General features: G+C 30.6%; 13 protein-coding genes, 1 long non-coding RNA gene and 1 pseudogene across 19 annotated transcripts; 5 read left to right on the top strand and 10 right to left on the bottom strand.

Annotated features, from left to right (window-relative positions):
• Nucleotides 1–8,928: 8,928 nt before the first annotated feature.
• On the bottom strand, nucleotides 8,929–10,526 carry LOC148566415 (uncharacterized). Its single transcript, XM_088486491.1, has 2 exons — nucleotides 9,299–10,526; nucleotides 8,929–8,963 (listed from the first exon to the last, which is right to left on the bottom strand). Exons 1-2 carry the CDS (start codon nucleotides 10,524–10,526, stop codon nucleotides 8,929–8,931), a joined length of 1,263 nt encoding a protein of 420 aa, XP_088342617.1.
• Nucleotides 10,527–17,131: 6,605 nt separating this feature from the next.
• On the top strand, nucleotides 17,132–18,157 carry LOC107641565 (AT-hook motif nuclear-localized protein 28-like). The gene has a single exon (XM_016345050.2). The coding sequence runs from the start codon at nucleotides 17,135–17,137 to the stop codon at nucleotides 18,023–18,025; it is 891 nt and encodes a 296-aa protein (XP_016200536.2). The 5' UTR covers nucleotides 17,132–17,134; the 3' UTR covers nucleotides 18,026–18,157.
• A 3,271-nt stretch (nucleotides 18,158–21,428) lies between these two features.
• Nucleotides 21,429–27,162, top strand: LOC107641564 (thermospermine synthase ACL5-like; annotated as a pseudogene).
• A 3,074-nt stretch (nucleotides 27,163–30,236) lies between these two features.
• LOC148566414 (uncharacterized) lies at nucleotides 30,237–34,036 on the bottom strand. 2 transcript variants are annotated; one of them, XM_088488871.1, is made up of 3 exons: nucleotides 32,768–34,036; nucleotides 32,174–32,682; nucleotides 30,237–30,474 (listed from the first exon to the last, which is right to left on the bottom strand). In XM_088488871.1, the coding sequence occupies exons 1-2, from the start codon at nucleotides 33,900–33,902 to the stop codon at nucleotides 32,186–32,188; spliced, it is 1,632 nt and encodes a 543-aa protein (XP_088344997.1). In that variant the 5' UTR covers nucleotides 33,903–34,036; the 3' UTR covers nucleotides 30,237–30,474; nucleotides 32,174–32,185. The 2 variants fall into 2 exon arrangements, with proteins under 2 accessions (XP_088344997.1, XP_088344996.1); XM_088488870.1 differs by lacking the exon at nucleotides 30,237–30,474 and having other exon boundaries at nucleotides 32,158–32,682.
• A 4,001-nt stretch (nucleotides 34,037–38,037) lies between these two features.
• LOC107644961 (uncharacterized) lies at nucleotides 38,038–39,992 on the bottom strand. The gene is made up of 2 exons (XM_016348940.3): nucleotides 38,801–39,992; nucleotides 38,038–38,715 (listed from the first exon to the last, which is right to left on the bottom strand). Exons 1-2 carry the CDS (start codon nucleotides 39,921–39,923, stop codon nucleotides 38,270–38,272), a joined length of 1,569 nt encoding a protein of 522 aa, XP_016204426.1. The 5' UTR covers nucleotides 39,924–39,992; the 3' UTR covers nucleotides 38,038–38,269.
• A 5,129-nt stretch (nucleotides 39,993–45,121) lies between these two features.
• LOC148566413 (uncharacterized) lies at nucleotides 45,122–46,632 on the bottom strand. Its single transcript, XM_088488868.1, has 2 exons — nucleotides 45,464–46,632; nucleotides 45,122–45,361 (listed from the first exon to the last, which is right to left on the bottom strand). Exons 1-2 carry the CDS (start codon nucleotides 46,551–46,553, stop codon nucleotides 45,279–45,281), a joined length of 1,173 nt encoding a protein of 390 aa, XP_088344994.1. The 5' UTR covers nucleotides 46,554–46,632; the 3' UTR covers nucleotides 45,122–45,278.
• Nucleotides 46,633–50,325: 3,693 nt separating this feature from the next.
• LOC148566412 (SPX domain-containing membrane protein At4g22990-like) lies at nucleotides 50,326–51,891 on the bottom strand. The gene is made up of 4 exons (XM_088487529.1): nucleotides 51,675–51,891; nucleotides 51,314–51,516; nucleotides 50,875–51,065; nucleotides 50,326–50,407 (listed from the first exon to the last, which is right to left on the bottom strand). Exons 1-4 carry the CDS (start codon nucleotides 51,889–51,891, stop codon nucleotides 50,326–50,328), a joined length of 693 nt encoding a protein of 230 aa, XP_088343655.1.
• Nucleotides 50,446–56,326, bottom strand: LOC107644960 (SPX domain-containing membrane protein At4g22990-like). Of its 3 annotated transcripts, none has more exons than XM_088489055.1 (7): nucleotides 53,760–56,326; nucleotides 52,880–53,161; nucleotides 52,678–52,779; nucleotides 52,072–52,569; nucleotides 51,675–51,955; nucleotides 51,314–51,516; nucleotides 50,446–51,065 (listed from the first exon to the last, which is right to left on the bottom strand). In XM_088489055.1, exons 1-4 carry the CDS (start codon nucleotides 53,817–53,819, stop codon nucleotides 52,138–52,140), a joined length of 876 nt encoding a protein of 291 aa, XP_088345181.1. In that variant the 5' UTR covers nucleotides 53,820–56,326; the 3' UTR covers nucleotides 50,446–51,065; nucleotides 51,314–51,516; nucleotides 51,675–51,955; nucleotides 52,072–52,137. The 3 variants fall into 3 exon arrangements, with proteins under 3 accessions (XP_088345181.1, XP_088345182.1, XP_088345183.1); XM_088489056.1 differs by having other exon boundaries at nucleotides 52,264–52,569; nucleotides 53,760–56,325; XM_088489057.1 differs by having other exon boundaries at nucleotides 52,276–52,569; nucleotides 53,760–56,325.
• A 248-nt stretch (nucleotides 56,327–56,574) lies between these two features.
• Nucleotides 56,575–60,358, bottom strand: LOC148566411 (uncharacterized). The gene is made up of 4 exons (XR_015883772.1): nucleotides 59,896–60,358; nucleotides 59,180–59,239; nucleotides 58,328–58,877; nucleotides 56,575–57,605 (listed from the first exon to the last, which is right to left on the bottom strand). It is a non-coding gene; the product is annotated as an uncharacterized LOC148566411 (long non-coding RNA).
• A 706-nt stretch (nucleotides 60,359–61,064) lies between these two features.
• Nucleotides 61,065–65,510, top strand: LOC107644959 (polypyrimidine tract-binding protein homolog 3). Of its 2 annotated transcripts, none has more exons than XM_016348935.3 (15): nucleotides 61,065–61,221; nucleotides 61,636–61,702; nucleotides 62,022–62,093; nucleotides 62,190–62,266; nucleotides 62,441–62,519; nucleotides 62,841–62,964; nucleotides 63,240–63,304; nucleotides 63,400–63,449; nucleotides 63,544–63,585; nucleotides 63,694–63,745; nucleotides 63,857–63,914; nucleotides 64,031–64,047; nucleotides 64,336–64,443; nucleotides 64,545–64,688; nucleotides 64,765–65,510. In XM_016348935.3, the coding sequence occupies exons 2-15, from the start codon at nucleotides 61,646–61,648 to the stop codon at nucleotides 65,152–65,154; spliced, it is 1,335 nt and encodes a 444-aa protein (XP_016204421.1). In that variant the 5' UTR covers nucleotides 61,065–61,221; nucleotides 61,636–61,645; the 3' UTR covers nucleotides 65,155–65,510. The 2 variants fall into 2 exon arrangements, with proteins under 2 accessions (XP_016204421.1, XP_016204422.1); XM_016348936.3 differs by having other exon boundaries at nucleotides 61,087–61,221; nucleotides 63,857–63,905.
• A 1,697-nt stretch (nucleotides 65,511–67,207) lies between these two features.
• COG0212 (NagB/RpiA/CoA transferase-like superfamily protein) lies at nucleotides 67,208–70,108 on the top strand. The gene is made up of 6 exons (XM_016348934.3): nucleotides 67,208–67,667; nucleotides 67,920–68,010; nucleotides 68,235–68,461; nucleotides 68,620–68,695; nucleotides 69,221–69,346; nucleotides 69,558–70,108. The coding sequence occupies exons 1-6, from the start codon at nucleotides 67,281–67,283 to the stop codon at nucleotides 69,710–69,712; spliced, it is 1,062 nt and encodes a 353-aa protein (XP_016204420.1). The 5' UTR covers nucleotides 67,208–67,280; the 3' UTR covers nucleotides 69,713–70,108.
• Nucleotides 70,109–90,402: 20,294 nt separating this feature from the next.
• Nucleotides 90,403–93,330, top strand: LOC107644956 (uncharacterized). Of its 2 annotated transcripts, none has more exons than XM_021103359.2 (2): nucleotides 90,403–91,398; nucleotides 92,268–93,330. In XM_021103359.2, the coding sequence occupies exons 1-2, from the start codon at nucleotides 90,792–90,794 to the stop codon at nucleotides 93,098–93,100; spliced, it is 1,440 nt and encodes a 479-aa protein (XP_020959018.1). In that variant the 5' UTR covers nucleotides 90,403–90,791; the 3' UTR covers nucleotides 93,101–93,330. The 2 variants fall into 2 exon arrangements, with proteins under 2 accessions (XP_020959018.1, XP_016204419.1); XM_016348933.3 differs by having other exon boundaries at nucleotides 90,605–91,398; nucleotides 92,265–93,330.
• Nucleotides 93,331–101,862: 8,532 nt separating this feature from the next.
• On the bottom strand, nucleotides 101,863–104,673 carry LOC107644955 (mitochondrial import inner membrane translocase subunit PAM16 like 2). Its single transcript, XM_016348932.3, has 4 exons — nucleotides 104,357–104,673; nucleotides 103,692–103,779; nucleotides 102,393–102,526; nucleotides 101,863–102,302 (listed from the first exon to the last, which is right to left on the bottom strand). Exons 1-4 carry the CDS (start codon nucleotides 104,357–104,359, stop codon nucleotides 102,159–102,161), a joined length of 369 nt encoding a protein of 122 aa, XP_016204418.1. The 5' UTR covers nucleotides 104,360–104,673; the 3' UTR covers nucleotides 101,863–102,158.
• A 984-nt stretch (nucleotides 104,674–105,657) lies between these two features.
• LOC107642243 (uncharacterized) lies at nucleotides 105,658–106,551 on the bottom strand. The gene has a single exon (XM_016345533.3). It carries the CDS (start codon nucleotides 106,439–106,441, stop codon nucleotides 105,920–105,922), a length of 522 nt encoding a protein of 173 aa, XP_016201019.1. The 5' UTR covers nucleotides 106,442–106,551; the 3' UTR covers nucleotides 105,658–105,919.
• A 729-nt stretch (nucleotides 106,552–107,280) lies between these two features.
• LOC107644954 (protein S-acyltransferase 8) lies at nucleotides 107,281–111,883 on the bottom strand. The gene is made up of 5 exons (XM_016348931.3): nucleotides 111,296–111,883; nucleotides 109,576–109,761; nucleotides 108,755–109,054; nucleotides 108,353–108,586; nucleotides 107,281–108,143 (listed from the first exon to the last, which is right to left on the bottom strand). The coding sequence occupies exons 1-5, from the start codon at nucleotides 111,335–111,337 to the stop codon at nucleotides 107,646–107,648; spliced, it is 1,260 nt and encodes a 419-aa protein (XP_016204417.1). The 5' UTR covers nucleotides 111,338–111,883; the 3' UTR covers nucleotides 107,281–107,645.
• Nucleotides 111,884–117,639: the final 5,756 nt, after the last annotated feature.

Raw genomic sequence — 117,639 nt, 5'->3', positions numbered from 1 at the left:
AAATGAGTAGACTAAAGAAATTAGATTTGTGCATTATTGGAAATGATTTTAACTAAGACGAGAGAAAAGGGGGCTGATTTTAAGATTAAGAGCAATTCAATTATATTTTTATGAACAAAAAATATTATTCTGTAACACATCTAACTTGATACCATCCGTATCAAGGTAGAAAAAATTGAGATTTTACGTGAAATCGAAAATGTAAATTAAGAATGTAAAACGTAAAATCTTAACAAGATTTAAATCGTAAAATCGTAATATCAGAAGATTTTAAGAGTTAAATCGATATTTTAACTACTATGATCTGTATAACTTGGCACAAGGTAGTTATAAATCGGAGAATGTCCGCAACAAAGGATAAGATCAGATTGCCAACTATATTACACTCAAGCTGCCACATTCCCTTTAAGTTCAGCAACAGATAGAGTTTAAATAAGTCAAGTCTAATGGACTAATTAAGAGTGTCTAAAAGAGAACGATCCACCCAAAGGCAAAGCAAGATAACAACATACAAAAACTATACTTTATAGAAAAAGATTATTATTATTATTATTTCAAGACACTTTATTGATTTGAGTGTCGAAGTATTTTTTCAAGTATCTTGACGTGCCTTTTTGTTCACAAAAAATCAGCGTATACTTCATCCAAAGAGTAGGACGAAGTTACTTCTCCCTTTATCGGGACGAGTTATACCTCGACGAGTCTTCCTACACAAAAATATTTGGAGTCCACCATTGGCCGAGTTATTATACTCACCCCATTATTTTTTGTTTCCATATTTTTTTTTGTCTTTTTGCAGGAATCTAACCATGGTCGATGAACAATCCCCTTTCATGTTGACGCCCAAGGAGTTATTGACCATGGTTGTTGCACTACAAGCTAAAAACCAGAGGATGGAAGAGCAGTTAGCTCGGCGTAATGATGATATGAAGGTTAACACTAATGGCAACGTGAATGATGACCATACCTTCAAGACCAACACTGTAGAGGCAACTCCAACTAAAGGAGCTAAATGACCCTCTAATCTCTTTTCTAAGGAGATCATGAGTTTCTAAATGCTCATGAACTTCACTCTACCTACAACCTAATGTCATATGATGGACTCAGTGACCCGAACTTACATATCACCGGATTCCGTTCTATGATGTTACTGAACAGTGACTCTGAACTCTATCTTATATCGTTGATTTTTGAACTTTTTAGATGGTGCTGCTTTACTATAGTTTTATTCACTGATTGCAAGTTCTATTTCTGCATTTTTGGAGTTTGCTGATATTTTTACTAACAACTTTATTGTCTCAAAAATATATGTCCATGACTTCAACTACCTGAACACCATCAAGCAGGGCCAGCATGAAAGCAACTAAGATTATATGGCAAAATTAAGCAAAATAGCAATGGAATCCCCTATCTTAATCCACACATCCACCTCCATGCTCTCAAAAGTGGTATTTTGTTGAGTTAAGAGTTGATTTGGTATCTAATGATGACAAATATAATTAACTATTTTCTATTATAACTAATCTTTATGATGAGCATCATAGGAATCAATCAAGGATGATCAATCAAGCAAGATGGAATTGTGCAAATCATCAACATTAATATGCATATCATATCAAACTAAGTTAGGAAAGAGATTGCACAATAAAAATAGCAAGAAACACTCCAAGAATCAACCTCATGAGCAATTGAATAGCTACTGCATTTTTATCAAGCTAAACAAGAAATGAATTCTCATTCAAACCAACGGCTAAGAGCGTTAAAGGTGCAACGCCTAGCTTGATCAAATTAGGAAAGATTCCAACATTAAAGAAAGCATTCAAACTCTATCAAAGAATATTCTATCAAGGAAGAAGGCAACCAGTTTCGTGCATATTGAAGACCATAGAAACAACCCTTGTTTTTTCTTGTTTTTGAGTGTGTTCTTATTTCTCTTTTATAGATTCAAGTTTATTTTGAGAGATATAAATAGCAAAGAGAGTAGTGCATCAAAAAATCATTAACCTTTGTTTGATAGTTTTGATTTGGAAAGTGTATTGGGTTTGAGTGCACTTGGTTCCGTTTAACTAGGTTGGATTAGCACCTAGGTGATTTACTAAGATTGGGATAGTTTATGTGGTTTACAAGAGTGTGAGTCTCTTGGAATTGGTGATTGTAATATATCTTGATTATAGTAAATATTCTATCATTGTTGTAGTGGAGACTGGACATAGGTCACATTGCACTTCGCGGTTGAACCAGGATGTGTCACTCTTCTCCTTTCATGTTTTCTGTATTTTCTGTTATACATAATCAGGAGAAAAAATCACAAATAATCTCCTGATTTATTAATCCGCTGCATTATCTATAAAAGTGGTTCTTTGATTCAATTCCCTTCTCAACTCACTTGAGAACCTTCAGTCTTTGACCAGAAAAATTTTAAGAAGCCCTCGTTGTTTGCCAAACCAAAGACTTTAGCAGAATTTCGTGACAAGGCCAAAGAACAAATGGAGATAAAAGAGGTTCCCCAAGCTAGGAGAAATGAGAAGCACACTTTCAACCAGGAGGATGATAAGCGCAACAAGTCTCAGGGTTCCCGCAATAATTGAAAGCCATTCAAATTGACGCCTTGATATGATTCATACACACAGTTCAACACAAAAGAGAGGAGATTATTAATAAAATCCTACATTCAATACTCATTAGACCTCTGAGCAAGCAGACACTTATCAAGACCAGACGTACATGGACACATCAAAGTATTACACCTTTCATAAAAAATACGGAAACACTACTTATGACTATGTAGTAGCCAAGGACCTCTTTGAAAGGTTAGCTCAGCAAAGGCTCCTGAACAAGTACATTGTCAACCAAACACACTGAGCACCTCATAACAGCACATACCCAACAACACGAGGCACAGTTTCAACTGGAATAAAACATAAAGACAAAAACAAATGGGTTATCTCTGATACACCAACACAACCCTGAGGTATAATTAATTGTATTTCAAGTGATTTTGTTGTCAAAGGTTGTACTAGCTCGACAAGGAAACACACTTACCGAAGGATTTTTGTGATGGAAGGCACTAACATTTGTCAATCAAGTTAGCTTGATATGCCACCCATCACTTTCAAGCATACGAATTTTAAATCTCCCAACTCAAACCTCGATGATCTAGTAGTTATCTCAATACTAGTTGAAAACCAATTAGTCAAAAAGGCATTGTTAGACCTAAGAAGCAATATCGATGTCTTGTTCCACTCATCATCTGGAGAGCTGGTAGGGTTTTTTAGTAAAAGAGTCCATTTACTAGGTTATGTATGTTTAAAAGCAACCATAGGAGAACACCCATACACTAAGGTGACAGATATACAATTTCTAGTGGTTATTCGCCCTAGTCCTTACAATATAATACATGGCAAACCTTTCCTAAATTGATTATTGAACCTTTGGTAAAGGAAAATGACTCCGATCAATTTTATACACAATTTGAGCTCAATACCCTCCAACGTCAAAGTAATGTTAAAAGAATGCGTAAGATAAGTTAAAGTCAATTTCATGCATTACATAAGAGTGTATGTCTAACAAGGGATTATTTTATTTTCATGTAAAGAAAAGTTAGGAGAATGTTAAGAAAAATCAAGTCAAAGTTCATTTTGCATTCTGTATGATTTAATGTTATAAACATTCACTCATGAGTCACATGTGTCATAACATAAGTAAATAAGAAGCGTTTAAAAGTCACACCACTCCGATTAACAAAGACTTTTGAAAATAATAATTGAACAACATTACATCGCCACTATTTTTATTTTGAAATTTGGAGTGGTTGCGGATGGATACGATGATACCATATAGATAAACTACTAAAAAAACTTTTGTGTCTCACCCCTCTCCCCGTACCATCTTCAGGAACGACGCAGTGCAAAATAATATGCTACTCGATTGAGTTGAAAAGATCAGTACACTATAAGATGATTAAGAGCGAGATATCAAGGATATAGATACAGAATGTTAAGCACTTGTTCAAATTCATATTAAGAATGAAGAATAGACGATTGGTTTTAGTCAAGTTATGCAAAGTGAGAATTAGAATTTTCTGTGTATCTTATTTTATCTTTACTGAGTGACTACAAATGTGGCTATGCTATTTGTTTTTTATATGATTAATTGATATGAGTAAAGTTTGTCATTGTTTTTAGCTTTATAGTTTAGTATGCCCATTTTCCATGTTAGAATCACGAGGTCCATATTTCTATTTTCCAACTATTAATGATTCTAATAATTTATTTTCAAATGGCTTTCAAAAATAAAAACTAGTTATCCACTATTTTTTTATAAATTATTTTTTATAAATATTTTATTTCAAAAATTTCATAAAATTTGAGTATCAACAACCAATATAATTCAAATAAAACTTAAGACTAGTTCAAAAATATTAGGGTGCTACAAAACTCCCAACACATAGTTTATTTCATAAGCAAAGTCTTATAGCATGCTGAGGTTAGATATTCAAAGCTTGAAAAGCTCGCTTTAACATTAGTCATCACAGGCTGACAACCACAGCACTACCTCCAAAGCCACACCGTTATAGCGCGAATAGACCAGGCACTAAGACAAGTTCTATCCAAACCTGAGCTAGTTAGTCGATTTATAAAGTGATCAATCAAGCTCTCTAAATTTGACATGCAATATAAAACTCGAGGAGCATTAAAATCACAAATACTCGTTGATTTCATCGTCGAGTTCACATCTCATTAGGAGTTAGACATAAGAAACCTTCATGTAGATGGAGCATCAAACATTGAAAGATGTGGGGCAAGCACTTTACTAAAAGATAATTATTAACTTGTCATAGAACTTTACAATTGGAAAAGTCTAGGGACTCAGTAACTTTTCTAAATTCTAGCCAGCATGTAACCAGCAAAGAAAAGTGAGTCATTAGATGAAATCTCACACCAATCTCACACCATTAAAATCATCATTGATGATTATTTGATGGCTACAAATTACAAAAGTTACTGATCCCCTAACACTCCTTATCATTACAATTTGCATTCAAGGCAAGTAATAACTAGGTCAAATATGAGGCACTACTCGCAAGGCTACGTCATACTAAAGATTTTAATATCTCCAACCTCACAATGCATTGTGACTCTACCAATCGTCGAACAGGTAAATGGTAACTACCACGTATGCGATCCTTTGCTTCAACAATACTTAGCACTTGTTGAACAATTTATTTCGTTTTTTTTTTTTTTTTTATGTTAAGTTTGAACTCATCCACATGTTACCTTAATCTGTATTTAGGAAAAACAACAACCGAGCAGGCATTTTATCTAAGTTAGCTACGACTAGAAAATAATACAATTTTCCCTACTTTATCTATTTGTATAACTCAGCACGACGAGGTAGTTATATAACTCAAAGAATGTTCATAGCAAAGGATAAGATCAAATTACTAACTGAATTATGAATTCACACTAGCTATCACATTCCTTTTAAGTTCGACAACAAATAGAGTTTAAATAAGTATAACAAACTAAAGAGAGTCTATAAGAGGACAATCCACACAAACGCTGTGAAAATTGGTGAAAGAGAGGCTTCACTCTCATCAAATACTGTAAGATGAGTCTGAGAACAAAGAAAGAAAGAAAGAAAGAAAGAATGGATAAAGGGAAGAAGGTGAAAAGAGAGATGGTTCGCAGAGAGAGAAAAGAAGGGAAGTAAACAGAGAACCAATATTCAAAAAGGGGCTGAATGAATTCTCAAAGGAAAAGTTAAAAAAAAATACCCTAATAGCTATTGTATATATATGTACATAATAATAGAAATTGAATAACTAATTTGCCGAGGCATTAGGGATAACAAACCAAATGCCAACTAGCGTATAATTAGTAATCTATGACTCAACTTACACCCTCCCGCAAACTAGGACTGTGAATGTTTAGAAGGCCTAGTTTGGAAAGGTTAATCGCAAAAGGACCTGGTGCCAAAGCCTTTGTCAGAAAATCTGCAAGCTGATTGGACGAGGAGACTGGCATCAAGTGAGTGAGGCCAGAAAGGTGCTGATTCCGAGCGGTGTGGCAATCCACCTCGATATGCTTTGTGCGTTCATGAAAAATAGGATTAGTGGCAATGTGAATGGCGGATCTATTGTCACAAAAGAGAGTAATCGGCTTCGTTAGGGGCAATCCAAGGTCATGCATGATGAAAGACAGCCATTGAGCTTGGCAAGTAGCCAATGCCAAGGCTCGATATTCTGCCTCGGATGAGGATCTAGCGACGGTGCTTTGTTTCTTACTCTTCCAACTAATTAAGGAACTCCCAAGATAGAAGCAGTGGCCAGTGATAGACTTTCGAGTATCTGCACATGTTGCCCAATCGGCATCGGCAAAACCAGTGAGCTTGAGGTCATTGTCTGCTGAAAAGAAAACACCAACGGATGGGCATCCTTTTAAGTATTTTAACACACGAAAAGCTGCCCGCATGTGCTCATCAGTTGGGCAATCAATGAACTGACTAAGTCGCCCCATAGCATAGGCAATGTCTGGCCGTGTATTGGTTAGGTATAATAGTCTTCCAACGAGCTGCCGGTAAGGAGTGCGATCAGCTAGAGCAGTGCCACTATCTCGTGACAATTTGGAAGCACAAGTGTAATCCATAGGCGTGCTAACAGGTTTGCAATCTAAGTACCCAAAATCTTTGAGGATGTCAAGCGCATATTTTCTCTGACAGATGTGAATTCCTTTGGAGGATCTGGCCACTTCCATTCCTAAGAAATACTTTAAATCACCCAAATCTTTAATTTTAAACCGCAGATCAAGTAACTTTTTGATTCTCTCAATTTCATCCAAGTCGTCACCAGTCAAAACCAGGTCATCAACATAAACCATAATGATAGTAACCCCCTGAGAAGTGATTTTCGTATATAAAGAGTGATCTGATTCAGATTTGGTGAAGCCCGCAGTGGTGAGAGTTTCAGTCAACTTTAAGTTCCATTGTCGACTTGCTTGTCTCAACCCATAAAGAGATTTTTGAAGTTTACAAACTGAATCTGATCTTACAGCCAGATAATCGAGCCCAGGAGGAAGTTTCATGTATACTTCCTCATTCAAATCACCGTGAAGGAAAGCGGTGTTAACGTCTAACTGCTTGATGTGCCACTGCTTGGCCGCAGCTAAGGCCAATACAATTCTCATGGTTGTCATGCGAACCACTGGACTGAACGTGTCTATAAAATCAACCCCTTCTATTTGGGTAAATCCTTTTGCTACAAGCCTGGCCTTGTAGCGTTCAACGGAACCGTCGGGGTGAAGTTTGACCCGAAACACCCACTTGCAACCTATAGGTTTCTTACCAGCAGGGAGTTTTGTAATGCACCAAGTTTGATTTTGCTTCAAAGCCTCCAGTTCACTATGAATGGCTTCTCTCCAGCAAGGATGAACAATTGCTTCCTCATAATTGCTAGGCACAACAGTTGTAGCAACAGCCAAAGAAAAAGACTTGTGTTTGGGACTAAGTGCATCATAAGATATATATTGTGATATCGGGTACCTGCAAAGAGAATTGATAGTAGATGTTGTGGTATGTATCTTACAATGGTAGTCCTTAAGGTACGTTGGCATTTTCTTTATTCTTGAAGATTGTCTTACTTCAATTGGGGGTGTTGGTGTATGTAATGAAGAGTTGTGCGCTGGCTGAGGTGTTAATGATGCATGAGTAGTTTGTGATGCATGTGATGAAATGGGACTCGGGAGATGGTTGTCCCCACTTGTAATGTTTGGAGATGTAGTGTGTGCAGGATTGGACAGCAAAGGGTTCCACAAGTTGGTAGTGTCATCAATAAAGGGGTCAAAGGTGTTTTGATGCAAGTTGGATGCAAATTGAGGTTGGTCATGTCCATGAGAATGATTAGAAATCACAGAATATGGAAAGCAATCCTCATAAAAGACAACATTTCTTGAAATAAAAATATTTCTAGAATTCAAATCAAAAAGAGTAAATCCTTTGGCACCATCTTTAAAGCCCAAGAATATGCACTTTCGAGCTCTTGGGTCCAACTTTGATCTCCCATTAGTGAGGGTTGATGCATAAGATAAGCAACCAAAAACTCTTAAATTTGACAAAGTTGGCAGTGTACCAAAAAGAATTTCGAATGGAACTTTATTTTTGAGAAATTGACTAGGCTGAATGTTTATTAAGTACACTGCATGTCGAATAGCAAAATTCCAAAAACATTTAGGTATCGATGAGTGAAATAATAATGCTCGAGCAATGCCTAAAATATGTTGGTGTTTTCTTTCCACTATCCCGTTTTGTTGTGGGGTTTCAACACAAGAAGTTTGATGCAAAATTCCTTGAGATGCATAAAAGGTTTTCAAAGCAAATTCAGGTCCATTATCTGACCTGAAGCATTTTATGGTTTTGTTAAATTGAGTTTGCACAAATTTGACAAAATTCTTTAAAATTTCAGAGGCCTCAGATTTTGTTTTCATACAATGAACCCAAGTATATCTACTTTTGTCATCAACTAACGTTAAAAAATATTTTTCTCCTTGCAAAGACGGGGTGGAAATAGGGCCCCAAATATCCACATGCAACAAATCAAAACAATTCACAGATTCAGTCAAGCTATAAGAGAAAGGTAATCTTTTTTGTTTTGCCAAATGACAAGAGTTGCAAGGATCTATGTTCTCATTACAATCAATTAAAGGATAAATTTTGTGCATGATTTCTAGTCTATACCGTGGAACATGTCCTAAGCGTGAATGCCAGAGTGCAGTTACATGATTTGCTGTGTGTGTAGTCACATAGTTGCTGTCCAAAGTGACAGCATCTGCATAAATGTGTGGTGAAGTGCTTGAATCATGAATGAAGTGATTTACATGCTTGTTAATGCCAACAACAGCTTGACTATCCATAGTATAGAGTCCATCCGCACATTTAGCTACTCCAATCCTCTTCAAAGTAGCTTGGTCCTGGATCTCACAAATTTGATCATTTATAAGCATTTGGCACTTCAATCCATTAGTTATTTTAGACACAGAAATCAGTTTGAAGTCAAAATTTGGAATAAAAAGTACATTTGTGATGTATAATTGATTAGAGAACCTAATGGTACCAATGGTGCTACTAACCGTTTGGCTCCCATCAGGCATTCTAACAATTATGGGGCTGGTTTGAATATATGACTCAAAATCATTTAAATCAAATGTCACGTGATCAGTTGCCCCAGTGTCTATGACCCAAAGGGAAGATTTTGCAGCAACAAAGGATGAAATATTTGTGCTGTATTTTAAAATGATACCTTTACCTTGACCCATCGAAGTGGTGTTTGCGGAACGTTGTGCCTGATTTGCAATTTGGGGTTGCACATGAGCCTCTTGTCCATTGAGAAGTTTGATAATAGCTTCCTTTTGGTGAGAAGTTAGATCTAATTTTGGTGAATCACTAGCTTCCTTTTGGTAATTGCTTAGATTGCTCTGACTGAATTCATCACTTTTCTTCTCAGTTGGTAGTTCAGCAGCCGTGTAATTGATGCTGCTAACTTGCCTCTGCCTAAGATGAGGGGGCAAGCCATGCTTCTTATAGCATGTATCCACTGTGTGTCCTGTTTTATCACAGAATGTGCACTGTATTCGATTTCCTCTGCCTCTTCCCCCAGCCTGAAACCTGCCTCTTCCTCTGCCTCTGCCTCGATTCCTCTCATCACTAAGCTGAAGTCCGGAATTAGTCTTATTGAAGAAAACTTTTGACTCATGAGTATCACTAAATTGTCTTTCCTGCTGAGTCAACATTGAGAAGGCAGAATTTATATCAGGGATTGGGTTCATAAGCATCAACTGCGACCTCACAGTGGAGTATTGATCATTTAGACCCCGAAGAAACCGAGTTGTATAGTCTTCACGCCTATATTGTCGTATCACATCCAATCCACATAAGCATGAAAATTCACATCCTTTGCAATTAGGTATCGGTCTAAAATTGTTTAGATCTTCCCAAATTGATTTTAATTTGGTGTAATACGCAGTTACATTTAAATCGCCTTGCTTCATAGAGAATAATTCTTCCTGAAGTTCAGCCACTCTGTACTTATCTCCCTGATAATATCGATGTTTCAAATCTTTCCAAAGGTCCGAAGCAATGTTATTCCAAACCACGCTTGCTGATATTTCAGGACTCAATGACAAATTGATCCAAGATACTACATATGTATTGCACCTTTCCCAAGCTTCAAATAGTGTATCATCCTCATTTGGTTTTGTAAGAGATCCATCTACAAACTTCAATTTGTTCTTTCCTTTCAAAGCTAATAACATTGCTCTACTCCACGAACCATAATTGCTAGCATTGAGAGTAATTGAGATTAAAGGATTACCCGGATTTTCGCTTGGATGAATGTAGTAGGGGCTAGACGGATCTTGCATTGGATTGACATTGTTCTTTGCCATTTGAGCTTGAAATGTTGATATTTGGCTCAAGAAAGTTGCGATTGACTGAGCATCCAATGGATTAGAACTTATTCCTTGATTATCAGCCATTACACAAGTGAGAATCGATGAATCTGCTGCAGCGTCAAATCCCAAGCCTTCTGTCTTCAGTCTCGTCGATCAGAGATTTACCTCTCCTCCACGCTCACCGCACCATGTGAAAATTGGTGAAAGAGAGGCTTCACTCTCATCAAATACTGTAAGATGAGTCTGAGAACAAAGAAAGAAAGAAAGAAAGAAAGAATGGATAAAGGGAAGAAGGTGAAAAGAGAGATGGTTCGCAGAGAGAGAAAAGAAGGGAAGTAAACAGAGAACCAATATTCAAAAAGGGGCTGAATGAATTCTCAAAGGAAAAGTTAAAAAAAAATACCCTAATAGCTATTGTATATATATGTACATAATAATAGAAATTGAATAACTAATTTGCCGAGGCATTAGGGATAACAAACCAAATGCCAACTAGCGTATAATTAGTAATCTATGACTCAACTTACAAACGCAACGGTAGATAACAACTAACATACAAAAAAAAAAAAAACACTTAGTAGAAGAGGGTTATTATTATTTTAATACGATTTACTTATTTGAGTGTTAGAATCTTTTGTGTAAGTATTCTAACAAACTCTTTTGTTCACGAAAAATTTACGTATGCCTCATCCATAGAATAGAAAAAAAGTTACTTATCTCTTTATTAGGACGAGTTATACTTCAAAACGTCTTCTTATACAAGAACATACCTATTTATTATTTTATATGTTTAGTATGTATTTAGATCAAAATTAAAATTTTTTAGGATGCATGATAGAACTTTATTATTAAAGACTATATTATTATTATTATTATTATTATTATTATTATTATTATTATTATTATTATTATGATGATGATGGATAATATTATAAAAAACAAAAAATAGGAAATATAATTTGTATATATTTAAGTTATATTTGTTATAATCACAACTTATAAAAATTCTAGATTAATAAGTTATGAAATAAGATCAACATTGAGCCCCTTGCATTTGCACAGGTTTTTGCTAATAAAATTAAGAGGGGGATTAAAGAAATTTGGTGTAACTGTCATTAATTCCACATATATTCTATGACGCTAGATGTTATAACGTGTTTCGAAAAATAAAGAGTACAATAATTTTTTGAAAATTAATCTGTTATTAAAAATAAAATAAAAATATCTTAAACTTTTAAATTTTGAATCATAAATTTTAAATTCTAAATTCTAAATTCTTAATTTAAAATTTATTTAATTAATAAAAAACATATACATCACTCCTTAATTAATAAAAAGCTTTTAAGATTAAACTCATTGCCACATGTCACAAAAAAAAAAAAAAAAAAAAAAACCCACTACGAACCAATATCATTTTTTAACAACAAAAGTATAAAAAAAATTATAAGAAACTAACTTTCAATTAATCAATATTAATTTTTTATTATAAAAATATTTTCTTAATCATTATCTTTTTAAAAATTTAAGAGTTAAGATTAAAATTTAGAATATAAAATTTGAAATTTAAAATTTAAAATTTAAATTAAATAAAAAAAAACTTTCTAATTGAAATTTTTTAATATCAAATAGATGCATGAAGGATGAACCGTACTACCCACAAAAGCACGCAAAAATTAATACCTGGTTTAGTTACTATATTTCGTAGGATTTTTTCGTATTTAATTGTTTATATATTTAATTTTGAGATAATTTATTTAAGTCAAAAAATTTATATTTACTTTTTTGCACAAAAATATAATTTTGACGAAATTAATACTATTGGAATATAGCACCCGTTGTAAAAGGAAAAATTTCTAGGTTTTGACGAACCCACAAGTTATTAAAATCAAACATATAAAATTAATAAATAGGTCAAAATGAAATTAAATAACGTTTGAATATTCAAACTCCACACGTTGTGTTCTTCCATCATCTATCCTAATCATTCCTAACTACGACTCTTGTTCCGGAGAACACTATTATGCACCCACTTGAATTTGGTTTATCATATAGTATGCAAATTTAAAGATATGATGGAGGGTTACGTAGGTTAAATCAATTCAGAGATCTTTTCAATTCTATTAAATTTGCAATTAGGTATCTAACATTTTAAAATTTTATTATCGAGTTCCTAACATTAAGACACGTTAAAAAAAAAAAAAAAAAAACCGAAATATTTTTACATAACCTCACCTTGATTTTGTTGTTAGGGAACAAGTAAAGATGAAAGAGTAATGTTAATGAGCAAATATTTTAATCAATATTAGTTAACCTTTTAAAAATTATTTATTTATTTTAAATTTTAATTTTAAATAAATTTTTTAAAATTTTAAAATCGAAATTATACATTCTAAATCTTAATTTTTTTAAAAAAAATATAAAATTAAAAAAATTAATATTAACTAATTAAAATTTGATTTTTTATAAATTTTTTAACATGAAAAAAATTCATTTTAATCATTTTAGTCGTCTACCGTTATTAAATAACACGTCGTGACTAAATGGTCTACGGGTGTATAATGTGGCATTTTTTGCACACATTGCATGTCATGTGTCTATTACATATTACTTTTAGCACAAGTGACATACCATATAATTATCCATGTTATTTAACATGATATATTATCAAAATTGTAAAACCGAGATTAATTACAGACAATAAAATGCAATTTCAAAGATCAAAATACTCATTTCAAAATTTCAATGAAAACTAAAATGGATCTTATAATTTATAAACAAAATGAAAAACCAAAATATATAAACCTTTAGCACCAAATGTACAAATTAGGGGTGTGCATGGCCCGGTCCGGCCCGAAGATTCGACCTGGTTTCGAATACTTTAGGGGTTAATTTGGTGTGATTTTATCGGGTCTAGAGTCAGGAAAGGGTCTCAAAAATAGATCCAGTCATTATTTCGGGTCGGGTCCGCGCCATAGCTCAAGTCACCCGAACTCGGCGGTCATCATACACAATTAATATTTTGTGTTATTAGTGATGGATGATGGCTATTCTTATGTGGAATTTAAGTATTGTAAACCTTAGTATTTTGTGTTATTAGTTATTATAAGATTATAAGTTAATGTTTTATGTTTAAAATGCATAAGATTTTAGACTAATGCATAATATTGTGTTATTTGTATTGATTTAAATATTTGGTGTTATTAGACAATATTAGTATTAATTATGGTTATGCTTTAATTTCAGAGAGTAGTTGGTTCTTGTTATATTTTTCTAAGTGAATTTTACCATGTCAAATAATGGTTGAAATATTGGAAATTTGGATATTTTCACATGCTAGCTTATAAGAAGGTACCAACGTAATGTAATGTTAACGGTCCGATTTTTACCCGGTATAATCGTGGCCCAAAAGTGTATAGGTTTCATCGGGTTTAGGACCGGGTTTGGATCTAATAAATAGGCCCGGTATATATTTCGGGTCGAATCTGGATCACATCAAACTCGGTTTCACTCGGCCTATACACACCCCTAGTACAAATTAAAACAAAAAGTTGGCCAATCATAAGAATGGTTTGTAATGATTCAAGTTGCTTTAATTAGCTAAGACGATGTCCCATGGATTATTTTTAGAGTTTAGTTAATATGTTACAAAAATACTATTTATATACACTAAAATTAGTTATTAAAATCAGTCATCAATGTATTTATATATAAATATATGTGGTTTAATTTATTTTTAATGTATATTTATATTCTAATATGTATTTTATACTGAATTACTGATAGCTGACTTTGGTGGTTGATTTTAGTGTATACGTAACATAGTCGAATATGTTAATATTATTATCAATTAAAAAAATTCTAAAAAAATATACAAAGTTTAGTTTTTAATATATTTATTATATATTTATTAAAATAAAAATTTTAAAAATTCTACCAATAATAATCTTAACATGTGTCTAAAGACATATAATAACTGAATCTATTTTTTTATTTATTTTGTTTTACTGAAACAAATTTGATTTTCAATGATTGCATGTAATTTAGCCCTAATTAATTAACTTTAGTAAAAGAGATTTTAAATAAAATTTTATTAAGTTTAATCTTTGACTTTAAAAAAAGAGAATGTTAGGAGATAATATTTTTAATGAAAAAGTAAAGAATTAACTAATGTTGACTGGAATATAAAATAAATATAAAAAAATATTGATAACCTAATTAATATTTCTCATAAAACAAATCAAATATCCAATTATATACGTCAACCAAGAATGATTAACACAATTAATATAATGAAGAAAAAAAGATCGACGTCTCTGGGTGCTTAAAGAATGACAATGAATTAGAAAACAATTTTTTAATAATAATTATTTAATAAATTAATTACTAAGTGAAGGGTTCTCCAGAAAGCAAGACATACATCCTGTTACCTATTAGAAATTGTAATTTCACAAACCACGGATATAGTCGAAAAATAAAATTTTACGAACCAAGGATATTACAGCACACTAAAATAGCAACGGTTTTTGGTCATTTTAAAAAAAATAATAATATTTATACACTAAAATTAATCACTCATGTCAATTATTATATATTTATATATAAATATATGTATTATTTAACTAATTCTCAATATATATTTTATATTCAAATATCTATTTTATATTAGTGTCTAATTTTAATAATTTATTTTAATATACACCTAATAATATACTCATTTTTTTAAATACGAATTAACTTTAAAATTTTACAAAATATAGAATAAGAAAACTCACACCCATATATTTAAGTATATAAAGGTTAAATGATTTTTTAAGAAAATTAGTTTTCTCTTTAGAATTTAAGGTTTAAATCTAAAAATTTAAATTTTAAATTTTAAATTCTAATAATAAATTTTAAATTTTTTAAAAAAATATTAAAAATAATTTTATAATAAAAAAATTGACTAACATTAACTAATGAATTGATACTTATACTTATTCAATAAACAAAGATTAATAGATTGAGATGTTATTATAAAAAGAGGAAAAGTGATTTTAAAAATAAAAGATAAATATTAATTACTATTTAGTTAAAAAGAAAAAAAGGATGTTGATTTTTTCTTTCACCAAAGGCTAATTAATTAGTTAAATTTGGCCTATTAAAATATCCATAAAACATGTATATCGCACTTTTACTATTAAATTATATCTGCTGTTACAATAATACTATTATTACATATAATTAGACTTTATGTCGAATCTAGTACGGGATCTTTTAGGAATGAAAGACTTAAACCTTCGCGATTTCTTAAGTTGATAGATTTTTTTTTTTATAAATTTTAATATTGACGAGATTGACATGTAGAATATATTTTTTAATATATATAATATTAGAATCTCCATTAAAATATATGCATATAGATATATTTATTATCTATTAAATGACAAAAAATTTGATTTACCTAATAAAAAAATATATAGTTAATAAAAAAAATTATTAATTATTGAATATACTTTTTAATATAGATATAATATTAGAATATCCGTTAAAATATATGCACATAAATATATCTATTATTTATATATAGACTCATTAAAGGAGAAAAAATTCGAATTTTTTGATAGATGTATAGTTAATAAAAAAAAGTTATTGATATGGGGTTTATATATAGAGTCCGTTTAAAAAGTTTTAAAAGTAATTTTTTTGAGCTTTTAATTTATAAAATTTAATAATATCAGATGTACAATTTTTTAAAATTAAATTGTAACTTTTTAAGAAACTATTTAGGAGTTTATAAAAAAGTTAAAAAAAATGATTTCTCTCATAAAAAAAAATTTTTTTTATCACATTTTTTTAAAAATAAGCATTTTAAAAATTAAAAATTAAATACAAAATAACTTATTTATAAGCTACTTTTAATATAGGCATTTATTATTTAAGCTATTTTTTCAAAAGAGCTTAATTAAGTTGTTTATTCATATTAAAAATTTAATTAGAAAAATAACTTTTTTCAGTTAATATTAAATAAATTTTTAAAATGAAGTTTTTACCTTAAATTCAAATATTAAATTTTAGTTTCCAAACTCAATTCTACTTTTAACTCTATTTCTAGAAATTAAAAAAAGTATAATAAAGAGGGATTAATATATATTTAGCATGAAAAATGAATTGTTTGTAGTTGTTTATGTTACACGAAGAAGCCAAAAAGGTGCATGGATGAATTTGAGTTTTTGACACTAATGAAATACTATATAGAAAAGACTAGGGGCAGTAATTTTGTTGAATTTTGACCAGCATACAATTAGCAGAAAAAGGTGAGTCATTAGATAAAATCTCACATCAATTTTATACCATTAAATTATCATTGATAGCTATTTGATGATTATCAATCACAAAAGTTGCTGGCCCTAGTATTACTCATACTATATTATTATTTTGCACTGCTTTGTTGACCATATAGAAGTTAGACCTTTGAATTTGTTTTCTAGTGCGTAAAAGATCTAGTCTAAGTGTACTGACCCCACACAGTCATTTCTTTCTGCATTGAACCTTCTTTCCTTCGTGAAACCCCACGGACCCACACTCACACCTCCTTTCCTTTCTTTTCCTTTCTTTTCTCCTGACTCTGACTACTATAAATTCTCCTTCATTATCTTTCTTATTCATCATCCTCTCTTCCACTCTCTACAACTATGGCTGACCATGGCATCACCATGTCGCTTTCCCACACCTCCGACGACTCCTCCTCCGACCACAACACCCCTGCCACCGCTGCTGCCGTCGTCTCCAGGAGGCTGCCACCCTCGTCGTCCACCGGCAACCATTCATACCACCATCACCTCTCCGAGCCGCCGCCCCAGAAGAAGCCACGTGGCAGGCCTCCGGGGTCCAAGAATAAGCCGAAGCCACCCGTGGTGATCACCCAGGAAAGCGACCACGTGATGAAACCGGTGGTGATCGAGGTTGCCGCCGGCTCGGATGTGGTGGAGGCGGTGGTGAGTTTTGCCCGGCGGCGCCAGGTAAGCTTGTCAGTGTTGAGTGGGTCAGGAACCATTGCGAACGTCACCTTACGTCACCCTTACTCACATGCTCCTGCATTAACCCTCCATGGACCCTTCACCTTGTTGTCATTCTCTGGAAGCTACATCGCTGGCCCTTTCACTCCTTCACCTCGTCCTCTTCCTCTTGCCTCTCCAGCTTCCGCTTCAGCTTCAACGGATGCTTCCTCAGCTAGCCCTACCCCCACCTGCTCCAGCTTCGCTGTTTCCTTCTCCGGTTCCCAGGGACAGATCTTCGGCGGGGTTGTGGCCGGGACACTCGTGGCGGCCAGCACGGTTGTGGTGTCGGCCTCCATCTTCAAGAGGCCTGAGTTCCACCAGGTTGGCGAGGGTGTCAGTGCTGGTGGTCGTGACGGTGACAATAAGGACGACGCTGATCGTCATAATAACTACAGTAATGCAGTTGTGAGTGAGAACCCTCTTACTGTGTTCAATGTGGGGAATGCCGGTGGTGGAGGAAACGGCATCAATAATAGCCACCCTGCTGATGTGAACGTCATGCAATGGGGCCACACTCTCTCGGCTTCTCGCGCTGCCAATTACTGAACCCCCAAGATCTAGCTAGCCAAATCCATATCTCTCAGCATTATTAATTAATTCCCCATTTTCTGTTTTTTTTTTTTATATTTTTCTTTTAGTTGTCTAAATTCTAAATTGTTAAGTATGGGGAAAACTGTTAATTACTCAGTCATTACAGTGTCACAGAGGCTGAAATAATAGGGTTTTCTCTTTCTTTGCTTTTTTTTTTTTTATATGAGCATGCTTGTCTTCTTGGTCGCTCTTTCTTATTTAATTTAAGGAAAAGTTTAGGAGGTCAGCAACTTTGTTAAATTCTGGTCAGCATGTAACCAGCAAAGAAAAGTGAGCCATTTGATAAAATCTCACATCATTAAAACCATCATTGATGGCTATTTAATGGCTACAAATTACAAAAGTTGCTGGTCTCCTAGCATTAGTCTTAATTTAATTATTCTCGGTTTTCCTTCATCAAAGAATATGTGTTTTGATTATGGGATGGAGTTTCAGGCGTAGAAGGTGGTGGATAAAATTACAGGGTGGTGTGGTTGTGGTGCTGCCGCCTCGGGAAGGACCCAATTTTGTTGTCTCCAATACGAAGCATGGAGACAAATGAAAGGGAAAGAGAGAAAGGCAAAGTCACAAGTCCCTTTAAATTGAAACATGACTCGTCTAATCTCTATTCATCTGCCCTATTGGAATTGCTTTTATCTCCCAGTTACATACATTACTACTATTACTCAACCTTCATCTCTTCATTTTTACATTCTTCTTCTTCTGCCCTTCTGGCTACTTAACATATCATTGCATCATCATGAACTTTTATAACATGCATGCTCATCACCTTATTATTAATTAGAGGAACCAACTCTTGCTCGAATATTACTTATTCTTAGAGTTAGGTTTATAATTTAGAATTTGAAATTAAAAAATTTTTAAGTTAAAATAAATAAATAGTTCTAGAAACAAAGGCTTTAGCTAACATTGTAATCAATTATAATTATAAATACAAAGTCTAAAGAAATCAAAAGTTATTTTATTTTGCATTCTTTAATTACTACTAGAATAATTGCTAATTTAGATATTACATATAAAAAATAAAAAATATTAAGTTAAATAAGATAACTTTGAATTATTATTTTCTTACCACATCAATAGTAAAAATATTTAAAAGACAATAAAAGGCAAAAATATTTTTATTTTGCACTCTTAACCATCATTTACCTTATTGGCATGTTAGGAAGAAAATAATTCAAAGTTATTTTATTTAACTTACATCTAAAATTTATGTATGTATCATCTAAACTTATATACTTATTACACATAATATTACTCATTTATTTTAGCTACTACAAAAAAAAATCATTTTTATTGACAAATTTTTAATTAGTGATAATAATATAATGACTACTATATATTTTATTTAACTTATATTTTTATGACAATTATATATTTTTCATTATTGCTACATGTTATAATAATGGCAATTATATATTTTTTGAGATCATTAAAAAGATATTTACTAGTAATTATATAATTTACACTAAAATTTTTTAGCGACAAAATATAAAACGGTTAATGTTTAATTGCTGCTAAATATATTAGCGATTATTTTTATTATATTTAAAATTAAAATAAATAACCGCCAAAAGTGATTTACTAATAATAAGTGGTAATTAATGAGTGCAAAATGTAGTAATTTTGGCTGATATCTATTGTCACCCAAATATTTTTGGATCTTATTTTGTGTTTCTTAATTGTTGTTAAAATAATTAAGTAATATGATATGTAATAAATATGTAATTATCAATATTATATACATAAAATTATAAATATTAAATTAAATAAAATTACTTTAAATTATTATCTCTTTAGTATTACTGATAATTTTTTTTACCTGTATTGAAGCTTAAAAATTACTATTGATCATGAATTGGTTAAATATTTAAACTAATAAATCAGTAGCTAAAGTGATAGCCGATTTGATTTCTAAAACCTTGCCTATATAAGCTATAACACGTCTCATTGATTGCAACGAAAAAGAAAAATACAATACATAAATACCTAATGTTTTGTCGCAACAAAATATCGGATTCCTTTTTAAATAAATAAATTAAATTCTATATATGCACTAAAATTTTTAAATTATTTATATTCTTACATCATATTACTTATCTCATTCTAAATAAAAAATTTAATTTATTTATTTAAAAAATTTTCATAATAACTAAAAAAATATTATTTTAAGCAATTCTTTAAGGTTATCATCTCAAAAATATTATGTTAATAACTGTAAAATGACTTTGTTCTTAATTTTATTTGAAACATAAAACTCGATTATTTTGAGTTTTATCTCATTTTTTTGTGATTATGCTACTTGTATACAAAAATTAGCTATTAAAATCAGCTATCAATATAAAATACATATTGGAATATAAATACACATTAAAAATAAATTAAACTACACATGTATTTATACACAAATACATTAATAGCTGATTTTAATAGTTAATTTTAGTGTTTGAAACCTTTTTATATTTTCTATTCAAATTAGATAACTATTTAAATAAAGATGGCAAAAACATCTTTTTATAAAGATGCTTTATTTAAAATGTAATTTATTTATTTAGCCACACTTTAAACAAAAACAACATTTTTATAATATATTAAAATCTAGCCGGCCAAACAATCTATCATCCAAGATCAAAAGAAAACATTTTCATACGAAGACAATTATAAAATCTTCATGGTAGTATCTATCTTTAAATTATGTAATGTTTACTTATACGTTGATAAAAATATAAAATAAGAAGAAAAATAGAAAAAAGAAGTAGTAAATATATGATTAGTTTTTCATTCTTTTATTTTCTTTGACTTATATATTAGAAGAGAGTGGCTGAAAGACGGGGCTAATTTTTTTGGATATGAGAAGTATGTGTGTACTGTGTATTATTATGGAAGATGTGAGTGCTAGACATAGATGTGGGAACAACTTTTTCTGAAACAAGAATGAAGAAATCGGACCATCCGATTTCTTTGTAAAAAAAAATTAAACTTACTAATCGGATAGTTCGATTAGTGTGAAAGAGGAAATTTAAATTTTGATGAAAATAATCGGACCCTTCAATTTGTGTACTCAAAAATCAGTCCAATTTTTGCTCCTAACACCATAGTTGCGTAAAGCACCTATACACTCTATATCTGCGTCTTACACCATTTTCCCTTCCATATCTAAATTAAAAAGTGGAAAGACGGACTCAAACGAGTCAAAAATGGAGTCAAAATGCTGAGCAGCTGAGACATGCATACTACTTGGCTTTAAGATGTGACAATGAGAGGAGTCCAAATCCACTGCTCTCATATTTATGATCTTTTCGTCCTCTCTCAATTTCATTTATTTAAATGAAGCATAATAATTAATAATGATCATTTGATGGTGTACTCTAATGTGAGGGATGAGGCCATCTGGTGAGTGCACGCGAGGTCTGAGGCAGATCAGAGCAGTCTTCATACATATATAAGTGTGAAATGACGTCCCATGGCTTCTTCGGCGAGAGTAAAAATTAAAGCTGCATTCACTTCTTTCCCTCTTACAAACCACACACCAACCTCAATTTCTTCTTTCTTTGCATATTTTGTGTTTCTTATACACATTATACAGTGCATGTAATTAATCGTTTTATCGCATAACCTAATAAACATCTTTTTTTGATAGAAGAGATTTGTCATTTTCGTGGAATGCAGAGAGCGAGGGAGGGGGGGATGAAAAAGCAAAAGAGTTGAAGGAGGGAAGAGGGTACGTACGTGACTTTTTGATGAGTAGGGGGTCAGTGTCACAAAATATAGGGGCCTTCCATAACCCGTACACTGCTAAAGCAACGTAACAGAAGGCCCTTTATAGGTTAGACTTTAGGATAACATTCTCCAACGCTTAGGTTATTAGGAGTAAAGTTGTACCAAACACTTGGGAGCTGATATATTTTGCCTATGGGAGACAAAGACAACATATGTGATTGGGGTACGGTATTATGATCCACCGGTTTTTATTATGCTCCCTCATCTAGTGTCCAACGGTTTTTTTGTTTCACTCTCACAACACACACTCTTCACTCTTCACTATGTATGTACGTTGCTTACAATATGCATACCAATGGATAATGCTACAACTTTAACTTTTCTCTTAGGCCTTGACACTCACGATATTAACACATTTTTGCTAAGCAGAATATTAGGGTCAGTAATTTTGGTGTTTTGTAATCATTAATTGGCCATTAATAATATTTTTAATAGTGTGAGATTACATCTAATGGTGGAGATCATTCACTTTTGTTTTGATGGTTAAGTGCTGGCCAGAAAACACAAAAGTTGCTGGCCCCTAGACTTTTCCATTTGCTAATACGTATTTCACAATTTTTGTTAAAGCATATTTTTTTTTTTTGGAAAAAGAGAGTAAATTATTAATTTAATTCTTAAAATTTTATGTTATTTAGTTTTTAAATAATAATTATTTATAGACTTTTAGATATGAATAATTTTTGACAGAATATTTTAAAATATTCTCTTTCTCAAAAATTGTTATCTTTAATGTGATTATTTTTTAAAAGCTAAATTACCAGTGTCTTAATTTCTCAAGAATTAAATAAGTGTTTTATCAAGAAGGAAAATAAAATTATGTTATAAGATAAATGGTATAAATTCAATAAAAAAAATATGCGTATTCATTATGTGGTTATGTGTTTTTGCACTACTTCAATACAAAAAATTTTACAAAGTATGTAAAATTTTGCACATAATGCATAAACTTATGAATATAATATAAAAAATTTTTTACATAACACACAAATTTATTAATATAATACATAAATTTTTTTGTATTGTATATTAAAATTTTGTGCTGTGTATTAAAATTTTTATGCTCATATATTTGTTGAACATATATAAAAGAAAAAACTCCTGCAAAAAAAAAGAATTAAATATCTAAATGTTTTGGCTATAATATTAAAGATTATTTTATATATAAATAAAATAGAATTTTTATATTAAAGAGAGTTTGATTTGTGTTGAGATAATTTTTTTTACTATAAAATAAATCAGAGGTCTAATTTATATATTTAAATATTTTTAATTTTAAATACAAATCTAAAGATTAAATTTGTGTATTTAAAATAAATTTGACTCTTAAATTTACATATTTTAAAAAAAAAGTCACAAATCTAACCATTAAATTTGTGATTTTCACATGTAAAGATTCTTGATGGCCAAAAGAGAGGGAGATGTTAGATTTATGATCTTCTTTTAAACTTGATTTATTAATCCTCAAATTAGAAAATAAAATTTGATTTCTGTTCTGATTGTAAGATAGATTATGCAGGAGATAATTTTATTTTGTCTCTTAATGAACAAAGTCAGAAACAAATCAGAGAGGAGAAGAAGACCCAGTCAATAGTATTTTGGTTCAGCTAACAAGTGTAATGTAACCTACATCTAATCTCTACCACAATAGTGGTGGAATTTTCACTACATTTCCAAATTTTACATACACCAATACCCAAAGATTTAGCATAATCTGCTTATCAGAGACAAATCAAACTTCTTCTTAAACTTGACTTGGCTAGGTTCACTCTCTAAACTTACAACACATTAAGTGTTCACCCAACTTAGTAACGAATACCTCTCAGGTACAAGATATAAAACAGAAATATAATCAAAAGAGATTTGAAGTAACTTTTGGCTTTTCTCTCCAAGTTACCTCTCGTTGCTTTTTTTTTAATGGCTTTTTCTAAATGACTCACATAAATGCCTTACCATTGAAGTGAAACAAAAAAAGATAAAACATACAAACTGAATATTCAATGATAGACTATGAAGGAGATGATGTTAAACAGCTCTAAAGTGATAAGATGACCGGATTTAACATTCTCATATGTAGCGCTCTCCATCTTGGCAAAATATTCCTTTGATGCATAAATATTGTCCAAAATGTTGAGTAAGAGTAGTAAAAAAGCTCTCAATAAAACTTTGATTTTGGTTCACTCTCCTTGAGCCAACTCTTGTTGAGTATTCCATTTTGTATTGAGTTCTGTTGCCAAGGCTAAGGCTTGCTTTCCTAAGTAAACTCATTAAATCTTGAATCAGTTAAAATTTTCCTTTTTTCCATCAATCAGACCAAAAAATTAGGAATTTGAGATCAAAGTTAAACTGTGTAGAAGAGAGATGAGCTGCAGCTTCATTGATTTTGTTTTCTTAATAAGTTTGCCAAATTCAAACCTTTAATATTGTGCTTTGGCCCCCAAATTTCAATATCCACCATTAATTCACAACAGAAGAAAGTAGCCTCCACTCTCTTATTGTTACCCAAATTGCATGTGTAGAAGAAAGGTAAAATTAACGAATAATTGACTTGTATGTTAATAAAAAAATCTTTTACCTTTTTCTTTTGATTATGCTTGGTTTAAGCCTTTTATTTTGGCTCTATCTTGATTTGACATTGCCTTTAAGATTTTACTTTCCATTTTCTTCTTTGATGTTAGATTAAAAACATGAACATCTTTTTTCTTCTTTATGTTTTACTCGAAACCACAAAACTTCACCTTCGTCACTTTGGATTCCTCTTCAAGAAGCAAGTGACTCGATTTTGGACTTAGTCTCAATCAGTTGCCTTGAATATACACTATTCTTTTTATTGGGCTGCTTGTTTTTTTTTGTTTAAACTGCACAATAAAATTTAGACCTGCAAAATTAAGTAATTCATCACAATATTTTTAGACTATTAATTCTAACCAAAATCATGTTTATTATCATCAAAAATGTTATTATTTGTTTTTTAAACTCAACAACAGGAAAAAAAAAAACTAAATCTCAATATTATTGAAATACAGTTAAAAATATAACACCAAAATTAAAAAACATATAGAAATATGGTAAAAAAAAAAAAAAAACTTACTAATTAGGAGAATCATTTGCAAGTTCTAAAGTACCCTCGGTAGTACAGTTTTGTGTGTTTGTCCTTTAAGTTAGTATTATTTTTACTTCTAAGTTTTACAGTTTTCATTCTAACATGAACACAGAATTACTAATCAACAAAATAGAATATCCAATCTAATAAACTAAACATAGAAAAGCCACCGAGAAAACATAGAAATTGACTAAAATAAACATAAAAACATCAAATGTTAAACTCACTCATAAGAATCATCTATTGAAAGTATGTGTTATATTTGTGTGTGTGTTTTTTTTTAGTTGTTTTAATGTTTTCCTTCTAAAATATACATAAATTTGCATAAAGGGAACACACAAAAATTAAGACACATGAACATAGAAAATCAGATATAAGAAATATAAAAAAAATTATAAATATGTAAATTTAAGGGTTAAGTACGATTTTGATCTCTAAGGCATAAGCCGAAAATGTTTTTTGTCCTTAACCTTTTTTTACATACAAAATCGTTCTTAAGGTTTAATTTGGTTTTAAAATCGTCCTTACTTTAGGGACTAAAATCATACGGAAGTGACAGTGGAGGCGGAGGTAGAAGTGGATCCATGGACAGCTTCTTCTTCTTCTTCTCTTCCCCCTTCGAAGGAATAGAAACACTCTCTTTCTCTTATTTTTTTTTCTCTTTTTTTATTTTATAATTTTTTAGTTATGAGTAATTTGGTCAAAAATTTTAATATTTAAGTAAAAAAGACGATTTTAAAACTTGATTTTAGAACTTAGGGACGATTTTGTATGCAAAAAAAGGTTGGAGACGAAAAATTTTTTGGTCTATATCTTAGAGACCAAAATCGTACTTAATCCTAAATTTAACTAAGTAACTCCCTCCTCTATGTTCTTTAGGAATCTAATTTCATCCCCAATCCCATGTGATTTACATTGAACTTTTGTTCATTCAGCCCAAAGAATGTTTTTATTATGGGGGGAGGAGAAGGATCCACTGCAAGGGAACTGCTGAGGCATAACACCATTGACCAAGTTATAATCTGTGACATTGATGAGGTAAATTAAATTAAAACCTCCTAAGTACTAAGTTAACAGATAATTATTATACATGATGATGGAGCCAGATTATTAACTAATTCCATTTTCATTGATGCTTGGTTTTATCACATCAGGAGGTGGTGGACTTTTGCAAATCATACTTGGTAGCTAATGGGAAACTTTCTATGATCCAAGACTTGAGGTCATCATCAATGATGCCAGGTCTGATAATAATCAAATAATAAACTCTTGTGCTTCCTGGATTATTGATCATCAGCATAATGGCCTATTGACCTTGGTCATATATAACAAGTTTCTATTAGCTAGGAATGAATAAATTCTAACAGAATGTGTCATGGTGAATTAAAGGGCTGAACTAGAAGCTGGAGAAGAGAGGTATGATGTGATAGTTGGGGACTATGGAGGCCCTTGTTATAAACTTTACACAAAATCCTTCTATGAGTTCACTGTCAAACCAAGACTGAAGGAGGGTGGCATATTTGTGACATGGGTACTATAAGACCAATGTCCATAACATGAATCAAACATTTATTAGAGGAAGCAAAATTAAAGTGACATTTATATATTGGTCAGGCAGGACCTGCTAGAATATTCAGCCACATTGAGGTCTTTTCATTTATCTACAACACATTGAGACAGGTTTTTAAGTGTAAGTAATCTTTTACCCTTCTTTATGTAATGCTATTTTGATTTAATAGTTTCCAAATTAAATAGTTGACCACTTTTGCAGATGTCCCATCCTATGCTGATATCTGGGGATGGGTCATGGTAAAGCTTATTACTTTATCATAATTTTCAAGAAATTGTTTTGTATGTTATCTCACAATAGGAAATGGACCTCATCATATCTTAATCATTCTTTTGCTCTTGGAATATAACAGGCTTCAGATTTTCCATTAGAGCTGAATGCAGAAGAGATATACCTGAGAATGAGACCAAGGATTAAGGGGGAAAATAGATATCTGGATGGCAAAACATTCTCATCAGCCTCAACATTGGGCAAAGTTGTTCGCAATTCGTAAGTGAAATCAAATTATAAGTTTGTAACTTTTGCCTCTCTCAAATATCTATTGTTGACAAGCATAGCCACTATTAACAGGTTGGACAATGAACTCATGTATACACAGAGGAAGCTGCAAGGTTCATACATGGCCATGGCAAGCACGCTTAATTAACCAAGCTTGACAACAAGTATCACAACATATAAAGAAAACAAGTGAAATCCCATGTTATGTTTTTGTTTGATTTTTTTTTTCATGTGTTCCCTTACCTAGCTTTGTTCTTCTCTTTTATTTTTCATTAAAGATGTTCTCTGAAACACTTAATGAAGATTTTTATGATTAAAGATTATTAATGAATTAAAGCTGAATATGTTTGCAATATTACTTAGATTTTTTTATGACATTTATGTTTTCTTGGAACACTTATCCATCACAAACGAATCTAAGGCTAAATGAGTTTGATTTTTTTTTTTTAGATTGGATCCTTTTTGTTAAGCGCAAGAAGAGAAAATGGATTGTATTTGGTTATTTCTGAAGCAAGATTCTACAATGCTTTAGCTTTTACGTTAGTTAGATAAAGGGAGTAACTTAAAATATAGATTAGTTTGTTTAGTCATTTTCTCATTTTACATTGTTATCATTAGTTAGTTTATGATAATGACTTAATTAATGTAATTTAGTATTATGCTAATATTTTTTAGGATTCTTTTGAAACCAATGAGATCAATATAGTATTTTTGTCTCTAAACTTATTTAATTACTACTTTTAGCTTATTCAATGAAAAATTCAGAATCAATTCAAGAATAAGGAAGTTCATTAGAGTGCACAAAATGAGTTAAATAAACACTATTATGAGAAAATTATCTCTTTTATATAGGGTTAATTTTTTTTTTAATATCTTGGTTTAATTTGTTTTTCATAGTGATCTGATCTTATAAATTGTAAGTGTTCTTCTATTGATACTTTAAAATTTTTACATCATACTTTGCCTCACTTTTATTTATTTATTTATTTTTATTCTTCTCTCCTACTTTTGCAATTCTCTTAAATTTTATTTTTTATTTCTACCAAATTCTTTGGTATAAGTTTTTACTATTATTAGCAGTATTTGGATTCTCAAAGCAATTTTTAGTTCACCATGAGTTTTGGAAAAAAGTAAAATGTGGCTATTTTGGGTACATTTGCTCTGCCAATGATTAAAAAAAGACTTTCAAGGACCATGAGGTTGCTATCAAAAGCAAAGGTCTTAATTTTTTTTATTATTATGATTATAAAAGCTTTGGTTTTGATTGGTTCTTAAACTTCATGTTTTTAGAGTTTTGGTAGAGGTCTCAGTTTTTATTTACATATAATTTTTTTCTTTATCATATTGAATTCTCAAAAACTAATGTTGTATTAGAATTTGTTGTAAATACTCTTCAATTCTGATTTCAGTAATTTCTTTCTCTTATATTAATTTATTTATTTAATAATGTATTGGATAAATCTTGCTCTCCATATATAATTTTTTTTAAAAATTTTGGATTATGGTGTTATAAACATTTTTTATATTTATCTTTATCTGAATTTTTTGCACGAAAAGAAATTGACAATCAAATTTAGCTTTTTTGCCTTTTTTTTAATTTTTCTCCTTCTATATAAAATTATGTGTTATAAATTACTGTTATTTTAATTGCAATCTATTAGTATATGATTACATTTATTTATCAATTGTGGTTTTTTTAGGATTTTTTGGATGTGTATTAAATTACATAAAATTATAATTTTGTTGACAGGCTGAGTGCTAATTTATTATATACATAAAAAATATATTTCCTTGCAGAAAATGTTTATTTTTTATGTTTGTATTTAGAAATTTACTTTCTGGGGTCATATTGAGTTTATTTGATTTTGTTTTCGTTTTGAACTGAAATAGAAATTTGAATAGAAAATTTTTCATATTTAGAAAAAGCTACCTGAAATGTGAAAAATTATAATGGAAGTTCATGATTGTATTTTGTAGAATATCCTGAGCATGATATTCATGTGGTTTTTTTTAAAACACGGATAGATTTGGGTTGAAATTTTGTTCTGTTTGTGATTTTTTTTTAGATATTTGTTTGTATTATTACCTTTTGTTTTATTGATTTTTAGCTATAAATAGTTTTGGCTTGAAATTTTGTTCTACTTGTGAAAAGATTAATTGGAACCTTTTGTTTCGATTCTTTTTTGTGGCCTTTGATTGCTAAAGAATGAACACTGTGTTATGAGAATCAAATCAAATACTACGATGATAAGTTAAATTTATTCTATTGAGATGATTGTTTTATATAAATTATGTTGAATTTATTTTCTTTTATGTGGTTTATAATATTTATTTTTTGATGATAAGTAAAAGTACATGTTTACTTCTAGTCCTCTTTTACGTGCTGCTTAAAAAAGTTTAGTTTCATTGAGACATTTGTTTTGCTGGGTTTCTTTTCTATTTAATGTTATTTTGTTTTGTTTTTCGTCTTGGTTATTTCTTTATTTATTTTTTCCTGATGTTATGTGAATGATTTATTTTATCTAAAATGTTATCTATCGTAGGAGAGTTTTTAATTTCATTTTCTCCTTATACTATGCATCTTTATTATTATTTTCATTGGTCTACAACTATTGTTTTGTGGACTTGTGGTTACTATTTCATCACTTGAAATTGTTTGATTATATTTTCAGGAGGCAGCTATAATTCGGTTAGACATGAGTGAATAAATGGAGCGGCATACAATGAGCAAGTTGATTTACTGATTCTCAGGTTTGTGAATGTTGCTATGAATCTTAATTTACTAAACATTTTTTTGGAGTTTAAAACAACATGGTCTACCGTAATGACGAACTTTAATATTTTTATAAAATTCACTCTTTGAAACGGTAAATTTTATTTTAATTAGCGGTGAACTTTTTTCTACACATAGTATATATCCGCATATACTGATTGCTTTTTATTCACATCTACATTCATTTTTTCTCTTTTACACTTCTTGTTATTATATTTTTTTATAATATCTGAAATACCATTATTATCAATTCATTATGATGGTGAAATTACTTTTGATGAAGATGGATCCGTTATATTTATTTTTGTACAACCAACATTTATATACTTGTCGATTGAAGTGAAAGAGATGATAACGCTGAAAAATTACAAAACATGAAAAAAGTGAAAAAAATCTATTACACACATCCGATGGAAGTGAACGGCACTTTAATTTACAAAAAGTATTTATTCTTTTAATTTCTTATTTTTTGCTTGATATTTTGTTTATATTATTTTTATATGTAAACATGACTTTTAACAATGTTTCATTTGGCCAAGTATCGAATATGTGATGAAGAAGATATACGATTAATTAGGGATTGGCATAATCATTTTCCAAACATCCATTGTTAGAGTTATTTTTGTTTCTCTTTAATATGTGTACAACGACATCGTCGAAAGTTGGTGATGAGAATGCATCATCTGCAGCAATAAGAACAAACATAAGAAGGTTGATTTGAATATGCCATCGGAGGAGAGTCAAGAGTCAAGACGAGTCAAATTCTGATGATTATAATGATGTGTGTTAGAAGTAGATCATGAAAGTCATAATGGTTCTGTGGTTGGAGACCCAAAACAAGATCATTATCAAGCTCATCTTGTGTCTGATCATGAAGATGTAGATACCAAACCAATAGACATACCCGAGGAAGAAGATGAGGAGTTAAACAACTTCACAGTGTCACAAGTTGCGCTAATCCAGCCTGCTATTTTCAGACCATACGATCATTTTGCTCACTATTCGACGTTGAACCTTGACGCAATGAATGTAGATTGGTCTTTTGGTCAACGAAGGTCCGAGGATGATCCAACGCATGAGCTTGAGATTGGGCAACAGTTTGACAACAAAGAAGCCGTGATAGCGGTAAAGATGTATAGCCTCAAGCGAGCTGTGGAGTATATGATAGTAGAGAGTGACCAGTTGAAGTATGATGTACACTGCACTCAGAGAAATGGAACATACGCATTGTATATCGTAAAAAACAAGAGAAATGGGAGGTTAGGAGATATGGTGGTATTCATTCTTGCATGCAAATAACATTAGACCAGAACTATAGAAGGTTGGATTCGAAGGTAGTAACTGAACACGTATTCTCTCTAGTAAAGACAGATCCTACGATCAGCATAAGAGTTCTCCAAAGAGCAGTTGAGAATCACTTTAATTACAAGACATCTTATAAAAAAGTTTCACTTGCAGAGTAGAGAGTAATTGCGAAGATATATAATAATTAGAAAACATCGTATAACGAGTATTTTAGGTGGTTTTTTGCGATGCAGATGTACCTACTAAATAAGATTGATTATATCACATTTAACGCATCACTTATAATTCATTATATTTTAATATGTCCTAATGAAATTACTGATTCAGATACATGGGTGCAACTTATATAAAAAAATACATCATGTGGCTGATAAGTTGGCAAACTTGATTCTTGAATCCAACCAGGATACTATTTGCTTTGAGCATCCTCCTTCTGAGATTTCTTTAAATTTGCTAGCTGATAGTAGTGGAAAATTTTTTTTTTTTTGTCATTGCAGTGGAGTTTCTTTTCTCAGATTGAGGCTTAGTTTGGTAAAGTTTTTACTTTTCAAAAGTAGCTTATAAAAGCTAACTTTTAAAAGATGGCTTTTTAAAAGTTGTTGCATTTATGTTTGGTAAATTAAATTAAAAATAGCTTTTAATAAATACAAGCAACAACAATTGTGTTTGGTAAAATAGCTTTTAAAATTTAAAAATACTATAATAGACATAAATGCAAGCATTAAATTTGAAAATTAGTTAACATATGAGGTTATATTAGACTTTTAAATTTTGAAAAGCACAAGCCAACTTTGAAAAGCTCTACCTTAGGTGCTTTCAAAAGTACTCCGATCTTTTAAAAGCTGCAAGCACAAGCACATGATCTTTTTAATTTACCAAACACAAAATGAGGAGCTTGAGCTTTTAAAAAGCACAAGCACCTCTTCGAAAAGCTTTACCAAACCAAGCCTGAGTAAGTTTGTTTTGTTCTTTGTTTTGAAAAGTGTCAAGTATATATAGAGGGTTATGTTAGGTAACTAATTATTCATTCTTTGTTTTGAAAAATGTCAAGTATATCATTCATTCATTCTCTTTGACATCACAACCTTCCTACGGGATGTCAGCATCCACTAATACTCCATTTACCACAATCTTGGATACATCCATATCATCCACATTAACATCCGGCGCAAGAGCCTTAACTTGACTTACAGCACGATCAAACCCTTTCCGAAACATCTCAAAAGCCATTGTCTCCTTTGAATTTTTAGCATCCTTTAATGCATTCTCCAGCTCACCCACCTTTAGAGTTAATGCCTCAATATTCTCCATTACCCCTGACTCTTTTTCCTTCGGCTTCAAAGCCTCGGTCATGTCCTTCATACCCAATTCTCTAGCCTTATCCTTCAATTGAGAAACCTCCAGGTACTTATCAAGACCTACAACACCTGACTCTAGCTTTCTTCTCTTTAAACTAATCTCCTTAGATTGAGCAACCTTGACCACATTATCTTTATCACCTTCTGTCGAAGGGTCGTCCTTCCCGGATGACCTCTTGCTGGAAAAGGCCTCCAGAGATGCCGAAGTCAGGGTGTGAACTTTCTCACCTAGCAATATAAATCAAACAACCATGACAACATAAGCACACAAAAAAAAAAAAAAACAAAGACTACACTTTATCAATCTTCTTACCTATATGATCCTTCACGGCATCCCTGTCTATGTCCGACGTTCCCTTTCTGAGCGAGAAAAGAAAGGAGGTCCAGGGCGATTGACAGAAGTGCTCTGAGAGATGGCGCTTCATATGGAACTGGAAGACTCGATTGACGAGTACACGCACAGATAAGAACCTTTGCTGCTCCTCCTCTTGTACCAACCCTAATTCAACTACTACAATGAAAAGGGATGGAATGCCTTCTGCGAGACCAACCATGATAACGCATACTTTGCTGTTGCCAAGGTCAAACAAGTTGAGATGTAAGCACGAATCATAAAACAAGGATGGTTCGATCGCCTCACACAACTCATCAAGGCGTTGATGGCGAAGAATGCAATAATCTTTATTATCCACCAGCAAAGCGTGTATCTCATATTTCCCATAAGGTCCGGGAAGACCATTCAGGTACCATGTCAGCACCACACAGCGATCGCCTACATCTCCAAGGAACGACACAGGCAAGAAAACATCATAATCAGGAAGAGAAAGAGAAGGTACGCGCTTCTGTTTAATCCATGCCGACCATGCGTCACGTTGTGGGTGGTAGACATGGGCAATTCCTCGTGCGGACCCGCCACGGAAGAGAAGTTTATCATTTAACACGAAACCATGAATCGAATAACTAGAGGCGAGTTCGGTTGGAGGAGCGGCCAAGGAATGCCAGTTCGGGGGACTGGAACCCGAACGTAAAACCCATAACCCCCTCTTTCTTCTTGGCGGTGGTACCACAGTATGCTCCATCAAGTAAACTTCATCTTTAATGTTTGCAAGGAAACTGTGGGAGCTGGTCGGTGGCGGAGGGATTGCGCCCGTCGCTACTGCGTCAGATATGCCCAACGTGTCGCCGCCGACATAGGAGATTTGGTAGATCTTGGTGCCAGAAACGGGTTTATCATCGACTAGGAAAAGTTTCCCGTCGAAGATAAAGTGATTCCACGTGCCGGACTCTGGAAGTTTCAAAAGGAAATCAAACCGATCCGGCTCAAGAAGGGATTTCCAATCCCCATCGTCATTCTTCCCCAATTTTTCTAACTTCTCAACGCGGAAGCCAAAGATGTATTCGTCTGTCACCATCCACAGGCATTCTCCTGTTTCCGCCGACTCCATCATCAACAATATGAACTGAACACAGAGAAGAAAGGATTTATTTGTTTGTATATAGAAGGCAGACGTAGGCTAGGGTTTCAGTTATTGAAAGATCGTATGCAAACCCCGCTTTTTCTCACGGAGCCAATCCTTTGGTCTGCGAAAAAAAAAAAATAACTCAAGATAAATCTTGTTCCGAAAATTCTTTTGAAATAAATTTAAAAAAAATTATTTATTTTTCAAAACAAATAATTTTATCCATAAGTTTTAGAATACAATTTTTTTTGGGAGTTTGAAACAAGGTCGTCCAATGTAATGACGAACTTTAATATTTTTATAAAATTGGCTCACTCAAACGGCAAACTTTATGTTAATCAACTGTGAACTTTTTCCTGCACATAGTATATATCTGATTACTCTTTATTCATATTTATATTTATCTTTTCTTTTTTACACTTCTAGTTACTATATTTTTTATAATATATGAAATACTATTATTATCAATTCATTATGACAGTGGAATTGCTTTTGATGAAGATGAATCCGTTATATTTATTTTTGTACAACCAACATTTGTATACTTGCCATTGAATTGAGAGGGGTAGTATTGTGGTAACGCTGAAAAATTACAAAACATAAAGAGAATGAAAAAAATCTATTACACACATTCAATGGAAATGAACGACACTTTAATTTACAACAGGGTGGGAACTTTCTCACCTAGCAATATAAATCAAACAACCATGAGACTATAAGCACACAAAATAACAAAAAAAAAGAAAAACAAACAAACACTACACCCTATCAATCTTCTTACTTATATCAAGCTTTTTAGGTGGTTATTTGGGATTCACAAGTACCTACCAGGTAAGAATGATTATATTGCATTTAACGCATCACTTGTGATTCATTATATTTTAACATGTCCTAAAGAAGTTACTGATTCAAGTACATGGGCAACTTATATAGAGAAGTACATCATGTGGCTGATAAGTTGGCAAACTTGGTTCTTGAATCCAACCAGGATACCTTTTGCTTTGAGCATCTTCCTTCTGAGATTTCTTTAAATTTGCAAGCTCATAGTAGTGGGGTTTCTCTTTTCAGATTTAGTTTGTTTTGTTCTTTGGGCTGAAAAGCCTCAAGTGTAAAAAATTATATTGTGTTTTAGGTGTATAAGTATAACTTAAAATTTAAAAGATTATATATACAGAAAAACCATATGCACATATATTTTCTAAAAATATTGCATATGGAATGACTTTTATTCCAATTAGTTTAATTTTTTTAAACTGAAATAATTTATTTTTTGTGTTTTTCACAATCCTACAATCATACAATAAATGTAAACAATAGTTATTTTTACTGTTGTAGTGTTATATAATTGGATGCACGTGTAATAATTTAATTTTTTGATTTCGATCATCTATTTAATTTAGTTTTGACTTTTGAACACCGTATTTTTTAAAAGAAATTAAGTCTTAAAATTTCAATCAATTGTTCGAGGAACTCAAAAAATGCCTTCTAAATGAATATAGTCAACCTCATTTTCAAGGTTAATTAGTTCTGGCTAAAGACTATTAGGTAAGCTATTATCCATTAAAACCACTGACCGTAATGAACAATAATATTGAGCCATCAACAATATATATATAGGATGTTGGGAGCTGCTGAAATTTAAGTTACTGCTGATTAAGATCACGAATAAACTTGTCAACATCTTGCTCTATATGCAAAATTGGATAAATTAAATGAGAAAGTTTAGATCCAAAATATATAAGTGAATAACATACCACCATAAGTGAAATAATAAAGCCTTTAGAAGTTTAGAACAATAGCAAGTAAAATCATCATAGAAAGATCCGTAACACAAATATCTGGTATCATGAATATTTTATTGCGTTTTTTTTATTGACTCATATGCTCTTATTGATTCACCTATTCTCTTTGACTAAAACTTGATATTTTCTCAATTTTGTGAATGAAAAAGATTATAACCTAAAAAAGTACAAAATGATATATGAACATTGAAATCCTACTAACATGTCTAACTTTATTTAATAGCGGAATAAACACATCAGTATTCAAAATCTGATAAAATAAAGCATACATGAACAGGTTGAAGTTAGTCATTCTTGTTCCAATGGTGTTATTGGGTTGCTTGGATTGGTCCCACCAGATAGCTTGGGCTCTTTCCTTGGAGAGATGCAATCTGTAACGTAATTTTGTTCTCAGATCTTAAGAATAACAAGTCTTTTAAAAAATAAAGAAAATTTATTCACCAAATCCCTAACAATGTATAATTTAAGGGTAACTCTTACAGAATAACAAGATGCATGCTCACAAAAGCAACATTATACCTTGGGAGTATGGATGTTTGCGAGGTATTCCCTTTCACATTGGAGAGAAATCTCTCAAGTCAGATAAACAAATAAATTACAACACAAATAAAGGGCAAAAAAATTGTTGCACTTATATCAACATTGGTTACTAAATAAAAGGTACTATCTTTTTCAAAAAAATTTAAATCTATTGTTTTCCTTAGTTCAAAGAATTATATTTTATATAATACATTAAATGAGACAAATACAACACAATTTTATTTTATATAACCTATTATATTATAATATTTTAGGCGATTATTCGGTTAGCACAATTTCGAGTACAAAAATCAACATCAATCCACAAACTGAAAAATTTGCACAGTTGACTTATGGGTATTTCATAACTAATAAGCCTCTCAAAAATTAATTAATTTATTTAATTATTAAATTTAACAAATATAAAAAAATTTTAAACAGAACTGATCAACATGAAGAAGTTTACCGCCCTGCGCATCGTGCGGGTCTCATTCTAGTATTTTATAAGAACTCGATCATTAAATCGACTACTATGTTTTTTTTGGTGACTTAAAAGAAAATAAACAAAAACTAAGAAAGAAAAAAAAAAGACAAGAAACTGCTTAAGAAAGGCAGTCCCGCTGAATACTACTCTCAAACTCCTTCCAAGGCAATGGAAGCTCCACTTGGGGAGAAATAGTCCTCATTGCAGTCTTTGCCATGATGTCTGCTACTGTATTTGCATCTCTCAAGATCAACCGAAGATCAGCACGCCATTTCCAAGACATGATATCTCGGATTTTTAACACCAAAGGATTAGTAAACCCAGAGCAATCTTGTAAATTATTGACAATAGTAAAAGCCTCCACACAGTCTGTCTCACATATAATGTCTCTTTGTCCCGAGTCCCATGCTAAAAGAAAGCCTCTCCAAATAGCAAACAACTCTCCTTGCAAAATGCTACGACTCTCAATTGTTCCCAGACAGCCTCGTTGCCACCTTCCCTTCCAATCTCTGCTAACACAAGCAAAACCAACTCGAGCACCACTGCCAGGATAGCTAGCATCACAATTAATCGACTACTATGTATAATTATACGTCTTAATTTTATATTTTATATGTAATTTTACTATGGAGACTTAACTAATTTCTTAACTTATTTGTTTCTTCTCTCTTTCAGTCTTAGTTGGGAACGCTTAAACATGTTAGTCTCCTGTGCAAGGCATGTTTTCTAAGCTTGAAGCTAGGCTATGATGACTGATGAGGGCTGCATTAGATCTTGTAATGCATTATGTAACTTAAATTTTTCATGTACTTTCATTTTTCTTAGCTTGTTGGAAATTAAACTTGTGTTTTGTAATAAATAAAGTCTTATATATATATATATATATATATATATATATATATATATATGTAATTAAGACGCTAGAAGTGTTAAAACTGTAATAGAACTCTCAACAATGCAGCAACAATAAATGGAAGATTTTTGAGTTGGAATTTGGGAGAGAAAGAAACCGAAAGTGGTGTTGGTTGAGTCAGTAGCATACACCAGAAGCATTAAGTTTAATAAAAGTATAATATGCATATAAACAGAGTTCAGAATTAGTAAAAATTAATGATGAATAATACCTCAACTTGATTATAAATTGCTCTAAAAAGTATGGTATTTGATTAGCTTGACTCTAGTGAAAGCATTCTTAAAGTTTCTCATTAAACTTTAAAGCTTAATGTGCCAACAATGATGTATACAGTTTCTAACTCAAATTATAGACATCCTTTCAGCATTTTTCTTAGTTCATGTTAGCATTCACCTAAATATTTCATTAAAAAGAAAGATGAGAAGTTTTATGAATCCAAGAAAAATTGACATAAATCATTCATTCAACAAATTCTAAGCAATGCAGTATAAATTCTACTATCTGAAAATTCTGTCCATATATGATATCATACAATGCAATGCAATGCATACCTAAAAGAGGGTTTGATTTAGATTAATCCTACTTCCCAAAATCCATTGCATCTTCCAAACCACTCATGACAGTAGAATCCCCTAATTCAACTAGTCCTAGCACGATCAAACCCTTTTCCAAACATGTCATAAGCCATTGGCTCCTTTGAATTTTTAGCATCCTTTAATGCATTCTCCAGCTCACACACCTTTAGAGTTAATGCCTCAATCTTCTCATCGCGTCCCTTCAATTGAGACTGCAAAGTAGTTATCTGTTTTACCATTTCCTCTGACTCTTTTTCCTTCGCCTCCAAAGCCTCGGTCATGTCCTTCATACCCAATTCTCTAGCCTTATCCTTCAATTGAGAAACCTCCACGTACTTATCAAGACCTACAACACCTGACTCTAGCTCTCTTCTCTTTAAACTACTCCCCTTAGATTGAGCAACCTTGACCACATTATCACCTTCTGTCGAAGGGCCGTCCTCCCCGGATGACCTCTTCCGGGAAAAGGCCTCCAGAGATGCCGAAGTCAGGGTGGGAACTTTCTCACCTACCAATATAAATCAAACAACCATGACAACATAAGCACACACACAAAAAAAAAAGAAAAGACTACACCCTATCAATCTTCTTACCTATATGATCCTTCACGGAATCCCTGTCTATGTCCAACGTTCCGTTGCTGAGCGAGAAAAGAAAGGAGGTGCAGAGCACTTGAACACCGCGGTCCTTTAAGAAATAAGGCCTCATATCGAAGACTCGATTCACGAGTAGACGCACAGATAAGAACCTTTGCTGCTCCTTCTCTTGTACCAACCCTAATTCAACTACTAAAATGCAAAGGGATGGAATGCCTTCTGCGAGACCACCGATGATAACGCATACTTTGCTGTTGCCAAGGTCAACCAAGTCGAGATTTGAGCACCCATCATCAAAGTAGGATGGTTGGATCGCCTCACACAACTCATCAAGGAATTGATGGCGAAGAATGCAATAATCTTTATTATCCACCAGCAAAGTGTGTATCTCATATTTCACACCAGGTCCGGAAAGACCCTCCGGGTTCCATGTCAGCACCACACTGCGATCGTCTACATCCCCAAGGGACGACACACCCAAGAAAACACTATAATCAGGAAGAGAAAGTGCGCGCTCCAGTTTAATCCATTTTTTAGGTTCGGGGTAGTAGACAAAGGCAACTCCTGGTGCGGTCCAAGGATGCAGGAGGAGCTTGTCATTCAGCACGAAACCATAAGGCAATTCATTATGAGACTCGACTTCGGTTGGAGGAGCAGGCATGGAATGCCAGTTCGGGGAACCGAGACGGGGACTTAAAACCCATAACCCCGTCTTAATTGCTAAATGTGGTGCCGCACCATGCTCCAACAAGTAAACGTCATCTTTAATGTTTGCAAGGAAACTGAAGAAACCGATCGGTAGCGGAGGGATTGCGCCCGTCGCTACTGCCTCAGATGTGCCCAACGTGTCGCCGCCGACATAGGAGATTTGGTGGATCTTGGTGCCAGAATGGGTTTGATTACCGACTAAGAAAAGTTTCGAGTCGAAGATAAAGTAGCGAGGCAACGTGCAGGACTCTGGAAGAATCAAACGGAAATCAATCGGAGCCTTCTCAAGATGGGATTTCCAATCCCTATCCTCATTCTTCCCCAATTTTTCTAACTTCTCAACGCGGATGCCAAAGATGTAGTCGTCTGTCACCATCCACAGGCATTCTCCTGTTTCCGCCGACTCCATCATCAACAATATGAACACAGAGAAGAAAGGATTTATTTGTTTGTTATGTACGTATAAATCCCGTTTCGGTTATAGAAGATTGGATGCAAACCCCGTTTTTTCTCACAGGGCCTATCATTTGGTTCAAAAAAAAAATACTTCAAACAGGTCTCCAAAAATTTAGCCTGACAGATTTATCCTTCAAAAAAATTATTTGGACTCAGGTTCTCAAGATTATTATTTATTAGACATATGCCATATAGTCCCAAAATTAGGTTGAACCGGTTAACACGACATTCTCTCTCCTACGTAGAGGTTGTAAGTATGATGTGTCAGTTAAAGCACCACATGTCGCGTTCAGGACAGATTAGTTCCTAAACACGTGGCTAAAACAATGTCGTTTTGGGACAACGCCAAACGACGCCGCTTTGAGAGGACAAATTCGTCCCCACCTTTATTCCCTGGTTCTCGAAACTTTAACGTTCTAAAGTCAAATAGGTCACTAAAATTTTTGTTATAGGTCAAAAAGGTCTCTGAATTTATAGTATATATATTAAATTGGTCCCTTCGAATTAAGCAACTAGAACCATAACTAGAATCAAATCATGATGAAATTATCCAAAGTATGTCAAAATATACAACCCCAAACACATGTAATGACATATCTCAAGTATAATTACAGTCAAACAATTAGAATTCGTCAGTATCCTCATTTAGCATCTTGTTCTTTTGCATAAGTTTAATCTCTTTATCTTCATTAATTGGGTGAATATCAGATTTTAAGTTGGCAGAAGTAGGATCATACTAAGACATTGCCTTGTGGTCATGATAACCCAAGTTCCAGAAAAATTTCTATAGGTCAAAGAAACAGATCAAGTCAATGTCTATTAGGAAAAATTTTCGGACTTTTCCATTAATGTGCACAAGTACGAAGTACCCCTTTGTTGTCTCCAACAAAACTTTTACCATGGTGAAATACAAGTACTATGTCTTTACTCATCTAAATACCAAAAGATAAAACTCTTTCACAAGTTAACCAAGCAACCAACACAATACAACAACATCATAATAGAATAAAAAATTCAAATATCTACATTGTTTTTGTTATTATCAAATATATATCCGTAACCACTTCACAACTCTCACTTAAGCTACACCTATAACAAACTATTTTTGATCTACCCTGAACGTACATCACATGCACGTTCATCACGCTTCACTCTTTACTGCCAATTTAATACGGCAAAAACTAACTTAACTTATCTCGTACACACACTGTCAAAGCACCATTACGAACTTGGATAAACGTTAATGGGGTGAAGAATATGAAGGGTTAGGTCGTAAAATTTAGGTGAGGATTTGGGATACTTGTAATTTTACAAAGAGAAAGAGAGGAGATACGTTTTTCTATACAAGGTATCTACTTAAATTCAGGGACCTTTTTTACTTATAACAAAAATTTTAGGGACCTATTCGACTTTAGAACGTCAAAGTTTTGAGAACCAGGAAATAAAGGTGGGGATGAATTTGTCCCCTCAAAACGGCGTTGTCCCAAAAAGACATCGTTTTAGCCACGTGTCCAGGGACTAATTTGTCTTGAGCACGACACGTGTTGCTTTACCTAACACGTCACACCTACAACCTCTACGTAAGAGAGAGTGTGTCGTGCTAACCGGTTCAACCTGGTTTGGGGACCTATATGGCATATATCTAGTAATCTTTGGGACTCAGGACCTAGTTAATTTTTCTGGGGGACAAATCTGTCGGACTGCCAAATTTTTTGGGACCTATTTGGGGTATTACTCGGAAAAAAATTAAGATAAATTTTATTAAATATGTTCCGGAAAATTTTCTGAAATAAATTTAAAAATTATTTATTTTTTAAAAGAAATAATTTTATCTATAATTTTTAGAATATATATATTTTTTAGAATTTAAAGTAACTGCAATAGCGAACTTGTTCATTATTATGAAGTTTACTGACTGCATCAGCGAACTTCAATATTTTATTTTTATAAAGTTCATCTCTCCATATTTTTTTGAGTTTGAAGTAAGTTCACTCAATGCAATGACGAACTTGTTCATTATTATGAAGGTTGTCCACTGCAACAGCAAACTTTAATATTCTTATAAAGTTTATCCCCTGGAGGAGTGAACTTTATGTTAATTAACTACGAACTTTTTTCCACATATAGTATATATCCACATATATTGATTTCTCTTTATTCATATCTATATTCACTTTTTCTCTTTTATATTTCTCATTATTATATTTTTTATAATGTCTGGAATAACATTATTATCAATTCATTATGATGGTGAAATCACGTTTGATGAAGATGGATCTGTTGTATTTATTTTTGCACAACCAACTTTTATATACTTACCAATTGAAGTGAGAGAGGTGATAATGCTCAAAAATTACAAAACATGAAGAGAGTGAAAAATTTTTATTACATATATCCAATAGAAGTAAACAACACTTTAATTTATAAAAGATATTTATTTTTTTATTTTCTTATTTTTTCTCGATATTTTGTTTATATTATTTTTATATGTATACATGACTTTTAACAATATTTTATTTGACCAAGGTATCGAATACGTGATGACGAAGACATACGACTAATTAGGGGTTGGCATAATCGTTGATATGTGTGCAGTGACATTGTCGGAAGTTGGTGATGAGAATGCATCATCTGCAGCAGTAAGAACAAACATTAGAAGGTTGATGGTTGATGGTTGATTTGAACATGACATTGGAAGGGAGTCAAGACGAGTCAAATCCTAATGATTATAATGATGTGTGTTGGAAGTAGATCATGAAAGTCATGATGGTTCTGCGGTTGGAGACCCAATGCAAGATCATTATCAAATTCATCCCGTGTCTGATGATAAAGATGTAGATGCTGAACTAGTGGACATACCTGAGGAGGAACATGAGGAGTTAAACAACTCCACAGTGTCACAAGTTGCACTAACTCAGCCTGCTATTTCCAGACCATACGATCATCTTGCTCACTATTCGACGTTGAACCTTGACACAATGAATGTAGATTGGTCTTTTGGTCAAGGAGGCTCCGAGGATGATCCAACGCATAATTTTGAAATTGGGCAACAGTTCGACAACAAAGAAGCCGTAATGACGGTAAAGATGCATCAGGCGAGCTGTGGAGTATAAGATAGTAGAAAGTGACCAGTTTGAACTATGATATATACTACACTCAGATTAGGTCAGGATGTCAATGGAACATACGCATTGCATATCGTCAAAAGCAAGAAAAATGGGAGATTAGGAGATACAGTGGTCCTCATTCTTGCATGCAAACAACATTAGGCCAAGACCATAGAAGGTTGGATTTGAAGGTGGTAGCTGAACACGTATTCTCTATGGTGAAGACAGATCCTACGATCAATATAAGAGTTCTCCAAAGAACAGTTAAAAATCACTTTGATTACAAAACATCTTATAAAAAATTTTGACTTGCAGAACAGAGAGTAATTACGAAGATATATGGTGATTGAGAAACATCATATAACGAACTTTTTAGGTGATTATTTGCGATGCAGATGTACCTATCAAAAAAGATTGATTATATTGCATTTAACGCATCACTCGTGGTTCATTATATTTTAACATGTCCTATCGAAGTTGCTGATTCAAGTAAATGGGCAACTTATATAGAGAAGTACATCATGTAGCTAATAAGTTAGCAAACTTGGTTCTTGAATCCATCCAGGATACCTTTTGCTTTGAGCATCTTCCTTCTGAGATTTCTTTAAATTTGCAAACTGGTAGTAGTTGGGTTTCTTTTTTCAGATTGAGTTAGTTTGTTTTGTTCTTTGGGCTGAAAAGCCTCAATATATATATATAAAACTTTCTATAAAGTAGAAATACATTTTATCTTTTTAAAAAAATAGAATAAGTATCTGTGTCACTAAATTAAAATAACTTTAAAGAGATTATTTTCCTCGTGAAACAGTTTTATAAGATTATTTAATTACATACTATTAAATGTAAATTTTTAAAAATAATGAATATAATCGAGTCATAAATTTTTAAATCTTTCTGAACCATAACACTGATATATCTTGTGGAATACATAATTAAACTTTTTTGTGTATAGACATATAGATAGTGTAGTTAGTTGAGGTGTTAGTTATTAGTTAAGCTGTTAAGCACCCTTGTGAAAGTTTGTTTATACACATTCTAAGATGGAAGGGCTATTCCATCATCGCAATATTATACATCAATACTTGACATGAGTCAAAGTCCACCAAGCATCTTTACTCAAACCACTACCAACCGATCAAATATAAAATCTAAGGAAATTCATAGAAACATAAGCTCTTTTTTTTCAGTTATTAGATACTAACAAATATTAATATTCTGCAATAGATACAAAAGCTTTAAAGAGTAATAAGCTAAATTTCAAGTAGCTAATTTGCAAATAGAGTAATTTTTTTTATCTACAAAGTTCACTTGAACCAAATCATAACATATTAACATAGAATTGTTGCTGTGAATCCTCCCTCACTGCATGAACTATGCAACAATTAGAAGGGTTTGATATTAGCTTCTTATCTTTCAATAATATGACATTATTATGCTCAGTGTGCACTAAGTGTTCACATAGTGGTGACTGCTCATAGAAGCAAAGAAGCTGAACAGAAGAGAACATTATTTGAAATATAATGAGAAATAATGAAGGAGCTCAATTCTTTTTCTTTTTTTTCAACTCAATTTCAATCTCACCCAATATACAATGCAAGCGAAGGAGTTGAAGATAATGTTATGTATCTTCAGGCTTGAGTGTTAGCATCTTAATTAATACCAAATGTAGTCTCTTCTTGTAGGTTCCTGTCTCATTCAAATTCAACATTTCTTTCATATAAACACTAAGCTACTCCACAATCTTAAAATCTTCTAAAAAAACATGTTGACTCCTTTGGCAATAATGACAAAAATATGTGATTCAACAATTCTTTTAAATTAGGATTTATACTTAATAAAGAAAAGAACTAATCACCCAATAAAAAAAAGGAAATATAGAAAGCTTTGATATTTTTAGCTTTTGTAGAAAATTGAGGTTAACTACAATGATCTTGTGTATATCCTAACATATGAAAATATGAAAACCACTATGATAGGAGGAAGATTTGAGAGATAGGATAGAATAAGAATTTTTCTAATTAAAAGCAAGTAGAGAGAATCCCAATTATGGACAAAGGGGAAAGGAATCCATTATTAAAATTATCCATTACCATTTAGGCATTTGCATTCTTCCTAATATCTATTTACAGGTAAAGCTCCAAACATAGAAATGTCTAACTGAGAGATCTGATAAAATAAAGCATACATGAACAAGGTGAAGTTAGTCATTCTTGTTCAAATGATGTTGTTGGGTTGCTTGGATTGGTCCCACCAGCTAGCCTGGGGACTTTCCTTGGAGAGATGCAATCTGTAACATAATTTTGTTGTGAGGTCTTAAGAATAACAAGTCTTTTAAAAAATAAAGAAAATTTATTCACCAAATCTCTAACAAAAGCAACATTATATATACCTTGGGAGCATGGATGTTTGCGAGGCATTCCCTTGCTGAGCGAGAAAATAAAAGAGGTGCAGGGCACTTCAGGCACCATATCGAAGACTCGATTGACGAGTACACGCACAGATAAGAACCTTTGCTGCTCCTCCTCCTCTTGTACCAACCCTAATTCAACTACTAAAATGCAAAGGGATGGAATGCGTTCTGCGAGACCACCGATCATAACGCATACTTTGCTGTTGCCAAGGTCAACCAAGCTGAGGTCTGAGTCCGAAGCTTTAAAGAAGGATGGTTGGATCGCCTCACACAACTCATCAAGGCGTTGACGGCGATGAACACGATAATCTTGATTATCCACCAGCAAAGCGTGTATGTCATATTTCACACGAGATCCGCCGGGAAGACTCTTCATTCTCCCTGTCAGCACCACGCTGCGATCGCCTACATCCCCAGGGGGCGACACTAACACAAAGGATGGGAGAAAATGATGATCAGAAAAAGAAAATGTGGACTCCAGTCTAGTCCATTCGTCAGTTGGGGGGTCGTAAACATAGCTAATTCCTCGTGGGGGCAAGGGACACAGGAACAGCTTGTCTTTCAGAACGAAACCAAAAGGACAACCAAGATTATCAGAGTCGTATTCGGTTGGAGGAGCGGACACGGAAACCCATTCCCTGGAATTGGAACGTAAAACCCATAACCCCGTACCACATAATCCCTGTGCGTCAAGCTGCCCCACGAAGTAAACGTCACCTTTAATGTTTGCAATGTAATTCGGGAAGCCGGTCGGTACCGGAGGGACTGCGCCCGTCGCTACCGCCTCAGATATTTCCAACGTATCGCCGCCGACATAGGAGATTTGGTAGATCTTCGTGCCAGAATCGTTTGGCTCAGTGGTTAAGAAAAGTTTCGAGGCGAAGATAAAGGGAGACATGTTGACCTCTGGAAGCTCCAAATGGAAATCAAAGGGAGCCCGCTCAAGATGGGATTTCCAATCCCTAACCTCATTCTTCCCCAATTTTTCTAACTTCTCAATGCGGATGCCAAAGATTTTGTGGTCTGTCACCATCCACAGGCATGCTCCTGTTTCCGCCGACTCCATCATCAACAATATGAACAGAGAGAAGAAAGGATTTATTTGTTTGTTATATAGAAGGCAGACGTAGAGGTTGTATGGCTCACTTCTAAGAAAATATTTTTTTTTTGAGTTATCTTTTTTTGTGTATATGTGGTGTCATTATTTTGTTAAAAAAAATTTTTTTTAATAAAATTTTTTTTTTTATTTTTTAATATGTTTGGCAAATTTTTAGTAATAAAAGTAAAAGTACTAGTAAAATCAAAAAAAGATATTTTTTGAGAAGCTGTAATTTACATCTTTTTTTAAAAGATTTTTTTTTCTTAAAAAAAAGATGTTTTTCATGTAATAAATAAACAAAAAAGTACTTTTATATTGTTATATCCAAACATAATTGATTGATAAAAAGACCTTTTTACATGAGATATCCAAACATAAAATTACTTTTACTTCTCTATAAGATCTTTTAAAAAAGATAACTCGAAAAAAGATCTTTTTTTAAAAGCTCACCCAAACAAGCCCTTTAAAAGATCTTATGAAAAAGTAAAAGTAATTTTATGATCTTTTTTTAAAAGCTCACCCAAACAAGCCCTTTAAAAGATCTTATGAAAAAGTAAAAGTAATTTTATGTTTAGGTATTTCATGTAAAAAGGTCTTTTTATCAATCAATTATGTTTGGGTATAACAATATAAAAATATTTTTTTGTTTATTATTATATGAAAAACATATTTTTTTTAAGAAAAAAAGATTTTTTTAAAAAAAAATGTAAATTATAACTTCTCAAAAAAGATTTTTTTTTTTTTATTTTACTAGTACTTTTATTTTTACTACTAGAAATTTACCAAACACGTTAAAAAATAAAAAAAGATTTTTTTTTATTAAAAAAAGATTTTTTTTTAACAAAATAATGACGTCCAAACATGCACGTAGGCTAGGGTTTCGGACTTTCGGTTATAGAAGATTGGATGCAGAGACCCCGTTTATATGAATCCAAGAAAAATTGACATAAATTATTCATTTAACAAATTTCTAAGCAATGCAGTATAAATTCTACTGCATTGCATCTTCCAAACCACTCATCACAGTAGAATCCCCTAATTCAACTAGTCCTAGATTTGTTTTGTAAACAATCCAAACAATAAATTTAGAACCCCTCCCCTAAAACCTTGATGCATCATGATTTCGACATATCCTTTGGAATTGGAGGATATATAATCTGCCCTTAAAGCTAATGTGATCTTAGCTTATGATCTATGAACTGTGGCAAACTTGGGCCCACTTTGAATTCTCTGAAGGACTCCTCTTCCTTGTTAATCTTAGTTAATTTATTTTGCTTTCTTTATTTTGATCGAACATTTTTTTGTTCTGTTAAGATTTTTTATTGGACCCTTTTGCTTTTTTGGGGGGGAGGGGGGTATATGGCCCAAAAAAAATATATCAATTAATATTCATATTAATTTAATATTTTTAATACGACAATAAATAATTAGATGTCAATGTAACTTTTTTTTTCTATTATCAGTGTATAAAAATTAAATCACATATATAACAAAAGTAGATGATATGATATTTATTTGAGGTTTTTTTTTCTTTTGCAAATTGAAAAAGATAAATAAATAAGTTATATATAAAAATGTTGTGTTTTATATTAAATGTAAAACTTAAAAGACTAACTATAATAAATAAGTAAAACTTATAGAAATATATTGTGTTTTAGATGTATAACTTAAAACCTCAAAAGATTATATATACAGAAAAACTATATGCACATATATTTTCTGAAAAATATTGCATTTGGAATGACTTTTACTCCAATTAGATTAATTTTCTAAACTGAAATAATTTATTTTTTACATTTTACACAATCATGCAATCACATCCGTTCTTTTAGATGATCATTCGCGCATGTAATGTAAAAGGTAGTTATTTTTACTAATGTAACGTTATATAATTGGATACACGTGTAATAATTTAATATTTTGATTTCGATAGACAATTTTTTTTAGTTTTCAACACCCCTATTTATTATTATTTATATTTTTTAACAGAAATTAAAAGTCTTAAAATTTCAATCAATTGTTCGAGGAACTGAAAAATTGCCTTGTAAATGAATAGTCAACCTCATTTTCAAGGTTAATTAGTCCTGGCTAAAGCCTATTAGGTAAGCTATTATCCATTAAAACCACTGACTGTAATGAACAACAATATTGAGCTATCAACAATATATATAGAATGTTGGGAGCTGCTGAAATTTAAGCTACTGCTGATTAGGATCACGATCACGAATAAACTTGTCAACATCTTGCTCTATATGCAAAATTGGATAAATTAAATGAGAATGTTTAGATCCAAAATATATAAGTGAATAACATACAACTAATGCTTTCATAAGTGAAATAATAAATGAATTAGAAGTTTAGAACAATAGCAAGTAAAATCATCATAGATAGACCCGTAACACAAATATCTGGTATCATGAATATTTTATTGTGTTTTTTTTTTATTGACTCATATGCTCTTATTGATTCACCTATTCTCTTTGACTAAAACTTGATATTTTCTCAATTTTGTGAATGAAAAAGATTATAACCTAAAAAGGTACATAATGATATATGAACATTGAAATCCTACTAACATGTCTAACTTTATTTAATAGTGGAATAAACACATTAGTATTCAAAATCTGATAAAATAAAGCATACATGAACAGGTTGAAGTTAGTCATTCTTGTTGGAATGCTGTTGTTGGGTTGCTTGGATTCGTCCCACCAGCTAGCTTGGGCTCTTTCCTTGGAGAAAAAAGAAAGGAGAAAAAGAATGAAGAAGAGGAGGAGGACACGAAGAAAGAGAAAAAAAAAACGGAAAACAAAGCGTATAATATAAAAAACAATTATAACAACTTAGTTAGACTTAATTAAGTATTTTGTTTTGGTATAGAGATTTATGCTATTTTATTTATATAAAAAATTTTTAATGTTGTTTTATAAATATATGCTTACACAAAATAGATTTTATTTAAAAGGGAATTTTTGTCCTTTAAAAATTAACTACAAACTTGATTTACTTTTTCATAATTAATTTAAATTTTTAATTCAAATTAAATAAACTTAATGCTAGAAGATGTTTTAGTCTTTTAAATTAATCCTAGAAAAATATTTTTATCTTTTTCTTTTTTTTTTATAATTTTCTAATAATTTAATATCAATTAAAATATAAAGTAAATTAAAATTAAAATAATAAAATAAATTTTTTTAACCCAAACAGAATTTTAATGCTTTTTTCTCTCTTCTTAATTGCGGGGTACTTCTCTCTCTCTTTAATTACAAAGTACTAAACCTTCATCTATGAACCTTTTTTTTAGTTAGAGAATACTAAAACTCCATGACTTTGGAATACCGAATCATGTGCCCCTAAATTCTACGCCAAAGTTGTTTCAACCAATCTTCTAAATTTTAGATTTCACTTTAGAAGGTAAAGTATAATGTCTCATCGTAAACACCTATGATGCCATAACTTTATATGAGGACATTTAAGCTTAGTGGATGTATAAATATATATACATACATAAATGAACTTTCTTAGTTCAGTGAAAATTAGTCGAATGCAATAAAGATGTTAGTTCTGTCTAATGAACTAAATTTGATAAAAAAAGGCACACCATTGCGCAACATGTTTAGTTTAGAACATCTAAGAAAATTAAACCAAGTTAATTATCACAGAAAAATTAATGACAATTAAGGAATCTATTCGGCCAATAATTCACATTTTGCCACCCTACACAACGAAAGACTAGCTACTACTTCTACCTTATGAAGCCACAATCACTTAACTGATCAAAATTATGGAATGGAGACAAAGAATGACAGATAACAGGTGAGGTCATGCTGAAGAGCATTATGTAATTGTCAGGAAAAACAAAAACTAAACAAATTTACATCAGCTTAAATCAAGCATCAAGCATGTTTTAATACTAAATTAAACCAATACATTAAGATAACTATTACTCACTTCATCCAATAATAATTGTTGGATTGAGAAAATTGGTGCATCCGAAATGTAAATGTATCTTGATGCAAATTATGTCTAAACACATGAATTATTTGACATACTCCATGTGCATCATAAAGGATAGCCTAGTACACAAGCATCCCATCACTTAGATACAAGAGGAGAATATTTGAACAATATCATGGTTCTGAATGATCTCGCAAAAGATGGAGTAAGTGAGGATCTCAATCTAATATATAAGATGGTTTCAATTTCCTTCACTTGTTCAGCATGAAGAAGAAATGTGTTACTATCAACTTACATGCATCTTTCTTAATCCAACTAGAGCATAAATTATCAATACCTGTCCTCAAACATGTTGCTTATATAGCTTCCAACAACAACGTTTACAGGAAGAACAGTCAATCCGAGGCAAGCGAGAAAAAGTGCAACTCTGCTTGTTGACCAGTTAAAGTAGTATGTTGTGATGACACTAGATTCCGATACTAAAATCTCCATTACATATTTGAGTATAAAATATATCAATAACTGAACCTGAAAATGTTAAACAAATTCGGTAGGTTAAATGTCTAATTTTCCAATATTTTATCTAAATGATCATTTGCCATTGGAATTTACTACAAAAAACAGGAGAAAGTGCAAATTAAATGAAATAAGCAATGACATCATATTCAGTTCAGAGCACTCAGGTGAATGAATTAGTTTTTTCCATCTTAACATTAACAGTGATCTCAAACATCTACATGTAACGAAATTCTCAGCACTTGATAGAAAACCCATACTCTGTGGGAGACAGTGAGTTGTACACAAATCTTTGCAGATGGCTTGAGTCTGTATGCAGACCGAATCGAAGTCGCTGGTAGACGAGATTCTTCTGAAGCTTCTTCACTATCATCATAATCTTGATCGGCTTCTTCATCTCCCTTATCATCTGAAGTAATCAGCAATGGCTGTTTTAGGCCTTGTTCAAGTGCATCGTTCACTTCTACATGAGAAAAACGTGTCATGTTATATTCACATGTTGAGGCTCAACAAAACAAGAGAAAAAAAAAATCCATATTTGCAAAGAAAATTGTGCAAGACTACTTTCATTCATTCTGAACAAGCAGCAACAAATTGGTGCAGTATAAGTTCAGTTAGTACCATTATTTGGTTGATGATTATTCGCGTGATTCTCATTCTCTACGGGTTCATGAGAAGGTTCCTTGAAAGTGATCCACAATGATACAAGATATATCAGCCAAGCAACACCCATAACCCAACCGGGCAACGTATTTTGATTAAATGTAAGCTTGTAAATCTTAAAATCGGTCTGCAATATGCCAGCTAATGCAGGACCACAAGCAGCTGATGCTTGCATCCGGATTTTGAGAGGGACACAGTCACTGATATAACGCTTATTAACAGCTCTGGCAGAACCCAATCTGTAATAATATCCAAGTGTTTATCAACAAGAAAAGATACCTCATAATATTCCTAATAAGATGGTAAACAGAATATGTACTAATCAACTCAAACACACAACATTATTTGCAAGTACCATCAAAATCTTGGCATGCGAAAATTCGGGAATAGAAGACTACTTGCCCACAGAACACATGACCAATCAAGAGAATCCATAACAAACAAGCATCATATGCCAATGCACACAGGTATTTCCAAGAAAGAGAGTTATGCTACTGAAGACAAGAGGCCTGAAGTAAGATCTATTTGACCAGGCACTAAAATATACCAAAGAGAACACCTGAGCAACAGCCATCGCCCCAATTACGATACCACAAACTGTTGGTGCATCCCCAAGGCTCATAGAGTAGTCATCTGCTGTAGGGACAATAATATATGTATTGACCATATACAAAAATGTGTTTGCCAAGTTCAGGATAAGAGACATGAAATGGTATCTTTCATCAACATGTTCCTCCGTGGGGGTTGGCAGCTCTTCTTGCATAATCAGAGCATGTTGCCCCAAAAATTTAAGGAAGTTTGTTGAGTTAGTTAACCTGTCAACCACTGCTTTTATTGAATCAATGACAGGATCCTGCATGAAAAGACCGAGGAAATATGATAATCAACACCAATCTTATGATGCTCCAAAGCCAGCTACGATAAAACAAAGTAAGTGTTTGAAGCAAATTAGATGTGGAACCTGCAGAGGAAGGGCAGGTTGATCATAAATTGATAAATAGATCCCTTGACGGTTCTGAAGTTCATGAAGATTGCGAGATAATCCCACAACAGCTCCTATTCCCTACAAATTTCAAATCCATCAGTCAATGGCCATTCACAAAGTTCTGTATTTATTTATGTGACAGTCCAAGTGAAGACTCGTTTTGAATAAAACATATTACCACATGCTTGAACACTTGTTGCAGCCGAGAGTAAGGATGATTCACATGAGTTTTAGCATAGTAATCAATGAATCTATAGCCAAAACATTTGTCAAACTTCTTCAATATCTCGCGCAAACCAATAGCATTCATCTCAACAAAGAAAAGAAGCTTTAATAGGTCTTGTCCCACTTCTCTATAAGCTTCTCGCAGTTCAGACATTTTGTGAATTTCAGGTTCCGGCAGAATATCATCATGTTGCTCTCCAAGCTTCGATATCCTGCTTGCCAAAATCCCTTGTTGCTACAAAAGGAAAAGGACAATCTTCTCAATCTGATTTGTAACATTTAGAGAGTGATTGAAACCAATGTTAACACACAACTAGAATCATCACATTCGCAACTGGAATCTAAGTTGACCATTGGCAGTAATAAAAATTGAAAACAACAGAAACCTGATTATCTGGCATTCTGGAGAGTGAAACTTACAAATTTTATAAGAGTCTGGCTTGGTTCATCCAACACTATAAATTGCAACAAGACTAACCACAACGAACGCATCATATATTTAACTTTGAGATAAAAGTCATAAAACCGTAAATATCGATAATTCAATTGAATCTAACTAATTGGAATCGATTTTGGACAACCTAATTCAATTATAAAGCTCTCAAAGGGCTAGTGTGTGTGTGTGTGTGTGTGTGTGTTTTTTTTTTTTTGAAAAAAAAAAAGTTATTCACGAGAAACAACTTGATTTAAGTAAACAAGTATTAACTATCAATCACTTGCAAAAGCCAAAGTTCATAGAACATGTTTGAATTCAACTCCAATAATTAAAAAAATAGTCTACTAACGAGCTAGATCATCCTAACTGCAATAATCTATATATGATTGTTTAATACCTGACTTGAAGTCGAGGAGTGCAAGCTTCTCGTCTTTGCACCAAATATCAGCAGAAACATAGTTCACATATGCAAGAACTGCGACATCGTCAACCACAACATAAATGTGGCTTGAACGAGAATCTTGAGACAAAGTAGACCCTCGTGATTGTGGTCATCAATGAAACAACAATGGAAAATTACAAGTGTTAATACTGTAGTCCAGGTATCGCTATATATAGTGGTTGATTTATTATTGATAACAACCCAAGTACCTTATTTTTAAATTTTTTTTGTGTATAAATACAATTCTAATTAACATACAGCTGTTTAACAGATCTTCTGCAAATTAAAATTAAAAAAATTTTGCAAGAAGTTTTTAGGTTGGTTCGAAATCTATTATCTAGGAGCAAAACATATTCCTTTATGTGATTAACAGTTGACCATGCATCAAAGTCTACCCTTCTTTATAACTAAGAAGAAATTTTTATTGTTTTTTATATACATATAAACGAGTAAATTAAAGATTGAAAACGACTTGCAAATTAAAATGCTTTGAATGTAAATAAACTTCATAGAAACATAACTGCTTTGAATTTAACAAAAAAGAAATGATAACAAATTCAGGAATGTAACTAGATTGCTGGAAAAATAAACTGCATTAAAATAAAATGCAGAATTTAAAAAAAAAAGGTTATTAAAGAGTAAAAATTACGCATATCCATTAAAGTTTGTTAAATGCTTATGTGTTTTTAGTATATTTTGGATTCATAGTTTAAAATTAGTTGTTGATTAATTGATTAGAATTCAAACTAAATTTAATTATATGCTTTAGCTCTTTTATATTAAAGAGGTTTAGAAATTTATATGCTTTGGCTCACGATTATATAATTCTTGCTTTAAGGATCTCCATTATTCAGTTTATATTAAACGGAAGTAACGTTTTTATTTTGATTAATTGATTATTAAAAATTATTGTTGAATATTTTTGTATGATTGAGTCTTCTTATTTTGTTTTAGAGTAAACATGATTGACGGAGAAACTTCACATTTAGTTTTAGACGAACCAACTGAAGTAAAGGAGTAAATTAAAGATTGAAAACTTGCAAATTAAAATGATTTGAATGTAAGTAAAAGGAAATGATAACAAATTCAGAATGTAATTTGACAAACTTGCTGGAAAAATAAACTATATTAAAGTAAGGTGTAGAATTTAAAAAGAAAAAAAAATAAAAAGAAAAAAATGTTTTATTCATGTAATTTAACTAAAATATTTTTCTCTCGAGGTTGGTACGAAGTGACACCTTATATACAATACAAATCTGTAGAAAAGATTCTCAAATATATTGTATATAGATTCGAAAAAGTTTATGGCACTAATCTGTTATAATTAAAAATTATATAATTAAAATAAAACTTAATTTAAAAAAAATATATAAAAAAATAACCAAATCTAACCTGACTGTTTTTTACTCCATGGAACCAAACATTTCCGACAAACTTAATCAAGGCTATATTATCCTTGGTATGACTTTGAAAATGAAAAACACTAATCAGAGTTTGCTTGTTTGACTATAGTACGCCATCAACAACTCTTTTGATATCGGTCCTATGTCTACAGGATATGAACGCCTTTCTCAAATAGTTATAATCTAGTTTTTCAAAATCTAGATGTACAGTAATAAGAAAATTACACATATCCATTAAAGTCAAAATATACGGATAGTGTATTATTAAATTCTTAAAATTATTAAAGAGTAAAAATATTATTATATGCACTATAAAAGAGTAAAATGTTATGATAAAATAGATCAAACAAAAACTTACTTGTAGTGCTTCAAAAACAAGGGGATCAAGTATATCCTACTTATATGGCTGAAATAGATGATCCAATGTTTTCGCCTAAAAACCCATTGTCATTACTTGTTACTAAATTGTAACCATTAATATAACCATAAATCCAGTTTACTTGATAAAGATTTACTAATCCTACTATAAATTCCCAGAAAACCCTTGAGTCCTATGTAATCTCTTATCTCACTCTCATATAAAGTGCGAATTTTTTTGTCATAATTCTTGTAAAAAAAATATGCAGAATTTGTCTTTCCAACGACAATTTAAAACCTTCGTCCAATCTTTCCAACGACAATTTAAAACCTTAGGTTTAAACTGTACGACTCAAAAAGACCACCTGAAAATTTATAATAAGATTGGTAAATCTACAATTCAAACGAGACTCATGGTAATATTACTTGTTACAATTTAGTAACAAGTAACGCCAATAGGTATTTGGATGGAAACATTAGATCACCTATTTCACTCACGTGTGTAAAAGGTACAAAGAAAAAACTCCACGGTTGGTTATTGATCCTAGGTCAAACAGGATATACATGACCCTTGCTAGTTAGTTGAATCCAAACTTTCCTATTTTAAATTGTTTATCAGTTTTTTAAAACATGCAACATAAGTTTTCGTAATCTGTTTATCATAACGTTTTTACTCTTTTATAAAGCATGTAATAGTTGAACAACCAAATTGATTAGTGTTTTTTCAGTTTCAAAATTATACAAAGGATAATATGGCCTTGATTAGGTTTTTCAGTCAGTCAGATTTGGCTATTTTTTATGTTTTCTTTTTTTTTTAAATTGAATTTTATTTTAATTACGTAATTTTTTATTATAACAGATTAGTGCCACGAATCTTTCCGAAACTATATACAATATGCTCGAGAATCTTTTCTACGGATTCGTATTGTATATGAGGTGGCACTTTACATAAACCTCAAGAGAAAAATATTTTAGTTAAAATATATGGATAAAACATTTCTTTTCCTCTGTTTATTTTTTTCTCATTTTAAATTTCATACTTTACTTTAATATAGTTTATTTTTCCAGCTCATTTAAGTTTAGTCAAATTACATTCCTAAATTTGTTATTATTTCCTTTTAGTTAAATTCAAAACATTTTAATTTGCAAGTCGTTTTCAATATTTAATTTACTCGTTTACATGCAATTAAAAAACAATAAAAAAAATTGTGATAAAGAATGATAGACTTTAATGCATGGTAAACTAACACCTTTGTTTCAAAAGTTGAAAATCTAATAAAACCGTCCAAAATTTGTATTGTGACCCTTTTAATCTGTCCAAGATTATTCATGTAATTGAAATTCTCTCACTTTGGTTAGTTCGTCCAAAACTAAACGTGAAATTTCTCCATCAATTATAGTTACACAAACAAAATGAGAAGACTCAATCATACAAAAATATTCAACAAAAACTTTTAATAATCAATTAATCAAAATAAAAACATTACTTCCGTTTCACATAAACTGAATAATGGAGATCCTTAAACCAAAAATCATATATTCTTGAGTAAAAGTATATAAATTTCTAAACTTTGTTGAATATAAAAGAGTCATAACATATAATTATATTTAGTTTGAATTCTAATTAATTAATCAACAACTGATTCTAACCTATGAATCCAAAATAAACTAAAAAAAACATCAGCAAAAAAAATTTAAATTGAATCCAATTTCAAACTCAAAATCCAGATTAATTTGAATTTAGAATCACATCAGCATTCAACAAATTAAATAAATAATCAATTCAAAACTTAGAACACAAATTCAGCTCGGAATCTTGAAAATTAATTGGAAACAAAGATGAACCCAAAATTAATTTAAGGATTAACGGAAGAACCAACGACGACGATATAGGAAATAACCTACGGTGATAATACAAGGGGTCAGGGAAGAGAAGAGCTTACCATCGACGACATTGAAGAAGCAAGCAGCGACACGAGGAGGGGAGGAGCCGTGAAGTAGACAAACCGGAGACAAAGGAACGTAAGTGGGGTGATCGACGCTGGTTGCATCAACAACAAACAATTTGAATCATCAATCCCAGTTTGAATCCAATATCCATAAAATTAACTCAGAATCAAGGTTGTGAGAACTAGACCGGTCATTAAACCAGTCAAGTGAATGGTTCAATGGTTCAACTGAAGTCAAACCATAATTAAACCGGTTTAATTAAATATACAATAAAATTATAAAGAAAAATACATAATTTCTAAACTCATAAAATTTAAAATTTGACAATTTTACCCAACAAATGATCCATAATTTATCATTAAGAGCTCGTGAACTTTCAAACATCAAAGTTTATAACCAAAAAAAATCAAAACATTCATAAATGACAAACACAATTTTCCACCATAAAAAAATAACATTGAACAAACAAGTCTATTACTATTTTTGGAAATTATATCAAAATTCTATTCAGCATTTGGTGAAAAACTTGCTTTCAACTAATATTGAACATACAAGTTTTCAACTAAAATTGAACAAACAAAATTCTATTCAGCATTCAACATTACAGCAATTCTGCAGCAGAATTAACAGAATAAAAAATATTAATTGAAAATATTAATTGAAAACTGAAGAACTCTGCAACAACTCCAGCAAGCCAGTAATTCATATAATTAACAGAATATACATTAATTGAAAAAGTGAAGAACTCTGCCGCAACTCCAGCAATTCATATCATTAACAGATTAAAAAAAATTAAAACACTAAGAAACTCACTGAGGAAGAGAGATCAAAGACGGCCTAGAGTGGCACAGAGATGCTCGGCAAGACAGAGGCGACCAACTACAGAAGCTACGACCCGACCTTCAAACGGACCACCCAATGATAACAACGGCGACAGAAGCTTCAAACGGACCACCCGACGACGACGACGTGACAGAAGCTTTGAGTGGCGATGGTGGCAACGGCTGGTGGCCACTGCCGGTGCTGATAGTGGTAAGGACGGTGGAGTGGAGGCGTTCTTTTTGGCTTCAGCCTTCACCTCGTTGAGGAAATTAGGGTTGGAAGGAGAGGAAGGCATTAGGCTCGAAGGGATTGTGTGGGTTAATGGGTTTAGGGTGTTGAGAAACTTGGGCACACTTTGAATTAGGGGTATTAGGGGTGATGTTTGGTTCGGTTCGGTTTTTTAGAGAAAAGTCATCCAATCCAATAGTTTAATTAAACTACGGTTCGGTTTGGTTATTAAGACCATCCGAACCAAACCAAACTTTGGTTTGGTTCGGTTTGTTTCGTTTTTTTCAATCAACTCAAAGAAAAGCCTGCCATACTATTTCACAAAATTATAACATTAAAATCATATAACACAAATATGCAATAACTAACAAAAATCTTGATTCAATGAAATTGAACGACAAAAGAAATCAAAATAAATGAAACTCAGAATCACAATTTCACAAACATGTCAAGGAATTCCTAAATGTAGTAAAACAAATGAACTAACTCTATTAAATGACACAAAATAACACAAGACTCACAAAAAAATGCAGGCAATACATAAATACATTGTGCCCACCTAGTTCTCTTAAAACTAAAAGCCGCAACTGAGACATGTGTAGAAAGACCAATTACCTTAGACAATTGCACCTTCTGTTCATCAATTATATTGATTCCAAGTTCTCTTCTTATATCCTGCCAAAGACCAACACCAGATAATGAACAACAGATACTAGGAATCAACAACAATGAACAATGAACAACAATGAACAAATAATTAAAAAAACAGAAGAAGAAACACAACAAAATAAAATTACTAGCATTCAGCAACAATGAACAATGAACAACAATCAGCAACAATGAATAAATAATGGACAACAATGAACAACAGCAACAATGAACAAATAGATTGAGCAGAAATTGAATACAAATAAATCACAAAATCAACTGAAAACAACCAAAATAACAGAATCAGAGTTATTAATAAATTAAATCACAAAATCAACTCAAAACAAACAACCCAAATTAACAAAATCAGTAAACAAGCACAGTAACTCATCAGTATTATTAACAAAATTTCAAAACAAACAAAATAAGTGCAGAAAACCAAAAACCAATTCATAGTCAGAGAATCAGAGAATTTGAACTAAGCAAAACAAGCAAGTTTGAACCCAGCATCTCGGAAGCATAGAATCAGAGTTATTAACAAGAAACTAACAAAACCCTAAACAAATCCAGCAACTCAGAATCACAGAAATTATAATTAACAAAATCAAACCCTAACTATTTCATAATTATAAACCCAATATGTCTAATTAGCTTCAGATACATAGAAGGAGAGAAAATCAAACCTGAATTCAAGTGGATGGGAAGGAGGAAGAGCACTGGAAGGGGGCCAACCGGTGGCTGCTGTGTTGTGGGTGGCCAGGCCAGAAACGCAGCAGTACTGCTATGGGTGGCCACAAACGGTGCTACGGGTGGCCAGATCGGTCCTGTTGGTACTGCTGGGGTGCCGCTGGATGGTGCTGGCCTGCTGGGTGGTGTAGTGTCTACGACCCTCGCGGTGGTGCTGGCTGGGGCTGGGTGGTGCTGTCCGGGAGGAGGGGCTGGGAAGAAAGGTCCGGTGGCGCTGGGAGGAAGGCTTCGACGGCGCTACGAGGTGGTGGGAGGAAGGGGTTCGCCGGCTGGGGAGGTGCTGCAAGAAGATGGGTTCGCCGCCGGCCCTAGGTTTCTTCGAGTGAGACTGAGAGCGAGTGTAGAGAGCGAAACTGAGAGTGAGAGTAGAGAGCGGGGTTTTTTGGGGGGGGGGGGGGTGGTGTTGGGGGTTTGGGTTTTTAGGGTTTTGTATAATATCGGTCACGTTATTGGGCCCTTTTTTTTGGGGGGGGGGGTAATATGGCCCAAAGACTACTTATATGGACTGAACGCCGGGTCCATATGATATAAATTAATATATCAATTAATATTAATTTCATAATTTTTAATATGTCATTAAATAATTAGATGTCAATGTAATTTTTTTTCCTATTATCAGTGTATAAAAAATAAATCACATATATAACAGAAGTAGATGATATGATATGTATTTAATTATTTATATGAGTTTATCTCTTTTGCTAATTTCTAAAAAAGATAAATCAAATAAGTTACATATAAAAATGCTGTGTGTTTTATACTAAATGTATAACTTAAAAGACTAAACTATAATAAATAAGTAAAAACTATAAAAATATATTGTGTTTTGGATGTATAACTTAAAAAAGATTATATATACAGAAAAACCATATACACATATATTTTTCTGAAAAATATTGCATATGGAATGACTTTTACAGTTTTACTCTAATTAAAAAATAAGTAAAAACTATAAAAATATATTGTGTTTTAGATGTATAACTTAAAACTTAAAAAGATTATATATACAGAAAAATCATATACACATATATTTTTCTGAAAAATATTAATTTTTACAGTTTTACTCCAATTAAAATATAACTTAAAAATATTAAAATATTTTCTTAGCTGAAATAATTTATTTTTTTGTCCAGAAAAAAAAAAACTCATTGTTGAGCCAGTTGCGTAGCTGAACGTCTATGTTCGTAAGCAATAGGGCATGAAATTCACAGCTTAGTGCGTCGCTCTCTCTCTCTCTCTCTCCTCTCAGTCACTCTCTTCAGGCAAGTTCTCTCTCTCTCTGAACGATTTGTACTCTGAGCTGACATGCTACGATTTCGATGAACTTTTTGTGATCTTTGTTGGAAATTGGAGAAGCCCTTTTGCTTCCTAGATTCAGGACTTGAATTGGGTATCTGGTCTTCTGTTTAATTCGCTTGAGCAACAGAAAGTTTGGTTTTTTTTTTTTTTTTTAAAGCGATCTACACAATTTGGAATTCGAATCTGGAATATTGTCAATTGAGTTTTGCAAAGAAATTGTAATGGGTGAATATTTTGTACCTTTGTTGAGTTCGAGAGTTAGCATTTTAATTCAATGCATGCCCAAATTTTACTAAAGAACTTTTTGGGGTTTGTTGCTATTCTTAAATTGGGAAGAATGTTAACAAAAAATATTCCCTTTTTCATTGTTTTTATAGGTAATTTGCAATGGCTGAACCTTCCAAGGTCATTCACGTTCGAAATGTGGGGCATGAGATATCTGAAGTATATTCTCTCTCTCTCTCTCTCTCTCTATCTCTTACTACTTTGTTTGGTGTATATTATTCCATTGTTTTGTAACATGATCATCATATCTATATTGTGATATTCACTTTTTTTCTGAAAGGAAGTAACTTTTCTTAAGACCATCTTGTAATCAGTTGATCAGTTCTACATTCCATTTTCTGTTATTTATAGTGACAGTTTTTTCTTTAGCTCTAATGTGGAACTGTGGATTCTAATTATAGTCACTTCATTCTAAGCTGTGTTTTGAATTTCTCTCAAATGATTTATGTATATTGTATTGTTACAATGTTGATTGCAGAATGATTTACTTCAGCTATTTCAGCCTTTTGGAGTCATCACAAAGCTTGTTATGTTGCGTGCTAAAAATCAGGTTTCTTTATGCCTTCAAATTAGACCATGTGTTTTTCCCTTGCTTTTTGAAATTTCAGCTGAATTAGTTATGTTGCACTATCTATCATCCTTGTAGGCTCTTCTCCAAATGCAAGATGTTCCGTCCGCAATTAGTGCTTTACAATTTTATGCAAATGTTCAGCCTAGCATTAGGTATAAATATATTATGTCACATCTCTTTTAAATCCTTTATGGTATTTCATTGAATGCTATTTTGATAGCTTGACCTTGGACATCATGTTTAGAGATTCGGAAGGGTGCTCCTTGTTCGCATTGAGTTCTAGAATATTGCCGTAATAATCTAATTGTCTTTTTGTTTCATTCCAGGGGGAGAAATGTTTATGTCCAGTTTTCCTCACATCAAGAACTAACTACAATGGATCAAAATCAAGGACGTGAAGATGAGGTTGGCATTTTATAATATTTTCTTAAACATGATAAAATATGCCCGGGCTTGTTGATTATGTAAAATATGAAACATCAGTAAGCTTCTTTTTTATTTTGGCAGTCACATTTCTTAGTTTTTAATGCGAGACTTTCCTCTATACTATTTATATAGTTCCATTGAAGTGGGTTGTGTTAAGTTAGTATCTTCTGTAGTTTCTCGTTCTTTTTTTTTTTGGTTGGCTTCTTCCGTATTCAATGTACTTCTCTATTTATTCTCCTTTCTCTCTATCTCTCTTTCTTTCTCTATGCTCTCTGCTGTTGGGAACTGCTGGATGCACAGCCAAATCGAATTCTCTTAGTTACAATTCACCACATGCTGTATCCTATAACTGTGGATGTGCTACATCAAGTGTTTTCCCCCCATGGATATGTTGAAAAGATTGTAACGTTTCAGAAGTCAGCTGGTTAGATTCTCTTGGATTCTCGCTCTCTTTCTTTCTTTTACCTATTCGCTTTTCCACTCTTTTCTTTTGCCTTGGGCTTTAACTCGGTGGATGAGGGAATGGTATTTTGGAATAGATAAATACTTTGGTTGTTCTTTTTTGTAGGTCATTGGAAAATGATGGAAGATTGTTCATTAATATTAGCAAATTTTTTATGCTTCTGCAAATTTATTTTATTTTTAGCTTTTTTGTGTATTCTACTGTAAATTTCATCATGTATTTGCAAAACTGTGTAGGCTTTCAGGCTCTCATCCAGTATCAATCACGTCAAAGTGCTGTTACCGCTAGAAGTACACTTCAGGTTGTTTACAATTTACTAGGAGCTAGGCACTAATTGGCTTGTTAATTCTGATATTGGCTTGCTAATATTATGGTTATATTTCTGAAAAATTCTAGGGACGCAACATATATGATGGTTGCTGTCAACTGGACATTCAGTTCTCGAAGTAGGTTAAATTTATCTCAAGCAATTTCATCATTAATTGGTTTCTGGTTCTAAAACTTACTACTTTTGGATGTTAAATTCATTGTTAATTGCAGCCTTGATGAATTACAAGTGAACTACAACAATGATCGATCAAGGTGATTTTGTTGGTTCTTTCTTTTTTAACATTTAATTTTTCCTACTTCAATATCTTTTATTTACATTTCGTATTCATTGTTTCTGTGTTTTTTAATAATGTTCCGCAGGGACTTCACAAACCCAAATCTTCCAACGGAGCAGAAAGGCCGATCTTCACAAGTATGCTCCGCGTGACTCTTTTCTTTATCTATTTATCAACCAAAATTTCTTGTTGATCTTTTGGAGAGCCCATTCTAAGATATTTTTCTTCCTTCATCTTCTACGAAATAGCCTGGCTATGGTGATGCAGGAAGCATGTATGGTGTTCAAGGTTCTGGAGGTAGAGGAGGTGCTAAACCTTTTAAGTTGCTTTGGTTGGTTTGTCGTGTTTGTATTATGTGCTAGTTTTTATTAAATATTATGCGCTAAAATTTTTCTTTTTTTTTTTTTTCTCTTTTTTCACAGCTGGAGGATATTCACAGGTGGGGTACCTTTCAAGCCAAGTCGAAGTCACTATTTGCTAATTTTGATGCACTATTGAATATATGAGGAAGTCATTATCCTTTTGGCATTTCATGCAAAGTAGTATTTGAAATGCCTAATGGTTTATGTCTCCTTTTTTTATTTATTTTTGCATTTGAAGAAACATTGGTGAATGTACTAAACACCAGGCTTGCTGGATTATTCGTAACTGATTTTGGAGATTGAGTTTTCTGATCTTGAAACTATTATTAATTTGAGTTTTTACCAATTTGTTTTGAATTTTATAGATGGCCAATGCTGCAGCAATTGCAGCTGCCTTTGGGGGAGGCTTGCCTCCTGGGATAACCGGAACAAACGACAGGTGTACAATTCTTGTTGCAAATCTCAATCCTGATGTAAGCATGTTGTCCTGGAATTTCTGCGTTCTGCTATAAAGTTCTCTCTCCTCTTTTCCCCCTTTTTTCTTTAAAGTTGGCTCAAACTCTGTTTATTTCAGAGAATAGATGAAGATAAACTGTTCAACTTGTTCTCCATTTATGGGAACATTGTCAGAATCAAACTTCTTAGGAACAAACCAGATCATGCGCTTATCCAAATGGGGGATGGTTTCCAAGCCGAATTGGCAGTACATTTTCTTAAGGTTTGTTACTTAGGTGCTTATATCTTTACTAGAGGTTCTTGTGATTTTTATGGTTAATATTATCTCTCCAATGTAGGGAGCTATGTTGTTCGGGAAGCGATTGGAGGTCAACTTCTCGAAGCATCCGAATATAACCCAAGGTGCCGAAACACACGAGTATGTGAATTCAAATCTCAACCGGTTCAATCGCAATGCTGCTAAAAACTACCGGTATTGCTGCTCGCCAACCAAGATGATCCATTTGTCAACCCTCCCACAAGACATCACTGAAGAGGACATTGTAAGCCTTGTGGAGGAGCACGGAACCATTGTCAACAGCAAGGTCTTTGAGATGAATGGAAAAAAGCAGGCTCTTGTTCAGTTTGAAACTGAGGAGCAGGCTACCGAGGCCCTTGTCTGCAAGCACGCAAGCCCACTTTCTGGCTCGGTGATTCGAATCTCCTTTTCTCAGTTGCAGAACATTTGATCGAGACTATTGCTACCGACTCGAGCGCTACCGTCTTACGGTTCTTAAGCTTATTTGGGACAAGGATTCTGAACTTGGGAAGGATAATATTTATGCAGATGATGCCACTTTCATTGTCTTGTAATGGTCGAATTGCTTATTAATATACAGATAAAACCTGTTCTCACTTCTCATTTCACTTTTAATCATTTCTCTTCTCATCTTCATTTCCTCTAATACTAGATCTTTAGGTTCTGACATAATGGGAGTGGGGATAGATTTGTGATTACATAGAGAGGGGCAAATCTACTACCTTATGTTTATGAAATTATTGTTGTACATGTTCTTAATTTATGTTAAGTAGGCCTCTTCCTTTTGTATTCTCAATCCATGTCAATTTTCCTTCTCCAACAACTGAAAAAGAAAGAAACCTTTTCCTCTCTTCCTCCTTCTCCTCCTACCTTTTCCCTCCACATCTTTCTTCCTTAGATGCACATGGATTGAGATCATGTTCAAATATTATCTTATGTTCTGTGTGATATTCTGATCTTCCTTCACCCTCAGGTCTCAACCTCCATTTAAAGAATGAAGAACATAGCAGCATTTAGGAATGAATCTTTGCTTGGACCCTGTTATCTTTGCTCCTTTTTTCATGCAATTCAATAGTTTTGACTTTTGATGTTGGTTTGTCATCTTCCAAAATGGGTATTATTCAACCATCATTTTTATCTTAAATTATGTGAATAATTGTTAAAACTAGAAGAAAAAGAAAGTGAATTGGGTCATAAGAACTCCAAATATGATGAAATACAATAAAAATGGATGTATTATCATTTCAACATAGGATTATATGAAAACGAGCTTATTACAATGTTTGATATTAAACACTTAAACTTCTCACCACTACCTTACCAAATTTAAAACAAAACATATGCATTATGTCATGAAATAATTAAGAAAAATATTATGTTGGATACAAGATTGATTAATGATTTTTTTTTTAATTTCTCAAAGTATTTGTAGCCTAACCTATGAAGCACAGACATTTCGCTGAATTGCCGTATTCGCGTATCAGACACATTTTGGACACGACACTCACCGACACTCGTCCGATACGGGTGTCTGCTGTGTCCAACCGTGTCTTAATAAAAAAGAAAAAATTCATCTCCGGACACGCCTGGACACACCTAAATACCATCACGTGTCAGCATGTCCAGTCTTATTCTTAACATATATTCTTAAAATAAATTTAGATATAGTATATATTATTATTTATTAAAATAAGACATTAAAAATAATTAAAAAATTTTATTTATATTTTAATATCAATAAAATATCAAAATATCATTACGATTTATCTAAAAAATACTTTATATTTTATATATATGTGTGTCCCCGTGTCATGTAAGATTAAAATTTGCATATCGGTGTGTCCCGTATCGTGTCGTGTCCCGTGTCCGTGTCAATGTCCATGGATCATAGAGCCTAACAAACCAAGGACTAATGTTGATGATGTATAGTTGTATACACAAGTAGGATTTGAATCTCTACTTAAACAGCCGAATATGCTAATCATTTAACCAATTCAATTTGGTTACAATGTTGATTAATGAGTACACATTGAGAAAATATAGTGACATAAGTTTTTCTTTTTTTTTTTTATATACTCAGAATTCAAACTTTAAACCACTGAAAAAAAAGAATTAAAACATATTCGCCTAACACAATTCAATAATGAACTAAATAAATGGTTTAATTATTCTGTTGGTTCTTATAATTTCGCAAAATTTTTAATTAGGTCTTTATACTTTTTTAGTCTCTGCACAAATTTTGTTTTTTAATTTACACTTTTTTTTTCTTTTATTTAGGTTCCTATACTAATTTTTTTTAGTTGGGTCTCTATAAAATTAAGCTAATTAGTCAATTACTACTAAGAGGGACTTAATTGAAAAAAAATTAGTACAGGGACCTAATTAAAAAAAATATAGGAATCTAATGGAAAATTTCATGAAACTATAGAGATCAACAGAGTAATTAAACCTAAATAAAGTATATAATAAACCAAAAAAGAAAAAGAAGATAAAAATGAAAATCTAAGAATAGAAAGTTGTAACGTGTAGCTCTGTAAGGTGAAGAAGCTTACGAACATGGATTTACATGCACTCCGTTTATCGCATCCCTTCTTCATTCTCAACAACACCAACACCAACGCTCTCTCTCTCCGCAACTCAATTTTAGGGTTTAATCGTCGCAGTCGCCGGTGGTTGAAGCTGGAAGCCACCAACAGAAACGGCGCCGCTTTGGACGAAGCTGCTTTCGAGGCGGAGAGGTTGGCCCTCGACGCTGAAGCTCGCTCCGCCATGGCTCAACAAGGCCAAGCTTCCATCTCTGACAGCAACGATCCCAAGGCTTGGAAATGGATCATCCGAAAGAGGATTTGGGATTCCATGGAAGCTCACAACTTTGCTCAGAATCCAAGACCTGTTCATCACCGCATTCCCAATTTCGTTGGCGCTTCCTCTGCTGCTGATAAGGTTTAATATTTTCTCTTTTCCGTTTCTACTTTATTGTTGTAAGGTAAATTATGTTAATTTTAGTGTTCTATATTATCCTAATGTGATAATAACAATTGTTTGGCATTTAGTTTATAGTTCCAAAATCATATTTTTTTGAGTAGTTAAGTGAAGTAGTGGTTAATTTCTAAACTTTTCATGAGTGCTTTCCGTTTGAGTGATTGAGAACTGAATGTGTTCTTATGAGTTGAGCTGAATTGTCAATTTTGACAGATGAGGTTGCTAGATGTGTTTCAAGCTGCGCAGTGTGTTAAGGTTAATCCAGATTCTCCTCAGAAACAAGTCAGGTTTCTCACTCTCTCAGGTTAGATACCATAAGAAGAAGTTGCTTCATTGGTGTCTTCTTTACGTTGTTGCTTAATTTCACCAGCTTGAGATGTCTTGGTATATATTATTGGGTGCTGAGAAATGGTGATAAAGCACAATGGATTTTAAAATTATACATGATTGCATAAAATGGCTCAGCTTAGAACTTGTCATGTTGGACATTGAGCAGTTCAAAGTTAAAAATTGGATCTTCACTTGCAGATGGAAAGAAGTTGTTAACTCCTCAGCCACGCTTAAGGACAGGATTTTTCTCTATACTTGAATCCAATATGTTACCTCCGGGTACCATCAAGGAAGCCTGCACTTCTGTTGGGGTTGCCAAGCACGGACGGCCAATTGGGTTAGATGAAAAGATAAAAGTAGATGTTATTGTTATTGGATCCGTTGCTGTTGATCCAAAGACAGGTGCTCGACTGGGGAAAGGAGAGGTTCGGCTCATGTCTTTTAACTTTCTTATTACGGTCATGTTTATTCTTCCATGTATTTGGGTTGCTTATCCATTAAAGGCTAGAGCTATAAAAGTAAATTATATTTCCTTGGCAACATATATGATTGTGAATTCCAATGGGAAAGGTATGAAGTGCAGGGATTTGCAGAACTTGAATATGGTATGCTGCGGTATATGGGAGCTATTGATGATTCAACCCCAGTTGTCACCTCTGGTAATTTTGATTCTTACTACTCAACTTTCCTTTGCCATAATATGATTTTGTGAAACTAAAACAAATTGAGGACAAGAGTAAATTAATGTATATCCTTAGCTCATATTCATGATTCGAGCATGAATATGACAAAAACTTGTTTGTAAAACCTCAAATTTTTGTTTTAACAAAAGGAAACATTTCTCTTCTTTATAAGAGCTAAGTTACATAATTGCATATAATTTGTATTTTTTTAAATAGTTGTCTAACCTCTATGATATCCTATTGTTTTGAGGAAGTTACATTAAGGAAGGTGAAGCACCTTTGATTAGTGAAGTAATTTGATTGCACAAACACTGAACTGCTAAGTAGATTATATTCACCCTATGATGCAATCTTTTCAGTTCTACGATAATGATTTCATAATGTCTAGTGGTATGCATTACCAGTTTATTCTTGATGTCTTAAGACTTATGGATTACAATTTCTCTTTGTTAAAATACAATCTATACTTGGATATAACATCAGTGATAACTACCCTTGCAGTGCATGATTGCCAATTAGTGGATGATATTCCAGTTGAAAAGCTGTTAATCCATGATGTGCCGGTGGATATCATTTGCACACCAACCCAAGTCATCTTCACAAACACATCTATTCCAAAGCCTCAAGGTTGGTTAGAACAGTGCCATCCAGATTTAGTATTGTCATTTTGCTAACCATGCCTTGTTTTTAATCATTGTAATGCCATTGAAAACATGTAATATCTGTACTAGTGTTCAACCTTGAACAACGTAGTTTTTCTTTTTCTCCTCCTATCTATTGGATGCATAACTTAAATTTTTCGTTTTCTCAAAGAGACAGACTAAAATGTTCACTACAGGAATTTATTGGGATAAATTATCTCCTGAGAAGTTGGGACAAATCCGTATACTAAGAGAGCTCAAGAAGAGGATTGAAAGAGAGACTGGACAAAAGCTTCCTACTGGCCCTTCAGAGAAATTGCCCCCTACTGCACGAAGAGGGCAACGGGGTTAACTGGGATTGTGAGTTTTTGATGGATATGTATATAAGAAATTTTTTCAATAAGTTATATATAAATAAAGGGGGGAAAAAAAAGAAAAGAAAAAGAAATGTTCAATATATTATCCTGAAATTGTTGAGGTGAATAGTATTGTTTTCTATCATTGATGATGTTTGGGGAGAAAGAACTACTAGTAAATGTTGCTTATTAACGTGCAAGAGGGATCACAAATATGAAACCTCTTTGTATTTTTATTTCATAGGTGGTAACTCAAAAGTCAAAACACCACTTTCTCCTCTTCTTTCTAGCTTAATATTGAAATTCCCCAACTGTTATATTTAGTTTATGATATGATGACTTGTACGCCTTTCGGTGTTTTGTATGATGATATATATTATTTTGTTTATATTGTTTCCATCCATACTCAGATCTTACTGTTTTATAAAATGCAATATTTGATGCATGTATCTGCGTTTGTAGCATAGGGATGATATGGTACCAGCGAACTGCTCATTTAGAACCTAAGTTTGTGGGAGTTAATATGTTTTTAAAGCAAAGGCAAACTCTGCTGTATTTTATTCAGGGGGAATTAAAGAAATTTTATACTGACTTTTTCTTAGAACAAGACGCTAAATGCAAATTCCTTTTTCTGCTCAAGAGTTAGTTGTCACTTGTCAATGTCATATGACAGTAACATGGTTAATGATGTTCACTATGCTTCTTTGTTGGATATGTAGCTTTCAGACCAATTTTTTTTATACTTAGTCATGTTATCAGTCTAATAACTAATAGCAGTTCTTTTACAAGGATTCTTTTTTTCTTTTTACCTCTTAAAGACTCATCTATTTCTCTTCTTTAATATGTCTTGAACTAATATTTGTGGTTATTAGTTTTTAATGGTAACCTAGACATGATCATGTATCTATTATCTCATCTAATTGGTTACTTCTGTCTTGTTATTTGTCTCTTTGGTTTTTCTTTTCATTGTGCTTTATATGCGTGCTATGAGATATATAACTGAGCCTTTGTTTTCATGAAGTGAGCTTTCTAAATCTATCCTTGAAATAGTGGTTATCATAATAATTTGGTTAGTGTGAATGCTTTAGACTTAAATTAGAGCAGCCAAAAATTCATGATTTATTTCTGTCCCAACTTCAGTTGGGGGACAAGAACAGTTGGTGAAGAATGCGGCTTTGTCAAGAACGCAAATGAGGGCAGTTATGCATTAAATTCTATTCTTCCTTGGTTCCTTTCTCCCCTGTGAAAGGTATGTTATATTCCATTTTCTATTTTGCTTTTTTCAAATGTTGCTTTTCCCTTCATTTTAATTGCTTTTTTTTTGTTGCTAGCTTCTTTTGTTTTTTTTTTTTGGGGGGGGGTTTCCAAATAGACATGTGGTGGGTTCAAACATCGTCAAGATTTGATAATGACAGGAACTTCTTTCAACATGATGGCTTTTTTCTCTACTCGGACGTCCACTCCGAAGTATTGTCTAGTTTATTTTCAAGGAATCTGATTTCTAAATTCTTATTGCTGTAGTCAAATGTAGTGTGCATGTGAGCTTGAGAATCATTTAAACGTTTTCACATTGTGAGTTCAAAAGCTTGAGGGTCCTTCTTCAAGTCCTTTTCAGATATCATCTTTCATGTGTTAGAAGTAACAATAGTCTGATGTGAAACACTCATATTTTTTATGATAAAGTCTCAAGGACCAGCAATTTTAATTTATATTAGCCAACACTTTTAGCCACTAGCTCAATACTCTTAGCCCAGTAGCCCAACACCATACTTTTAAATATTACTAGCTAACTACTGCTGGCCAAAAATAATAAATTGTGCTAACCTTGCAGTATTGCTCTTTTTGAAATTTAAGTAAGAGCTATTTTAGAGAGATTTACTTCTAGCATTGGTAGGTCATCAAAATATATCCTGTTGGGCATATGAGAATCCTCAGCCACCACATAAGTATTTATCATGATACGTACTGCTTCATATAATTCTCTCTTTCTCTTTTCTTTTCCTTTTTTTTTTTTTGACAAAATAATACAAGATCTATGTCAAATGCAAAATCTATGTCAAATGTTCAACTATATTCCATGAAACTTGCTCGTCTGAAAATTTAACACTATCATCTGATAGGAGTCTCTATGCTTTAGTTTTTTTACTTCTACATTTTATTTTGTTCACTTTTATAAACGTCGTTGTTGCTGATGTTAGATTAGTTATCTTGAGCTGTGCATGGGACCAATAATTGCATGTATATTGGTCAAACGCATGGACAGCCGTCAATAAGAATTATACTATTTAAACTACCCTTGCATTCATAATTACACAGAAGTGTCCAAGTAACATCATCATTATTCAGATGAAATGTCGTCTCACTATTAAACTAAAAATATAGCCCTTATTTACATTTGTGACTGTCTACCAACTTCAATTATAGCTTGATTTTATTTCATCAACAACAACAACAAAGCCTTATCCACTAGGTGCAGTTGGTTACATGGATCAAACGACGCATCAAGTCCTATGATGTCTATAGTAAAACTGTTTACACGTAGATCTCCTTTCATCATTCAAACTCAATGCTGAGTTTACAGGAGGATTAATATATTTTACCCCGAACTAGGTTTGTCCTTCTGAATATGATAAACTATGCTCCTTTGGAAGAATGTGATCCTTCAATTATATAATAACGGGTAAAGTAGTTACTGTGGTACTTGTTTGAAGTGGATTTAAAATAGGGTTAGAATAGTTGACAAAATGTGAAGAAAACACAGAAAAGGACAAGTTGAATGACTTTATAATGTGGACTGAATTTTCATGGATGTTGAAGTGTTCAATTTGAGCTTTTGCATTGTATTGGTTGATCACTTGAAACTTGAAAGCTACTTGATTTTTGTCCTCCTTGTTTTGTTTTCTGGCTCTCTAGTTTTGTGGATACCCCACCACTAGTTTGAAGCATATCTTGAATTGCTGTCACTATGATCTTCCATTTTCTGTTTATGGAGCCAAAACCTTCTTTTTTTCTGTTAAGATTAGTTAAATGCACTTAAAGTTCTAAGAACAACTTAATATGATAGTTTATTTATAAAATGTTATGATTAAATAACTTCGTATGTACAAACTCACAATTTTTGAACAAAATATGAATTGTCTCACGACAGGATCTTGTGATATTTCATACTATTATTGTTATCTTTGTTGTATTTGTTCATGCTTGACCTTATCTTATGCACATTTCTACATATAGGACAGAACAGTTAACTATAGTACATACATTTTTTTCTCCTTTCTAGAAAAAAAAGGGATAGATACTTTGAATGAGAAAAAGAAATGAGACAAACATAGTAAAAAATCCCCAGAAGCACGCTTCTAAATATAACAAAATGAAACCTTCATATAATTATGTATGCTCTAGTCTAATCATAGTGGTAAATTTATTACTTAGTAGACTCTTATTGTGTACGAGGTTGGTTTCCACTCAAATTTTGTACAATATTTGTCACATTCTAGCCCATTTTGTGGACTTTTGAACTATAAGGGGTATGATTTCTTTTTTTTTTCTTTATTATTATTATAGAGAAAAAAAAAGGGTTTTTTTGGGGGGAGGGAGAGAGGGGTTTGGTTACGTTATAAGTATATAATTAGAGTAAATAATTAGAGTAAAGTAACAAATAAATTCTTGAAGAATTATTATATTTGTGATAAATTAGTCTTTAAAAACAAAGTAATAATAGATGTAAATACACTACTTTTAAATTAGTTTCTATAATTAGAGTAAAAAAATTTAATTTAAACTAACTTATTTACATTTAGTCATTTATTATTTTGGTAGATTTTATTGATATTTTTTTTTAAGTATTAATCTGTTTGAAATATAAATCTTTAGGGTTTATTTGTGACTTTATTCTTATAATTAAGTGGCATGATTAAGTTCTTTGGATGCATGTGCAATCTTTTTTTTTTTTTTTTTTTTTGGTTTGAATATGCAATCGATTTTAATATGGTGTTTAGTGGTCTAGGTGGAAGTAGACATGGGCCACATTAGCTTAGCATAACATGAGGGAGAATGATAGTTATTTGGCTATTTAAAATAGAAAAAGTTAGAATTTGAAGATCATGAGTGAAAAAAGAGTGAACTTAATTGAAAGGAGCTCCTTCTAGATGAGGCTACTAGCCATTTAAAAAAGGAAAATGAAAATGAAAATGAAAACACCATTATGCCCACAAAATAAAAAAAAAAAAAAGGACCATTATATCATGAAAAGATTTCAAAGATATGCATAAGATCGATCTTATTTGAATATCAAAATTTAGTAATACACATATATGCTTAGACTTTGAGTAATTCATTATACCTTTGAGTGTGTGTTTAGTGGATATATTCAGTGAAAAAAATTGTGGTTATATGAAGAAAACTTTTAATTATATGATCATTCTAAGAAGAAATCTCATTAATCTTTTGTTATAATTTTAACCATTTATATAAGAACTGTCAGTATAAATTTGTGATCTTTTCACTCTTCTATATATGAATGTAGGAATTAAAATTAAACTTATGAAAATATACACGAACAAAAATATTAGAAAATCTAAATATAAAAAGATTTATTACTATGGCATTATTTGTTCTAATGATTAATGTCGCAGTACATAGTGTAGCACTAATCAAGGTCCCCGGAAAACCGGAAAAAATAACACGTGCCTTCGAATCACAAATCATGTATTATTAATACTCAGTCTTCCACGTGATGCCAAAAAAAGAAAATAAAAGTAATAAGGTTATAATTAAGAAACCTCCAAGATGAAGTCGATCGTTCTTCGAAAATTAGGAAATTTGGGCAGCAAAAATTTGGAGTGTAGTTTCCAAGTTCTAACATCATGTTTTCCCTTTACGCCAAGTACCTTCTTTCATAGGGCCCATGTATTTATATAAGTAAATAATGATAATGATATTGGAAAATTTTAAAGTGTGCTGTTGTACCGGTATTTTAGTAATTTTTAACCGTTGATTTTAATTATAAAAAATATATATAATATATATAATTAATATCAACGGTTAAAAATCACTGATATACCAGTATGACGGTACACTTAAAAATCTTTCAATGATATTTTGGTTAGTTTATTAGTTTGTTTAAACAAGTGTCAGATGTTCGAATTTAGCTTTATGTATACAATAATTTATTAATTAGTGATAAATTTTTAAATAAAGTTCTGATTCGCTATAAATTAGTTCTTAATTTAAGGCTAATCACTATAACTATATTTTATTCTCTAATCTCCACCCAAATATGACTTACGTTAGCATAATTGCATTGGTACCCATTATCACCATTCTTTATTAATGTGTCTCACACTTTTTTTTGGTTCATGCATGTGTTGCAGCCTCACTATCAATTAACATTTGGTTCTCCATTCACATTGCTTTTAACTTTCTTTAAGTGTACTTTCACGCTTGATTAAGTGAACTCTATTATATGCATGTGTTTGTGTTTGTATTTAATTTATCTTATAATTTTCTTTTTTTCATTTTAGTTTAAATTAATGGTATCCGAAACAAACAATTTTAGATTATTCCAATTTAATTTGACCTTAATTAATAAGATCGACTAATTATTAATTGAAAATGTTTAATAATAAAAAAAAATTAGTCAAAATCAATTAAAATTTATCGTATTTAATATTTATTAATTACTGTAAATATATTTATAAATAAATATATAGTAATTGATTTGGTAACCGATTTTTATTTTTTAGTGTGTATAACATTTTTTCTATAAGCTAACATAGTTAAAGGTAGATAGATAAAATAACGGAGGTTAAAAAAATATAAAGAATTATTTCCCGATGAATGAAGGAACTGAATTAAAGAATTTTTCTTACTAACAATATCGTACGTAGGGTCATATATACCATCAAATTGATTAATATCTATCCATATAACCTTACTTTCACCATTGCTATGATTTTGTTCTAGATAAAGATCTTAAAGTGAATGAAGAGAGAACATTTTCTTTGTAGAAAGTGGTACACAACGGCTAGATTGAAGTCAATACTAAGATAGATATGTATGTATCCCTAAAGATTTTATTTCCTCATTATTCTCAAAAAAGGCACACACAAACACAAGCATGCTTCTTCAACGGTGTTATATGCTCTCGCGTGCACATTATTAGTTCACACTCGTGTACCCTATTTTATTACCTTTCATTCCATCATTGGGAAAAAAAAATATTATTATTCTTCTTCAAAGTATCTTATCCTATCATGCATTGCATTTTCTCTTTCATGGAAATTAAATGATAATATTATTAATTTAATTTTGATAGTGATTATCACTTGAGGCTCTTTCTCATCCACCACATGGGAATGGGATGCAACTATATATATATATATAACGGTAGTAATAGAACTAAAATAATTCTATATGATTCTTTTTCTTTTCTATATGAATTATAAACTAAGATATATATATCTTATATTTTGGGGGGTGTAGTAGTTTTGTTTTATCCTAAAAGCCTATATTATAGTTTTGGATATATTTTTTTTTTAATCCCTTAAATTATGTGGAGGGGATTGGAATAAAGTGGATGTACCAAGTGTAGCCATTATCTTTTGTAATATGGCTTTCTTATCAAGTTTACTGAGAGGGAAAGGAATCAAATAAGCTCAAAATAATAAGAATCCAAGAAATTCACCAAACAAAATGAACAGAAAAAAAAATATTTGAATAATAATAAATTAAAAAACATGTGTTGTTTGTTTTTTGCTTCCTACAGTATTCTTCAGTCCAGTAAGTCAATGACTAATTTGTTACAGAACTGAGCTCTATTTAAGGGTTTACCGTTGGCCGATAAATTGCTGTATGTACAAAATGGGATTCGAACCACTGACACTTATTTAAGCAGATTAGTAAACTGACTACTAAACCAACCTGACTTAATTAAAAAACATGTGTTGTTAATTTGATTCTTTTATCTAGTTTTTTATAATTTTTCGCCTGAGACAAAGAGAGAAGAGAAAAAGCTAAGTGATTCCTTCCATATTTGCTTTGTTTTTTTATTCAGAACAATTGCACACTTTTTAGATCAATCCCAACAACAATGACATAACTCACTTGAGGATCAAAATTAGATCCTGCGTTGGGTATGAGCCTATGAGGGACCCATTATCCATATATATAATTCACTTAATTATATTAACAATTGGTCTTTAAATATTAACTAGGCATTTCTCATTATTTTTTAGTTAGTTTTTGAAGTTAATTTAAATCAAATTTTCTTAATTTATATTTGTTTGTTCGACTATCCCCATGTATGTAGTCAAATGAATTTTATATCATCAAATATTTTAAAAATCTTTTATAAATATAAAAAATCAATCAGCAAATTAACTACATATAATATATTTATACATATTATTTTATATTACTTTTAAAAAAAGTAATCAATTATTAGAATAATTAAACTTTAACCATAGTATAATCAAATTTTTTTTTGCAAATACTAAATGTATATATTTCTATACAACAACTTATTAGTTATATGTATAACATAATGACAAATATTTACTTATTTAGTTCTAACATAAAACGAATGTATTCAAAATCTTATATTAATTGAAGGGTGGAAATTCAGGGGCAGTCGACTTCACGTGAAGTTGATAGCTGAAAGCTGTTAGATGAAAATTTAGTCAAATCAATCAAATTATCTAACGGTTTTCAGCTATCAACTTCACGTAAAGTCGACTGTACCTGAATTTCCACCTAATTGAAGATAGCAAGATTAATATTAGTTACACAAAAGACAACAAATAATAAATAATCAAGCCTACTACATCTACGTAATTATTTTTATAATAGACACTATTTTGATATCAATATCTTTTTTAATAATCATCATACTTTTTTGCTTTATTAATTCAAAATTAATTTAAAATATGTAATAATCAATTAATAATAATTATATTTTTATACAGGGATCAGAAATATTTGACATATAAATAATATTATGCATAAATAACTCTACATTTGTTCAGCATTTCTTCCTACATAGAAATTATGATTATTTTCCTATAATTCCATGTCCACCGCCGCAAAAAAAAAAAAAAAAAAAGTCTCATCAAGTTTGCTTAGGAAAATAAATGAATCACTCACTTTCATCAGATCACTCTGATCTCTTTCTCACATTTTCTTGGAATTGGGTGATTGGCACGCGGCCACGTTTTTGGTCCGATGCAAGATAATGCAACACAACGCAAAGGCAAGTTCTGGCGGTTTTTAGTTGATTTTTTTTGTTATTAAATATTTTTGTTCATTAAATTTCTCGACTAATGAATTGGATAGGTAATAAAATTAATTGTCTAAAAAAAATTGAATTTTTGTTCATAAAATAACTGATTATTGTAAAAAAAAAAAATTATTCACTAACCAATCAATTACTTAAATAAAAATATCAATTATTTTTCTACAAGTTATAATAGAAAAAGAATTTTCATTCGCTATCGATTACTTGAATAAAAAAATCGATAACTTTTTTTTTTTGTAAATTATAATTTTTTTTACTACAAAAAATGTATACTTAGCAATTAATAATCGATGATCAGGATCTATCGCCGCAACAAATCGTTAATCACAATGAAATATAAACAATTACAATTATAGAATTCGACCATTGAAAAAGATATTGCATGATGATAGATTATGAAATTATTAATCTTAGGATTTTAAACTCAAAAAAAAATTAAAAATAAATATTAATAAAATATTAAATTATTAATAATAAAATTATAAAAATAAGATAAATGATGAATAATAAAATAATTTATAACATATAAAATAAATTTTAAAATTAATTAATATATAAAAAATTAATTTTAAAAATTAAAAAAATATTATTTGATAATTATTAAAAAGTTTTAAAAATATATTTTATTATTAAAAGTATTTAATAGGAGTCTTGCTAGGGAGCCAATGACTTATTTGTATAATGTGTACAATGAGTTATATGAGTACCAAGAATTGAATTCTTGACCTTTCGGATCTAGAGCTCTAATACCACGTCATGATACCACGCATCCCAGAAGCTTACGCTGATCGAAAAAGATAACACTAATGGTTATTTCTCTAATACTCCCTAAACCTCTATTGTCCGCATTGTACAAATATTCCATTAACTCTCCGTACTTTTCCATTTAATAGTCCAAACAATTCGAGATCGTCAAAATCGGAAGCAAGAAAGATCTTAAATTCTTAATCACTATCAATGAGTATGAACCATGAAAAAAAAAAATTTTCTTATGTTCTTTCACTTTTCAACTGTGTATTTTGGGGCCCTTTCAAATCTAGTAGCCACAAATCTAGTAGCCATAATAAGGCATTGAACCTGACCTCAATCTCTCTCTTTCTAGCCACCAAATCTACATCTCTATATCTCTCCATTCTCATTTTCTTTTTTTTGGATTTTTGTTTGCTATATATTGGAATTTTTATTTTATATGTTGTCCTATACTCTAGTACTTATTGTCTATTTACAAGTTGTATAATAAAATAGAATATTTTAAAACAGAGGAAATTAAAGGAAACTTGGAAGAAAGATTTAATGTGTACATGTTTAATCTTTTGTCTTTCATAAGTTTAAAATAGGTTAAGAGAAAAATAAACTAAATAATTTAAATTTTAAATTTTAAAATTTAGAAGTTTAAATTTATGGTATAAAATTTAGAATTTAGAATGATTGACAACGATGGTTGAATAACCAAAAGCAGCGATCGATATGTGTGGTGATTATGGCAAATGATAAAATTATGATGGTATTAAAATTATTATTAAGAAGAAAAAAGTAAAATAGATAAAAAATGATAATTTTAAAATAATTGACTAAAATTAATATGGTGGTGTTAAAATTAGTGTTAAGAGAAAAAAATAGATAAAAAATTAACTTTAAAATAATTGACTAAAATTAATAATATTGACTTAAAATTATTTTATCAAAATATATAAAAAGTCTCTTTCAATAACAAAAATCTATTATGAATTTAATTCTTTTTCTTTGTGACATAAAAAAATAAAATTATTTAACTCAAATGCACGCATAGTTTTTTCCTAAATATTCACGTTACAATTTGGAGCCATAATGTTTATATCAATTTTCAATGTGTAACAATTTATTTATATTCTAATGGCAATTGCTTAGGTCATGCCATACTATACTACTATAAAATATTCTGGTGGGAACGATTAATGTAATATTAAGCCCTAATTAATTAGCAACTGCACGTGTGAGATTTAAAAATTTCCTCCACTAATCAAAGCAGCCGACAAAAAAAAAAAAAAGAAAAACATTATTATTTTTTATATATAATAGAGTTATCCAAAACAAAATAACAATGTATCTTTAAGAGAATGAATGAATTAAAAAAAATAAATGCAAAAACAAACATGTTTCATGATACAAATTAAATATTAAAAAGCAACGATTTATGGATCAAAGAAGTTTGATGACATCAAAGGTGGAGCCTTGGAATGAAGCTTTAATCGTACGGGATTTTTACTTATCCAATATTTAGGTTGTTTATAGAGACAGGACACTGAGACAGGGGTACTGAAACACAAAATCGTGTTTAGCAAATGAGATATAAACAGAGACAATGTGTTCAGAGACACTGAATTAGTATATTTTGTGTCCATCCTGACAGGAATGACACGTGTCAGGATGGACACGAAGACAAATGACACAACTTATTTTTTATTTTTTCTTTCATTATTCTTGTTAATTTTTTATAATTATATTTTTTATTATTATATTTTTCATCTCAAATTTTTTGAATGAAAAAAATGAGAATAAATTAAATTTTTATAATTTGTTCTAGTTTATCACTAAACAGAATATAAGAACACAAAATTTTGTGTCTCTATCTATCAGTGTCTTATCCTGTCCTATCCTCAGTATCTTGTCCTATCCTATTCTTAGAAATAAACGCAGCCTTATAGAAGGGTACGGTTGTCAAAAATTATAATTCATATGTGTATTTTTTTTTATTAATATGTGTATAGATTTTGTATAATATGTGTAAATTATTATATATGCTTATTCATGTGTGTAAACTTAAATAATTATTCTGATATCTTTTTAAAAATTAAAAAATAAGTTATGTTCTCTTTCTATATTTCTGTTAAGATAAGTGTGATAGTTAATCATTCATGAATAAAACTTATAATGTCAAAAAGAATAATCAAATTATAGATGTTATTAGTGGCCTCTTTTATCCACATAGTGATTGAATTAATAAGGTTTAAGCGAGTTAAATTTATGAGCTATCCTATTACTAGATCTCTTAATAATTAACGTGAGAGAAGAAAATAATTCTAAAGGATTGTGCTAATTAAAAGTTTTAAAATAATTTTTTTGTTGCTTCTCTCATATATATATATATATATAGTAATAGGGTTGTTTTTCATGTATTTAATATAAAATAATGACACATTTAACTAATTTAAATAGTTAAAATTTAGCTGAAAATATTCTTTTAGAAGATGTATTAAATATATTCTAAAATTACACAAATATTTTCTAAAATTTATATATAGGTTAATTTTATGAGAATGTAAATGATACAATAATACATTAATTATCCATTATTTAATTCAAACACAATATTCTAAATTCCTAATATATTTTTTGACATATTATTCTAATTAATATTTCAAAACATGCACTACTCACTTAATTAATTACTTTGATTACTATTAGGTTTTTGCAAAGAGTACTTGACGATGAAGAAGGATTCCAAACATGCATAATGCATGAGTTCAATTCAAACTCGATTATATATCTTTCTCCGAAAGAGAAGTAACATGCAAATAAAAGGAAAGATAATTTAAATTAAACATTGGAATTTTTTTTGTGTAGGGCCATAGAGAAGACCATAATGGATTAATGGCAATATGTGTGAAGTGTGAAACTATATTGATGGTTCAAATGGCAACCAAAAAAAAAAAAAATGGCAACCCCTAATGCCTCCAAAGGTCAGAGTCAGAGACATATTGACCTTATTTAATTTATTTGTGTATGTAGGTATTAGTCCGCATATAGAATAATATAATAAAGAACTAACTTATTTTTAGTCAATTTTTTAAAATTATTTTTTATTTTAAATTTTAACCACAAATTTTAAATTTTTCAAAAAGTATGGATTAGAAACTATTTTTATAATAAAATAATTAAATTAAAATTCAAGTGCACTTAACTTCATGTAAAATTGATAGTTGAGAGCCGTTAGATGACAATTTAATTAGACCTATCAAATTATTGAACGACTCTCAGCTATCAATTTTATATGAAATTAACTGCACCTAAATTTCAACAAAATATTAATTAGTAATATATATAAACTAATTAAAAAATTTTATACTTATTCTATATAATATATAAATTAAACTACTTTAATTATTTTTCCATTATATGTAAATATAAAAATATTATGTGTATATAAAAAGTCAATTAATAAATTAATTAAATATTTAATTTATTTTATATTTTAATATGTATTTTAATATATATCCTATATTAGTATGGTTGATGTAAATAATATAGTAATGCATGCATGACCATAGACAGTGAGTGTTTCAATAATTTTGATGGTAGTTATACCAAATGCTTTGTTTCCTCTTTATTTCAATTTGGATAGGATAGTTTGGCTACCGTCTTTCAAAGAAGTTATTGACTCAACAAATTTGGAAATGCTTCAATGGTTCAAGTTTTTCTGAATAACAATTATAATAAAGTGGAAACTCAGGTGAAGTCGACTTCACATGAAGTTGATACCTGAGAGACGTTAGATGATTTGACTGATTTGACTAAATTTTTATCTAATGGCTCTAAGATATCAACTTCACATAAAGACGACTTCACCTGAGTTTTCACCTTATTATAATAATATATATTTAATTGTAACTTAATTAAATCCCTTGCTTTCTGCTTCACTACTTATTAGTACTTAGTAGCTATACATTAGCTATAATAAAACAATCAATGACCTAGTTAGTTAAAAATAATATAGGATCTATACATAAATTAGGTCATGATACTTTAATTTTCTTCAAATTGTAATAGTAGCCAACAAAGTGATATCTTAGAATGCATGTGTTTGAATGAACATACACCAACCCAACTCTTCTACCTTTTAAAAAAGTTGACTGTGATGATCATGTTTGAGGTTGACCTCTAATTCGCTTAATTAGTGTATGTCTCAATCTTTATATAGCAAGAAATTATGCATGGACTTATTATAAATTATTAAAACTCTTTTGTGCCAGATCTCTATTATTGTTGCTTTAGCAATTAGATTTTGAGCTTAATTTTATTATTATGTATATGGTTTTATTTACCCTATAATTTTTATAAGGTATATATATTGAGACATACACTAAAGTCTTGGCAAATTTAAAAAATAACATACACATATAGTTAGAAACTAGCTAGAATAAATAATAAATAATAAATAAGTCTCTGACTTTTTATCTTAAACATAAATAAGTCATCAATTAATTAAAAATACAAAAGCACCTTTCTTTTAGGTTAGATTTATTTATGAGAACATGATAAGATAAAACACTGAGAACAAAACATAAAAGACAAAGACACAAAATTTTGTATTCTTATATTCTATTTGGTGATAAAATAAAAATAAATTATGAAAATTCAATTTATTCTCATTTGTTTCATTCAGAAATTTTGAGATGAAAAATATAATAATAAAAAATATAATTATAAAAAATTAACAAGAATAATGACAGAAAAAATAAAACATAAGTTCTATCCCTTGTTAGTGTCTTTATGTCTTTTCTGTCAAGATGGACACAAAATATATACTAATTCAGTATTTCTAGACATATTGTCTCTGTCCATGTCTCTTTTGTCAAACACAATTTAATTTTGTGTTTCTGTATCTCTGTCTCAGTGTCCTGTTTCTATAAACAAACGCAGTCTTAGTTTTTAAAATGTGAAACATCTAAATCTCTTTGAAGGACTAATTTATCCTTGTATATTTTGAATAACAAAATTAAAAATATTTTTATATTTTCAATTAGTTAAAGAGTTATGTGCTTTTGAATTAAAAAATTAGGAAACTTTTTTTTCTCTAAAAAGTATATTTTATTAGGTTGGTGTATGTCAATCGACTTAGCTTATCAACCCTAGAAGCATTATATATATTATCCTTTAACTATATTTGTCACAAACCATCTAGATCACACTTCTCAGTTCTCACCTAGCCCACATGTAACATATATCAAGAAATTAATGTGAGAAATTTATTTCTTTTACCAACTTTAGTGGTGTGGAATGTTGAATAATATTATATATATGTTCCATGATTATATAGCTAAATACAATATGGGAGTGTATGTGCCATTAAAGTGCTGGTTTGAATGTATATTTTGGAGTCAACGATATATATTGATGACTAGCAATTGGTTTTGAAATTTAAGAACAAATGCTGGTCAGAATTCTTTTTGAAAGACAGATACCTTAAGTGGAAAGCATTCTCTAAAATTAGTTTTATATTTATTTTTATATTTATTTTTTTTCAAGAATTATTGGTTGGAAGAAGGAATGTTTTTTCCATGTAATTTGAAGAGTAGTGTGTCCATCCATGGATGTGACATAATATGAAAAAAAAGTTTATTTTTCTGCATATAAAAATAAATATTAATTTATAACCTCTAACTAAAATTGAAATGTTTGTGAAGGATGACTAACTTTGTGCTTTGCATAATAATTTTTAAGTGTGCTTTTATTATTTTATTTTTTTAAGTATTTAAATCACAATTTCACTTTATGTAAATTTATTTTCAAATATTCATATAGTTTTATTTTTAGTTCATTTCATTTTTAATTTATGTCAATTCAAACAATATTTAAAATATTTTTAATAGAGCTTGGTTACAAGATAATTTGAAGAACATATGAAGATAATTATCTTACTTGGGATCATTTTTAATTAAAAATTATGTTAAAATGTCTTTTATTTTAAAAATTTAAAAAAGATGTGATTGTTTTTATCATAAGTTGAAGAGAGAGTATTTTAAAAAAAACAAATACTGCAAAAAGTTACTTCATAAAGAGACATATATAAACAAATATTCACATTTTTAATAACTGATATGTTATATGAAGATGAATTACTCTAATATATATTTGTATTTAATCAATTATAATTAATTATAAAAAGAAGCTAGATACAAATAGTTATGATCAATTTTGGTTCCAAAATATAAGAAATTTTTCAAGTGTGCCGTCATATCGGTGTTTCAGTAATTTTTAATCGTTGATCTTAATTATAAAAAATATATATAATATAAGTAATTAAGATCAACAGTTAAAAATCACTGATACATCAGTACGACGGTACACTTGAAAATCTTCCCAAAATATATACCTCTAACTCCTTAGACAACATACATCTCAACATCATTCCAATAGAAATTAGATATCCTTGTCTTAATTCATATATAGAAGGCAGGTTGGCACATACACTAACAATAATATATAATGTACCTTGCCATAACCTAATAATAGCCTAATTGTTTGTTCTCTTAATTCATGCAAATACATTACATTATTTCCCTTATTAAAAATATTTTATTAACGTTTAAATCAAACAATTGATCTACTATTCTATATGTCAACACTATTGTACTATATATTCTTGAATTTTGGTGTGTTGTGTTTTCTATTTTTGAAACTTACAAATGTTAAGCCCCATTTTTAAATATTTAGGATGCGTTTGTTTTAAGTTTTTATTTTCTATTTTTATTTTTTATATTTCTTATTTTTAAAATTTTGTAAAAAAAATAAAAGATAAAAACAGAAATATTTTTCGTTTTTACTAGGTTTTCTTTCTCTCATAAAATTTTCATGAAAACAAAAAATAAAAATAAAAACATAAAAACATAAACTAAACATACCTTTAGATTTTATCATCTCATACTTCCATTTTTTTGAAAAGTAAAAAAAAAAAAGTGACACACTTCCCAATAAATGCTATGATATGTTTAGGGTTTAATAGGAAGTACTTCTCTTCTACTATGCCAACCTATGCCTTGAAATATGACAATAGAATAGCTCTACGCCTCTACGTACATAGCTACATACCAAACCTATTGTCCCCAACATATATTTTGCTATATAATAATAAAGTTTTGGAAGAATTTTAAGTGTATTAACTACCAAGTATATTAATATTTTAATAATTTTAACTATTAATTTTAATTATAAAAAATATATATAATATATATTAATTAAAATTAATTATTAAATTATTAAAATATTAATATTTTGAATATATTTAAAAAATTTTCTAAAATTTTTGTTTTTTATTTTGTTTTTGGATCAATATTTCAGACCATGTTCAAGTTATCTTAATAACGCTATAACAAAAATTATTTAGTGACAAATTTTGGGTGATAAATAATATAATAGTTAAGTATATTTTATTTAATTTATATTTTGTGCGATAGTTATATGTTTGTTATTATTATATGTTATGATTGGTAATTATATTTTTACTGACAATTGTATAATTATCGCTAGAATCTTTTAGTGATAAAATATAAAATGACTAATATTTAATTATTGAATAAATTTATTAGCGATTATTTTTATTGACACTAAAAATAAAATAAATAATCACTTAAAAGTATTTTTTTAGTAGTATGACAATCCAAATACCATTTTCTTTGGCATCAAATGATCGTAATTCTAAATTCAAATTATTTTGAAACAAAACTTGAAAAGAGGCAAATTAAAGTGGTTGGATATTGGTTATGATTTATGAGAACAACTTTTTTTACTCATTTAATTAAAAGGAGAGATATAGATGGGAGAAAAAGAAAGAAAAGGAAAGGAAATCCATAACTACAAGTAATTGAATTTTTTATCCCCCGCTAACCAATCTATTATTGTTTTAATGTTTACGTATAACAATGAAAAATCTAATATCCCCAAGCAGCAAGTAACTATATACTCCATGACCCGTTATTTAATTTCTAAGCCGTTTTATTTAATTTATCATATATATATATATATATATATATATATATATATATATATATTTCCACACCATTTATTAGACTTATTAATTATTTATGAAAAATGTCTTTGAAAATTATAATATTGACCTTGATTTTTTACTATGCCAACGTTTTTAAATCCAAGTCATAACTATATTAATCAGTCAAATATTGTATTATTTTTAGATCTAATCAATTAGTTTAAAATTTAATTTTAAGTTACAATCTTATTATTTAATGATGATGAAGATGATGAGCTAGCTCTTTTTTATTTTCCATAACTCTAAACATAATATAACAGTTAAATTAATTAGATTTATAAAAAAATATTATTTATATAGTAAAATTAATTACTAAAATTAAGTATTATATATCTATATATAAATACATACGTAATTTAATTTATTTTTAATATATAATTTATATTTTTATATATATTATATATTAATAATTAATTTTAATAACTGATTTTAACATACATATAATATTGTTGTTGTTAAATTTAACCTAATAATTCATATAATTATTATACACAAATCATATTGTTTTATTCATTAAGTGTAATACATATATACTCTATTTAGAATTAGAAACATCAACCGTGAATGCCAAAAACGTTGGCACAATTAATAACGGATGGGAATTCCCACTCGAAATTCATTAACGGATGTTAATTAAGTGGACCTATACTTTTCATATTCTTCTTCATCTTCATTTTCACCAAAGAAGTTAGAAACACATCATAATTTAAATTTTATAAATTTAACAATTAATACACTTTTATACATATAACATCACTAAGTAATTAGTATCTTTGCCAATGAGTAATAACTCAAATGGTATAGTCTCCCCATACTCAATTAAGAGGTTGCGGATTCGAGTTTCCTATATTTGGTAAAAAAAAAAAAGTAATTAGTATCTTTTAAAAATTATGAGAAGTCATTATAACATAAAAAACAAAAATCAAATTTTACTTTGGGAAATATATTTCGTATGTATGTGTATAATAATTTTTTTTAAGAAGAAATTTTGATTTTTTTTTCAAAATTTAATTTGTATTAATAAAGTCTATGTATAATATTGTTATTTGTCATTTGTCTTCTAACCACACGTGTATCATTTCATGATCTGACTCACGGCCACGTTGACATTTTCATTCTTCTTTTAAAGTTTCTAGGATTTGCGATGTCATTATCTCATGCTTGAGCCTCTATTCACTTTTTTTTTTTAATCTCTCTTTATCTAGTTTCTACTTACAAAAAGTTTGGATGCTGAGGCTATATATTTATATTCTAGTTAATAATAATAATAATAATAATAATAATAATAATAATAATAATAATAATAATAATAATAGAAATGAAGTATTTTTTTACTTTAAAATTTGTTACAAATTAAAAAAAATTAAATTTTATTTCAAAAATTTTTAAATTGCATAACATAGAAATAATTCAATAACAATTTATAATAACAACTTTTAATATTAATAAATTAGACATAATTATTATACATTATTACTGAATTAGTCTTAATTTTTTTAAAATTTAACTATCAGATATAGATTTGATATAAATCGAAAATTTTAGAAACAAAATAAAATTTAAAAATATTTTAAAAATTATTGATAAAATTGACTTTACCCTACTAATAATTAGGGCACGGTACAAACAAACACAAGTGAACATTATTATTTAACTATAGATGAAAACTTAGACACCGTCGACTTCACGTGAAGTTGATAGTTGAAAGCCGTTAGATGAAAATTTAGTCAAATCAGTTAAATTATCTAACGACTTTCAATTATCAACTTCACGTGAAGTCAACTACACTTGAATTTTCCCCTTTAACTATAATCATTTTATTCATTTCCTTCGTTTTTATATGAACGAGTTAAATAAGACTAATGTTAAAAATAGAATATTATTCAACAATGTGAAAGGAATCACCCCCCACGTTCGTCTTCATTCATTCATTATGGAAGGTGGCGACTGAATGGGTGACCCAGTAAACTATTTGACCTATGTGATAGTCTTCAAAGGGTGAATAATATTATTCACATATATATATAAAATTGTAAAAAATGGGAAAATGAGAGATTAATGTTAAAGTACCATTAAATTGTTTAATAAATATCACATATAATAACTTGATTTAATTGCATATGATATTTTATTATTTTGTACATTTTAGAAGAGTCAAAATTCAGAATAGGCGTAACTAAAAAATTATTATCAAGTGTACAAAATAATCAACATTAACATTCCACTGAATTTGAAGAATTCAAAATCATTTTACATTTATGGGTCTAGTGTTCTTGTTCGTGATGAGCACAAAAAACACACTCTTCTCAATTTGGCAACTACATACCTATATCAGAGACGTGCTTTGACCATATACATTCACATGAATTCATTTTTAATTTTTCTCACCCATCTAATAATAATAATAATAACAAGCACATTGATTATATTCCGAAATAAATTCCAGATCAAACTATTCTATTCTATTCTCTTCCAAGTTCATTTCATAATATAATGTAACATTTCAAAATGAAAAAGGTATATGATGCATGTTTCTAGAAAATAATTAGGCAAATTGCCTTTATTAGATACTATGTGAATTTACACCTTTACACCTCCTCATGAATGATTCCAAGCCTAACCCACAATTGATTCATAGCTTATGCCTTTTAGATATCAATTAAATTAAGGCCAGTTTGGATAAACAACTTAATTAAGTTCCTTTTAAAAAAATAGTTTAAATAATAAATGATTATATTAAAAGTAGCTTATAAATAAGTTATTTTGTATTTAGATTTTTAGTTCTAAAAGTGTTTATTTTATAAAAATATAGTAAAAAGTAGTAGTATTATGAGAGAAGTTATTTTTTTTTAACTTCTCTATAAGCTCCTAAATAGCTTCTTAGAAAGTCACAATTTAATTTTAAAAATTACATCAGACATTAATACTACTAATTTTCATAAGTCAAAAACTAAAAAAAATTACTTTTAAAACTTGCCAAACGCGTCCTAAATCCCATCAATGTAAGTTGTAATATAAACTCAATATAATCAACTTGTGTTAGTTGTAATAATAATAATAATGTATGTTGAAACTACACATGCCGGACCCATTAATCTTAATCATGGGCTAATCAACATGCCTAGAGCCCAAAATAATATTATTAAGCATTAACCCATTATTCCTAAGTAGCCAAGTCGGTTAAAACTTAAAAGTTAAAACTAGCTTTTTATACGCAAGAAAATAAAATTTGACTGCTTATAGACTAGTATAGTAATCAAAATTCTTAGTAATCAAATTCAAACATGAACTCTTATGTCTTTTATGTTTCTCTCTCTATCAAAAAAGTACGCCGACAATGCTAGGAGATGCAAAAATGAAAAGACTGCCGCTATAGGTGTTAACTAGTTACTTCTTACTTCCATTTTAATTTGCATATCTTCAATCTTTTTATTTCAGTCAAATTAAAATCCTTTGTTTAGGTGTGAACATACACATACATACCAAGGAAGCTAAGCAACCTTATATACTACTACTCTCTTCCCTTTTTTGTTTTTTTTTTTGTTTTTAAATTAAATAAAAGCTTGGGTTCATGTATTTGTTATAGTACCCCCAATACATATCTGATCTTTTCCTTTTTTGTATTTTAGAATAGCAAAGAGAATTTGATGAACCGAGAATATATATTATTAAATTAATTAAAAAAGAAAAGAAAAGAAAATAATTAATTGGACCAGGAAGTAGTAGCTAGTAGTACGTATAGTACTATTTAATTGGGGGCTATGTAACTCCCACGTTTGATTTTCTCTTAGCTTAACACACCTTATTTATATAAAAACCGTTTCATTCTTCAAAACATCTCAAAGGGTCTCCGAGAAACTAATCAAAATCATAAATTTCTTGGTGGACCTTATTAGGGTAAATATTCATCACCAAAAATAGAAAAAAAAAAAGAAGAAAAGTACAACAAAAAAAAATAAGAACATATTATTTTTACATGTGCTTAGTAACAACGGTGGCGCATCAAAGGGGGTCAGGTGAGTTCATCCGGTTCACGGCGCAGCGTGGCGGTGACGGCGGAGATGAGGAACACGGCGGCGGCGGTGGTGGAAGAAGAAGCAGATCATATGAACAAGAAGTAGGTACGAAGAAAGAAGATGAGGTGGAAAGAATAACAATGCAAGGTTCAATGGAATTGAGTGAGATCATGCTTTCGGCTCTGACAAATAATGTTGTGTCATCGGGTTCTTCTTCTTCTCAATCTCATCAAAGCGGCACCGACTGGTTTGCTGCTGCTTCTCAGCATCATCCTATGATGACGTCAGATTTTGGACACGTGTCGTCTTTGTCTTCTTTTACTTCTTCATCATCATCTTCTGCTTCTGCTTCCTCTTCATGGGTTGGCCAAAAGAGAGGGCGTGAAGAACAACACCACATGATTGGTGCTTCTTCATCATCTTCTTCTTCCTCTTCTCAATCTTATCAATATCAACATCAACATCAACATCATCATAATTTGGTTCAGCATCCTGTTCCTAGATTCTTTGGAACCAATCTTGGTGACTTCAAGGTGCTACCTTCTCATCAACCAGAATCATCTTCAGGTGCAATTCACTTCCTTCACTTCTTTTCTTATCAAAACTAAGTTTTTTTTTTTTTTTTTAACCAGAGACTCGAACATGCAACCTCTTAATTGAGTATAAAGATACACTCTCTTTTAGTTCATATTTTAATCATTTTTTAATATTTTAAAGAAAATTAAAAGACTTGCCAACTTGTTCAAAAAAATTATTGCACCATTAATATATATATATATATATATATATATATATATATATATATATATATATATATGAACAATAATGTTTGGAAATAATAAAAAATTAGCTTACACCGTTTAAAGTTATTTTATCTAATATTTATTAATTAGCATTAGAATACTTGAAATAATTTAATATTATGTAATTTTAGATATTGTGTATTTAATATTAGGGATACTTGAAGGATAACACTACTGGGTTATATATATTGCAATTCTGTCTCCCATTTAGGTCATGGGACTACAATGACTTATTTTATATTGCATGCATAAACACTTTTCTCATGAATTGTTTTCTTCCATTTTTTAATACTGGGAATAGATTAATGAACTATAGAACATGATTATGCAACTAATTGAACAATGGCATTTTCTGAGAAATTTCGTTAAGATTAACATTAGTTGCTAATGAAGTTAGTGGTGCTGCATGTTAATCACCTTTCACACTTCCCTCACTTCATTAATTCATTTCATACACGTTTTATTAAAAATATAATTTACATATAGTGGTGCAATTTCATGATCACTTTATTAAACTTAAACTCGAGCCAATTCATAAATAATTTGACTAAATTATTAATTAATAATTCTAAAAAAATTAATTTTAAGGAAAAAATTGGATAATCTTATATATTTTTTTTTCTTATAAAGCAGTGACAGAAGAAGCTTCTTCCATCACCACGGCGGCCACGGCAGCCACCGTAACCACCATGACACCGGCAACGCCGTCGAGCGAAGCGGCATCCTATGAAGAAACAGGGGAGAGAAGGAGAAGGTACAGAGGAGTTAGGCAAAGGCCATGGGGAAAATGGGCAGCGGAGATTCGAGATCCACACAAGGCGGCAAGAGTGTGGCTCGGAACATTCGACACGGCGGAAGCCGCCGCAAGAGCTTACGACGAAGCCGCATTGAGATTCAGAGGAAACAGAGCAAAACTCAATTTTCCAGAGAATGTAAGAGCAGTGCCACGCCCAATTCAACCACCTTTCTCTGCCTCCGCCGCCACAACCACCGCCACCACACATTTCCGCCACCCTCCGCCGCAGATGTACCATCCAGAACCACCACCACCACCACCATTGGTTCATCAGCAGCAGCCACAGTTTCAGGGAAACAATGAGATCAGAGACTATTTGGAATATTCTCTGCTTCTTCAGAGTTCTGGTGATTTTCAACAACATCAACAACAACAAATTAATCAACCACCTTCGAATTTGTTACAACAGTTGTACTATAATTCACAATTGGCGGCGCTTCAATCTTCTTCATCATCATCTTCTTCTTCTTCAGTTGTGCCACCAGCTTCGGTGTTTTCAGCTTCTGCTCAACCTTCCTCTGCTTCACTTCCCCTGTTTCCTAGTCAGCAAATGGTGTTTTTCCGGCCACCGGGAAACCAACCTCACGGCGGCGGAGACGGTTCCGGCGGGTTAAACTTTCTCCCTTCAACTTGGTCAGATACCAGTGGCTATCCACCACCACCTGGTTGATATAGAATCTCTTGTTACTCTCTCTCTCTGTTTTTTTTTTTTTTTTTTAATTTTAAACTTTGTTTATTAAAATATATAACTTTGTATTTGTTTTTCTTTTTCCTTTTTCTTTCCTTATTTTTGAGAAAAAAAAAATTGACCATAAATTCCTTGAACAATTGCTTTTAGGTTTAGAGTTTTTTAATTTTTAATTTATTGAAAAAATATGAGATGGGATTATTATAAGGTTATTAAGAGTTTTTTTTTTAATTTTATTTTCTTAATATATTTGTTGTTTGCCACCTTACTTTTACAAATTAGGTTGGAGATAGAGATATGATTTGTAGATTAAATAATACAGCAAACAATAAATAAATAAATAAATAAATAAATAAAAAATAAAAATATGAAGTATAAAATTTATTTTTTTTTTATTAAAAATAGGAAATTTAAACTCACAATCTCTTAATTGAGTTTGGAAAGATTATACCATTTGAACTATAATTCATTGGCGAATTTCTTATCGTTAAAGTACTTGGGTATTTGTATTTGTATGATAAAGAGTTTGAAGGAAAAGACAAAGCAGCACTTGGGTTCAAAGGTGTTAATTTGATTCTGTGTATTGTATAAGATGGATATGAATATATGATGTCAAGTTGTTAACATTTTTTCTCATTATCCGTAGAAAGATGTAGAAACCCATAGCTTTTTATATAACCTTGTCTGCTATCCACTCTACAGCCATAGATATTTTATTAAAAAAAATTATTTGTATACTTTAAAATCTTTTTTTGTTTAGTAATATATTTGGTTGTGACTTAGTTATCATCATGATGATTATTCTTTATCTTTCTGTGTTATAGTGATACATTTGATATATTCTAATCTTACTGATTAAGAGTGATACTATATACATTTGTTACAATCAATACTGTTTGGATTAACTCATCTTACACTGAAAAATTAAATAATGATTAATGTAAAATTGAATAGTAGTTTATTAATATTATAATGTATAATTATATGATGTTTAAGAAGTTATATTAACAAAAGTAATTATATTTTTATATTCACAATTTTAATTCTTATATAAGAGAATGGATTTTATCAGTTAATAATAGTTAATCTTTTAACGCCAAATTATGTATTATTTAATAAATACGAAATTCTGGTATATATTAATTAATTAAATTGAAGGCAATGTATGTAAATTATTTCCTACAGGAGTAGAAATAGCCAAACAGGTCACTTCACATTTAAAGAATACTTACCTAATAAAATGTCTCATAATTTAAAGAAATTAAAATAGCAAAATAAACAAATAAAATAAAATAAAATTAAAGATATTAAAACATAAAACTGTTATATAATAAAGAAATAAGTAGTTTGGCAAATAAAAATATCAAAAACACTATTCCTACACCAAAATTAATTATTGAAATCAATCATCAATGTATTTGTGTATATATATATCTGATTTAATTTATTTTTAATACATATTTATATTTTAATATATATTTTATACTGATAGCTGATTTTAATGGTTAATTTTAATGGATACATAATATAATGATAAAAATATTTAAATAGCATAAAAACAAATTCAAATCATTATTAAATTTTTAAAACAATTTTAAACTTAAATTAATTATCAGATTAAATACAGGTCAAACTGCATACTTCTACTAGGTCAACTTTACTTTTTCCACTCCTAGTTCTCTGTCACAACACATGCATCTTCCACTTGCCATTTGCCAAAGGCATGCATGGAATTTGAATTTCAATAGTTGGCTAAAATAATCCAAGACCACCCCACCATTGAAGTGGGTAGTTAGTTATTAACTTTGGCTGATTGATGGTATGAAAATGTAACTGATTTTTGTGTTAATTTCTAAGATGAGAAGTTCAAGAGATACAGACCAGTCAAACCAAATTTAGTTTAAGAACATGAAGGACTTTATGCATTATTATTATATTTGTTCAAACAATCACCTTGTCAAAAGGTAGGCTTATCTAAAATTTAAAGTTAGCTTAGGTTTCAAGGTTTCTTTATGAAATTATCAAATTTGAACAAACTTTTCAGGGTATGAAATTGGTTTAAAAAAGAAGATTCAACAGAAAAATACACATTCAAATGATAGATCTAAGTTTAAAATTGCAACAAAATTTTGTTATAAAAATTCCTTCCAACTTAACTCTATGGCTCTAGTATATTTTATTGCCTCTTAATGAGCCGATCTTCACTTGTATACAACTCTCATTCTAAAATTCAATCCAATCTAATTCGGTCGGGTAAGGTTGTTAACTCGATTCGCAACGGATAGAATAGTTACGGATTGATATAAATGTTGCACTAAGAACTTCTCAATAAATGCAAAAAAATTTTAACCACTAAAAAAAATCAGTTCTATTAATTAATAATTTAATACGTTTTTTTTTATAAAAAGTCAGTTCTACTTTAAATTATTATCAAATTATATAATAATGCTCTACTTTATTCTAAATGACTTTTTAATTTTAAACAAATTTGAGACAAATGTTGAACAACTTTTAGTGGATGTTATGAAAGAATATATTATGTCCTAAATTGGTCTAAATTTTGTCCCAAATTTTGGCGTCAAATTTTTTCTGGATGACGCCAAAATTTTCATACAGATTAGCAACACATTTTGGACAAAAATTATAATTCATCTGTATTCATACAGATTTGGGAATTTCGAAAAATATTAATTCTATCCTAAATTTGTCTATAATTAATCTTAAATGCTTTTACCATAGCTAAGCCTTCGAAGTAGCCAAAATTCTTTCCAACAAATTTGAGACGAAAATAATATCATTTGTAAATTCTGTTTGAAAGTGCATCAGTTTTCAAATGTTTATTAAAATTTTTTGCATTTAGTATAAAAATATTATTTATATCTTTCTATGATTTATCCCAAATATTTTTACTATTTTAAAATAATTTTTTTTCCTAAAATAACCTTAATTATATATAACTTATAAAAAGGTACATTTTTTTCTTTCTAAAACTCAATTTCAAATTCTCTCAATCAAAATATGAAATAATCATCATATTAATTAATATTTTATTTATTATTATACATATTTTAAAAAAATTATATTAACAGGTATGTTAGTACTTATTTATGCACCCGTCTTTTATAGCAACTAAATTTTTTTTTCTTTACAAAATTAGTTTAATATATTTTAACATTATTCATATATTAGTAATATTATTTTTTAATCCACATAAAAATATAAAATAAAAATAAAACCAAACAAAATTCAATTAAACTCTTTTGTCCTTAAACTCTTCATTAATTTTGTAAAAATATTATTTCATTTTAATATATTGTCTCAATATGAAAGTATAAATATTATTTAATTTATAATAATTAAGATAATGTATTTTAAGTAAGTCTATTAAAATATAGTAAAATTAAATTTTCATCATTTTTTTCTCATAATCATTACCAAACTCTCAAATTCAATATTTTTTTCAAACAAAAAATATTATTTATAAATTAATGTCAAATTATTATTTATGTAAAATAGATAAAAGTTAGATTATATAAACTAATGTCATACGTAAGTATTTTTTTTATTATTTTTTGTTAGATATTCTCATAAAAAAAAACTTATGCGTCTAACAAAAAAAAAATAAAATTTTTATTGTCATTTTTAATCGATAAGGTATGAGTTGTCTAAATCAAAAAATTAGATGGGTTTTACTCAAATTAAAATCCTCTTAACTCGTGTTAAGTTTAAGAGGAATTTCTCTTTTGTCTTGTAGCTTAGTTTTCTTTTGTCTGGACTTTAGTGAGTTTAATCCCGTCTTTCAATTAAAAAAAAACGCAATAGTTATTAATTATTTAAAACTATTGTGTTCTCTATTTATTTTATTTTATTTATTTTATTTCACTATATATTATATTATAAGAAAAATTTTAAGTGTACCAGAAAATACCGATATTTCAGTTATTTTAACCGTTGATTTCAATTAATATATATTATATATATTTTTTATAATTCAGATGAACGATCAAAACAACTGGAACACCGATGTTTCCAGTATACTTAAAACTCTTCTTATATTATATACTTCTTGAACATTGTGCAAACTACAAAACACATATTAGCGGAAACTATATATATATAGGAGTGTCAATGGGTAGGGTAGGGTAGGGTTTGGATCCAATTCTAACTCTACCCGCGGGTTGAGATTTTTATATAAACTCAACCCTACCTTACCTGCGGGTTGAGAATATCTCAACCCTAACCCTACCCGCTCTTAATTCGCGGGTACCCGACCCTACCCGCGGGTTACAAAAAATATACAACATTATTATATAACTTGATGATAATTTAAAGAGAAAAACCCAAATCAGCCCCTGACAATTACCTCGAAAGACAACGAGGTCCCTGACAAAAAAAAAATTCCAACCCGGCCCCTGACAAAAAAATAAAACCCAACTCGGCCCCTAACAATTACTTCGAAAGGACAACGAGGTCCCTGTGCCAAAAAAAATTAATGTTATTTTTTTTGGCACAGGGGCTAATCAGTCCCAAAAAAAAATTATCAGGGGCTGGATTGGGTGTTTTTTTTTCTTGAGGGCCTCGTTGTCCTTTCGAGATAATTGTCAGGGGCCGGATGGGGTATTCACTCTAATTTAAAATAGAACTGATTTTTATGTAAAAAAAATATTAAATTATCAATTAATGATTTTCTTTTAATGGTTAAGGATCTTTTGCATTTAGTGAGAGATATTTGATTCAACATCTACTTAAAACATATTTTTATATAAGTATATAACATAAACATATATAGAGTGCGTGTTGATCGAATAGGATTGAGGCTCAACCCGCACCCTACCTGACCCACACAAAAACCCTATCTACATCCTGCTCTACCCGCTACGAATCAGATTAGCAACCCTATCCGATCCAATGGAATCGAATTAAGTACCCGTACATATTGCTACCCCTATATAAATCATTAGTCCAATTAAAACCTGCAATGTTTCATATATTGGAGTCACATTCTCCCGTTTACTCCCATTCCTAACAAACCTAACTTTGTTTCTATTTTCCTTTAAATATATAGATATATAGAATAAAAAAGATTTGTTGTGCATAAAAAAACGTGCAAAATGATATAATATTAAAATTTGTTTGAAACATTATTTTCGTTTTCGGTGAGCTATGCCTAAAAATGAATCCATGTATGTCACTCATTTCATCATCAATTATGTATTATGCTTCTTTATTTTTGGTCGGTAGTTATAGCTAGTATCATGCATATATATATGTTAATTAATTGTTTTATGTCATTTAGTTAATATTTTTTCTATTTAAAGTACCATATGTTGGTCCATGTACGGTGTACATTGTTGATCCCACCCACCTTTGAATTATTATTTTTTAAATTAATTACGACTAATATATTTTTAAGTGGTTTTTGAAATTTAATTTTAAATGATAAAAATGATTTACACTACCAATATGTCACAATATTAATATAATAGAGTAAAATAAAATTCTAATTTATTCTTAAAGCACCTAAAAAATTATCATTTAACTAACAAAAGCTTTGTTTTCATTTTAGAGCTATATATGCCATTTTAAAATAATAATAAAAGGAGAGACATTATTATTGGCTAAAATAATTAATGTTTTCGTCATTTCTTTAAAATAAAACACTTTGACTGTGGAAAAGGGGCTAGGATTAGGTGCAAAAAGCATCACTGGTTTTATTTAATATTCATTGAACTTGGTAAAATTAGTATTAGTAAAAGTATTATTTTGATTTAGATGCAAGAAACAATATAATTACTTATATATGCTGGTAAAATGAATAAAATGATGGAAGAACAAAAAAATTGTTTTTTTTTTTTTTTTATAAATTATTGATGCAGATACAACCCAAAATATTTATGATATTAAAATTATTGATGCAGATACAACCCAAATTCATTTTTTTTTTTAATTTCTCTGAGGACCAAGTTCGTTTTAAATAATTATATGTTGTTATACTATCTAACAATTTTGACAAAATTAAATTTCATATTTGTCAACTAATATATATAGTGACATGTTATCAAATATAATTGTAAAATATTTACTCAAACATTGCACACCTAACATACCTCACCATTCAAATTAATCAGCTAACCACAAATTATTTTTACACTAATAAGTATCCTAATTAAAGCACACTTTTCATTTGTACAAAATTTTTTATTTTCGCTCCTTATTGAAAAAGACAAGAAATTACATGTAACAAGAAAAACAAGTTGCTGTAAAATTTTAATTTTGCTTTGTGTTTGTCTTCATATTTATCTTTATCTAATCTTTGATTACAAGATCATAATGATAACGAGATGAGATTTCGTGTCATTAAGGTTCACGTCTTCCCTCTTAAAAGTACCAAACTTCATTTTCTTTTTTCTCATCTCAAACGTACTTTTCCCGGAAAATTACATAAAACATTGTTTTATGATTTTTTTTTTGTCCATTTTGGATTTAATTTAATATTATTATTTCATATCTTCACATCTAACGTTTTTTTTTATTGAATTTTCCGAAGTTGATTCCACGTGTATTGTGAAAGATAGATGACGTGGTCCATAACGTAGGCCACTTAATACTTGGCAATCTTACCATGATGAGTCGATGTTTATTGGATAAATTAGATTTTAAATATAACTAAAAAATATTTAATATATATTTAAAATTTACTATTAAATTAATTATTATATATTTATATACATTTTTATATATCTTTTTAACTAAATTTACCATCAGAAATCAAATTTATTTAATAACGAATTTATTAAATATTAAATATGTACTTTTATATACCTTAATTAATTGATTATTAAATTTTATGAAATAATTTTGTGTCATTAATGTATAAAAAATAAAAGAACTTTTATTGAGTAAATTTCAGGGTTTAAAACTTGTTTGAATTGGAAAAAAAATAAATGAGAGTTATTGTTTTAATTAAAAATAGAAAAATAATCATACAATAGGAAAAGGACAGTGACGTTAGGATTCGTAAAGCACAGATATAGAACAAAGACGTAACATGGAAATGGATCCTCTTTATTTTTTTTTTATTATTAATTGTTATAAGTAAAACCAAAAAAAAATATAAAAAAAAAATGTATTAAAAAATTATAAATTACACTTTATTTTTTTAATTTTTTTTAACAATTAAAAGGATCCATTCTCACGTAGCATGTGCTGCTTAGAGAATAGAGAATAGAGATCAAAACCAAAATATTTTACACGTGGAATATACTCTATACCTAACTTTGAGTCTTTGAGTACAATAAAATAATTTTAAACTCTAGATGTTACATAAAATATATTGGAATTTGTCCTTTCAACTTACATTCATTATTCAATTCAGAAATCAAACCCAAATTCACAATCTTTGGCGTTAACTAATGAATAATTGTTAGGCTTGCCACAATTGCAATCAGAAATATACAATTTTTATTTTAATTATTTGTTCCTTTTAGATAGTTTTGTAGAAGTATCCCTAAAATAAAATATCAAATTTAACTATCTAAAGTGCAAACAAAATTCACCTAAGTTTTTAAGAAAATACTATCTAAACACAAAAAACTAACTACTAAATTAGCTATTAATTTATTTTTAATATATATTTTATATAATATATATTTTATACGTGTGATTGATTTAGTGGCTATTTTTTAGTATATATATAATATGATTAAAATGTACATTATTTCACCTTTATATATATTATCCTAAGGTATGTCATAGCACAATTACCTCCAAAAATAAAATAAGAGTAATGTGTAAAAAAATAATAATAATAATAAAGGAAGAAATTGGATGGGTTGATTTGGATAATTGGTTTTGAGATTAGAGATGAGGATTGAGGAATGAGGATGATTGGGTACCATTTTGGGTAAGGAAGGAAGCTATGAAAGACAAGTGTTTTGTGTCTATTTTAAAGTTGATATATGTGGTACAAATGATTTCTTCGTTAAAAATTGTATGTCACATTAATGTAATGTCATCATCAACCATATGCAACTTGATCATTCTTTGATAATATAACTTCCACCAATGTAGTTTTTTTTTTTTTTAATGGTCATAAGAAGTTGAAAATATGTGAATAGTTAACGGATAAGCATGAATATGATGTTTCTTTTATCAGTTGTTGTGTGACGATGATTTAAATGTTATCGTTCCATGATAGCATAAATTGAAAAAAACGTGGTATTTGTTTGTCTTATGATTTCCATCGTCCAATAGTAACCTTCTGTTTTGGATTATTACATTACAAAAAAATGTGTCCAAAGTAACCTTCTGATTTGGATAATTACATTACAAAAAAAAAAACAAAAGTACCAAAATCAATGTTCAAAAAACATATGTTGATTTACAAAAATCTCAAATTACCCGAATTTATTGATTGCCTAAACTTAAACCAATTTGAGTTGGTCGCAGCCGAGGCTTGGTGCTAGTGGCAGGATCTGCTGCCTCGCAAGTAGCTGCACCCGGGTTCAAGTCCTATGAGAGGAAAAATGAACCCTTAAATGAACTCGTGTGTGTGAGTGTGTTGGAACTCATGTAGTGTGTGTGAGTGTGTTGTGTGAATATGTAATACATGAGTAATGTGTTGGAACTCATGAACTTACAACTACTTATTTCAAATGCAACTACTTCTTTTGTATTGTGATTTTGCTCCTTGTGTAATGTTTCTACTTATTTATATTGGAAAAAAAAAGTCCCATGATGAACATGATCAGCAAAATAACATGTTAGGATTCCATATATTTATTATCAATATAATAATTTTGTGCACACTTCATAATAAAGTAACAACATATCTTCAGTGCTTCATGTAGCTAGCCTTTGATTATTTGTAGCCAATCCCAATCTAATTAATCATTTACAGATTAGTTTTGATGGTAAGAAATCCGAGCTTCCAGAAAACTCTTCAATTCCACAAATTGTATACAACTCTGATGAATTTGCACATCTCAAAGTAGCCCAAAACTAATACATAAAGTGTATGGAACAAAACTGAATATGTCACTCAACTAGGAGTACTACTACTAGCCTGGGGACCCTGACCCTTGCTTTGATGAACAGCTTCTAAACATTCCTTGGCGCGATGAACTTTTGATTGCAGGTAGAAACTCCCATTCTTCGCGTTATTCTCAAACAATGTGTCGTATTTCTGCGATCCAGGCAAGAAACAATGTTGAAGCAACCAAATCTACTAAAAGAAATGAGTAATAGTTTGGAAGATATAGAAATGATGACTAACCCTCACAATCTCCTCCCAGGGAGTTTCTTCGGTCACGCCAAGTATCTGCCGAGCCTCTTGCTCGCTCATGGCTTTGCTGGCCCTGCGGATCGTATTTTGTATTGCCTCTTGCGCAACACCATTTTTCGAGGCATCTGGAACATGACAATAACAAAGATTAGGTCAAAGAAAAAGGGCATTTAGGGCCCCATTGATTCATGCATCATAGAATGCAAAGGACAAGAAGGAACAATAGCCTTCTAACCATTTCGGTAAAATAAAAAAGATAACAAATAGAGGAAAAGAAAACTGTGTCTGCATACAGTTTACAAAGTAATCAGTAGATATAGTTCACACCATGAATACAAAAGAAATAACGTAGATTTAGGTAGGGGGACATAGGTCAAGCGTCGTATATTCAGTGTTGCCATTGTAGAAAGATCTTACAGCATTTACATTCTCTGGTAACTCTTGCAAAACAAGGGGCATGTAATATGCATTGAAACTCATACGTTTATGCAATTCAGCATTTTGCCATTTAATTCAGCTTTCCGACACATTTGTATCAGGGCTCAACAACAAGGCCATCACTTTTATATTCATTATAGATGAGCTCGCTAGGTAATGTTCAAGATTAAGTTTTGGTACATGCATTTCTCTCTATGTAGTTTTTGATTGACAAGAAAACTTGGTGCCCATTACTTTAATGCACACCCAACACCCATGGGACAAAAGGGGGGAAGGGGAATGGGGCAACCCCAGATGCTCTAGACAACCCGTGGTGCTCCAATGGCTAGCACCTCACCCTAAAACTCATGTTGGGGCAACCAATATCAGTCTAACAACAAAATCCATCTATCTGGAGGCTAAAAAGAGAGATAAAAGGAATCATATTGCACAGTAACACAACTAGGTCATCAATCTCCAAACATGGAACTTCAAAAAGATAAATCTGAACTGAACCATGGAAGAGTGTAGAAACAAAAACTAGGTTCTGATGCAATGAACACCAATATAGCCCACTAAAGCTCATAGGGGGGGGGGGGGTGGTATCACAGATATAAATCATTCGACACCAATCAGTACCCCTTAAATGCTAGTTAGAAACTGAATGAGTAACAATTAAATGATAAAATAATTTCTCTGCTGGATGATAATTGAGCAATATTAGCATATGGTAAATATCAGGGGAACAAACAATACTTATAAATAAAGAATATGACAAAATCACAGGATTACAGGAATTGAATGGTAAACTAAATGCAGATATGCTGTTCACCCAAGTCACAAATCTATCAATCACAAACTTATAAAACATACTAGTAAGCGCTTGGCGATATGCCTGAACAACTGCTCTTGCCAAGATGCCCCCTCCCATCACAATCAAGTTTGCAAGAATCTTTGCTGCCTGCATAAACAGCTCAGGTAACGTTAAAACCCTAAGGCGAGAAGCCGGAAACAATGCATACAGAAAAATTGAATTTTTGAAAGACCATTTACAGATAGCAGACTATAACTACTTTCCAAGATCCATCCTCATCATCAATGTATTTCTCATTCACCTTTTAGTTCATTTTTTTGGCACATACATGATACATCACAAAGTTACCCTAGATACCCAAAACAAACTGAGATAAACCTAAAGGCAAATCACACCATATTAAAGACATCAAATGTTCAAGGCTATATGATACCAACAAACACAACGATCAATGAAAATTCTCCTATCACCAGGTTGTTCCTTTAGAATCATTCTAGGTTGGCCAACAATACATCAGAAACATCCTCTTAAAATATGCATACCCGATTGAAATTATACAGCAAAAACCTATGGGAAAACCTAGAACGTTCCAAAATAGAGAACAAAACAAAACAAAAAAAAATCAAATTTAACACCATGGAAAATAAAAAATTCCCTTACTGCTCTATCCCAATAGAAAATCAGATAATAAAATCGAATGGAAGAGGAAAGAAGATGAAGTTACCATAGCTTAATAACAAACGACGCGATGAACCGCAAGAGCTTAGATTTTTCGTCAGAGGGAATGGGAATTTTAGGGTTACGTGACCCCTAATTGAGCTAAGAGGGAGGTGAAATTGGATTGTGGGTTTATCAAAGAAGGGATAATGAATGCAGTGCCACAAGGAAAGGCACGATTTTTTGCAAGTAAAAGAGGGAAACGTGTAGAGAAAGAAACGACGGCTACAATGGCGGAAGCTAGGGCTCCAAAATGAGTTCTGTGGAACTAGTCTCTTACCATTCACAAACAAAATTGGTTTTTTAGAATATTCCAGAAATTGTGTAATTACTACTATAGACATATAAAAATAATCAAATCCTTAAAAATTACATATGCTAATAAAAAGTGTGTTTTTTTTTTTAAACATAATAAAAGGGTTTGGCTCATGGATATCATCCTAATTATTTTTACAATATCCTTCTTTAAATACTAATTTTGTGAAGAAATTATTTTTACACAAATATTTTAGTAACAACTAATATTTATTCTTTTTGTATTGTTTTAATAACACAGTTCTTTGGAATCTATTTATTGAACAATTTCTTTTAAAATAAGTAAAGAATATTATTATTTATTTTATTTTTATTATTATTATTGGCTACTATTACTTATGAAGGAAAAGTATAATCTTTAAATATGTTAAAATATATTATGAAATGATATTAAGGTTAATTTTAATTTGTATTAAATAAAAAAAACTATGAGAAAAAAACTGAGAGAAGCGAGTGATTGTTTATGTGAAGGGGAGTGTAACAATATGAACAATTACCAATTAAATAAAAATACATTACATCCTAATTTAATGCTACTAATTAAATTTAAAATTAATTTACTGTTTTAACTCTATTAATTCACATTGTTCACACATTGTTAAAAAATATTGTTAGTTACTTATACTTTTTCTTATGTGAAAAGCTGAATGATATTTCTAAATTTGAAGTTAATACTTAGTAGAGAATCAAGCAAATCCTTTGAAGAGATTATATAATTATATTAAAAAAAAATGATCATTTTAATTATTCAATTTCTCCTCTATGATTTTTCCACCTTTTAACAGTCTGCATTAATATAAGCTAAAGAATTCATCCTTTCCTTTGTTACCACCTTGTTAAGCCATAAAATCCATTATTTTCTTAATCACCTTATTATGATATACACATGCATCTACTACAAGAACTAGCAATTAGGATTTCTAAATGATATTAACGTTTATGTTTGCCTTAACTAATCATGAAAACAATAACACTTTCCTCTGCAATTCAACAAAAACAGACAAAAGAAAAGAGTAAATGAAATATAAAACTCAATGGCTACATAAAAACCATGTTTATATATACATATATATATACATATGACTATTGTTCTTTATTTTGTGTCACTTCATATTGCACACAAACTTTGTTAACTACTCTAAAAGGTTTTTCCATCCCACAATCACAATTACCACATCATATCAAGGTTGTGTTTGCGAGTTTTGATTTCAGTATCTGAAATTCCAACTCGCAAACACAGCCTAAAGAAAGTACTTTATGGCACAGGGAGCTTGCTGACGGCGAAGAAAGAGAGGCTGCTTAGGAACAAGACATCTTTGTTGAGATTAGCAATGGAAGGATTGTTGATGTTTTCGGCTGCCAAGGCTCTATCACAAGTGGTTGGTCCGTCGCTGGCCACCTTGGCGTCGTAGCTAGCCGTTAGCGCATCTTGTTCCAACTCACCCAATGAGGATTTGAATGATCCAACCACACCATCATAGAGTTCATTTGCACATTGTGCAATGGCTTTTGAATTAGGATTTGACTTGGCCAATTCCTTAAGGAAGTTTTGTCCTTCCACTCCCTTCTTCAATCCCATTTCCAATATAACCTTTGCAAGTTTCTTATAGCTCCTTGCTGCTAAAATCTTAGGATCATCTTTAAGAAATACTAGGCACTTCTCACTGTCCTCACCAGCATCTTTGCACACAGATTCATACAAATTGATGCTGCTTGTTGCTGCATGAGACAGAAGGATCAATGAAAGGGTGAACAACAAGGACTTTGAGGCATTCATTTTTTATTTTATTTTTTTGTAATTTTTTGTTTTCTATTTTTGTGGAGACAAAGAATGATGGATTCAAGGTCTCTCTCTTATTGGTTTTTGTGGAGAGGGTTGGATTCTTGAAATGTGTTTGAGTTTCTTTATAGTCATTGGAAAGTTTGTTAATTTTAGGATGGTGAGTGTAATTTTAGCAATGTAGCTATATAATGATTGGTTTAGGTGCATCTCTATCATGTCTTTGCTATTTTTTTTTTTTCACTTTTTTTCTGAGGCTTTGGCATTAAAATATTTATGTAGTTGTAAGAAAGCAACATTTGAGTATCCAAGCAATCATTTAGAAATTAGAATAATCACCATCAGCCTCTTAAGGTAGTGATAAGAATTAGAGTTATTTTTATGCAAAGCAATAGTGATTTTTTTTTTCTTGGTGATTTCTAGTTGTCCATCACATATTTTAGTTTTTTAAAAGAGATTTTTTTTTTATCATGTATTTCCACCTTAAATTTTCTTAAAATATCATGTGGACTCATAATTTATTTACCATTGTTCACCTAGATTTTATGTTGAATAAAATGTGAACATAACTTAGAAGGAAAGTCATTTCATCAAATGGTAGATGGTACATGAGTAAATGGTAAGTTTCGTTTGCTTGATGAAAAATAAACCGAAACCAATACAAAATGAACGGACGAATTTTCCATTTTCCAAAAAGTGTAAGTCATCAACACCTTAAGATATCCATAATCATGAATTAAAACCAAAATCTTTCTTCAAAGCGTTCTAAGTGGTCAACACCTTGAGATATCATTGTATCAATAGCATGGATAGAAGCAACTTCACAGATGAACCAGTTTTTACAATGCCTAATCACAATATACGATGAAACTTTTGAGCATCACAACTGGTTATTTACACAAAGAATAAACCCAAGTAAAGATGCAAAGTACATATTGGACTATAGTAAAAAGGGAAAAATAAAAATAAAAGGAGAGAAAAAAAAAAGACACTATTCCATTCTCTCAAACAATGCACACACTTCTATAGTTCTATTCCTTCCAAAAGAGCTAAGATTACCACAAAAAGATGAAACAAGTTTTTTATCCTGAATTCAGTTCAATTTCCATTCCTACAATGGTAAGCTCTAGTCAAGGAGAATTCCCCACATCATCTATGTTGTTGCTATGCAAATATCAGACAGGCAACCCCCAAGGTTTGGTCATTGGCGTGCCTCCGAAGCAACAGTACTTCTGCTTTCAGGGGCATTATTGGCAAGGACCTCAGATGCGATTTCCCAGTTTTCACTTCTTCCCCAACTTGAGTGCCTTGCCTCAGATCGAATTGTGGGAGCTCGATCCGAGCCCATAGCTGAATCAACTTCGGATGTACTGTGGGGGGGTCCATTGCTCCCTCTGCTTCGGATATCCTCATCAACAATCTCTTCAATGTTCCGACGCTGTGATATCTTTAATAGGTCTTCACCAATATCTAGATCATCTTCAACCTTAGGTCGCCGATCTCCACTCAAATCTGGTTCGGGGTCCCGGGAAATGACTTGAATGGTTGGCCTCTGTACCTCCTCTTGAACGAGAGCCCGGAAATTGTTCCTTGAGGGACTTACTTTTGTACAGAATACTTCTAGGAAGTTATTAAGACAACCCCGATTGTAAACATTCATCCTGTTATCAGCTCTATACCGGAAGTTTTCATAGGTAGTCTGCAAAAACAAGGTACAATAACCTCCGGTGAAGACATTCTTTAAACAAAGGAACAATTATGAACAATTTCTGCATTTTCAAAGTCCTTATTGTTCATTACATGGAGAATAATTCTACAAATGATCGTTATCAACATAGTAACGAGCTATCAACAGATACAATAAATAGCAAGATATTAGATTCAGATATACAGAAGGGATTTACTGACCTGATTTGTGCCAATAAGGTACAAATGAAAGCCAGTTAGTCCACCAACAAACCATAAAGAGATAAAACAATATGCCATTAGTATCACAGATGCAGGGGATTCTTTCATTGCCTTCCAAACTGTCCCGTCGTAATGATTCATTAGAACTTTGATGTAAAAAGCCGAGAAGGAAAACACATAGATACACAGAATGGTTGCGGAAGACACAAACAGAAAGAAGAAACGGTAGTTCCTCTGCACATTGCAAAAGCCCAAAATAAATAAATGAGTAAATGACCAAAAACGCCCAAAATAAATAAATGACCAAAAACATAGTTTTTCTTTTAAATAAAGAGAAAATAAAAGAAAGAATAAGGAAAGAAATAACAAGCCAAGAACATTTCTGAATATCAACTTTCATACCAGTCCAATGCATTGGCCCACCCAAGGGCAATGGTGATCAAAACGTTCTACACAATTGTTGCAAATGGAGCAATGTGAGCAACGAGGGGGACGATATAACATGCAAGTATCGCAATACTTCACCCTTACAGGGAGGCCATTGACCATTATTTCTTTTGTTCGAGGGAACTGAAGGCTCGGCGTTTGACGTCCCCCAATATCAACAGAAGAGTCATAACGAAACTCTTCTTCTGGTGGATGGGAATTCCTTGGAACAATGCCCGGATCACGCGAGGAAGTTAGAAATAGAAGAATCAGCACCTACATACATTCATAAGGAGTTTCTTTTGGTACCTTAAATTATCTCCTCAAAGCACCAAACTAAAGTTTTGTAATCACACAGTAAAGTTTTATTCCATCAAATATTTGATTTCTTCTACTATGTACTATGATAAAAGCAAAATGAACTGGTAAAGAAGCAGAAAGTGAGATAAAGAACAGAGGGGGATAAATCCAGATATACTCAATATAAAAATAATTAAGGGGAAAGCTATATATTTGCTGATTCACCATCACATTGATGTTCTCAGTAAATTCTTGCCAATTTTTTAGGTTAAAGGCAGATAAGGAAGGACAATAAATGGATAAACGAACAGAGAACCAAAAACAATATTTAGATGAGACAGTGAAAAGCAAGTTCTGTCTAATATCCATTCACCTATTTTTAAAATTGGAGTATGGGATATGCAGCTACAGCATAATAAGTTTCAACTATGCATAATGCATATACGCATGAAAACATCATATGAAAAACAAAGTTGAATGAAAAAAATGCAACTTACATAAATATTAAAGAGAACTGCGAGCACCAAAATAGCATATCCAATATCGTATGAAGGAAATTCATGCCGAAGATGCCTTGCTACAAATACACAAAAGAGGACAACTGGACCAATAATCAGTAATAAGGTGACAAGCAGAGATCTAGCATCAGGTCCAAATATCAACCTTCCTCCACAAAAGAATTTCTGCATAAACATAAGAGAGATGTTTGAAGTGAAACTCAATAGAAGTGAAAATATGATAAACTAGCCAAAAGCACAAAAGAAATTAGGAAGATGCCACATCATTCAAGTGTCTGCCATCAACAATTACAACAAAAAAAATTTTAAAAATAATAAAATAAACAATAAAAATCAAGAGGAGCTTCAAAATTGTACTATTTTTCGGTTTGATTCACTTTCTCACTAGGGCCTCAATCAGTCTACTTGTCAAACAATTGCAACTAGCTTTTGTCATACAAGATGGATCAGCTACTTGTCACATTAAGCAAGGATAACTTCTATGACTAAAGATAGTGTGAGGGACAAAATATAAAAGACAAGGGTATTGAATTTAAAGGACAGCGACCTCTCAATGAAATGTAGCAACTGGTCCCAGGCCTATTGACCTAGTCCTGCGGCTTCTACTACTAGGCTCCAGTAAAATCCCCAGTTTGGTTGCCCCAAAATCAACACAAGCTACTCTATAACAAAAATAACAATGAAATGTACAACCAGGGAGAGGGTAATGCATGTCCTAGTGTATAAAACACAGGAAAAAAAGAAAAGTTTTTTGGGGGGGGGAGGGATTCAGAAAAATTCAGGAAAGTTATCATTTAAACTGCAGATACTACAGCATATCATTAACAATTGCTGTGCGCAAGATTCCCCATGCTCTGACCTATTAATGCACCCTAAGCCTATGCTTGCCTTTCTTTTATATTTTATTTTCCAACCATGGTAGCTCCATTCAAGCACATAATTAGAAAAATTTTATCAGAATTGAATGTCATCCCAATTCACCATACATCTAGAACATAGAAAAGAAGCAAGGCAATGATTGTGAAACCATCAACACAATTTATTATTTGAACATGGAAACTATCATAACACAAATCCCCAGCTCAAATCTTGCGATACATCTTCCTATCTTGCTTAATTCCATAACCCAAAACATGAAAAAAGAACCGTCGAATTATGCATCTTTCAGAGCAATTTGCTAACTTGAGAGTAACGCTCCAAATCAATTAAGACTGTTAAGAGAAACAAAACTAAACTATTGCTTCTACAATCATCTTTCCCGCTATATAACTAGAAAAAAGAAATAAAAATGAAAAATAAACCCAGCAGCACTAAACGAGCTAGTATCAGTTTGAAACTGACAAACTCTTGCACAAAACCTTAGACAAATGGACATAAACTGTTACAGAAGCCACACGAAATTGCTCATTTACAAGTTTCACATCTAACACATCTCAAAGAACCTCACATTATTCTACCAGCTGAACTAACACACCATAAACACTCTTCCAAAATTTTGAAATTCATAACATTTTTTCTCTTTACTCCTAACTTTTCACTCTGAAGCATCAACAATTATAAACAGCATTAAAACCCCTTGAATATAGAAAACCAAGCAAATCACACTTTCACAAACAAAAAAAAAAACAACAAATTTAAGCATTAGAAGCTGAAAATTAATGAAGAAAACAGCAGAGAGAAATTTGAAGAAGAACATTACATTACTTCCTTTCCATGCTTCGTAGACGCGTTTCGCTGCCATGAAGAAAAAGGAATATGAAAGAGGAAGAAGAAGAAGAAGCTTCTCACACCTAGAACATGCAACTTCTTCTTCTCATGTCTCTCACCACTGAATCGAATCCCTCGATTCAGCGATTCATTGGGGATAAAACGATGCTACGCCTCCTTCTTCGAATGTGATTGAAAAACCCCCAAAAAAAACAGCAACTTTCTTCAACCAGAGACACAGAGAGAGAGAATTAGGAGAGAGAAAGAAGCAGAAGAAGAAGAAGAAGAAAGAGAAACGAAGAAAGGGTGCGAGATTCAGAGATAGCGATTTATGTGTTTCCAATTTGCAAGCTCACTTTTCTTTTTCTTCTTTTTTTTTAAATATTTTTTTCTCCCTAATTAATATTTTTAAGAAGAATAAAATTGAAATGAAGAGGAAACAAATAAAATATAATTAAAAAGAAAAGTGAGGAGCAGTAATTGAAGAAGAAGATTGAAGATTGAAGAATGATGAGAAGAGGAAGGTAGTGTTGTTAAAATGTGAGGTGTTATGAATTAAAAAAAAATTGTGAGGTGTGTTGTGTTTTGTTTTGTGTTATGTTATTAGTTGTAAACTTATGATCTCAACCCTCTTTTCTCCACTCAAAAACATAACTGTAATAAAAAAAAATGGCATAATCTTTCTATACTCATTTAAGAGGTGGTGGACTCGAGTCTCCTTATCTTTAATAAAAAAACATAATTGTAATAAAAAAAATGATCAAATTTATTTGAGTAACCAAATCAGTTTCTAAAAAAAATTAATAAAATACTTAAATTTTAACAAATTTTAATCACTAAATTAGTTTAACTTTGTTTAACTCAATTTATTTAATTTTTATGTTTATCCCTCTGTTTCAAAATTTAAATTTGAAGACAGCAACAAAGTAATAAATGATACTTTTTTGATAACTTTTTTTATTATTTATACAAAAATATTATATGTAATAAAAATAAATTATTAAATTAGTTATAATATATTTATGTATAAATATACATGTTTTTTTATAAGAAAATATATTTTCATTGGAACAATAAAATAGATCAAAAAAAAATTCACTAAGATATAAATCAAATGCATATGAATTTATTTATTTTTAATGTATATTTTATATGTTAATATATATTTTATAAAAATATAATTTGATTGTTAATTGTTGCTATATAAACTGTGTGATTGTTATTCATTTCATAAATATGAAAGTATTAGCTTTACCATTAAATAGAAAAACATTTCATAAAACATTTCCATCCTAGTTTTGGAGTTGCACATTTCTTTATTGGTTTATCATGGTTTTTAATTACAAGGGTGGACCTGCTTTGAAAGGGTTATGACTTATGATAGAGATAGTCCATTCACACTCTCTCTCTTTCATTCATTCTTTCTCTGTCTATAATTCATCCACCATTATTCACCTTGACACCTCATTCAATAGAAAAATTCAAATTGGAAAAAGAGAAATAATAGAAGCAGGTTAGCATAAATAATACAAAAAGAAATTAGTGAATTGGCCAAAAGAGAAGTCTCAAGTGCCAACCTGGCTTTCCTTTTGCCTTGACCATGAGAATGAGAATATATACTTTCACTAAAATTGTGTTTTAAAATATTAAAAAAATTAACTTATTCAATTTATTTTTATTTTTATAATCTTTTTAAAATGATTTATGTTCCATACTTTAGATGAAAAGTGATTTAAATAATTTATTATATTTAGAATGCTTTAAAAAATCTATTTTTAAGTGGTATAATCACATAAATGAATATGAAATGATTGTTTATGTGAATTAATATTTGATATTTGATATCAAATTGAAAAAACCTTATAACTCAAAAATAATAGTTTTTTTGCTTATATTCATAAGCTTCAAAATATTATTTTCGTTTATAGGCTATTTTTTTAACTTGAAATTACTATCTTTAATTATAATCTAATTTTAATTTTTTATCAAACATGACTATTCATTGGTAAAAGACTTTTTTCTTACTTTGTAGGTTTTCAAACATACTTTGACTCCATACCATTTCTCTCCAAATACAAATGTTGCAAATAATTGAGCTTTTGAATTTTGATGATCTTTCTCAAAATAAGTAGTTTTTTTAACTCATAAACTTATAACTAAATTAGGTTGGTCTAGTGGTTAGCTTATTAGTCCGTTTAAATAAATGTCAAGTTTGAATTCCATATTTTATGTGCAGCACAGCAAATTCTTAAATGAAGTTCAGTACCGCGACGGATTAATTCTTAACCTGTCGAACTGAAAGATATCGTGGGAAACAAAAAAAAATCATAAACTTATTAAAAGTGAATATATTAACATATTCAAAAAAACAAATTGTTTAAATAAAAGTAGATAACTAGATATTCCTTTCCAAGGCTGTTCAATTTAATTAAAGCATTTGGCAAGAACTAGGTATTCTCTTAAGTAACAAAGTCAGCTTTTTTATTTGCTTGGGAGATCTATGATTCTTAAATTGTGTCTTTTACTTTCATTTCATGTGTGCTTGGACCAACCAAGAAAATTTGGGACCAAAAAAGCACAGACACTCTTCCTTTCTCTTAAGCCACCATGCAAAAACATGCATAGATTATTATAATTACATAATTATAATTGCATTGATTTAATCATGAATTTTGCTCTTGCTTAGTAATTTTTCTAGGTAAAAGATTACATGAAAATGTAGGTCTAAAATACATTCCCGTATGAAAAAAAAAGAGTATATACTTGTTTAAAATATCAAAACATAAATTGATTTCCCTAAAATTGATTATTTAAAAAATTATTATACAAATAAAAATTATCATTGTTTTTTCAATCATACTAGCTAGGTATACATTAAAATTAATTATCAAAATTAGTTACTAATATAAAATACATATTTAAATATAAATATTAAATTAGATAACACATATATTTAATAAATAAATATTATAAAATTATCAAAATTTATTGTTTTTGAATAGTTTTTAACTAATAATATTTAAAAATATGAACTAAAAAATATATTTAAATTGTTAGACTAAAAAAATTAGACTGATAAATAAAAATACTAACAAAAAATTAATAAATTATACTGATCTTGAATTTTTTTTATATACAAATATATTAATAACTAAATTTAATGCAAATAGTATTATTTATTTATTTTTTTAAACGTTACTAAAAAAAAAACTTGTGCCAAAGCTGGTAAAGTTTGATGTTGGAATATTTAAATGGATGGATAATTCATAATTATCCTATGAACGGCTAGAAATTATTTATGAACGACAATGAAAGCCAATAAGTAATCCACTGAAACCCAATTCAATAGCAAATCAAAGGGACAAAGACTATACTTTGTGCATTAATTGTCATAAAAGAATAATTATAACGTCAAATAAAGTACAGGTACTATATTATATTTTCTTTTTTAGGTTGTATACTTTTTATTAATGTGGAACTTTTTATCGAACAAAAAATATATTTGTATTCATGAAAAGATTCAAAATCTTATCACTTCTACAAAATGTACTACATTAGTATTCTTAAATAAAATAAAATGTCTTAGGAATGATTTTGCTAACATATGATTTAAAGACACATGTTAAAAATATTATAAAAATATTTTTTATTAAAAGTTATTAAAAATGTAAATTTTTTTATATTTTTAAAGTATTAAATATATAAAAAATTTAAAAAATTCTAATATTATATTCTTAAAATATGTTTTTAAAACACAAATTAACTTTATTTATTTATTTATTTGGAGAAAAATATCCTTTTTTTCATTTTTTTAAATAAAAATGGAGCTAAGCCTCTCCTTAATTCCTTTTCATGTTTTAGTGGAAAAGATCTATATATATATACCCTAGCTAACAGTATATGATACATTCTCTCTCTTTCTGGTTTATATATAATCACTTCTTAGTGTCGGCTAAGATTAAAAGTTGGTGTATTTTTCAAGCGAAATGTTATTTGTACACTAAAATCAATCACTAAAATTAATTACTAATATATTTGTATATAAATATATGTGTTATTTCATTTATTTTCAATGTATATTTGTATTTTAGCATATATTTTATACTGATAGCTGATTTTAGTGTACACGTAGCATTATTCATTTTTCAAAAAATGAGATGACAGATGTCACTAAATCAAAGTATCAAACCTTCCAGCGCAGACCTCAATATAGAAGAAGAAATTTGGCTCGGTTTTTATGTGGGTGGATAATAGCCCACTTGAAAAGTTGAAACTGTTGGGCTTATTGTTTATCTTTGGCCCACGGTTAGGATCAAGATCATTTTTTTATAAAAACGATAAAATATGAACATCTCATTTTCAAGTTTGATAAAAAACAATTTGAGTTGTACAAAAAAAAAAAATTTGAGTTGGTCAAATAATTAACTACTTAGGCCAGTTTGGGTAACCAATTTAATTAAGCTCCTTTTGATAAAATAACTTAAATAATAAATGACTCTGTTAAAAGTAACTTATAAATAAGTTATTTTGTGTTTGGATTTTTAACTCTAAAAGTGCTTATTTTATAGAAATATAATGAAAAGTATAAGTATTATGAGAAAAGTTATTTTTTTTTTAACTTCTCTATAAGCTCCAAAATAGCTTCTTAGAAAGTTGCAATTTGGTTTTGAAAATTGTACCAGACATTAATACTACTACTTTTCATAAGTCAAAAGTTAAAAAAAACTACTTCTAGAGTTTCCCAAACGGACCCTTAGTTCACTTAACTAGTTATCTATTGAAATAAATGTTAGAAGTTCGAATTCTATTTTGTGTATGCAATAATTTATTAGTCAACGAACTAAATTGGGTTAATTTAGTAGTTAGTTCACGAGTCCGCTAAAACCAATATTGGAAGTCCGAATCCCGCTTTATATACGAAACAATCTATTGGCCAACAGCAAACTTTTAAAGAGAGTTTTGATCTGTAATAATTAGTCTTTAATCTGTCGAGTTAGAAAATACTATAAAAAAAATTTGATCCACAACATATTAGTTTTTAACTTGTTAAGTTAAAAAATACAATAAAAAAATAAATTTCAACAGATATGGCGCGCATTAGTTTTCAATTATATTTCTAGTGAGTGTATATACAAAGTTGGCATAATATTCAATATAATATATACATAAGATTTCCTTTTATAAAAGTATAATAATATAATGTACAAATTAAATAAATATACAACAACCACTAATATATAATTTCTACACAATAATGTATGTTATAAAATTTTAATTATGTATTATTGTTACTTTATTTTAAGTTCAAAATCAATAACTACTTATAATTAAAATACAAATGATATTCAAATATCAATAGACAGGAGTATATACACCAATCACCTATAAAAGATTATTCTTGTTTTCTTTCTTTTTCATTAAGATTATTCTCATATTCTGATCTTGTTATAATTTTATAAACCTCCGTCAGTTTCACGAGGACGAATTAAAAATAAATAGATGAATATGTTAATCTCAATAATAGCATGTGTTCGCCACATGCATGGCCTTTCACGAATTAATTTATTGCAAATGATAGCTAATTATTAAACAAAGACACACAAAAAAGAGAGAGAACGATATAAATAAAAGACACAAAAATTTAATTTAGAGATCTAGAAGATTAATCTGAGTAACATAAAAGTTATTATATATTATCCTTTAAAAATATAATTTTGAAAAGTTACTATTCTATTATTATCAATTCATACACAATATGGAACGTTATTGGGTTCATGATGAGCTTTCCTCTAAACAATACACGTTATTTTTTTCCACTCCATACCTCTAAGATACGGAATATCCACGAGTAACATAAAGTATTATTGCTCAAATAATATAGTGGGGTTTTATATCTAATAATAATAATAATAATAATAATAATAATAATAATAATAATAATAATAATAATTTTATACCAAATTGTTTTTTTGGAGTTTGGATACATTTTTTTTTTACATTTGTTCCAAAACATGAAAAATAATTACTCAATTCTAAATCTCACAATTACACATCTACCAACATTAATTAATTTATTATAAAATATTATAAGAATTTAATTTTTATACATTGTCACTATAAAATAATTTTACAGATACATTTAATTATATAACATTACATTAGTAAAAATAATTACTTTTCACATTAACCATATAAATAGTCATATAAAAGAACGAATGTAATTGTACGATTGTATAAAATATTTTACATTATCATTATCAGTACATCAAAATTATACTCATATAATAATTGGAAATGTGTAGAAGGCAACTAAGCCACAAGCCCCTCTAATAATCC

Source organism: Arachis ipaensis, chromosome B5 (genome assembly GCF_059453495.1).
Source record: "Arachis ipaensis isolate K30076 ecotype BB chromosome B5, ASM5945349v1, whole genome shotgun sequence".
Taxonomy (NCBI): domain Eukaryota; kingdom Viridiplantae; phylum Streptophyta; class Magnoliopsida; order Fabales; family Fabaceae; genus Arachis; species Arachis ipaensis.
The sequence above is the reverse complement of the archived record's forward strand: the minus strand, read 5'-3'. Positions and strand labels throughout refer to the sequence as shown.

Bases quoted from the DNA above. Each gene is read 5' to 3' on its own strand.
- LOC148566415 (XM_088486491.1), bottom strand. From the start codon at position 10,526: ATGGCTGATAATCAAGGAATAAGTTCTAATCCATTGGATGCTCAGTCA. The intron at 8,964-9,298 runs GTAAAGGTATCA...TGTGAGATCCAG, and splicing joins CACCACTTCGATGGGTCAAG to GACCAAGCTACTTTGAAGAG.
- LOC107641565 (XM_016345050.2), top strand. From the start codon at position 17,135: ATGTCGCTTTCCCACACCTCCGACGACTCCTCCTCCGACCACAACACC.
- LOC148566414 (XM_088488871.1), bottom strand. From the start codon at position 33,902: ATGATGGAGTCGGCGGAAACAGGAGAATGCCTGTGGATGGTGACAGAC. The intron at 32,683-32,767 runs GTAAGAAGATTG...TTATATTGCTAG, and splicing joins TGCCGTGAAGGATCATATAG to GTGAGAAAGTTCACACCCTG.
- LOC107644961 (XM_016348940.3), bottom strand. From the start codon at position 39,923: ATGATGGAGTCGGCGGAAACAGGAGAATGCCTGTGGATGGTGACAGAC. The intron at 38,716-38,800 runs GTAAGAAGATTG...TTATATTGGTAG, and splicing joins TTCCGTGAAGGATCATATAG to GTGAGAAAGTTCCCACCCTG.
- LOC148566413 (XM_088488868.1), bottom strand. From the start codon at position 46,553: ATGATGGAGTCGGCGGAAACAGGAGCATGCCTGTGGATGGTGACAGAC. The intron at 45,362-45,463 runs GTATATATAATG...ATTATGTTACAG, and splicing joins CAAACATCCATGCTCCCAAG to ATTGCATCTCTCCAAGGAAA.
- LOC148566412 (XM_088487529.1), bottom strand. From the start codon at position 51,891: ATGCAAGCATCAGCTGCTTGTGGTCCTGCATTAGCTGGCATATTGCAG. The intron at 51,517-51,674 runs GTACTAACTGAA...TTTCTCATGTAG, and splicing joins TAATCATCAACCAAATAATG to AAGTGAACGATGCACTTGAA. The intron at 50,408-50,874 runs GTATTGATAATT...AATGCTCTTCAG, and splicing joins AGCAACATGTTTGAGGACAG to CATGACCTCACCTGTTATCT.
- LOC107644960 (XM_088489055.1), bottom strand. From the start codon at position 53,819: ATGTTTCTGCTGATATTTGGTGCAAAGACGAGAAGCTTGCACTCCTCG. The intron at 53,162-53,759 runs GTATTAAACAAT...TTCCTTTTGTAG, and splicing joins ACTCCTCGACTTCAAGTCAG to CAACAAGGGATTTTGGCAAG. The intron at 52,780-52,879 runs GTAATATGTTTT...TGAAATTTGTAG, and splicing joins AACAAGTGTTCAAGCATGTG to GGAATAGGAGCTGTTGTGGG.
- LOC107644959 (XM_016348935.3), top strand. From the start codon at position 61,646: ATGGCTGAACCTTCCAAGGTCATTCACGTTCGAAATGTGGGGCATGAG. The intron at 62,267-62,440 runs GTATAAATATAT...GTTTCATTCCAG, and splicing joins AATGTTCAGCCTAGCATTAG to GGGGAGAAATGTTTATGTCC. The intron at 64,689-64,764 runs GTTTGTTACTTA...TCTCCAATGTAG, and splicing joins TGGCAGTACATTTTCTTAAG to GGAGCTATGTTGTTCGGGAA.
- COG0212 (XM_016348934.3), top strand. From the start codon at position 67,281: ATGGATTTACATGCACTCCGTTTATCGCATCCCTTCTTCATTCTCAAC. The intron at 67,668-67,919 runs GTTTAATATTTT...CAATTTTGACAG, and splicing joins CTTCCTCTGCTGCTGATAAG to ATGAGGTTGCTAGATGTGTT. The intron at 68,462-68,619 runs GTTCGGCTCATG...TATGAAGTGCAG, and splicing joins CTCGACTGGGGAAAGGAGAG to GGATTTGCAGAACTTGAATA.
- LOC107644956 (XM_016348933.3), top strand. From the start codon at position 90,792: ATGTGCTTAGTAACAACGGTGGCGCATCAAAGGGGGTCAGGTGAGTTC. The intron at 91,399-92,264 runs GTGCAATTCACT...TTTCTTATAAAG, and splicing joins TCAACCAGAATCATCTTCAG to CAGTGACAGAAGAAGCTTCT.
- LOC107644955 (XM_016348932.3), bottom strand. The intron at 102,527-103,691 runs GTATGTTTTATA...GTCATGTTCCAG, and splicing joins ATATCGCCAAGCGCTTACTA to ATGCCTCGAAAAATGGTGTT. The intron at 102,303-102,392 runs GTTAGTCATCAT...CCTGGATCGCAG, and splicing joins CCTGGGAGGAGATTGTGAGG to AAATACGACACATTGTTTGA.
- LOC107642243 (XM_016345533.3), bottom strand. From the start codon at position 106,441: ATGAATGCCTCAAAGTCCTTGTTGTTCACCCTTTCATTGATCCTTCTG.
- LOC107644954 (XM_016348931.3), bottom strand. From the start codon at position 111,337: ATGGCAGCGAAACGCGTCTACGAAGCATGGAAAGGAAGTAAT. The intron at 109,762-111,295 runs GTAATGTTCTTC...ATGTTTATGCAG, and splicing joins AAGCATGGAAAGGAAGTAAT to AAATTCTTTTGTGGAGGAAG. The intron at 108,144-108,352 runs GTCAGTAAATCC...TTGTTTTTGCAG, and splicing joins ACCTTATTGGCACAAATCAG to ACTACCTATGAAAACTTCCG.